The sequence below is a fragment of the Hypanus sabinus genome, unplaced genomic scaffold (genome assembly GCF_030144855.1).
Source record: "Hypanus sabinus isolate sHypSab1 unplaced genomic scaffold, sHypSab1.hap1 scaffold_574, whole genome shotgun sequence".
Classification (NCBI taxonomy): Eukaryota; Metazoa; Chordata; class Chondrichthyes; order Myliobatiformes; family Dasyatidae; genus Hypanus; species Hypanus sabinus.
Genome location: NW_026781435.1, coordinates 27,074 through 171,252, shown reverse-complemented (window position 1 = coordinate 171,252; position 144,179 = coordinate 27,074). Strand labels below are relative to the sequence as shown.

The window sequence follows — 144,179 nt, the reverse complement described above, 5'->3', positions numbered from 1 at the left end:
TGAACGCAGCAAATATTAAATAAAATCAGCAGAATATTAACATAAACAGATTTTAAAAAGTATTTCGTAAATACCGTTCTTAAAAAATAAATTTGCATAGATGTATTGAAAATAATATAAAATTAAATAATTTTAAATAATGATTTTCAGGGAAAGGAGCTTCGAACCAGCGGCCAAACTGGACATCGGGTGATTTGGGAAACGAGAATTTCACTCCGCACGGGTATAAAAAGCGACAGCGCGCCCTTGCAGTGAAAAATGCTTTGACCAGCGTCCAGGCGTAGTTCGCGGTTGATCTGCAAGAGGCAGGCAGGGTCAAATGCAGCAGACATCTTCTGAATGGACCGTCAAGCTGGTGATCTTCGGGCTTCCTCTCGCCGAGGCTTCAGCTCAGGGACGCTACAGTCAAAGTAGGCAAATGAAAGTACTTAATTAAGATTGTTTTTCTTCCATTCTTTAAATCTGATCAGTTAGGATAACAGAGATGCCAAGCGGGATAGTTACGTGCTCCTCTTGCGGGATCTGGGAAGACTTGGAGACCTCCAGTAGCGCTGACGATCACAGCTGCGAAAGCTGCGTTCAGGCTGCAGCTTCCAACAATCTGCGTTAAGGAGAATGAGCTTGAAATGGACGTCACCGTTCGGGAGGCTCAGTGATAGACAGGAAATATAGAGAAGAAGTTACACCCAGGGCCCAGGGCACAGGGGAATGTGTGACAGTCTTGAAGGAGAAAGGGCTGAAGGGTTCAGGACAGAGATCTCATGTGGCCATCTCCCACAACATTTTGGATACCATCGCGGAGTTTGGGTGTCGGGAGAATCACCTAACTGTGTTCAGTAACAATGGTCGAGTCTCAAGCAGTTTGTTTGCCTCAGTGGCTCAGAAGGGAAGTGGGCGTTGAGCGGTGCGGTGTCTGCGTGTATGTCGGGTGGGCGGGGAGCGGCATCATGAAAGTTACCTTGTGGTGATACGATATTCGTTCGTGGTGCGGACAGGTGGTTCTGTCGCGACAACGTCAGAGATGTCTTGGGTTGAGTCCTCAGCATAATTATCTGGGAGAGTGAACAGCCAGAAAAAGTGGCCCATTGAGTTACCAGTGACATGAGTAGGATGATTAAAGAAGTACTGCACTGCCAATTCCGGGAGTCGACCTAAGTTAAAAGGCAGGACTTTCAGGATTTCCAACCCGTGCCCCGTGCTTGTGAGGCCGGAACCAGGAAGACTATACCGAATAAAAGGTTGCTAAAGATTTGTTTTCATATCCCAGTCCTCTGGAATTGGATGCAAACATTGCATTTCGCTTGCTCAACTTTCTGTATAGCTTCCTGAAGGGAATCGTCCCAAAATGTTCTGAAGCTCTGTTTTTTTTTCAATTTCTCACCATTGTTAATATAGTCCAGGCCTTTACAGAGAGTATGCAGTTCATTATAGGCCGAAGGAGATATAAAAACAAATTATTTAATGGATATAGTCATTTGGAGCACACATAACAGTTAGAAATCAATATCTGACAAAAACGGCTGAAATGCGCTGAAATAAAAGAGGAAAGTCAAAGACGGTGGAACATCGACAGGGAAAATATTGTCCAGAAAGGAAGTTTTATCAGCTGCTGAGAAACAGAAAAGGCACAAAACCTTACTGTGAATAAAAGATCCAGATTCCTACAAATTACATGAGGACCGATCAGTGATTACAGACAGGGCGATTCATAATAACCGTCCGCATAATATAAAACACAGTTTAGACAATGAACAACAATTATTCAATAGATGCAGCCATTGGGAAATCAGACAACATACAGAAATCGATGTTTGTAAAAAACACCGCCATATGCTGAACGAAAAGAGGTAAGTTAAAGAGGATGAAACATGAGCATGGTTAATATTGTCCCTAAAGTAATATTTGTAACAAGTATCATCACAGTCATGACAAAACCGCTTTGAAATATTTGCCTACAGATAAAATATTTATATAATTTTCAAGAAATCTGCAACACTAAACACCTTTAACTATGTCGAAAGCTCCGAACTATTGAGAAATGGGCGTGTTTGCTTTAGGTTTTATCAGCGGTGCGGTGAGTGTTGTGATCCACTCCCGTTCAAAGACCTGATGTGAGCAATGTCACAAATGCTCCTAAACCTCAATTAGGAATCCTAATCCCTTAATCAAGTCCCTGGTTCAAGGGACGAAAATCACACAAAAGTCCAGCTGTGCCGTTGTCAAGAAAGGTTGCCTTACTTCTTTAGTTCCTGAGAAGGACAAGGAAATTCACTAGGAGCCTCTTGAGTCTCACCAATATTTAAAGCTTCTGTGCTTTCCTAATTAGCGGCTAATCATTGACTCGGCCGTCTTCCATGTTGTAGATACTCTATCTAACTTACTGGCAAACGGTTCTATTGTCTCTCTCTCTCTCTCTCTCTCTCTCTCTCTCTCTCTCTCTCTCTCTCTCTCTCTCTCTCTCTCTCTCTCTCTCTCTAGCCAGAATAGACGTTTTTAAAGATATTGAGGTGGCAGAGTGTGGAAATAATGGGATCCAATTCCGGCTGGCTGCCGGTTAACAGTGGATTTCCACAGAGCTCAGCGTTGGAACAGCAGCTTTTTAAGTTGTATGTCTGTCAGTGATTTTGGAAACTGAATTCATGGATCTGTGGCTAAACTTGCCGATGACAGAACGATAGGTGGAGGAGCGTGTCGTGTTGAGGAAACATTCAGACTGCAGAGAGACTGAGATAGTTTAGGGAAGAAGTGACAAGTAGAATACAATGTTGGAAATTGTATGGCCATGCCCTTTGGCAGAAGCAATAAACGGGCAGACCATTACTTATGTGATGTAATGTTGCGGCTCTATAAGGCACTCATGAGACCATACTTGGAGTATTGTCTGCAGTTTTGGACTCCTTATTTCAGACAGGATGCAATGACATTGGAGAGGATTCAGAGAAGATTCGCAAGAATGATTCCAGGAATGAAAGTGTTACCGTATGAGGAAATGTTGGCAGCTCATGAGCTGCATTCCCTGGAGTTCACCAAAATGAGGGGGGTTCGTATAGAAATATTATAAATTTTAAAAGGGCAGAACAGATTAGATATGGGGCAGGGGATTGAAGATCAAAAGGGCAAGATTGAAGGCTGTCCATTTAGAACAGAAATGCGGTGAAATCTCGTTAGGCAGACAGTGGTAAATCTGTGGAATTTGTTATCCCAAGCGGTTGCGAAGAGAAGTCATTGGGTGCATTTATAATCATATAATCATATAGCAATTACAGCACGGAAACAGGCCATCTCAGCCCTGGTCGGAGATTTAATGCAGAAATACACAGGTTCTTGATTAGCCAGGGCGCCGAAGGTTATGGAGTGATGGCAGTCAGTAGGAACTCGGCCGAATGGACTAATTCTGTTCCTATATCTTATGGACTTATGGTCATATAACCACGTCATGATATAGATTCCATCGTCAGGTGAAAAGACAGAAGATTACGTGAGCCTGATAGAGATACCCGCATGGTGTACTGCCTCTAATTTGCCAGGGTACGGGATGTCTCGTATCTGCTCCAGAATACTCCGAAGGGAGGAAACACAGCAGTTAAAGCTGTATAAACACGTCGTGCCTTGTCTTTTTTTATAATCTGTAACATCGCTGGCCATATCTCCATAGGCCACTATGAAATCAGAGGAACAGATTCAAAATGTTGAAAATATTTCTCTACCTCTGTTTCACTAAATGGAGGAACTAATTTAAATTCCTGACTAACAAAAAACGTTTTTTCTAGAAACTGAGGACTGATGACATAGCTTAATTCGGTCATCGGATGTTCAATATCCCTCTTTATATTCTCAGCTTCTAACCGACCTTGTTCCAAGTTAGCTTCCAATTGTTTCTGTTTTAACTCAGCTTCTGTTCCAAGCTTTTCTAAAGCTACCTGTTCCAGGTGTAACTGGCTCGCTGCTTTACTTACAAGGAGACTATCTAACACAGCTGCATTATAAACACCCTAATCTATATAGACACCGCGATTTTCCTCTGAATTACAGGCTTTGTTGTGGTCATCGAAATACCCTTAAGTTCCAAACTGCTTGCAATTTGGAAGCACTCTATCACTCTATTTCGCCTTCGCTAATAACTATGGTGATGCGAGAGAGTCATCAATATTCATTGCTGCTGAATACCACTCACAAACCAATCAAACAAAAGAATCGGGTATTTCCCTTTTCCAAAATTGACTGCAAAGAGAACAAGCATTTTAGCACAAAATCTGAAAAAACCCGAGAGCCCCCAATTGTTATGGTACGGCATCATAGAACAACGAACTGAGACAGATTTTTATAAACAAAGAAACATTTATTTAAACTCAGCTCAGCAACAATCGAAAAGTAAACAAACGACTAGCTTAACCTGAAGTTAACTGTTATACAGCAACTCGAACAGTTCTTAAAGCGATAAATGCGAAAACTGTCTGAAAGCGATAAATGCGAGTTGAGTCTTAAAAAGATACATGTAAAACTCAAGATGCGTTAGACAGTCAATGAGGAGAGACATCCCTGAAGTAACGAATTCATCGACGACGTTATGTTACTGTTGATTCCAGTCGAAATTTGACTTGCCCGAAAGATTTACGAGGAAGTAAATTAAAATGGCTTAAAAGAACTGACCTTCTACCTTGGCGAATCACACTGACGCAATCCTTTCTGCTCTTATAGCAGCCATTATCTCGGATGTAGGTTACTATCTCATTGAACGAGGAATCAATAAGGACAACTCTGTATTAACGCCGACGACCCCAGGTTTACACGGTCCTTACACTGGCGGGGAATTACTTCACCCCACCATAACAAGACCATAATACCATGCTCACCAGATACTCATTTAAATCTTGTCATAAGACAGTCACAAGACACCCAAGGGGTATGTAACAGGTTTAAAGCATACTCGTCAGCTAATTCAGCAGACTCTTGCAACACAGCAGTGTCCCTCGCATTTATCACTTTAATAACTGTTAGAGTTGCCGTACAGTAGTTAACTTCCGTTTAAGTTAAACGTTTCTTTACTTTTCACTTGTTGTTGAGCTGAGTTTAATGAAATGTTTCGTTGTTTATAGAAAAAAAACGTCTCGGTTCTATACCCATTGTTGCCATAATGTAACAATCCTTATTTCAACAGGGATTTTCTTTTTTAAATTCCTGCATTAAAATCAACTCTTTCAATTTATTATAGACCCCTTTACCTTTTTAGAGGAATACCATCTCTCAACACACACTGCTTTCCCGTAGGCAATTTCCACGTGTCTGTTAGTTTTTTCCACGGATTTGTTCAAATCTCTGAACCTTTCTCTTTAAGTTTCCTGAACCAGTTAATTGATTTCTATATATGCTGCCTCACAATATGATTATCAAATGCTTGCTCAGCAGTTAAAGCCGTATAAACACGTTGTGTCTTGCATGTTTCACACTCTGTAACTTCACTGGCCACTTCTCTTTCGGCCACACTGAAATCAGAGCTGAAGTTTCAAAATGTTGAAAATACTTCTGTGCTGATGTTTCACGAAATGGAGGGTCCACTTTAATTTCCTGACTAACAACAAACGTTTTTCTACAACCAGAGAACCGATCACCAGACCTTAATTCCGCCATCGCAAGTTCAAATTCACTCTTTTTATTTTCAACTTCCTACCGACTTAGCTCCGAGTTCGCTTCCAGTTGTTTCTGTTTTAACTCAGCTTCTATCAAAAGATTTTCGAACGCTACCTGTTCCAAGTGTAACTGGATCGATGCTTGACTTATAGGGAACCTATCTAACACAGGTGCAACAAAAGCAATGTAATCCATATAGTGCTCAGCGATTTTCCTCTGAACTGCAGGCTTTGTTGTCGCCGTCGGGATACCCTTAAGCTCCAACTTGCTAGCCATCTCAGATACATAACTCTTTTTCGCCTTCGCTAAAAAACTCTGGTGATTCGAGAAAATGGTCAATATTCATTGTTGACGAATATTATCCATATACCAGTCAAACAAAAGCATCGGCTATTAACTTTTGCCAAAACAGGCTGCTAAGTAAATAAGCGTTTAAACACAAAAGTGACATATATCCCGAGAGCCCCCCGTTGTTACTTTATGGCAACAATGGGTATACAACCGAGACATGTCTTTTTTCTTTATAAACAACGAAACATTTCCTTACAGTCAGCTGAACATTAAGTGAAAAGTAAACAAACGATTGACTTAAAAGGAAGTTAACTACTGTACGGCAACTCTAGCAGCTATTAAAATAATAAATGCGAACACCGTCTTAATTCATAAATGCGAACACAATCTTAAAACGATAAAATTAAACGTCGAAGAGATTTAGGTAGTCAATTAGAAGAGACTTTCCTGAAGTATCTGATGATCTCTGCTGAAATATGCTTTGCCCGAATGATTTACGACGAAGGAAAAGTGCTTAAAATACCTGACTTTTGCCTTGGCGAATGACACTTCCACAATCCATTCTGTTCTTATAGCAGGGATTATCTCCGATGCAGGTTACTATCTCATTGAACAAAGAATCAATACGGTCATCTTTGTATCACCGCCGTCGAAACCAACTTTACACGAAACTTCCGGTTTTCCGCAATTCGGAAAATTCTTCACTCTCCGCTGGTCTAATTATGGCAGCACTGCAGCCGTCGAAATACCCTTAAGTTCCAACCTGCTAGCAATCTCAGATGCACCACTCTTTTTTCGCCATCGTTAAAACTCTGGTGATGCAAGAAAGTCGTCAATATTCATTGTTACCGAATACCACCCAAAAACCATTTAGTCAAAAGAATCGGGTATTTACCTTTGCCAAAACAGACTGCTAAGTAAACAAGCTTTTAAGCACAAAAACGGACATATCCCAAGAGCCCTCAATTATTACCCTATATCAACAATGGATAAAGAACATGGACAGGATTTTTTCTTTTATAAACAACGAAAGATTTACGTAAACTCAGCTCAACAACAATCGAGAAGTAATCAAGCGAATAACTTAACTGGACGTTAACTGCTGTACGGCAACTCCAACAGTTCTAAGAAACGATAAATGCGAATACAGTTTTAAAGATATAAATGCGAACATACTTTTAAAAAGATAAATATGAATGTGCAAGTGATTTAGGCAGTCAATTATGGCATGCTGTCCTGAAGTAACGAATTTCTCAAAGTCGACGTTACTGAATATCCCAGTGAAATATGCCTTGCCCGATGGATTTACGACAAAGGAACTTAAAACGGCTTAAAGTAACTTTCCCTTTTCCTTGGCGAATGGCACTGCAACAATCCTTTCTTCTCTAATAGCAGGTATTATCTCGGATGAAGGTTACTATCTCATTGAATGAGGAATCAATAAGATCAACTCTGTATTACCGTCCACGACACTAACTTTACACGATCCTTCGGGTTTTCTGTAATTGGGGAAAAACTTCACTTTCCGTCTGGAGTAAAACTGGCAGCGTTGCGACGAAACAGCCGGTCATAACCGTTTAAACTTAAGATGGAAACTAACGTTCCACTTTAAAACAAAACTGCATTTTGAGACGAATACGCAGCATAACCGAGTAACTAACGAATTAAACGAAGAACTGACTTGCGTCACAACAAGTCTTTCCTGTTTTATACATATTGGAACAGGCCATCGCATGACCTCTACAACGAAAATTACATCATGTGACCCCACACTGGCGAGTAATTACATCACCCCACCATCAGAGAACCATAATATCAACAAACGTTTTTCAGCAACTAGAGGACTGATCACAATACCTTAACTCCGGCATCGCAAGTTCCATTTCCCTCTTTTTTATTTTCAGTTTCTAACCGAATTAGCTCCGAGATAGCTTACAATTGTTACTGATTTAACTCAGATTCTATTGTAAGATTTTCTAACGCTACCTGTTCCAGGTGTAACTGGATTGCTGTTTGACTTACAGGGAACCTATCTAACACAGTTGCATCAAAACATACTAATCTAAATAGTTCTCCGCGATTTCCCTCTGAATTACAGGCTTTGTTGTCAATGTCGAAATAACCGTAATTTCCAACCTGCTGGCAATCTCAGGTACATCACACATTTTCGCCTTCGCTAATAATTCCGGTGGTGAGAGAAAGTCGTCAATAATCATTGTTGCCAATTACCACCCACAAACCAATCAAAGAGAAAAATCTGTTATTTAGCATTTCCAAAGCAGACTGCTACGTAAAGAAGCATTTAAGCACAAAGATAGAATCTGTCCCGAGAGCCCGCAGTTGCTACGTTACGGTGTGGCGACCCATTTCCTGGCGTATCCGAACCGACTCACAATTAGATAGCCTACGGGGGTTTGCGAGCACAGAGCTTTGGAGCCTCTGCGCCATGGGGGCCGGTTGACAGAGGCTTAAAAGTGAGGCTGAAGTTTTCGAATAAAGTTTTTCCTTCGACTGCAGTTACCAACTCCGTGTCGTAATTTTAGCGCTGCGTGTAGCACACCGCTACAATTGGTGACCCCGACGGTCCAAACGATTTTTGGACCAGAAATGACCGACGCCGCCTCTGTTCATGCGGTTTCGTTGAAACTGCCGGGTTTCTGGACACAGCGCCCGGACCTATGGTTCCAGCAAGCCGAAGCCCAATTCCACGTTCGCCAGATTACCTCAGAAGACACCCGCTACTACTACGTGGTGAGCTCCCTCGACCAGAACACAGCGGCCCAGGTCGCGGAGTTCGTACAGTAGCCACCGGCAGACGGCAAGTACACGGAATTCACAGCTCTGCTCCTCAGGACTTTGGGACTGTCACGGCGTGAGCGGGCTGCCCGTTTACTGCACCTGGACAGCTTGGGCGACAGACCTCCATCGGCTTTAATGAATGAGATGTTGTCTCTGGCCGACAGACACACATGCCTCATGTTTGAGCAGGCATTCCTGGAGCAGCTGCCCGAGGACATACGCCTGCTGCTGTCCGTCGCGGATTTCACTGACCCCCGGAAGGTGGCAGCCCGGGCGGACTTGCTGTGGAACGCCAAAAAGGTGAGCGGGGCGTCCATCGCACAGATCTCCCAGCCACGCTCCCGGCAGCAAACCAGTCCAGGCCCGGCCGCAGAGCCCGCCAACCCCCGGCCCAATGAACACTGGTGCTTCTACCACCAGCCGTGGGGCGCAGAAGCCCGCCGTTGTTGCCCGCCCTGCAAGTTCCCGGGAAACGCCAGGGCCAGCCGCCGCTGACGGCTACGGCGGCTGGCCATCGGGATTGCCTCCTGTATGTGTGGGATAGCAGGTCGGGACGCCGGTTTTTGGTCGATACTGGGGCTGAGATCAGCGTTTTAACTCCGACGAGTTACGACACCCGCAGCAGGGCACCGGGTCCCCCCCCCTGAGGGTGGTGAACGGCAGCACCGTAAGGACCTATGGCACCCGTCAGGTGCAGCTACAGTTCGGCTCCAGCCAGTTCACGTGGGACTTCACACTGGCCGCCGTAGCCCAACCGCTTCTGGGTGCGGATTTTTTGCGGGCTCACAGCCTACTGGTCGACCTGCCCAGGAAGAGACTGGTACACGCCGAGACCTTTCAGACGTTCTCCCTGGGTGCAGCCCAGTTGACAGCCCCTCACCTCGGCTCCATCACGCTGTCCGACAACGACTTCACCAGGGTCCTGGCGGAGTTCCCATCGGTTCTGGCACCGCAGTTCACAGCGGCCATGCCCAGGCACGGCGTACAGCACCACATCCCGACCCAGGGACCACCCCTCCACGCCCGTGCTCGGCGGCTTCCCCCGGACAAGCTCCGACTGGCGAAGGAGGAGTTCCAGAGGCTGGAAGAATTGGGGATCATCCGGCGGTCCGACAGCCCATGGGCCTCCCCCCTGCACATGGTGCCCAAAGCGACGGGAGGCTGGAGACCGTGCCGCGACTACCGCAGGCTGAACGAGGCTACCACACCGGACCGCTACCCCGTGCCGCACATTCAGGACTTTGCAGCAAACCTGCACGGCGCACGGATCTTCTCCAAGGTAGATCTCGTCCGGGGATACCATCAAATCCCGATGCATCCTGACAACGTCCCCGAAACGGCTCTCATCACCCCTTTCGGCCTTTTCGAGTTCCTCCGCATGCCGTTCGGCCTGAAGAATGCCGCACAGATGTTCCAGCGGTTAATGGACGCGGTGGGACGGGACATGGACTTCGCCTTCATCTATTTGGATGACATCCTCATAGCTAGCAGCAGTCGTCAGGAGCATCTGTCCCACCTCCGTCAACTCTGCGCCCGACTGAGTGAGTACGGTCTTACAATCAACCCCGCCAAATGCCAGTTCGGAATCGATACCATTGACTTCCAGGGCCACAGGATTACTAAAGACGGGGCAACCCCTCTGCCCGCTAACGTAGATGCGGTCCGCCTATTTCCCCGACCCATCACGATCAAAGGCCTTCAGGAATTCGTAGTTATGGTCAATTTCTACCGCCGCTTCCTCCCTTCAGCTGCCCGGATCATTCGCCGCCTGTTCGCCCTGATGTTGGGTCCGAGCAAGGACATAACCTGGGACGAGGAGTCCGCCGCCGCTTTCGTTCAAACGTAGGAAGCTTTGGCGAACGCCGCAATGCTACTACATCCCAGAATGGACGCCCCTACCGCCCTCACAGTGGACGCATCAAACACGGCAGTCGGTGGGGTGCTGGAGCAACTCATCGCAGTTCGCTGGCAACCCCTGGCGTTTTTCAGCAAACACCTGCGGCCACCCGAGCTCAAGTACAGTGCTTTCGACCGGGAACTGTTGCCGCTCTACCTGGCAATCCGGCATTTCAGGTACTTCCTAGAAGGTCGGCCCTTCACCGCGTTCACGGACCACAAACCGCTTACCTTTGCGTTTACGAAAGCGTCCGACCCCTGGTCGTCCCGCCAGCAACACCACCTGTCCTACATCTCTGAATACACGACGGATGTCCGGCACGTCTCGGGTAAGGACAATGTCGTGGCGGATGCGCTCTCTCGCCCTACCGTTCATGCCCTTTCCCAAGGGGTAGACTTTGAGGCACTGGCAGAGGCGCAGCAGGCGGATGAGGAGATTCCGAGTTACAGAACCGCAGTCTCCGGTTTGCTGCTCCAGGACCTCCCCTTGGGCCCGGGTGAGAGGACCCTATTCTGTGAAGTTGCCACCGGCCAGCCCCGACCCTTCGTCCCGACAGCCTGGCGGCGCCGTGTTTTCGACTCAATTCATAACTTGGCGCATCCCTCCATCCGGACAACTGTCCGGATGGTTTCCAGCACGTTCGTTTGGCACGGACTCCGCAAACAGGTCAGTGAATGGGCCAAAACTTGCATGCACTGCCAGACGGCCAAGGTGCAGCGCCACACCAAAGCCCCACCGCAGCAGTTCCATCCCGCCCACCGGCGTTTCGACCACATTCATGTGGATATCGTGGGCCCCCTGCCAGTGTCGCGCGGAGTGCGGCACCTCCTGACTATCGTGGACCGGTTCACAAGATGGCCATAGGCGGTCCCGCTCACCGACACCACCTCCGAATCTTGCGCCCGAGCCCTGATCGCCACCTGGATATCTCGCTTTTGCGTACCGGCCCACGTTACCTCCGACAGACGCGCCCAGTTCACCTCCAGCCTGTGGTCAGCTATGGCCAGCCTTTTGGGGACTCAGCTGCACCACACCACTGCCTACCACACACAGTCGAACGGGCTAGTGGAGCGTTTCCACCGTCACCTGAAGTTGGCCCTCATGGCCCGCCTGCGAGGAGCCAACTGGGCGGACGAGCTTCCCTGGGTCCTACTCGGCATCCGCACAGCGCCCAAGGACGACCTGCACGCCTCGTCGGCCGAGTTGGTATACGGCGCGCCCCTGCTCGTCCCGGGGAGTTCCTACCAGCCCCACGGGGGCAAGAGGAAGACCCCGCAGAAGTCCTGGGCAGACTACGCGAGAAGCTCGGTAACCTGGCCCCCATACCCACTTCACAGCACGGGCGGCACCCGACGTGCGTACCCAAAGACCTACAGAACTGTAAGTTTGTGTTTGTATGAAGGGGCGGGCATCGGCCACCGCTGCAGCGGCCATACGAGGGGCCGTTTATGGTGCTCCGGAACAACGGGTCCACGTTCGTGCTGGACGTTGGGGGGAAAGAGTAGGTTTTCACGGTGGACCGCCTCAAACCGGCCCATGTGGACCTGGCGCAACCTGCCAAGTTTCCGGCACCTCGGCGCAGAGGCTGTCCTCCCAAGCAGGTTCTGGCCCAGACCGTGGACATTGGGGAGTGTATCGCCGGTTCTGGGGGGGAGAAGGTTATGTGGCGACCCATTTCCTGGCACATCCGAACCGGCTCACGGGGCCCTACGGGGGTTTGCGAGCACAGAGCTTTGGAGCCTCTGCGCCACGGGGGGCAGGTTGAGGGAGGCTTAAAAGTGAGGCTGAGGATTTCGAATAAAGTTTTTCCTTCGACTGCAGTTACCAACACCGTGGCGTAATTTTAGCGCTGCGTGTAGCACACCGCTACAGTATGAAATAAATTTATGTTCAGTTCCAATGCACAGAATTTGAAGTGAGAGAGACACAGAGAGAGAGAGAGAGAGAGAGAGAGAGAGAGAGAGAGAGAGAGAGAGAGAGAGAGAGAGAGAGAGAGAGAGAGAGAGAGAGAGAGAGAGAGAGAGAGGATGTTTGCAATCCAAGCAAACAGGTGTCGTCGATCGTCCCGATGTCTTCTGAAACCTCAGATGAAACATCACTAACAGTAGCTTCTCACAAGGGGACCATCTTCAAGCTATCCACTACCCAGGCAAGGGTCGACACACCGGTAGATTCCACAAGGTTACCCTAATAACACACAACGTGATACCCACTTATCCAGTTCCAGTATGGAGAAAAGTCAGGTACAGGTTTCTGAGTTGGATGATCAGCCATGATCATACTGAACGGCTGTGCAGAATCGAGGGGCCGAATGGCCTAATCCTGCACCCATTTTCTATGTTTCTATGTTTCCACGGCCTACGAAATAACTCCAACGGAGATTTGCCACAGGTGTGTGTTTATTTAGTGAACTACCACACCCAGACAAGGGGTAAGCAGACGCGCGACATTTACAAAGGTTTTGCCCTCACCAGAGAAACCACTCCAGCGGATGAACACTGTCGCAATCAGACTCACCCTCGCGAGCTACATGGACGCAGCGTCCAAACAGTGATCTTTCTGTCACTAGGTTTCTTCTGTTTAAAATCATCCCCTCTCCTCCTCTCCTCTCTCGAAAAATTTTATACTTCCAGCAACTTGCGAGATTCATTCATCAGCACTCTGGATCGATTACAACTCAGCCCTTTGGGCTATTGAAAGGTTAAGCTAGCAGCCGATTCACCAGTGTTTTACATTGACCGAATCCATCTGTGCGTCTGAGACTGTGCGTCTCTCTGTCCTCGTGTATTTAAAAACAAGCCACACAATGAAAATCTAAACATTCATTGTCCATAAGATAACGCCACCTCTCGCACCACAGCAAAAGAGCAATTTTTATAGTCAGCAGAAATCCAGCATTATCTTAAACTCAGTTTTATTCTCTCGGCGTATTAAAGTGACTGTCCACAAAAGAAAAAAAAATAACCCTATGGGTATATAACACCTATTGCTGGAAGGGTAAGTCAGAAATTCTGCTGTTTGATTCACTCACATGCAAAAATAAAAAACATATATTTGTATGCCACCACCAGGTGTCAGATTCTGATACAGAAATTTTCAGTTGTAACACAGGATTCGCATTTTAATCAACAAGCATAAATAACTGTCCATACTTAATGTCTGACACTGTGTCCTTCTGGGGTTTCTCATGTATAGAATTAACTCCATGTTTGCAAATAGGCTGATTAATAATCTTGCACAGAACAAAAAAAATCATTTACAAACATACACATTTTTCATGCGGTACTTTCAAATGCCTCTAAAGGGAAAAAGGCTTAAAGAGAGAGCAGTGAGTACGTGGGATGCACTTCCTGCTGTGGCGGTCGAGACTAGATAAGTGACGTTTAAAAGTAGCCGAGACGGATATGTGCCTATGAGGAAAATGGAAGGATCTGCTCATTTTGCAAGCAGAAAAGATTAGTAGCCAATTATAGAAACAATGGAAATGTACAACACATTACAAGTACTTCGGATCACAATGCAGTGCCGTGCATCTGCTTACTTTACAAATTACCTAGTGTTACCGATAGGTCTCTATTTTATAAGCTCCATGTGCCGATCCAGGAATCCCTTAATAGACCCTATCGTTTCGGCCCTCAACACAGTAACCGGCATTCCGCGCACTCAACAATCTCTGAGTGGAAATTAAACCCGAAATCTCTTCTGTACCTCCTTCCAGAAGCTGAAAGCAGTGCCCGCACGTGCTGGTCATTTTAAACCTGGGATAAAGCCACAGACTATCGATATGATCTATGCCTCTCATCATCTTATATAGCACTATAAGGATAACACGCATCCTCCATCGCTCAAAGGAGAAAAGACATACTCTTGAAAGCTGTCCTTCCCAATCCAGGCAACGTATTCCTCGTGTTTGCACTTTAAACATTCTTTTGAATCTGCTCCACACCCTATCAATGGTTTCCACATCCACCTTGTAGTGAGGCGACCAGATCTGTGCACAGCACACCAAGTAGATTCTGACCTGGATCCTTTACAACTGCACGACACCTCTCGGCTCTTAAACAGGATTCCACAATTGTTGAAGATGAAAACACCAATGACGGAGTCAACCCGCTCAGTCCTATGGACTCGGATCGCATGCTTCCTCTGAACCTCAACACTGCCAAGTGTCTCACCAATAGTTCTGTATTCTGCCATCATATTTGAACAGCCAAAGTGAACCATATCACCGTTACAACACACAGAAAATGTCAGTGGAACACAGCAGGCCAGGCAGCATCTGTAAGGAGGAACTCTGTCGACGTTTGGGCCGAGACCCTTCATCAGGACATCACTCTTATCTGCGTCGAACTCCGTCTGCCAATTCTCTACTCAGTTTTTCATCGTATGAATGTCCCACAGTCACCTCTTATAACCCTTCAGACTATCCATATTGTCCTCCAACTATTGCATCATAAGAACATTTGCTAACCCACCTTTCAGTTCCTCAGACGGGATATTTATAAACATCACGAAGAGTAGGGATCCCAGAACAAATCACCATCACTAGTGACCGACGTGCACGCAGTATATGACCCGTTTACAACCACCCTTTATCCTTTGTATGCAAGCCAGTTCTGGATCCACAAACCAATGTCCCCTTGGATCACATTCCTCCGTACTTATTCAATATGCCTGGATGGGAACCTTATTAAATGCCTTGCGGAAATCAATATCCACTACCACTACTGCACTTCCTTCACCTCCATATACAGTCATATCCTCAATAAATTAAACCAGCTTCGTAAGGTTTGACCTGCCCTTGACAAAGCCAAGCTAACGAATGCTAATCATATTATACCTATTTAAATGTTCATAAATCCTGTCCTCAGCATCGTCTCCATTAGCCTACCAACCGCTGTAGTAAGACACAGTGGTCTATAATTTCCAGGGCTAACTCTACTCCCATCCCTGCATAACGAAATAACATCCGCAACCCAGCAATCCTCCAAAACCTTTCCCGTCCCAATTGCTGGTGCAAAGATCATTGTCAGAGGCTCAGCAATATCTTCCCTCGCCTCCCGCAGTTACCTGGGGAAAATTCCATCCGGTCCCGTCGACTTATCCAACTTGAGGCGTTCGAAAAGAACCAGAGGGTCCTCTGAATTAATATTGTAAGTGCTCAAGCTTTCCTGTTTGCTGCAGGTCATCACTACAGTCATCGAGATTATTTTCCATAGTGAATACTGTTACGTACCCGTGACACGTGACAGTGGTACCCTTGTCACGTGACTGGGGTCGAAGCTATACTGGACGAGGTAATGGTCTTGTGCTGGTGGGGGTGACGTCGTTTTCCCGCCAGAAGCGGTCATGTGACAGGTTTTTTTTTTTACCGGGTTACAGGGTATAAAAGGAGGACCCCTCCCTGTGAGGAGGGGCAGTTCGTGGCTGGGTTTGCCATGTTGACTTCATGCCACTGCGCAATTTAATGTGATGACGCAGTTTAGTTGAAAGATGAAGTTTTATCTAATGCCTGAAGTTTAAAAGGTCATTGCCAGCAGGATCTTTGCAATATTGCTAGTAGTTAATCAGTGGAGAGTGCAGATCGGAGTTCGGGAGTTAAAGATCGAGGAGAATCTACTTCGACGGTGCAACGGGTTCGACCTTATTTAATCCTTATTCAGAAGGATTTTGTGGACTGTTCTTGTGTTAATCTCTGCGGGATAGCAGGAAAGATTGAGGACAGTGTGATAAAGCAAATGTCAGTGCCTTTAAGCCGTTATGTTTCGTAATTTCTTCGTGGGAAAGGTTCGACGCCGGGGGATCGAAACAAAACGATGTGAAAGAGAATTTAAATCGTCTTAATATACTCTCTCCCTTAAATGGTCTGTTAGTATTTCGAACTTGTGGCAATACCACTTTAACGAACTGTTGTTTGCACCATCGCTTTAAGAACTGTTTGAGCTGCATCGCTTAAAGAACTGCTTAAGCTGCCGCACAGCAGCTGATTTCCGGTTACGTTAGTGTTTGTTTACCTTTGGGGGGTTTGTTTTCTGTGTATAATAACCGTGTTCTTTGTTATATAAACCCTTGCCTAACTCATATATTTATTGTTGCCTGAATCCGTAACAATACTGAAGTAAAGGATTAGTTTGGTGCCTCTGTTATTTATTCCGAATACAGACTTCAGCACCGTCACAGGTGACAGGTCCTATTCCTTCACGTCGCATCCTCTTGATCTTCACACACTTGCACAGCGCCTTGCGGTTTCCTTCTTCCAGCACGCCAAGACCACATCCGGCTCTCCTAATTTCCTTCTGATGGTCCTTCTTGCTGGTCTTATCATCTTCTAGGTCTCGAATATTGCCTAGCCCTCTGAATCTTTTGTAAGCTTTTCTTCTTGCTTTTTTCTTGACTGGCTTCATTACAGCCTTTGAACACTACGGCTCCTGTACCCTAACGCAGTTTCTCAGTCTCATTGGAACGTACTTATGCAGAAGTGCACACAAATATCACCTGAGCACTTGCCACATTTCTTCCATAGATTTCCATAAGTAAATCTGCTCCCAATTTAAGTTTAGAATATCGTCCCTGTTAGCCTCACAGTTCCTGTTACTCCAATTAAAAGTTTTTCTAACTTGTCTGTTCCTATCTCTCTCCAAAGCTATTTTAAAGGAAATAAAATTATGTCTCCGAAATGCTGTCCCACTGAGAGATGTGAATCCTGACCAGGTTCATGTCCCAATACAAAACCAAGTACTGTCTCCTCTCTTGGAGGCTTCCCTAAATATTTTGTCAAGAAAACTTCATGAACGCACTTACCAAACTTCCCACCATCTAAACACCCTCTCTAGGGAGACTGAAATCGATATTTGTGAAATTAAAATCTCCCATCACGACAACGCTGCTATTATTACATATTTCCAAGATATGTCTCCCTGTCCTCGCCTCGATATCCCTGCTGCTATTGGGCAGCCGATAAAAGCAGACTCAGTGAAATTATTGACCCGTCTATTTCCTAAACTCCACACTGAGAGACTCCGAAGACAATCCCAATATGACTTCTGCCTTTTCTGCAGCCGTGATCCAATCTCTGAACAACAGCGCCACGTTCCCTCCTCCCTGTCCCTGAGCCAGCCAAGTCCCTGCTATGGATACCATATCATATCTCCAAGTACTGATCGAAGATGTAAGCTCATCCGCTTTGTTAACAATACTGCTTGCGTTCAACTAGACACTCTTAAACCGTCGGTCTGAGCGTGTTAATTCTCTTTCACTGGCTTATCCCCACTCTCGTACTGTCGACAAGCTTCCACTATTTGCAAAACAACCTCCTCTTCTTCAGTCTCTTCAGTTCGGTACCCATCCCGCAACAATTCGAGTTGAAACTCTCCCCAGTTGCCTCAGCTAACGGCCACACCAGGATATTGATCCACCTGGGATTCATGTGCAACCGTCATTTTTGTAAAGGTCACACCTGCTTCAAAATAGGTCCCAATGATCCAGAAATCTGAATCCCGGCTCCCTTCTCAACTCCCTCAGCAACGGACTTATCTTCCACATCATTCTATTCATATACTCACTGTTGCAAGGCAAGACAGTAATCCCGAGATAACTAACTTTGGGGTTCTACTTCTCAACTTCTTTCCTGACTCCGTGCAGACATTTTTCGGGACCTCTTCCCTTTTTCTACCAATGCCTTTGGTATCAATATGTGCCATGACCACTGGCTGTTCTCCCTCCCAACTGGTATCTGGGAGGCAAACTACCATCCGTGTTCCCTTCCTGTGTCCATGAAGTCATCTGTCCGACCCCTAAATATAGAGTGCCCTCTTACTATTGCCTTGCCCTTCCTGTCCCTACTCTTCTGTGCGAGATATCGTAATTCTGTGACGGTGGCACGGCCACTGTACCTTCCCCAGATAGGCTGCCCCCCCCCCCCCAATCCAGCAGTACTCAAACAGGAGTAGTTATTATCAAGCGGTACTAGAATAGGTGTACTCTCTAGTAGCTGACACTTTCTCTTCCTTCTCCTGACAATGACCCACTTGTCTGTCTCCCGTGGCCTAGGAGGGATCTCCTGCTTATAACTCCTTTCTATGGCCTGCTCTTTCTCCGTAACCAAACCAAGGTCATCGAGATGCTGCTCGACACACCGCTCCTAATATGGCCGTCCGGGAGGCTGGAAGACTCGAGGACATCCCACATCTGACACCAAGCACAGAAAACGGGCCTCAAACTCATGCATCCTTTCCGCAACTAACATGCACAAACCTACCACTCCGTTGCAGACTGTCAGATTGTCGGATGCTCCGGCCATCACTGAACCATGCTGAAGTTTGGTCGCATTTCGGATTTGAATGTCCAAGCCTACTCGTTGTATCGGAGGAATTGGAAAGACTTTATATTGGATGACGTGGCTCTGCAGGTAAAGAATTACATCAGCTTAGTAAAATGATGTGACATTGGTTCGTCAGCTGTGGCAGCACTGTGGGTTGTGTTAAGAAACTGACAGGGTAAAAAGATCCTCATTGAAGGTATATGCAGGCCTCCTGACAGAGCTGCAATACACACCACAGCTTTAAACGGGAAAAAAATATGTGCATAAAGGTCGATGCTATGATAACCAAGGGATTGTTCTGCATGCACCTCGATTGGGTTGGTTTGTTCTTACAGTTTGTCCTTAAGCCGACTTGTGGATCAGCTACACTGGATTGTGTGTTAAGAGATGAATCAGAAATGATCAGAGAGCTCAAGGTAAACGAAACTTAAGCAGTTATGAAAATATTAAAATATAGTTGAGTTCAATTATAAATATAATACGGAACATTAAAGTCCGAAGTCGCAGTACTTTAGTGGCGTAAATGATATTACAGTGTTATGAGAAAGGTCTTGGCCAAAAAAAAAATGATGGAGAAGCTGTCAGGATTGTCTGCAGGGTGAGCTTCTGTGCAGGGTGAGTTTCTGGATAAAAAGAGGAAAGTGCAGAATACATTCTTTCTAATAACAACAAATACTCAAATAACAAATTAGCACAATCGTGGCAAATCGTAAAAGCAAAGAGAAGGCAGATAACAAAACAAATACTACTGGGAAAACAGCGTAATGGGAAAACTAAGATGAAATATGAAGGCAAGATAGTGCAAAAATAACATGGCGTATAAAAAAATCGTTCTGAAGGACAAAAATCAAACGGAAATAAGAATGGATATAACACCATTAGAAAATGGCAGAAGTAATAATAATGGGGGACAAGGAGATGAGAAATGAAAGAAATTAACATGTTGCAGCGAACCTCACTTTGGAAGACACCATCAGTTTGTTTGGTGTTGTCGTGTGTGAAGGAACAGGAGTGGGTGCAGTTATTCTCACAAGAGATGAAGGTGCTCAAAAAGCAGAAGGACCACAGGGTACATTGTTCACCGGACCAGATAAACACCACATCATGTTTCTTAAAGACTGAGCGGTAGATATTGTGGAACATTAACAGTGGTCTTTCTGAAATCATTGAACTGCCTCATGGTGTCAGGTGACAGAAAAATTGAAAATGCGACTTCGCTTTTTAGGACTGGAGGGTGATAGCAGGAAGGGAGTTATACACGTGAAAGGATGCTACCCAAGGTTTGGGAGTCTGAGAAAAGACGGTTTAGCCTCAGAATACAGAGGCGTCCATTTAAAACAGAGAAGCGGAGAACTTTCTTTCGCCAGAGGTGGTGAATTTGGGGAATCTCTTATCACATTTTGTCGTGAGAACTGTGTCCTTGGGGTTATTTAAGGCAGAGATTTTTTTTTTTTTTCTGAATAATCAAGTATGTAATGGGACGCAAGCTGGGGGAGCACCGGAGAGAGAACAAGGCATGCGGGTCGTGTTAGAGATGACAGAAGGGCTCAGAGCAAACAATGTGACCAGTGACGACTTCTTCACATCTCCGGAGCTTGGTCAGGCGCTCCTGAAAAAGAAAATCACAATGGTGGGCTATGTGAGGCGGAACAAGCCTGTGATTCCAGCCGGGGTGCTGGCAACAAGGGGGAGAGACGTCTTGTCCTCTAAGTTTGCTTTCACACATGACACAACAGTTGTCTCGTATAAGCAAAAGATGAAAAAGAATGTCATCCTTATGAGCACATTACATGAGGTTGCAGAGGTCAGCGCAGGAGTACAGAAAAACATCCATCATCATGTCCCACAAGAAGTCAACACAAGGGGACAGAAGGAGATACAACTTCTGCTCGGTAAAAAGAACAGTAAAACAGGGACAACTTGCTGCAAATGTGAGTAACAAGGGTCACACACGCAAGGTATCCGACTACTCCTTTGAATGTGATGACTTGTTTGCAAATAGCAATTGTTATTATTTTTATTTGGCCTGTGTGTTGGTTAAATGTTAGTTAATATTTAATTAATAGTTAATATTTATGATTACATCGTGGTTATGAAGATATGTTATGATAGAGCAGTACGGTCATTTTGATGGTTGTAATGGTTATAAATGTTTATGTCATAAATTCCACAGTTACAGAATGTTCTCGCCATTTTCAGTTTCAACAAATATATTTAAATCATTGTGGTCATTACGTTTTCATCTCTCAGGTAAAATAGGACATGATATTATTTGATAGTAGAAGCTTTTTTGCCAGAAACAATTTTTTTCTCTAAAATATACACTTTCCCTGCTTTCTGTGTTACATACTCGTGACACATGACAGTGGTGCCCTTGTCATGTGACTGGGGTTGAAGCTGTACTGGACTTGAGGTGATGGTCTTGTGATGGTGGAATGACGTCATTTTCCCGCCAGTAGAGATCATGTGACAGGTTTTTTTTACAGGTTATAAAAGGTAGTCCCCACCCTGTGAGGAGGGGCAGTTCGTGGCTGGATTTGCCAAGTTGACTTCATGCCACTGCGTGTTTGAAGTGATGACGCAGTTTAGTTGAAGGATGAAGTTTTTATTTAATGCCTAAAGTTTAAAAGGTTAATGCCAACAGGTTCTTTATGATTCTGTTAGTTTGAGAATTAGAGGAGAGTGAAGATTCAAGGTTGGAAGTAAAGATCGAGGAGAATCGCTTTCTACGGTGAAACGGGGGCGACCTTTGTTTGATCCTTATTTGGAAGGATTTCGTTGACTATCTTCGTGTTAATCCCTAGGTTTACCTAGAAAGGATTGAAGGTAGTGGAGAAGGAAAGGTCAGTGCCTTTAAGCCGTTCTGTTTCGTAAATTCTTCGTGGGAATTTCGACGTCGGGAATCGAAGCAAGCGACGTGAAAGATAACTTAAATCGTCCTGTAAAGTCTCTCCTTTTAAATGGACTGTGAGCATATCGAACTTTTGGCAATATCACTTTAAAGAACTGTTTTGGAATATCACTTTACGAACTGTTTGAACAGCCGCTCAGCAGCTGTTTCCGGTTACGGTAGTGTTTGTTTACTTTTGGGGGGTTTGTTTTCTGTGTTTAATAAACGTGTTGTTTGTTATAAGAAACCCTTGTCGAACTCATATATTTATTGTTGCCTGAATACGTAACATTAAATATGGGGGCTGCGTCGGGATTGAATTTTTTGAGTTTACATGCTTGCTAACTTTTAAATCGGTGTTTTGGAAACGGGGATTACTCGGTTCTTTTGTTTGGCTTGTTGTGGTATTCGGCAGCAATGAATATTGATGAGTTTCTGGCTTCGCCAGCTGCAGAGGTGTTGGCGACGGCGAAAAAAACTGAGGTGTTTGAGATAGCTAGTAGATTGCAACTTAAAGGTATTTTGCAGACTACTTCTAAGGCTGTAATACAGAGAAAAATCGCGTCACACTATGTGGATTCGGGTGTTTTTGATGAATCGATTTTAGAGTCGTTTCAAATAAGTAATCTGGAGATGCAGTTGCAAATCGAACAAATGAAATTGGAGAGGTGTAAATTGGAGGCGGAACAAAAGAAGAGAGAATTTGCATATGCAATGGAGGAATTAAGGACTGGAAATCAGTCTTCTGGTTCTAAAAAAACGTTTGTTGCTAGTCAAGAAATTAAATTGGTCCCTCCATTTAGTGAAACAGAAGTGGAAAGGTATTTTCAACATTTTGAAACTATTGCTCTGATGTCAGAGTGGCCGAAAGATAAATGGTCAGTGTTGTTACAAAGTGTAATTAAAGGCAAAGCACAACAAGTTTACACAGCTTTAACAGCTGCGCAAGCACTTGATTATGATATTGTAAAGAGTCATATTTTAAACGCATATGAGTTAGTCCCAGAAGCATATAGGGAAAGATTCAGAAGTTTGAAAAAGTCTGTGGAAAAAACTTATGTGGAATTTGCCTATGATAAAGCTATGTGTTTTGAGAGATGGGTTTCTTCTAAAAATGTAAATGGGGACTATGATACATTGAGAGAGCTGATTTTAATGGAGGAATTTAAAAGAAGCATAAAAGGAAGGACCTACTTAAATGAGAAGGATACTGATAAATTGCAGGACTGTGCTAAATTAGCTGATGAGTATGTTTTGATCCACAAGAACAAATTTACTCAGGGCAGAATTTTTAAGAGGAAAAATAACATGGAGACTCCAGGTAAATCTGAAATTAAATCGGAGGTTAATGAGAAAGTTGATGAGAAAGGAAAGCCTGTGAAGGAAAGACAGTTTGATCTTACTTGTAACTATTGTAAGAAGCCTGGCCATGTAATAGCTAACTGTTTCAAATTGAAAAAGAAAGAGAAGGAAGCAGTTCCAGATGCTTGTGTGCAACATACTGAAGAACCTGTAAAGTTACAGGGTTTGATAAACATAAATGAGGCTTTGTTAGAGTCTGACCAAGTTAGAAAGGGATATGATCATTTTGTAACTGAAGGGTTTGTATCCTTGAAGGAAGGATCTACTCTAGTGCCAATAAAAATCCTTAGGGATACTGGTGCTTCTCAGTCATTGATGTTAGACAGTGTGTTGAACTTTAATGAAGAGTCTGATACTGGTGAGGTAAATTACATAAGAGGTGTTGGAAGTGATTTTATGCCTGTACATTTACATAAAGTAAATTTAAAGTCAGGGTTAGTTACTGGATTTGTTAAAGTAGGATTACAGCATAGCTTACCTGTGAATTGTATTTCTTTATTGTTAGGTAATGACTTGGCAGGTGGACAAGTTTTTCCTGAAGTGCATTTGACAATGGAGTCAGAGGAACCAGAGTTGAATTCTAACACAGATTCTTCCTGTGTTGTGACTAGAGCTATGGCTAAAAAGATTGATGCGCAGAATGAGGTTGTTATTCAGGACTGTTCAACTCAGGATTCGAGTTTTGAGGATGTGTCAGAGACTTTCTTATCTTCGTTGTTTGAACAAGATTCTGGGAGTAAGTCTGACTATAAAGATTTATCTTTGTCTAGGAAGGAGATGATAGCAGAGCAGAATAGAGACTCTGAGATTATAAAATTAAAAGAGCAGGTTTTACTAGATAGTGAAATTGATAAAGACGCTAGGATGAGGATGTTTAAGCCTGGAGATAAGGTGTTGGTTCTTTTCCCAATGCAGACAAATCCTTTACAAGCTAGATTTCATGGTCCTTATGAAATTGTGTCTAAAATTAATGATGTGGATTACGTGGTAAAAACTCCAGATCGTAGAAGGTCAACACAACTTTGCCATATAAATATGTTGAAAGCATATTTTGAGAAACAATCTGATACAGTGACTGTTGTGGTTAGTGAGAATGAGTTTGATTTAACTAGGAACATGATAGATGATTCATCTGACTTTCATTCTAAATCCAACATTGTTTCTGTTAGGTTACCAAATTCAACCATTCTGGAAAATATTGATGAAAAATTAGCACATTTACAGTTAGAGCAGAGACAACAGATGAAGGAGTTGATTTTTAAATATAGGGAGTTGTTTCCAGATGTTCCGAGAAGGACTTCTATAGCTTCACATGATGTAGATGTTGGGGATGCCAAACCTATTAAACAACATCCATATAGGATGAACATGGAAAAATGTGAACTTGCTGAGAAAGAAATTGAATATATGTTAGAGAATAATATCATTAGACATTCTAACTCGAATTGGAGTTCGCCATGTGTTATGGTGCCAAAGCCAGATGGTAGTATTAGGTTTTGTACGGATTATAGGAAGATGAATGCTGTAACGAAAACGGATGCATATCCAATTCCTAGAGTAGATGATTGTGTAGATAAAGTTGGAAAGGCAAAGTTCCTTACAAAGATTGATTTATTGAAAGGGTATTGGTGTGTTCCATTAACGGACAGAGGTAGAGAGATTTCTGCATTTGTAACTCCATCTGGGTTATATGAGTATAATGTTCTTCCATTTGGGATGAAGAATGCCCCAGGTACTTTCCAGAGGATGATTAACTTTGTGATTCAGGGATTGAAAGATACTGATGCTTATATTGATGATTTAGTGACAGGAAATGATACTTGGGAAGCACACATTATTGCGATGGAGAAATTGTTTGAAAGGCTTTCAAAAGCTAACTTAAATATTAATTTAGCTAAGAGTGAATTTGGACATGCCACTGTGACTTACCTTGGTTATGTTGTGGGTCAAGGTAAGGTAGCTCCTGTTCAGGCAAAGGTTCAGGCAATTTTAGAGATTCCCACTCCAACGGGGAAAAAAACTCTCAGAAGGTTTTTGGGAATGGTAGGATATTATCGGAAATTTTGTAAGAATTTTGCTAATGTTGCCCTTCCATTAACTAACCTTCTGCGGAAGAATGAGAAGTTTGTATGGACGGTGCCTTGTCAAGAAGCATTTGAAAAATTGAAAACCATGATATGTCAACAACCTGTGCTTAAGGCACCTGACTTTGGAAAACCTTTTTCATTGGCTGTGGATGCTAGTGATGAGGCTGCAGGAGCAGTATTAATGCAAAGGAATGAGGGTGATGAGGTTGATCATCCAGTAGCTTACTTTTCTAAGAAATTTAATAAGCATCAAAGAAATTATTCGACAATAGAGAAAGAATTGTTATCTCTTGTTTTAGCTTTGGAATATTTTGAGGTATATGTTAGTACAACTCAGAAACCACTTATTGTTTACACTGATCATAATCCGTTAGTTTTTCTGAGTAAGATGAAAAAACAAAAACAGAAGGTTATTAAATTGGAGTTTGATGTTACAAGAGTACAATATTGTGATAACTCATATTAAAGGTAAAGATAATGTGGTTGCTGATTGTCTATCTCGATGTTGAATGTACACTGTAATTTTTTTTATGGAGTGGTTTTTTTTTCAATTGTAACACTCCTACTGTATTGTGACTTATAAGCTGTTATATGATGGTGTTGTGTATTGTGTATGTTATAAAATTTATACCTTTGTTTTTCTTGTAAGCAATTGTTAAAAATTTTTGTTCTTGTCAGTCCAAAAATGTTTTTTTTTTGGAGGGAGGTGTTACATACTCGTGACACATGACAGTGGTGCCCTTGTCATGTGACTGGGGTTGAAGCTGTACTGGACTTGAAGTGATGGTCTTGTGATGGTGGAATGACGTCATTTTCCCGCCAGTAGAGATCATGTGACAGGTTTTTTTTACAGGTTATAAAAGGTAGTCCCCACCCTGTGAGGAGGGGCAGTTCGTGGCTGGATTTGCCAAGTTGACTTCATGCCACTGCGTGTTTGAAGTGATGACGCAGTTTAGTTGAAGGATGAAGTTTTTATTTAATGCCTAAAGTTTAAAAGGTTAATGCCAACAGGTTCTTTATGATTCTGTTAGTTTGAGAATTAGAGGAGAGTGAAGATTCAAGGTTGGAAGTAAAGATCGAGGAGAATCGCTTTCTACGGTGAAACGGGGGCGACCTTTGTTTGATCCTTATTTGGAAGGATTTCGTTGACTATCTTCGTGTTAATCCCTAGGTTTACCTAGAAAGGATTGAAGGTAGTGGAGAAGGAAAGGTCAGTGCCTTTAAGCCGTTCTGTTTCGTAAATTCTTCGTGGGAATTTCGACGTCGGGAATCGAAGCAAGCGACGTGAAAGATAACTTAAATCGTCCTGTAAAGTCTCTCCTTTTAAATGGACTGTGAGCATATCGAACTTTTGGCAATATCACTTTAAAGAACTGTTTTGGAATATCACTTTACGAACTGTTTGAACAGCCGCTCAGCAGCTGTTTCCGGTTACGGTAGTGTTTGTTTACTTTTGGGGGGTTTGTTTTCTGTGTTTAATAAACGTGTTGTTTGTTATAAGAAACCCTTGTCGAACTCATATATTTATTGTTGCCTGAATACGTAACATCTGAAACATTAATTAAGGATTAATCACCCATTTATTGATGTCAGATCGGCGATTCATATATTCTACAAAGATCTGCGGTTTAAAATTTGGTGTAGACACTTGTTATTAGGGGATTCTTCGACCGGATCAAACTTGACCCGGTTCATAATGTGAAGGTATAGATTATGAATTGTACGTAAGGGTTAATTCAGCATGTTGTGCTATTTTAAAGCATTGATTTCTTGAAGCTGTGTGAGCTTGCAATGACTATCTATCGAATAAGTTGTTCTTCTTTGTCTATCCCGTGTTCCGATATCCGGGCGGTTCTTATGGATTGTCCGATCTGTAATTACTGCTCGGCAGTCATAAAAGTTGTTGAACTTTGACACTTGTATTGATAGTAAGTTTCTGTCCCTTTTCTGTTTCGCAGCAGCTGGTGAAACCTCATGTCCAGACACAGCCAATCACGCTTATTTCTCATTTATCATTCGTTCAGATCTTTCAAAATATCCTGGTGGTGTTTAACATTGCGGCCTTCTGGAGTTGTCCATAACATTACAAGCGGTGATGAGTGGAGTTCAGGATCAATCGGTGTTGGGGCTGCTTCTTATCATGTTGTACGTCAATGATTTGGATGAAGGCTTTGATTGTTATGTGACAGGGTTTGAGACCCAGGTGAAGGTAGATGGAAGGGCAGGCAGTGTTGAGGAAGCAAGGTGGTTGCAGAAGGAACCAGACAGACTGGAGAAGAGACAAAGAATTACGAAGGAAATTAATGTAGGTAAGTGCCGAGTCTTACACTTTGGCAGAGGGAATAAAGGCGTGGAGTATTTCGAAAATGGGAAGAACATTTGCATTGAAAAATCAGAGTTGCCTTTACACAGGAAGATCTGCAGATTGAGTCAGTGGTGAGGGAGCCAAATGCATGTTCCAATCCATTTTCAGAGGAGTGGTATATAAAAATAACCCCTTCGCCAAGTACAAACTGAATACTCACTATAGGCCTGGACTATTTTAACAAAGAGGAGAACATTGAAACAAGCAGAGGTGCAGAATCTTTTGGGAAGTTTCCCTGTCCGAATATTTGCAGAACGGTGGTGAAGCCAAATGCAATGTTTGCAACCATTCCCAAAGAAATTGGATATTAAAGCAAATATTTACCTATCTATTAATCTGTATATTCGTCCTTCTTCCAGCCTCATAATCCCGTTGCACGGGCAGCATATCCAGGAGGGTCCTACCATTTAACTTAACTGTTAACTCTCGGAACTGCCAGTACAGTACTTCGTCACTCATCGTACCCATGTCATTGGTAACTCAATCGCCAACGATTTCTAGCTGCTCACATTCCCATTTAAGAATACTGAGGACTCGATCTAAGATATCGCTAACGTTGTCACCGACAGAACTACCTGTCCGCACCACTAACGAATATCCTATCACCACAGATGTCTTTCACGCTGCTCCCCACACCAACATACACTCAAGGACACCACTCAACGACAACTTCCATTCTGTGTCACAGAGACAATCTAAGTGCAGGAGAGTCCAGCACTGTGAGTGAACACTGTTAGGTGATTAACCCGACACCGAAACTCAGCGACGGTATCCCAAATGTTGAAGGAGATTGCCACATGGGAACTCTGCCCTGGCCCGTTCAGCCATTTCTCCTTCCTGACTGTCAAACAGTCTGTTGCCTGCGTCCTGGGTGTAACTCGCTCTCTTTAAATGTCTTTTCCATCACCACTTCAGCCTCCCGAAAGATCTGGAACTCGTCCAGTTCCACCGCCAGCTCATCAACTCGGATTGTCAGCAGATCCAGCTGTACGCAACTCTGGCAGCTGTCGTCGTCAGGTTTATCGGTGTTCTGTAATGGCTTCCCAGATCCCGCAAGAGGAGCGTTCAACTATCCTGCCTGGCTTCTCTGTTATCCTATCTCATCAGATATAAAGGAAGGAAGGGAAATAAGATTCAGTCAAGTGTCTTTTGCTTTCTTGTTTTTTCGTTTTTTTTTCTTTTTTTTCCTTTTCTTTGCCTTCTTTGACTGTAGTTTCCCTGAGATGACGCCTTGGTGAGCGGAATGCTGAAGATGACCTGTTTGTCCGCCCATTCAGACGATGGTTACTGCATTTGACCCGTCCTTACTCCAGCTGATCAACCGCCAACGCCGCCTGGACGCTGGTCAAACTCTTTTTCACGGTTACGATCCGTTGTGGCTTTTTATAACTGTGCTGACTCCGAAATCACCCGATATCCAGATTGGCCGCTGATTCGAAGCTCCTTTATTTTTTCAGAAAATCATTATTTTGGAATAATCTAACTCAGTATCACTGTCAATCAACCTATGCAAATCTATTTTTTAAGATCTATATAAGCAATATTCATTTTATTCTATTTATATCATGATTTTTTGTTTGTTTTTGATTTGCTACGTGTACCTTCCTTTCCAATCTGTTTCTATATAAATGTCTAACTATACGTCAATAAATTTCTCAATTTTGTGCCAATTTACAGATACGGCAAGCATCCGTGGAGAGCCGACTGCTGGGATTATTAGATACACATACAATCTGAGTTTGTATCGCTTCTCTGAGTGTCTGCAAGCAAATGGGTAACTGCACCTGTCATTCCGTAGAACTTAATGAAGGGAATGTCCGTGGGGATTGATGACGTCACCGCGGAGGTGTGGCTGCTGTTTCCTTCTTTTATTAATACGTCTCCCTCTCAACGCCAGTCTCAGTCAGAGCCGTCACTCTGCGCTATCGGAGAACAGCGGGCTCCAGGTGGAGAGGACAGAGGCTGGATCGGTAGCAGGAGAATCTGGAGTATTCCAGCAATGAATCTGCAAAATGCTTCGCGGAACGATGCGGGATATGTAAGGAATATTTCCTGGGGGTATCCAAATCTGGATAAAAATCCTAAAATGGTACCGTTGGGCACTCAAATCCCTCCGGCGCTTCAGACTGTCAAAATGGTTTATTATCCCGTACTCGCCATTATAGCTGTCCCTGGTAAGTGTCTTGTCTCTTCCTCGTGATTAACGTTGAAAAATATCAATCCGCTTCTCTTTCATACTTGTCCTCCACCGACGCGTTAATTGCATGGCAGGTCTCTCAAACCGGTACCGCTTCAGCAACACCGGCAGAGTGAATTACTGAGTTTTTCTATCCACCTTTGGGGCTGCCAGCGTCTCGGTTACTTTTCTGTCAGGCATACATTATCTGAGTCTCTTCGCATCTCAAGCACTGCCACCAATTGATCTCTCATGCACCTTCACTCGCATCCAAGCATGTCAAGCTCTCAGAACCTCTCCTCACAGTGAGTGCCCTCCAATCTAGGCAGTATTCTGTAAAATTACATTTGCACCCCCGTGAAGCATGCACATGCTTCCGGTGATTTATGTTCCACAGTCCAGTTAGTACATGGTAGGATAATTCAGCTATCTGGAACTCTGCTGCAGGGGACTGCATCGCTGGAATGAATGAATGAATGAATGAATAAAGAATTAAATACCTAATGCCCCACCGGTAAAAGAGAATGAAGTCACGTCGGCATCATTATTACCATGATCTTCCCCCACAAAAATAGTGCAGTGCCATTTGGGAGCCTGCAGACGGATATCGATTGTTTAAATGAAAGTATGTGCGTCTATGCGGACGGAGAACAATGTTGCTCAAGGCGAGGTCATCTACTTGGGAAGGACAAAATGAAGAACAGAATATTATTAAGAGTTAAACGATTGCAGTATGCTGCCGTGTGAAGGGACTTTAGAGTGCTTGTTCTTCAATCACAAAAGGTTGGTTTGCAGCAGAAGCAGGCTAACAAGGAGGCAAATGGGTTATTGTCATTCATTGCTATAGGGGTGAATTTATGAGCATGGTGGTTACGCTGCAAATGCACGAGGTACAGTTGAGGCGGCAGCTGGAGTACTGCGTACGTCTGGTAAGCTGTTTTGCGGAGGGGTTTACTGGCCTTGTCTTCGTTTCCCCATTTTGATTCCAGACATGAGGTGGCGAGACTAGAAGGAGAGATTGTGCCGGGTGCGACTGCAGGCACTGGAATTCAGAAGGATCAGAGACGAACTTTCAGCAACATATAAAAACACGAAAGGGATAGATAATACAGGAGCAGGGACGTTTTTTTTCCACTAGTAGGTCTAGAATTTGGCTGAAGGTTGTTGAGAGTGAATTTAGGACTGAGATGTGTGGAGGAGCTGCTTTTCCCGGAGAGTGGTCAGACTGTAACATTCTCTGCCCAGTGAAGAAGTGGACGCTACCTCAGTAAATTTATTTCATAAAATTTCGGATAGATTGTGGTATTAGATAGGTATTGTGGTATTGTAGATTGGGGTATTACGTGCTTTAGGGGGAAAAGCAGGCTGTTGGAGATATACCCATGGGCAGCTCAACCATGATCATCTTCAATGGTGGAGCATGCCAGTCCGGACAGATGGAATATTCCAGCTACTATTTCTTCAGCTCTTCTGCTCTGATGTTCTCTCGTGTTTACTGGTTAAAGAAGTTAAATTTCTGGCGCCGTGATAATTGGCCCTTAAACAGTAATCAGATCAATATCGCGTCCCGTTTTCAGATCCTTCTCCTGACGGCAGAATACACCCCAGCTATCCATCGATATGACTGGTTGGCCCATAGGATTCGAGAGTTGATTTCCGTCATTCGAGGACCTAGGCTTCTCCGCCATTCCACCATAGCTGATTTATCATCCCTCTCAACCACATTTTGTCGCCCATTTTCCATATCCGTTGACACTCGGACGAATAAAGTGCATATTACTCTCTGCTGCAAATGAATCGAACGAACTGACTCCCATAGCCGTCTGTGGCGAGGAATTCAACACATTCCCCGGCCTCGGTCGAAACAAATTTATATCCACCTCTGTTCTAAAGTGAAGTCTTGTAAATCCTCATCTTCTTGTTTCAAACTCCACCACTACAGTAGCTAGCGTCTCCGCGTCTACGATATGTCAGTCTTCCAATATTCGATAGGTTTCAATAATATTCCCCTCATTCTACTGAACTTCTCCGGTGCATTATAGTCACTACACATTCAGTAATGGATCCGATTACCTCCTTTGTAGGTGCATCAATTCCATGTCCATCTCTGCTCTTGGAAATGCTATCGATTAAAATAGTTGTTTTCAGAGAATATTTCATTCCGAATGTGTGTTCATGGTCTTGATTTCCCTCCGCACAGTGAACGTGATGACAATCGTCATCCTGTCGCGGGGAAAGTGTGGTCTCTCCAAAGGCGTCACAAGGTACCTGGTTGCCATGGTAGCAGCGGATCAGCTGGTCGTTCTCTTCGATCTGGTATTGAGCAAGATTCCGATGACTTACATGCCATGGGAGGTTTTCTACTGGAGTTTTCGTGTTCCCGTGTGTAATATTCACGCCGTCATAATCTACGCTGCCACAGACTGTTCTGTCTGGTTCACCGTCGCTTTCACCTTTGATCGATGTGTGGCCATTTGTTTTCCACAACTGAAACTAAATTACTGCACCGGGAGAGCGGCGGCTCTGGTTCTGGGGACAGTGACTGTGCTGAGCTGCGTAAAGAACATTTTCTGGTACTTTATGCTCGATGGGACATATTCGGCATTAATTATGTCCTTTCTCTGTGTGGGGAGTCGCCGTTTCTTTTCCTCACTTCAGCAGGTTACACTTGAAGCCATTCATTTCCTCCTCACCCCAATATTCCCCTTTGTTCTGATTCTCCTGCTGAACAGTTTAACCATCAGACACGTCTTACGGTCCAGCCGAGCCCGGAGGAGACTCCATGGTTCTCGCGATGGCCAGACATCTGTCGACCCGGAGATGAAGAACCGCCGGCAATCCCTTCTGTTATTGCTGGTGATGTCGGGGAACTTCATCCTGTTGTGGGCGCTGCTGACTGTGTATTCCGTATGGGAAAGCCTGTATAGATATTTTAAAGCTAAACCCCCGACTACTCTGCTGGAACTTGGCTGCATTTTTCAGCTGCTGAGCTGCTGCACAAACACGGCCCTTTACGCCGTGGCCCAGACCAGGTTCAGGATACAGTTCAAGGATACGATGAAATCTCCTTTTTGTGTAATGACAATGTTCTCTCGTCGTTGTCAGGAAAGCATTAATGCTCAGTGACGCCCCAATATATCCTATTTCATCAGGAGCATTTGCAATTCCATTGGAGCTGTGGACGTCCATGAATATCTCCCGCCCTCCACTCCTCCAGGGAGTGCCCCAGTCTGTTTCCACCCTGCTCCTTCCAGTGTACTTTGTTCACGGGTTCCCTGTAATGACTCCACCATGGTCAACCAAGTGGGTGATTCTTCCCTTATTTGCAGGCAAAGTCTTGCCATCACCATCGCAATACGACCCTTCTCTCCTGCCGGTCTTCCGTGTGTTCCAATTACCTGCTCAGTTACGCCCGATGTAGTTCCATCTCTTTCCACTGGGGAGGTTTCTTGGTTCCAAGAGCGCCTGTCCTTGAGCCTTTCAGGAAGGCTGGTTCCTCTGAACAGACTACAGTCCCGCATGCAGCGGATTTCTTTGGAGATCTGCCTGACACAATAGACAATAGGTGCAGAAGTAGACCATTCGGCCCCTCGAGTCTGCACCGCCATTCTGAGATCATGGCTGATCATTCACTATCAATACCCAGTCCCTGCCTTGTCCCCATATCCCTTGATTCCCCTATCCATAAGATATCTATCCAGCTCCTTCTTGAAAGCATCCAGAGAATTGGCCTCCACCGTCTTCCGAGGCAGTGCATTCCACACCTCCACAACTCTCTGGGAGAAGAAGCTCTTCCTCAACTCTGTTTTAAATAACTGACCTCTTATTCTCAATCCATGCCCTCTGGTACCGGACTCTCCCAACATCTGGAAAATATTACCTGCCTCAATCCTATCAAATCCTTTAATTATCTTAAACGTTTCAATCAGATCCCCTCTCAATCTCCTCAATTCCAGCGTGTACAAGCCCAATCTCTCCAATCTCTCTGCGTAAGACAGCCCTGCCATCCCAGGAATCAACCTAGTGAATCTACGCTGCACTTCCTCAATTGCCAGAATGTCCTTCCTTAAACCTGGAGACCAAAACTGTACACAATATTCCAGGTGTGGTCTCACCAGGGCCCTGTACAAATGCAAAAGAACATCCTTGCTCTTGTATTCAATTCCCCTTGTAACAAAGGCCAACATTCCATTTGCCCTCTTCACTGCCTGTTGCACTTGCTCATTCATCTTCATTGACTGGTGAACTAGGACTCCTAGGTCTCTTTACATTTCTCCCTTACTTATCTCGACACCGTTCAGACAATACTCTGCCTTCATGTTCCAGCTTCCAAAGTGGATATCTTCACATTTATTCACATTGAATGACATCTGCCAAGTATCTGCCCACTCACTCAGCCTATCCAAGTCTCCCTGTATTCTCCTAACGTCTTCTTCGCATGTCACACTGCCACCCAGTTTAGTATGACACCTAGAGAATAAGTTAATAACTCGGACTCGTAAACGGATCATGCAGTCGTTCGACCCTAGTATCAATCCCCATCGCAAAGCACCTTTGAAATTAAAGAAACTCCCTCCACCTTGCCCTAACTACAAGAAACAGAAAAGACTCGTACTTTCAAATTCTGTTCATAGAATTCAGTTCAGCATTCAACACAATCATCCCTCAGAAATTGATTTTAAATCTGAACCTACTGAGCCTGAACACCTCCTTCTGCAACTGTATTGTGGACTTACAGAATTCCTGACTGGGAGACCTCAGTCCGTCGGAACCGGATGCAGCATCTCCGACACTATTACACTGAGCAAGAAGGCCCCACAAGGCTGTGTTCTCAGCCCACTGCTGTTCACTCTTCTGACCCACGGCTGTGCTGCAACACACAGCTATAACCACATCATCAAGTTCGTCGACGACCCGACGGTGGTGTGTCTCATCAGCAAGAACGACGACTCAGCATACAGAGAAGCAGCGTCAATCGGGCGGATGCAGAGCCCACAACCAGAACAAAACAGATGAGCTAGTTGTTATCTTCAGGAGGGCATGGACAGAAAACTTTCTGTTGAACGTAGACGTCTCCTCGGCACAGATCGTTAAGTGCACCAAATTTCTTGGAGTTCAATTGGCGGAGAATCTTACCTGGTCCCTAACCACCAGCTTCATAGCAATGAAAGCCCAGCATCGTCTCTACTTTCTGCGAAGGCTGAGGCAAGTCCATCTTCCACCCCAATCCGCATCACATTCTGCAGGGATTGTACTGAGAACATCCTGAGCAGCTGCTTCACTGCCTTGTTCGGAAATTGCACCATCTCGGATCGTAAGACACTGCAGCAGATAGTGAGGTCAGCTGAGAAGATCATCGGGGTCTCTCTTCCCGCCATTACATACATTTACACCACACGCTGCACCCGCAAAGAAAACAGCATTATGAAGGACCCCACGCACCCCTCATACAAACCCTTCTCCCTCCTGTCATCTGGAAAAAGGCACCGAAGCATTCGGGCTCTCACGTCCAGACTGTGTAACAGTTTCTTCTCCAAAGCCATCAGACTCTTCAATACCAAGATTCAGGACTGACAAAAGCTTACTGCTCTCTACTGTGCCTATTGTCTTGTTTATTATTTATTGTAATGCCTTCACTGTTGTGTGACCTTTTTGCAGTCCTGGGAGGGTTTGTAGTCTCGTGTAGTTTTTGCGTTGTTTAACATAATTCATTGTAGTTTTTGTATTGTTCCATGTAGACCCATTGTACTGAAAAAACGTCTCGTCTTTATTGTTTACTGTAACAGCAGTAATGGTCGAAATGACAATAAAAACTGACTTGACTTGACTTGAACTTTACTGGTGATCCAATCTGTCGAATTGTACATTCAGTATGTGTGTCAGGTGATTGCAGGGCAAAGTGCACATGATTTCTATTTATTTATTGATTCCCTCGTAGCTTGGAATTTCCCCTTCTCCGGTTGATTATCTGCCGTTCTACTCATTTCCCGCCTGTGCCTATGGCCGCTCGGACCGTGAAACATTGCGCCAGCCCGGACACGACCGTTGGGATTAGACTCGAAGTAAGTCTTTTGAGAAAGACCTGCTCCAGTAGGCTGAGACAAAAAGACCGATTTGCATTGGATAGCATGGCTTCAATAAAGAGTACAGAGAACAGTTGCGGAGGGCACCCATTCTGCAGGTGGCAATTGTTGGAAATGTTCTGGAGTTTAACCTGGATGAAAATGGGCAGGGCTCATAAACAGTCGACACAAACGCGACGGAGCTGTGGATGTTGAGGGACCTTGGTAAAAGTCCAGTTCGAAATCTGGCCGGAGAAATGATAAACGTGTGATAGAAATGCGACAGTTCGGCCTCGAACGATAGAAAAATACGCGAATAGGAAATATTTTTAGGAATATGGAGTGTTATGAATGTACCACAGCACTGAGGGGTCGAAGGGGCGGGAGAAGCCCCCTCCTTCCGGAGAATCGCTCGAGCACTATTAATTTGGGTCTCGGACCCAGGAAAATGAAAGACAATGTAACGGTTTTGGTCATTCCTCGTAGAGACACCTGTGCGAAGTGCATGACCCTGCTACGTGACAGCTACCATGGATATGGACACGCTCGGGCAATGCGGGGGTGGGGATTGCATCACCCTACTTTGATGGACATTTACAACTCTGCAAGTCAAGATTAAATGGGACTGCAGAAGGCGGGACCCCAGCGACGAGCCAGAAGGACTCCATCGCTCAACGCTCCCGTGATAGCTGGAAGACATTAAAAAGCCACGTGCCCTCCGTAACTCCTTTGTCTGGGGAGCGGGTGGCTGATGATAACGAGAAGGACTTCGAACTAACAACGGGGAAACAACGCTCCCCTGATTCAACGGAGATGCTTCATCAAAGACCCGGGCAAGTTATTCCGTTTCTCCTCAATCTCTCTAAAACACGTGAAACCCAGCGATTCCCCAAAAAGACTGAAACCTGCCGACTTCTGAGTGACTTTTATATTTCCAACGGACAATATATTATCCCCTAGACAACAGTCGAGATGATTTCTTAATGATGATTATTGCTATACCCGCGCTTTAGATTCAGTTTTGCGAGTGTATATGTTCTGAATGCTTGTATTAACCTTACATTTGTGCCCCCCTTTATGAATAAAAACGTTCGAAAATAGTGCGATCAAACTCCAACGGACCTCTCTATCTTTGCTGGTAAGTTATCCAGTTACGCGATACGAAACAACTTGGGTTTCTCGTCTCGGGATTTGACACCAAATTGGGAGGCCAGAGAATCGGGCTTGTAAGTCCAAAACTTGAATCTGGTTACGCGGGTAGCCAGACAGGAAACCAGCAAAGATGGACGTGGGTGAATTTATGAAAAACCCGACTGCGGGGTCGCTAGATGCGGCCACCAAATCAGACTTGTTAAATTTAGCGAAGGGGTTGAAACCTCGAAGACATGAGGTCGTCCATGAAAAAGCGGGAGGTGCGAAGGGCCATAACTCAGTATTACATTGGGAAGAATGTGTTTGAAGCTGAGGTATTGGAAGATGTCACTAAAAAGTTACCATCAACCGGGACGGTTCAGTTAGAGGTGGAGAAATTAAGGTTTGAACGTGAAATTAAGTTAAAAGAGCTGGAAGCGGCTGAGAGGCAAAGACGGCAAGAAATTCACCTAAAGGAGCTAGAAGCAGTCGAGAAAGAGAAAGAACGGGCCGAGAAAGAGAAACAGAGGCAACATGACTGGCAAATTGAGAAGATGAGGAACGAGCGAAGAGATCCAGGGTTAGACCGAGCGGAGCGGTTTAATGTTAGTAGGGAGTTGAGATTGGTGCCCCCGTTCGAGGAGACAGATGTCGATGGTTATTTCTTGCTTTTTAAAAAGGTGGCAGTAAATCAGAAGTGGCCAAAAAAAACAGCCCAACGAGCATATGCGGCGGTGCCCCTGTAGGAGGGAGACGCGGAGAATTATGCTGAAATAAAGGAGGCCATTCTCCGGGCTTACGAATTGGTACCTGAGGCCTAGAGGCAAAATTTTAGATATTTAAGGAACGGGTAGAATCAAACGTATACCAGCTAGCCCGTGAGAAGGGGGTGCTCTTGGACCGTTGGTGCACCGCGGAAAGGGTGGACGAGGATTATGGGCGTCTCAGAGAGTTACTTTTGATTGAAGAATTTAAAAGTTGTGTTCCGGAGTAGGTCGGGAAGTATTTGAACGAGAGGCCGACGAGGACCGTCGCAGAATTTGCTAGGTTCGCAGATGAATATGCCGTAACTCACAAGACAAAATTTTCTTCGACAAAAAGTTACCCGACAGACCGTGGGAACGTTAGGGAATGCCCGCCGGCTAAGGTAGAAACTCAGCCGGGTTTCCACTTTGTTGAAATGAAGTAGACATTACATGGAACTCGTGAAGAACTTAAACTGGAAGGAGTGCAGTGGAGGCAGATTGGGAGCATGGTTCCGATCGTGGCCCAGCATGGAGGGCGGCAGCTAATCGGGCCGTCCACAGCGCCAATGGGATATTTTGCGGCGGTCTTGGATAAGCTTCACCGAGGATTAATGCTGTCCAGACAACGCCGAGTGAACTTTGCCATGTGACGTAAGGAGGATTTGACCGTCTCCTTCAGCTGCACCCTGAACCTGGCCTGAATAACGGCGTAAAGGGCCGAGTTCGTGCAGCTGCTCAATATTTGCAGCATGTCGCCCAAATTCTGCAGAGAAAACGGGGGCATCCCGACAATGTAATACATCAGGCTCCCCCATATGGAAAACACCTTCAGCAGCGGCCTCAGGAATATGAAATTCCCCGACATCAGCAGCAGGAACAAGAGAGATTGCCTGCGGTTCTTCATCTCTGGGTCGGCGGGCGTCTCCCCATCGTGCGTACCACGGAGTCCTCTCCGGGCTCGGCTGGCCACTAAAACGTACCTGATGGTTAAACAGTTGAGCAGCAGAATGAAGACAAAGGGGAATATTGGGGTGAGGATTGAAAGTATCAGAAGAAATACTGGCTCCATAGATAAGGAAAAAAGCAGAGAATGCAGACAGAGCAGGGGCGAAATCAGCGACGAATATGACCCAGCGAGCAAAAAGTACCAGGGTAAGTTCTTTACACAGCTCAGCAGAGTCACTGTCCCCAGAACCAGAGCCGCCGCTCTCCCGGTGCAGTATTTTCCTTTCAACTTCTGAAAACAAATGGCAACAAATCGATCAAAGGTGAAAGTGACAGTGAACCAGACAGAACAGTCCGTGGCGGCGTTTAACACGACGGCGTGGAATTTACACACGGGAACACTTAACGACCAGATGACAACCTCCCACGGTATGTAAGTAATCGGAATCCTTCTCAATAGAAGATCAAAGAGAATGACCAGCTGATCCACTGCTACCATGGCAACCAGGTACCTCGTGGCGCCTTTGGAGAGACCACACTTTCTCCGCGACAGGATGATGATTGTCACCATGTTAACTGTGTGGGGGAAATAATGACCAATAGCACACACTTCGATGGAAACTTCCTGAAATTCAAATTATATTAATCGTTAGCTCTTTTGAGGAGAGTTGCAGAATTTTTTCTGAAGAACGAGGCAGGAGAATGTGTGGAACTTATCGCCACAGTTGGCAATGATGGGCAGTTCATTGGAACCAATGATCGGCTCTTGATTCGTCGTGGCTTCAATTAATACGGGGAAACGGCATCAGAATGTGTTTGGAAGTGATGATAAATTAGCTATTATTGAATGGCGGAGAAGGCTCAGTTCTGGATTAGCCGAATTCCTGAAGGGCTAAGCAGTGATATCATTCGATGGCTGGGATGTATTCAAATTTTGTCGCCAGAAGAATCATTTGCAAAGTGTAAGTTTTAAGAGGATAAAACTCTGTGCAGGAGTGTGACGTCGGGCAGTGAAGCGGGGTATATTTAAAAAGGGATTACTAGAGATTACCCCAGTGGTTGTAACCCTTGACAATAAGTACTCTTGTGTGAGTACCGCTGAGGGGGAGAGCCTACCTTGGGGAAGCAACAGTGGCCGTGCCTCCGGCACAGAGTCCGACCCTGTAGCTCAGAAGGATATGGAAGGAAGAGGAAGGGTAACGAAATGAACATGAAGGTAGTAGTAATGGGGGACTCGATAGTTAGGTGGTCATATAGGCGATTCTGTGTACGCGGTCAGGAGACTCGGATGGTAATTTGCCTCCCTGGTGCCCGGGTTCGGGATGTTTCTGATGGCGTCCAAGATATCCTCAAGTGTGAGGTTGAGGATCCAGAGGTCGTGGTACGTATAGGTGCCAATGACAAAGATAGGAAAAGGGAAGAGATCATGAAAGGACAATATAGGGAGTTACGAAAGACGTTGAGAAGAAGCACAGCAATGGTTGTAATCTCGGGTTACACTTGAATCCTCGGGGGACTAATATCCTGGCGGGGAAATTTGATAAGGCTACTGGGGAGACATTAAACTGGAATGTTTGGGGGGTGGGAATCAAATTGAAGAGACTACGGGAGAGGACGTTAGTTCAGAAATAGAGAACGCTTGTCGAATGTGTGTTAGGGATGTTAGGCTAGTGATGGGGAATGGGAGAGCTCAGACCAAAGATGTAGGGAGAAGGAAGAAAAAGATGATAACGTTGATGGAATCGGAAGGGATAAACAGAGAGGAAGAGTTGGAGAGTTTCTGAAATGCATCTATATTAATGCTAGAAGCATCATTGTAAGAAAGTTGGATGAGCTTAGAGCATGGATTGATACCTGGAAATATGATGGCGTAGCTATTTGTGAAACATGGTTGCAGGAGGTGTGTGATTGGCATATAAATATTCCTGGATTTCGTTGCTTCAGGAGTGATAGAATCGGAGAGGCAAGCGGAGGAGATGTTGCATTGCTTGTCTGAGAAAATATTACTGAGGTGCTTTGGCTGGACAGAATAGATGGCTTATCTCGGGAGGCTATTTGGGTGGAACTGAGCAATGAGAAAGATGTATTCCAAATTACAGGGGTATATTATAAAACACCTAATGGGTAGCGAGAATTGGAGGAACAAATTTGAATGGAGATAACAGATATTTGTCGTAAGTGCAAGGTTGTGATTGTGGAAGACTTTGATTTTCCACACAGAGACTGGGAAGCCCATTCTGTAAAAGGGCTGGATGGTCTGGAGTTTGTAAACTGAGTGCAGGATAGTTTTTTGCAGCAATACATTAAGGTACCGCCTGGAGAAGGGACAGTTTTGGATCTTCTGTAAGGGAATGAGATAGGTCACGTGAGGGAGGTAGTTGCTGGGGAGCACTTCGAGTCCAGTGATCACAATACCATTAGTTTCAATATAATTATGGAGAAGAAAAGGACTGGACCCAGGGTTGATTTTTGTTTTATTGGAGAAAGGCTAACTTTGAGGAGATGCGAAAGGGTTTAGAAGGAGTGGATTGGGACAACTTGCTTTATGGAAAGGATGCAATAAAGAAATTGAGGTCAATTAAACTTGAAATTTTGAGAGTACAGAAACTTATTGTTCCTGTTAATTTGAAAGAAAGGTTTAAACGTTTCAGAGACCAATTGTTTTCAAGGGAAATTGGAAGATTGACTCGGAAAAAGAGGGAGATCTACAGTAAATATAGGCAGCATGGAGTAAGTGAGGTGCTGAAGGAATACAAAGAACGTAAGAAGAATCTTAAGAAAGAAATTAGAAAAGCGAAAAGAAGATATAAGGTTGCTTTGGCAGGTAAGGTGAAAATAAATCCAAAGGGTTTCTACAGTTATATTAGAGCAAAAGGATAGTGAGGGATAAAATTGGTCCCTTAGAAAATCAGAGTGGACAGCTATGTGTGGAGCCGAAAGAGACGGGGGAGACTTTGAACAGTTTATTTTTATCGGTATTCACTAAGGACAAGGATATTGAATTGTGTAACGTAAAGGAAACAGGAAGGGTGGTTATGGCAACTATGATGATTAAAGAAGAGGAAGTACCAGAGTTTCTAAAGAATGTAAAAGTAGATAAGTCTCCGGATCCTGACAGGACATTCCCTAGGACCCTGAGAGAAGTTAGTGTGGAAATAGCAATGGCTCTGACAGAAATATTTCAAATGTCATTAGAAACGAGGATGGGGCCAGAGGATTGGCGCATTGCTTATGTGGTTCCATTGTTCACAAAAGGGTTCAAAGAGTAAACCTAGCAATTATCGGCCTGTAGGTTTGACGTCAGTAGAGACGTTATGACTAATTATCTTGATAGACAGGGTCTGATTAGGAGCAGGTGACCAGTGGTGTGCTCAGGGATCTGTACATTGGATCATCGGGATCCAATGTTGTTTGTCATATACAATATTGATCTGTGTAATGGGGTGGTAAACTGGATTAGCAAGTATACTAAGATAGGTGGCGTTGTGGATCATGAAGTAGGTTTCCAAAGCTTGCAGAGAGATTTAGGCTAGTTAGAAGAGTGGACATAAACATGGCAGATGGAGTTTAATGCTGGTAAGTCTGAGGTGCTACGTTTTGTTAGGAATAATCAAAATATGACATATGGTCAATGTTAGGGCATCGATGAATGCAGTAGAGCAGAGTGATCTTCGAATAATGGTGCATAGTTCCCTGAATGTGGATTCTCAGGTGTGTAGGATGATGAATAATGCTTTTGGTATGTTGGTCTTTATCAAACAGAGCACTGAGTATAGGAGTTGGGATGTAATGTTAAAATTCTACAAGGCATTGGTGAGGCCGAATTTGGGGTATTGTGTACAGTTCTGGTCACCGAATTATAGGAAAGATGTCATTAAATTAGATGGAGTACAGAGGAGATTTACTGGAATGTTACCTGGGTTTTAGCATCTACGTTATAGAGATTGTTTGAACAAGTTAGTTATTTATTCTTTAGAGCAGAGAAGGCTGAGGGGAATTTGATAGAGGTATTTAAATTTATGAAGGCAATGGACAGAGATGACGTAGATAGGCTTTTTACATTGAGATTAGGGGAGATTCAAACAAGAGGACAAAAGTTTGAATCTGAGTTGAGAGTTAAGGGAAAAAGATTAGGGGTAACACAAGGGGGAGTTCTTTATTCAGAGAGAGGTAGCTGTGTGGAACGAGCTTCCAGTAGAAGTGTTAGAGGCAGGTTCAGCTTTGTCATTTAATGTAAAATTGGATAGGTATATGGTCAGGAAAGGAATGGAGTGTTATGGGCTGAGTGAGCGTCGGTGGGACTAGGTGAGAGTAAGCGCTCGGCACGGACTAGAAGGGTCGAGATGGCCTGTATCCGAGCTGTAATTGTTATATATTTAATAATTAACTGACTAATTTGCCAAGTATCACGTTTACAGAAATTCAACTCCCCTCAACTGGAAACATGAGTGAACATGAGAACATCAGAATATTAGCAATTGGAGTAGGAAAAGTCCATCTGTTCGGACTAGCATGCTACGGCAATGATGGTGACCATGGTTGATCTGATCTTGGGCTCATCGCCGCAAACATGCCTTTTCTTCATAGCCCTTAATCGTTCCACTATGTAAAAAGATATGCCAGTCTGTTTATGTATATCAACTGAGGTCGCCTCCACTGATTGATTGAGCAGAGAATTCCACAGATTCCCCAACCGCTGGGAGAAGAAGCTCCCCGTCATCAGTGTCCTAAACTTACTCCCCAGAATCTTCAGGCTCTGTCCCTTACTTCGAGTCTCACCTACCAGTGGTATCAACTTTCCTGCCACTACCTTATCTATCGCTTTCAAAACTTTATGTTTTTATCTGATCTCCTATAATACTTCTGGATTCCGACGAGTACAGTTCCGGGCGACTCAATTACTCGTCATAGTCGAACCACGATGTGCAATCGGCCGGTGAACCATCTACAAAGCCAGTTTATCTTTACTGAAGTTCGGAAACCAGAAATGCACGGTAGTGCTGACGCATCCACACCAGTACCTTGTGCAGATGCAGCAGAACATCCCTGCTCGAACATTCATTCCCTCTGGCTACAAAGGCGAACATCAGATTTGCTGCCCCTGCAAACCAAACTTTTTGTGTTTGAAACGTCCCTACGCACAGCAGCATCCTGTAATTGTTTATCTCTTGTTCCTCCACTTGTCCTTCCCAAGTGGATGACCTCGTAATTTCCAACTTTTTACTGCATCCACCAGACGCTAGTGTATTCGCGTATCCTATTTATATTCCTCTGCAGGCTCTCGGTTTCCTCGGCAGCCTTTGTGCGGCAAAAGATCATGACAGTGATGAAGCAAACGTGACCTCATTCTCCATAACAGATGAGGCCATTTATTTATTTATTTATTTATTTAATTCAGCGATGCGGCGCCTTCCACCAAACTTCCACAAAGTCGATTAATCCTGCCTTGACACAACTGGACTCATCTCTATGGGGCAGTAAAGATCAGAAGTCCTGGTCACCTCAGTAGAGGAGGGACGTGTAAGCTTAACAGGAAGCGCAGAAGGAATTCAGCAGAGATCTGACTGGATTGGTCAGCATTCCCTATGATCAGAGTTTGTGTGCGCTCAGACTTGCTTCTCTTGGAGTGAATCTGTATGAAAGGTCAGTTGGTAGAAGTGTTTGAGAGGAGAAGATGCAGAGATAACGTTTGCCTGACCGACAATTAACCGGGATCCCGACAGCCCGAGCGCTGCGGAGATGCTGCTTGGCCTGCTGTGTTCCACCAGCATTTTGTGTGTGTTGTTGTTTGAATTTCCAGCATCTGTAGATTTCCTCGTATTTACCCATACATCTCCATTATTCTAAGTTCCATGTAACTCATGTTTCTCATGTTTGAGTACTGTTGGGGGGGGGAACAGCCTTCCTGCTGGAAGTGACAGTGGCCGAGTCTCCGGCACAGAGGACGGCCATATAACTTAGAAGGGTATGGATAGAAGAAAGAGGACCATAGTAATAGGGGACTCGATAGTCAGGGGATCAGACAGGCGGTTCTGTGGAGGTGATCGTGAGTCCCGGATGGTAATTTGACTCCCTGGTGCCAGGGTTCGGGTCGTTTCTGATCGCGTCCAAGATATCCTGAAGTGGGAGGGTGAAGATCCAGAGGTCGTGGTACATGTAGATACCAATGACGTAGGTAAGAAAGGGGCAGAGGTCCTGAAACGAGAGTATAGGGAGTTAGGAAGGCAGTTAAGAAGAAGGACCGCAAAGGTAGTAATCTCGGGATTACTGCCTGTGCCACGCGACAGTGAGAGTAGGAATGAAATTAGGTGGTGAATGGATGCGTGGTTGTGGGATTGGAGCAGGGGGCAGGGATTCAAGTTTCTGGATCATTGGGACCTCTTCTGGGGCAGGTGTGACGTGTTCAAGAAGGACGGGTTACACATGAATCCTGGGGGGACCAATATCCTAGCGGGGAGGTTTGCTAGGGCTACAGGGCAGACTTTAAACTAGTAAGATGGGGGTGTGGGCGGGAATCAATTTGAGGAAACCATAGGAGAGGAGGTTAGTTCACCAGTAGAGCAAGTAAATAGACAGTGTGTGAGGGAGGAAAGGCAGGTGATGGAGAAGGGATGCGCTCAGCCCGAAGATGTGGAGGAGAAGAATGAAAATGATAATAAATTTGAATGCACTCTTAGGGATGAAAAGAGAGGAGGAGGTGGAGAGTATGTTAAATGCATCTATTTTAATGCTCGGAGCATAGTAAGAAAGGTGGATGAGCTTACAGCGTGGATTGATACCAGGAATTATGATATTGTAGCTATTAGTGAAACATGGTTGCATGAAGGGAGTGATTGGCAACTAAATATTACTGGATTTAGTTGCTTCAGGTGCGATAGAGTAGGAGGGGCCCGAGGAGGAGGTGTTGTATTGCTTGTCCCAGAAAATCTTATGGCGTTGCTTTGGAAGGATAGATTAGAGAGGTCCTCTAGGGAGGCTATTTGGGTGGAATTGAAGAATGGGAAGGGGGTAGCAACACTGATATGAGTGTAATATAGGCCACCTAGGGGGGAGCGTGAGTTGGAAGAGCAAATGTGTTAGGAGACAGCAGATATTTGTAGTAAACACAAGGTGGTGATTGTGGGAGATTTTAATTTTCCACACGTAGACTGGGAAGCTCATTCTGTAAAAGGGCTGGATGGCTAGAGTTTGTGAAATGTGTGGATAGTTTTTTTGCAACAATACATAGAAGTACCGACTGGAGATGGGTTAGTGTTGGATCTCCTGTTAGGAAATGCGATAGGTCAGCTGAAAGATGTATGTGTTGGGGAGCACTTCGGGTCCAGTGATCACAATAGCATTAGCTTCAATATAATTATGGAGAAGGACAGGACAGGACCTAGAGCTGAGACTTTTGATTGGAGAAAGGCTAACTTTGAGGAGATGCGAAGGGATTTAGAGACAGTGTATTGGGTCAAGTTGTTTTTTAGGAAGGATGTAATGGAGAAATGGGGGTCATTTAAGGGTGAAATTATGAGGGTACAGAATCTTTATGTTCCTGTTAGGTTGAAAGGAAAGGTTAAAGGTTTGAAAGCACCATGGCTTTCAAAGGATATTAGAAATTTGGTTCGGAAAAAGAGGGATGTATACAGTAGATATAGGCAGCATGGAGTAAATGAATTGCTGGAGGAATATAAAGAATGTAAAATGAATCTTAAGAAAGAGATTAGAAAAGCTGAAAGAAGATTGGAGGTTGGTTTGGCAAATAAGGTGAAAGTAAATCCGAAAGGATTATACAGTTATATGAAACGCAAGATGATAGTGAGGGATAAAATTGGCCCCTTAGAGAATCAGAGTGGTCAGCTATGTGTGGAGCCGAGGGAGATAGGAGAGGTTCTGAACGATTTCTCCTTTTCGGTATTCACTAAGGAGAAGGATATTGAATTGTGTAAGGTGTGGGAAACAAATAGGAAAGTTATGGAACCTATGACAATTAAAGAGGTGGAAGTACTGGCGCTTTGAAGAAATTTAAACGTGGACAAATCTCCGGGTCCTGACAGGATATTCCCCAGGACCTTGAGGGAAGTTTGTGTAGAAACAGCAGGAGCTCTGACGGAGATTTTAAGATGTCATTAGAAACGGGGATTGAGCCGGAGGATTGGCGTATTGCTCATGTGGTTCCATTGTTTAAAAAGGGTTCTAGAAGTAAGCCTAGCAATTATAGACCTGTCACTTTGACATCAGTGGTGGGTAAATTAATGGAAAGTATTCTTAGAGATAGTATTAACAATTATCTGGAGAGACAGGATCTGATTGGGAGTAGCCAGCATTGATTTGTGCGTGGAAGGTCATGATTGACAAACATTATTGATTTTTTTTGAAGAAGTTACGAGGGTTGTTGACGACGGTAAGGCAGTGGATGTAGTCTATATGGACTTCAGCAAAGCCTTTGACAAAGCTCCACATGGAAGGTTACTTAAGAAGGTTTAGTCATTAGGTATTCATGCTGGTGTAATAAAATGGATTCAACATTGGCTAGATGGGAGATGCCAGAGAGTAGTGGTGGATAATTGTTTATCGGGATGGAGGCCGGTTAACAGCGGGGTGCCTCAGGGATCTGTTTTGGGCCCAATGCTGTTTGTAATATACATAAATGATCTGGATGATGGGGTGGTAAATTGGATTAGTAAGTATGCCGATGATACTAAGATAGGAGGTGTTGTGGATAATGAGGTGGGTTTTCAAAGCTTGCAGGGAGATTTATGCCGGTTAGAGGAATGGGCTGAACGTCGGCAGATGGAGTTTAATGCTGAGAAGTGTGAGGTTCTACATTTTGGCAGGAATAATCCAAATAGAAAATACAGGGTAAATGGTAGGGCATTGAGGAATGCAGAGGCAACAGAGAGATCTAGGAATAACAGTGCATAGTTCCCTGAAGGTGGAGTCTCATGTAGATAGGGTGGTGAAGAAGGTTTTTGGAACGCTGGGTACAGAAGTTGGAATGTAATGTTACAACTGTACAAGGCATTGGTAAGGCCAAATTTAGAATATTGTGTGCAGTTCTGGTCACCGAATTATAGGAAAGATATTAATAAATTAGAGAGAGTGCAGAGACGATTTAATAGGATGTTACCTTGGTATCAGCACTTAAGTTACAGAGAAAGGTTGAACAAGTTAGGTCTCTATTCATTGGAGCGTGGAAGGTTGAGGGGGGATTTGATCGAGGTATTTAAAATTTTGAGAGGGATAGATAGAGTTGACGTGAATAGGCTGTTTCCATTGAGAGCAGTGGAGATTCAAACGAGAGGACATGATTTGAGAGTTAGGGGGCAGAAGTTTAAGGGAAACACGAGGGGGTATTTCTTTACTCAGAGAGTGATAGCTGTGTGGAATGAGCTTCCTGTAGAAGTAGTAGAGGCAAGTTCAGTTGTGTCATTTAAGGTAAAATTGGATAGTTATATGGACATGAAAGGAGTGGAGGGTTATGGGCTGAGTGCGGGTAGGTCGGACTAGGTGAGATTAAGAGTTCGGCACGGAGTAGGAGGGCCGAGATGGCCTGTTTCCTTGCTGTGATTGTTATATGTTTATATATTTATCCAGGAGACTCTTAAAAGACCCTATCGGATCAACCTCCTCAACCGTCGCCAGCAGCCCATTTAAAGTTCTCAAAACTCTCTGCGTAAAAACGTGCTTCTGACATCTGTTCTAGACGACTCCAAGCACCTTAAAACTGTGCCCTCTCGTGCAAGCCATTTCCGCTCTGGGATAATAGCCTCTGACTATCCACATGATGAATGCCTGTCATCATCTTGCACACCCCTATCATGTCGTATATTACACCCCGTCGCTCTAATGTGTATAGACTCTGTTCACTCAAACTATTTTCATAAGGCATGTTCCCCAGTCCAGGCTATATCATTTGCACCCTTTCTATGGTCTCCACCTGCTTCCTGTTGTGAGGCCACAGTACTCCTAGTGCTGTCTGACGAGGGTCTTATATAGCTGCAAAATTACATCTCGGCTCTGAAATTCAATCACTCCATTGATGAAGGCCAATTCAGCGTCTGCCTTCCTAACTGTAGGGTCAACCTCCGTAGCAGCTTCGAGAGTCCTATGCATTAGAACAGCAACGTCCCAAGATCACAGAACTTCATGCAGAACATGACGCGTCTGCAACCACACTTTAACTTCTGTGGGCAAGCCAGTTGTAGTCAACAAAGCAGTGAACTCTTTCATCCCATGTCTCTTTACTTTCTCAATAAGCCTTGCATGGAGCACCTTATCAAATGCATTCAACCGATATTTGCTGAAGCGATACCCATTTGAGAGACCTGCCTGGCGATTAGCGTGTCGTTTGAGGACAAATATGAAACAAAAGTTGGCTTATAATTTTTCAACGTTAATCAAGAGAAAGAGACTATACACTTACCAGGAACAGCTACAATGGCGAGTACAGGGTAGTAAACCAGTTGTAAATTCTTTAGCACTCGCTCGATTCGAAGATCCAAATCCCAGGAATAGTACTTCGCTATTCCCGCGGTATTCAGGGCTTGATTTCGCAGTTGATGATCCATTGCTGGGATATTCCAGGTACCGTCCTCTCTCTATCCAGATCCCGCTGGTCTCTGATCGAAGAGAGTAGCGGCACTCACTGAAACTGTCGTGGTCGTGGATACATATTTATAGAACAGGTAACGAGCAGCCCCAGCTCCGCGGTGACGTCGACAATCCCCACGGACACTCACTTAATTAAGTTCTACCGAGTGACAGGTGCATTTAACCCTTTATTTGCAGTCCTTCAGCGAAGCAATACATACGCAGACTGGAAGTGGATCCAATATTCCCAGCAAATGGCTGACACCGATGTCAGCCGAGTCTGTAAACAGACACAAAATTGAGACTCGCAGCCAGGCGCTGACATACAACAAGTCTGTAAATGAAGGTACACACAGCAAATGAATAAAATCAATACAGATAATATAAACAGATAAAATAATTATTGCATATATAGTTTCATCAGCAGGAAGATGGAAGGGTCAGCTGCAGAATCCATCGCTGAATGGACCGTCAAGCAGGTGATCTCCAGGCTTCTGCTCGCCGAGGCGTCAGCTCAGGGAGGCTTCAGTCAAAGGAGGCAAAATAAAGAAAAAGCACTTGTTTAAGACTTTCTTTTTCCGTCCATTCATCATATCTGATCAGATGGAATGACTGAGATGCCAGGCAGGATAGATGCATGCTCCTCTTGCGGGATCTGGGAAGGCCTGGAGATCTCCAGTGGCCCTGATGATTACAACTGCGAGAGCTGCCTTCATCTGGAATTTCTAACAATCGGCGCTCAGTGTGTGGAGCTGGAACTGGACGAGCTCGGATCATTCGGGAGGCGGAAATGAGAGACAAGTCATAGCGGAAAATTTTACACCGAGGGCACAGCGGACAGGAGACTGTGTGACAGTCAGGAAAGCGAAACGGCTGAAGGGGCCAGGGCACAACTCCCATGTGGCAAATTCCTTCACATTTTGGATACCTTTGCAGAGTTTGGGCGGCGGGAGAATCACCTAAAAGTGTTCAGTCACAGTGTTCGGGTCTCAGGCACTCAGCTTGACTTTGTGAGTCTGAAGGGAAGTGGGTGGTGAGCGGTGTCTGTGTATGTGGCTTGGCGGGGGGATGGCGGCCAGGGCACTGCTCCCATGTGGAAATCTGAACTAGGTGTGTGAACAGCTCGAAATCGTGGTCCATTGTGTTACCAGTGACAGAGGTACGATGAGGGACGAAGTACTGCACTGCCATTTACGGGGGTTAAAAGCGAAGTTAAAAGGCAGGACCCTCCTGGATCTGTTGTCCATGCTACGTGCCTGTGAGGCCGGAAGCAGGAAGAGTATGCGGAATAATAGGTTGCTAAAGAGTTCTATTATATCCGTGAAGCCTGGAACTGGATTCTGAAGTAGGGTTCTCAGTAATATTAAGCGCAATGTTAACTGTTAAAGCTAATAAAACGGCTTTTTGCTAGTGTTATAATGAAATGGCTTCTCTGTAATATTATCTGACGCGGTCTGTGGTTCTCAGCAGCTGCGATGATTTGGTTATAACAACAGATAACGGGGAACTAACCAATCGGAGACCTGTTATGGTTATTTGCATGGTGGGAACCGAGAGAGTGCTTGCGGGCTTTTTGACGAGGCGAGTGAAAAGGAAGGGCGAGTCTGGGACAGTTCGGCGATCGCAGGACGGCGGCTACCGGAATTCAACGGTTCGCAGTCTTGTCGGAAGTTCGGAGGTCTTTTATGGACCAACGAGGAAGGCGTAAGATCTGACGAATTATTTTCTGCACGAAACTGATAAATTTATTGAGCGGCGCCTTTGTTTTACTTGTTTCACCAAACCAAACCACCAAATAAGATTTCGAGTTCCTGTCAGGAAGAAAGGGTCGGAGGTCAGCGAGCTGGGTTGCCAAAGGATGAGCGCGGAGATCTTAGGGAACGAATTCTCTCATTACTGATGGTGAAGAGGGAAGTGTGGTCAGATTTGGAAAACTTGATTATTTCCCGTCCTCCACCGAAAGACAAGAGTTTCGACTTGGCATCTGCCATTACCTCTCTGGCGAGAAAGTCAAGGGGCTCCGCCAGAAGATAAGAATTTTCTCTGGGATAACACCCAGCCCCGAAGGTGAAGAGGATTATGAGACATGGGAGGAACAAACTTCGCAGTTGTTAAGTGAGAGAGGCAGTGCCCGGACGATGAAAAGCGACAGAGATTGGTTGGACGTTTGCCGGTAGTGGCGGCGGAGGTAGTTCGAGGCGTGAAGGATAGCCACACCTCTGTCTCTAACGCTGAGTATTTGGAAGCATTGGGGAGTGCTTTTGGGTTGACCGGGAGCTCCGAGGGGAGTTTCAACACATGCGTCAGGAGAAAGGTGAGAGGCTCTTCGCGTAGCTTTCTCGGCAAGAGAGGCTTCTTAACGGCTGCGGCGCCGAAGGGTTATTCGGGCATCTGAGGTGGATCAGATAAGGATGGACAGGGAACTAGAGGTTCCCAGGCTGAGGACAGGATTGCTTGGAGTCTCCTGCTTTCCTATAAAACGCCCTACACCATTTTTTGTTCAGCTGATCGGAGAGGTGAGGGGGGTAAGAACGCGTTGAGGCTGCGGGATGACTCTCTCAACCATGCAGTAAAGTCATCAGACCCAGCTCCACCCGGGAATTGATACAGGGGGTATTGGCAGAGATGAGAACTGAGACGTTGCTGGGGTTCAGCGTAAGTGTGGACTCTCAGATTGACAGGATTGATAGGGAGAGACAACCCTCCAACTCAGGTGACAGACAAAGCAGAGGGCTGCGGGTTGCGGGGGGTCCGCGAAAGGAGGGGCGGCCGGAAGTGTGTGCGATAACTGTGGGGAATAGGATCACTTCCGGCTTGAATGTGAGAGCAGAAAGCCCCTCGGAGGGCGCGTCCCTGGGTATCCAAGCAGGGAAATGTAGAGGAGACCCAATGAGGGAACGGCCTGGGGTCTCTGTGGGAGCACATTCCCAGCAATTTATCAAAGAAACCACGAAAGCAAAAGAGCCGATTCGGGAGGGATCAATGGGACCCGCTCAGCGTATCGCTACCGAATCTATGCTGAAGCCATACTCGACACTGGTTCGTAGGTCACGTTACTAGACCGTTCGTTATACAGTCAGTATCTTAATCTTTTGCGCTTGACCCCATTCAGTGCGGTGAGATTTGGGGCATCATTGCTGGTCATTATCCGTATGATCTGTACTTGTCAGTGAGACTGGAGTTTTCAGAAGCTAATGTGGGAGTCTCTGAAGTCCTGGAGACGTTACTGCCGGTTTGGAACCATAGAACATTATAGCACAGAAACAGACATTCTGGCCCGTCTTGGCTTTGCCGAAACATTTTTCTGCATAGTCCCAGTGACCTACACCTGGCCCATATACCTTCAAACCCCTCTCATTCATATATCTGTCCAAGTACATCTTCACTGTCAAAAGTCAGCCCGTATTCACCACTTCATCTGGCAGCTCATTCCACACTCTTGGCGCTCTCTGCGTGAAAAGCAACCCCCCCCCCAATATTCCTTTTAAACTATTCTCATTTCACCCTTGTTTTATCCCCTGGCCTCAGTAGAAAAATTCCTGTTTGCATTTACTCTATCAATACCCATCATAATTTTATACACCTCTATCAAATCTCCCCTCATTCGTCTATGTTCCAGGGAATAAAGTCCTAACCTATTCCCCTTTTTTTTCTGCAACTCAGATTCTCACGTCCGGGAAACATCCTTGTAAACCTTCTCTCCACTCGTTCAACCTTATTAATATCCGTCCTGTAATTAGGTGACCAGAACTGCACACAAATCTCTAAATTCGGTCTCACTATTGTCTTATACATCCTCACCATTAATTCCATCCCTTATACTCAATACTTTGATTTGTAAAGACGAGTACCAAAAACTCTCTTTGCAACCCTATTGACCTGAGATGCCACTTTTAGGGAATGATGCATCTGTACCCCCATATCCCTCTGATCTACTGCACTCTTCAGTGTCCTACCATTTACTTTGTATGATCTAACTAGGTTTGTCCTTTCGAAGTGCAATATCTCACACGTCCGTGTTAAACTCCATGTGCCATTTTTCTGCCCATTCCACCAACTGGTCCAATAACCTTTGTAATATTAAAAAAAAATTCCTCACTATTCAGTACCCCTCCAATCTTTGGATCATCAGCAAATTTACTGATCCAATTTACCACTAACACGCATGCGGAACTTTGTCAAAAGTCTTACTGAAATCCATGTGTACAACATCCACTGCCTTCCCTTCATCCACTTTCCTGGTAACTTCCTCGAAAAACTCTAATAGATTGGTTGAACTTGACCTACCACGCACCAAGCCGTGCAGTTTTTTTTTTTTCCCAATAAGTCCCTGTCTATCCAAATACATGTAGATGCTATCTCTCAGTGTTCCTTCCAATAATTCACCTACTACCGATGTCAAACTTACCGGCCTATAATTCTCCAGCCCACTTTATGAGCCTTTTTTAAACAACGGAAATACATGAGCTATCCTCCACTCCTCCAGCACCTGACTCGTGGATATCGACGTAAAATATTTCTGCAAGGGCCACGGCAAGTTCAGCACGAGTCTTCTTAAGGTCCGAGTGATTACCGTGTCAGCTCCTGGGGATTTATCTACTCTGATTTCCTCAAGACAGCAAGCAGCTCCTACTCTTTAATCTCTATAAGTTCCATGAACTCCCTACTTGTTTGCCTTGTTTCCATAAACGACATTTCAGTTTCCTGAGGAAATACAGATGCAAAAAAAGGAACATTTAATATCCCTCCCATTTCTTTTGGTTCCATGCACAGCAGAACACTCTGATTTTCAACTTTAACCCTTACTATCCTTTTGTTCTTAACATACCTGTAGAAGTTCTTAGGATTAGCCTGCACCCTGACTGCCAAAGCAATATCATGTCTTCTTTTCGCCCTCCTGATTTATTTTTTTTTTAAATATTGGATGGTCTATAATACAACCCTATTGATGTGTTCATACCTTTCCTGTTTCTCAGCTCCACCCACATGGCCTCAGTAGACATGCCCTCTAATCTGTCTTGTCGAAGCACTGATGTAATAATTTCCCTGAACAGCAAAGCCACCACCCCAACCTTCATCCCTCTGCCTCTATTGAGCTGCCAGTCCCGCCCATCCTGTAGCAAAGTTTCAGTAATAGCTATGATGTCATAACTTCACGTGTCAATCCAGGACCTCAGCTCTTTTGTCTTTTCCACAATATTCCTTGCTTTGAAATATACACACCTCAGAAGATTGCTAGCACGACACACAACCTTACTATTTATGACTTTGCATGAACTACGAACATAATTTATTTTTAACCCGGTTCCACTATCGACTCTGGCAGTCTGGCTCCCATCCCTCTGCAAATCTCCCTCCCGAATAACACTAGCAAAACTCCCTGCAAGTATATTGCTCCCCTTGTAGTTCAGGTGTAACCCGTCTCTCTTGTGCAAGCACTACCTGCCCCAGAACAGGTCCCAATGATCTAGAAATCTGAAACCCTGCCCCCTACACCAGTTTCTCACATGTTCGGCCAGAGCATCCTACTCTTACCCTCACTGGCACGTGGCATAGGCAGCAATCGGGAGATTACTACCCTCGAAGTCCTGCTTTTCAACTTCCTACCAAACACTCTAGACCTACTCTTCAGGACCTCCTGACCCTTTCTACCTATGTCATTGGTACCGATGTGTATCACTACATCTGGCTGATCACCCTCCTACTTCAGAATGCTGTGTACGCGATCACAGACATCCCTGAGACTGACAACCGGGAGGCAACAAACCATCCGGGAGTCTCTGTCATGACCTCTGTATCCCCTGTCTATGGACCCCTGACTATGGAGTCCCCTATCAATACCGCTCTCCTCTTCTTCCTCCCTCCCTTCTGCACTGCAGCCCCAGACTCAGTGCCAGAGATCCTGCTGCCGGAGCTTGTCCCAGGTAAGCAATCCCCCCAACAGTATCCAAAACAGCACCCCTGCTTTGAAGGGGAGTGGCCACAGGTGAACCATGCACTGCCTACCCTTTACTCTTCCCTCGCCTGACGGTAACCCAATTACCTGTGTCCCGTTCCTTAGGTGTAACTACCTCCCGAAAACTACTGCCTATAAACTGCTCCGTCTCCTGAATGATCCGGAGGTCGTCCAGCTCCTGCACCGGTTCCTGAACGCGCTCTGTTTGTTGCTGAAGCTGGATGCACTACTTGCAGGTATTGTTGTCAGAAACATCCTGAAAGAGGAGTATTCCAACATCGAGCCTGGCATATTCTCTAGTCTGAACAACAACAAAAAGAAAAAAGAGAAAAGCAGAAACTCACTGGAACCTACCCTGGCCTCTGCCTGTTTCTCGCCAAAGCCTGATTGAGTCAAAGTCGTCTGACACACTTCACTGCAACGATGGCCGCTACGATGATGGTCGCTGCATATGGTGGCTTTCCTTTAAACCTGGCCGCGCTGCGTCACGCGCCTGCGCGGTATAGCCTCTTTTTCTCTATCAGTTAAAGAAAAATGACCTTCCCTGCGCGATGCTTCAGTCTTCCACTCTCAGACTCTTGACTCGATTCACCTTCGTTATGAAGGTGAAAGACGCGTTAGCCTTCATGGAGGAGAATTGACGGAGCTACTCTATTTTCCACAGTGCGGCGGACAATATCTTTCCGGTGGTTTTTGAACTCAACTATATTGTGATGACTGCTTCCTAAAGTTTCCGTTATCCTATGATCCCTAATCATTACCGATTAATAACATACCACCCAATCTAGTTTAACAGATCTCACAAGTCGGCGCAAGGACAGACTGTAAAAACAAACCAACCCAATCGAGCTGCATTTAGAACAATCCACAGGCGATCATAACATCGACCTTTACTCATACATTTTTTCCCTTTGAAATCTGTTGTCTGTATTCCAGCTACTGTCGGGAGGCCTGCATATACCTCCTTTTACCCTGCCAGTCTCTTAACACAACCCACAGCTGACGAACATACGTCACTCCTTTTTATTGAGACGATGCCATTCATTACCTGCAGAGCCACGCCATCCAATCAAAAGACCTTCCAATTCCTCCGATACGACGTGTAGCCTTGGACATTCAGATCCGAAATGCGACCAAACTTCAGCTCCGATTGAGTGATGGCCGCAACATCCTACAATCTGACTGTCTGCAACAGTGAGGTAGGTTATCCCCTGTTAATTGTGGATAGGAAGCACGTGTGTGAGGCCTGTTTTCTGTGGCCTGTATCAGACGTGGGAGGTCCTGAAGGCTCACAGTCTCCCGGACGGCCATACATGGACCCGGTGTGTCGATCCGCAGCTCGGTAACCTTCTTATGTCAGAGTGAGTGAGGAGGCGATGGACAGGATTGTAGCAGCGAACAGAGATTCAGATTTCTGGATCTTTTGGACCTCTTTTGAGGCAGGTGTGACCTCTACAAAAAGAAAGAGTTGCATTAGTATCCCAAGGGGACCAATATCCTGCTGGGGAGGTTTGCTAAGGCTACTGGGGAGAGTTTCAACTAGAACTATTGGATGATAGGAAAAGAACTGAATAAACTGAAGAAGAGGAGGTTTGCTCTCAAATATAAAAAGCTTGTAGACAGTGCGTGAGTGAGGATAGGATAGGTAAGTGAGTGTCCGATAGAGAGGGGACGCGCTGAGACCGGCGATTTGAGATGTGTCTATTCTCACGCAATGAGTATTGTGAACAAAGCGGATGAGTTTTGAGCATGGATCAGTACTTGTAGCTTCAATGTGGTGGCTATTGCAGGGACTTGGATGGCTCACGGGTAGGGAGTAAGGCAAAAGTGAAGGGGGCGTGGCACGTTTTAACAGAGAGTGTGTCACGGCAGCAAAACAGTTGGACATCATGGAAGAATTGTCTACAGGGTCTTTGTGGTGAGAGTTTAGGAACAGGAAGGGTCAATAAATTTACTGGGTGTCTTTGTAAGCCGCCCAATAGTAACAGGGATATCGAAGCGCAGATGGGGAAGATCCTGGAAAGTTGCAATTAAGGCAGAGTTGTAATGGGAGACTTTAAATTCCCAAATATCGATTGGTATCTCCCCAGTGCAGGGGTTTAGATGAGGTGGAGTTTGTTAGGTGTGTTCATGATGTTCCCTTGACAAAATATGTAGATAAGCCTACAAGAGGAGAGAATGTACTTGGTTTGGTATTGGGAAATGAACCTGTTCGGATGTCAGATCAATCATTGGGAGATAATGTTGAAGATAGTGATCATAGTATGTGCAGAGCAAGAGGCTACGTCGTGAAATATTAGGTCCTACCACGTGTGACAATGGGAAGGTGTGCATGGAAACAGAGGAAACAGCAGAGGTACCTAAAGAGTTCTTTACTTCAGTATTCACCATGGAAAAGGATCTTGGAGAATGTAGTGATGACTTTCAGCAAACAGAAAATCTTCAGCATGTGGATATTATGGAAGAGGATGGGCTGGAGATTTTGGAAAGCATCAGGTTGGTTAAGTCGACAGATCGGAAAAAATGTACCCCAGGCAAATGCGGGAGGCGGGTGAGGAGATGACCGTGTCTCGGAAGACGATCTTTATCTCATTAATTCAAATGGGTGAGGTTCCAGTTGATTGTCAGGTTGCGGTTGCTGTCGCTTTAATCAAGAAAGTGTGTAGAGATAGGCCAGGAAAATATAGGCAGTGAGTCTTACTTCAGTGGTTGGTAACATGAAGGACGAGAACTTAACAAGCAGGATCTGTGATCATTTGGAGAGTTATGATACGATTAGAAACAGTCAGCATCACTTTGCCGAGGGTTTGTCTTCCCTTCCAAGCCTGATTGCATTTTTTTGAGGTAGTCACTAAACATGCAGACGATGGAAGAATCCAGTGTATCTGGATTTCAGCAAGGCATTTAATTAGGTGCCCCATACAAGGCTAATTGAGAAAGTGAGGAGGCATGGGATCCAAGTGGCATTGATTTGTAGTCCGATACGGGCTTGCATTAGGGTTGTAGACCGGTCGTATTCCGCATGGATTCGGTGACCAATGGGCGTATCACAGTGACCGGTTCTGGGACCTTTATTCTTCCCGATTTTTCTAAATGCCCTGGATGGGGAGCTGGAGGGAATGGTTGGTGAATTTGCTGATAACACAACGGTTTGAGGTGTTGTGGGTATTGTGCAGGGCTGTCAGATGTTACAGTGGGACATTGCTAGCATACAACACTGTGCATTGAAGTGGCAGATGGAGTTCAACGTACGTAAATGTGAAGAGGTTGATTGTGGTAGGTCAAATATGATGGCAAAAATATACTACTAATGGTAAGTCTTTGCCGTGTCGATTTTCATAAGGGTCTTGGGGTCCGAGTCCAGGACGCTCAAAGCAGCTGCGCAGGTTGACTTTGTGGTTCAGAAGCCATACGGTGCATGCGCCTTCAATAATCGTGGGATTGTGTTTAAGTGCCGAGAGGTAATGTTGTAGCTATTTTGTTACCTATTCAGACCCAGGTTGGAGTACTGGGCTCAGATCTGGTGGCATCTCTACAGGAAGGATCTGGAAACCAAAGAAAATGTGTCCAGCAGATTCACAAGTATGTTGCCTGGATGGGGGAGCATACCTTATGTGATTGGTCTTTTGTCGTTGGAGCGAAGGTGGATGAGTGGTAACCATATAAAGCTGTATAGGGTGATGAGGGGCATTGATCATCTGAGTAGTCAAAGGCTTTATACCAGAATTGAAATGGCTATCACAAGAGGGCACAGCTTTAGGCTGCTGGAAGGAGGTGCAGCGGAGATGTCAGGTTACGGTCTTTACGCGGAGATTGGTGAGTCTGTGGAAAGGGCTGCCGGTGACGGTGGTGAAGGCGGATGAGCAAAGGGCTTTTTAAGCGACTCCTGGATAGGCACATGGAGCTTATCCGTAACACGAGGTAATTTAAAATGTTAGTAGACGTTCGGCACAACATTGCCGTCCGAACATTCTGTATTGAGTTGTAGTCCATAATGGTTAACTGATGTTTTCTGCTTGTAAAATGAACATACCCTTCCATTTTCCTCATAAACAAAAGTCTGTCTTGGCTAAATTTAAAGGCCACTTATCCTTGTGCCTCTACCACCACTCCAGGAACCTGATCGCATGTACCCACCACTCCCTGAGTAAATGTCATGCTTGTAAACTTGTAAACTTTTTTGTGTCATCGGTCAGATTATTACCTAGCCTATTGGCCGACATCCGAGTCAGTTACATATATCACTGTTCCAGGGAAGGACTTACTGTCGGACATTAACTATGGACTGTTTTTTATGCGTTGTGAATAAAATGCGATTCCCGGGTTACAACATAAAATCTCTGCCTCACAAACCTCCACTTGCTGGCTGAATACAAATCTACGTTTTTATTCGATTAGTGAATCGAACAGCAGAGTTACTGAATTACCTGTCCACGAACAGGTGTTTCGGCCAAGCTGAACATTCTTATCGTACCTCAGCATAAAATGTCTTCTGTTCTTTCCATTTCTTCTATATTAAAAAAAAGTGCTGTTCTATTATTTCAGTATCATTCGAGCACAGTCTGTCGGATTAGTATCACAAAGTTTTCATTTCCCCGGCCATATTTCCAACTGGACTTTTAGCAGGCTCCCTCAACTTCTACAACTCAATCACGTTTGTGTCATCTGCGAGAGTATCTATGAGTCACTCCCATTTTCGACCAAGTCAAACGCAAGGACATTTCCAACAATTCTCTCATGCAGAATGGATGTCCTCCATCACTGCCCTCTGTACTTTACTTGAAGCCATGCTATTGTTACTAACCAGTGGGTAGTTTTGTGCCTCTCACAGGAGTTGATGTCATAGAGGCTCCGCTGGGCATGATGTAAATGTCTTGTGATGGTGGAGTGACGTGATTTTCCCGCCACTGAGAGGTCATGGAATAGGTTTTTTTCTCAACAGGTTATAAAAGGGGAAACCCGCACTGCGACGCGCGGCAAATCGTGATTGAATTTGCCAGTGACTCCGTTCCGTTGCGAATTCGATGTTATGACGCAGATTTGTTTTAAAGTGGAATGTTACATTCTGCCTTATTTCAAAGGTTGAGGCGGCAATTCCGAAAATTGCTGTCAGTTAAAGTTCTGTCGGAGAGTAAAGAATTATCGAAGTTCGGAAAACCCGAAAGATTGAGGAAAGTTGATTTTGACGGTGAAATATTTTCGACATTGTTTGATCCTCCTTCGGAAAGAATTGGTCATCGGTACCCATATTAGTCCCTGTTGGAAGGGCGGAAATGACTGGGTGCAGGGTTTCGCCCACGACAGGTCAGTGCCTTTAAACCATCTTATTTTCTTCATCGTAAATCCTGCGGGCAAGGCATACTTTGGCTGGGATAGGCAGTAACAAAACAAAAGAATTTATACCTCAGGAACGTCTGTCCGAAGCGACTGGGTAAAACCTTTGGACTTTCGGATTACTTCTTCTAAGAATATATTTATACACAATCGCTTTAAGATCTGTTTTCGCATTATCGCTTTCAGAACTGTTCAAGCTGCCGCAGGACAGCCGACATCCGGTTAAGTTAGTCGTTTGTTTATTTTGGGGTTGTTTTAGCAGGGTTTAATACATGTTTTATATGTTAGACTGTTACGTACCCCGTAACTGAGTGTCTAACCAGCAGAGAAAGAAGTATCTGTTGGAGTCTGGTGGTATTATTTTCAGAAGCGTTAATTAGTAAAATATACAAATCAATATCATTAATGGAAATATATATATATATATATATATATATATATATATATATATATATATATATATATATATATATATATATATATATATATATATATATATATAGATAATACAGGTTAGTAATCATAAACCTAAAAATGTGTGTATAATAATAATCAATAATAAACAAGCTCTATTGATGTCTAGGGGATAATGAATCGTCATTTATAAGTATAAAGTTCAGTAGTTCAGTTCAGTTCATACGTGCTGACGTAGATGTTGGTTGTTGTGTTGTAATCGTTGGAGAGAGAGAGAGGGAGAGAGTGAGCGAGAGAGAGAGAGAGAGAGAGAGAGAGAGAGAGAGAGAGAGAGAGAGAGACAGACAGAGAGATGAGAGATCTCCGCAGAGATCCAGACTGCATACCTACGGCTTAGTACGGCTTAGCAGACTTAGGGCGACGATGAGGAGGAAATGAGGAGAGAGAGAGAATGAGCATTAATAGCTACAGACAGGCAAAACTGCCTTTACGCTCTTGATCCATCGTTTCGTTGTGGCATTTCAGGTATGACCCCTCTGTCCTTCAGCAGGACCGTTCTTCTGCGGTGGACTCGTCAGTCTGGCAAAGGCGGACTCACACTGAAGCCCCCACCTGCCCTGCAATAACACTGTGAGTTAAACTGACCGATCTCGTTGTTCGGTCTCCGATGCCCCACACCTTCCCGTGGGTTCCACCACTGAATCAGTGCTAAATAGTGTATCTGAGGGGTGGTTTGCCTGAGGGGTGTCTCCTCAGACCTCACCTTTATCCCTACTTACGGGGTATCAGGTGTTAATCAATTTTGAATGGCTGTGTCCATCAAACCAGCCCACTCCGGCTGTCCACTGAGGAATTTTAATGAACAGAATAGTACAAGATAAACAACCCTCCCAAAAGCCATAAGTCTTTCAGAAGTCATAATATGGTGAATCAACAAGTCTCTCTCCCCCTGCTTTATCTCTCTCTTATCTGTAGCAGATGTTCCTATCCCAGCATGTTTTCCCTGACATCTCTCTCTCTCTCCCATTAGCAGCATGGCAACAGTAACGGTTTGTGATTCTCCCGGGGGGGCACATGGGCAACTCTGCACCCTGCTGCCCATCAGAGCTGTTCATCCTTCGTAACAAGAGAAAAATAAAACAGTCTCAATTATATATTCATTGTTGCTGGAGCGTAACACTGTCCGATGCAACTCGCTCTCATGGCTCTGCCTACCGGAAAGGCTCCTTCTCAAAAGTCTTACTTCCAGTTGGTCCAAAGGTCGGGCCTTGGATGGCGCAATGCTTCACGGTCCAAGCGACCCTACGAATGGGACAATTAAAATGACCAGTTAACCTATAAACAGATAGATGTTTGGAATGTGGGAGGAGTCAGGAGTACGCCGAAGGCACCCAGGCAGTCAGGCTTTTCAGACAGCGGCGGGAAAAGAGTAGATTCGGAGAAGGAGAAAGGCCAAACTAAGAGGGATTCATAAATGAATAGACATCATGTGGCCTTTCCTCTGCAATTACCTTCCCCACATATAGAATGTACTCCATCCAATTGGACAGGTAGGAACACCACTACACCAAGTGTCCCAGAATTTATTTAATTTCCCAGAGACATGGCGATAGGGAATGCTGCTGGAGACGGACGATTGCTGAGCCGTTTTGCCAGTGTGGGTTATTAAATTATTCTCGAGGTGGCAGACGGATCTCCAAAGAACTCCGTTGCAAACCTCCAGCACATCCTGCTTCGGAAGATCGACATGCTCAAGCTTTTCAGATTGCTGCAAACCATCACTACATTCACCAGGATCCTTTTCCATCGTGAGTACTGAAGTAAAGAATTACTTAGGTCCCTCTGCTATATCCTCCGGTTCCATAAACACATTCCCTCTGTCACACGTGATACGTCCTATTGTTTCAGGTTCTGTCCTTTAGCACTTCTTTTACTTGCAGAGAGTCTTGACATTTCCCTTAATTCTGCCCGCAAAGGCCTTCCCATGGCCACTTCTGGATCTCCGAATTTCCTTCTTAAGCTCGCTCCTGTTAGCTTTACAATCTTCTAGATCTCTAACATTACCGAGCTCTCTGAACCCATTGTAATCTTTTCTTTCTGACCAGATTTATTGCAGCCTTTGTACACCATGGTTCCTGTACCCCACCACAACTTCCCTGTCACTTTGGAAAGTACCTATACAGAAATCCACACAAATGCACCCTGAACATTTGCCGGAATTCTTGCGTACAATTCCCTGAGAAAATCTGTTCCGAATATGAGCTTCCAGTTTCCTCCCTGATAGCCTCACAATTCCTCTTACTCCAATTGAACACGTTTCTAATTTGCCGGTTCCCATCTTTCTCCAATGCTATTTTAAAGGAGATAGAATTATGATCGTTATCTCCAAAATGCTCTCCCACTGAGAGATCTGACACCCGACCAGTTTCGTTTCCCAACACCAAGTCAGCTTCAGTCTTCCAACTTGTAGGCTTATCCAAATATTTTGTCAAGAAAACTTCATGAAAATACCTTCCAAACTGCACCCAATCTAAATACTTCCTCTTGGGAGTTACCAATCGATATTTGTGAAAGTAAAATCTATCTCCCATCACGACAGCTCTGTTTTGATTACCCATTTAAATGGTCTGTTACGATTGGGCGCCCTATTAACATATCCAGTAAAGTTATTGACACCTCCTGTTCCTAACCTCCACCCACAGAGACTCCGTTTACAACGACAACATGACGCCCTCCTTTTCTGCAGCCGTGACAATCTCCCAGATCAACAGTGCCACGCCCACTCCTCCACATCACAGCTCCAAGAATTGAACCACGCTCTGAGCTCATCCGCTTTTTTCACAATATTCCTTGCGTTAAAGTAGACCGACCTCAAACAGTCGGTCGGAGTGAGTCCCTTCTCTATCACCTGCCTATCCTACCATTCGCACTGGCGACGTTTTCTCTATTTGTGAGCCAGCCTCCTCTTTTTCAGTCTCTTCAGTTCGGTTCCCAAGCCCCAACAATTCTAGTTTTAAATCTACACAGTGGTCTTAGCAAACAGGCCCACCAAGGTATTGGTCCCCCTGGTATTCAAGTGCAACCCGCCCTTTCTGTACAGATCACATCTGCCCCAAAGGAAGTCGCAATGATCCAGAAATCTGAATCTCTGTCCCTTGCTCCAATCCCACATCAACGCATTATCCTCCAAATCATTCTATTCCTATATTCAGGGTCACGTGGCACAGACATTAGTCCCGTGATTAGTGCCTTTGCGGACCCGTTTTCCCACTGCCTGACTGACTCTCTATCGTCTTACTTCGGGACCTCTGCCCTTTTCCAACCGTTTTCATTCGTATCAATATGTACCACGACCTCCGGCTGCTCTCCCTCCCACTGCCGGATATCTTGGACACGATCTCAAGCTTCCCGGACCCTGTAACTTGGTCGGCAACCTAACATCCGAGGTTCCTTCTTGCGTCAACAGAATCGCCTGTCCGAACGCCTCTCTCTACTGCCTTCCCATTCCTTTCCCTACCTTTCTGAGCCACTGATCCGACCTCTGTGCTGGAGCCACGGCCACAGTTGCTTCCATCAGGTAAGCTGCCCCGTCCAGTGAATACAGTCCAATAGCTGCCTGACGTTCCTCATTTGGCAAACCTTTCGTTTCTTGAATAATTTCTGTGAATCTTCTCTACACCCTCTCCAATGTCAGTACATTATTGCTAAAATAAGGAGCCCAAAGCTGCACACTGTACTCCAAGTATGGTCTCCTCAGTGCCCGATAGAGCCGCATAATCACATGACGTAAATTATAGCCTGCTCGATTATTGCTTCTATCAAAGTGCATGTCCGTACAATTTCCCGCATTGCATTTCACTGGCCACTTCTTTGCCCGTTCTACTAAACTATCGCAGTCTCTTTGCAGGCTCTCTGTTTCCCCAACACGACACTCTCTTTCTCCTATTGTTCTATCATCGGGATATGCAGCCACAAATCTTTTAATACCGTCGCCCAAATCATTGACATTCATCTTAAAAAGCAGCTGTTCCAACGCTGAACCCTGTGGAACTCCACTGTTAAACGGCAGCCAGCCAGAATTGGATCCCGTTATTCGTAGTCTCTGTTTTCTGACGGCAATCCAATACTCCATATCGTATAATGTTATATTTTACGAAACGTTATAGATTCAATCTTTTTTTCTTCTGCAATCAATAAAAAAAAAATCAGGTTCTATTTTGACCTGATGGCCAGCAAAATATATACAGAGAGAAAATAACATCATCACACTGTTTCACTGTGTCTGGACACCGATGAACCGATTGCCAATTACTGAGAGAGAGTATATGCAACATGAAAAACTGCCGAGTCAATAATTAGCCGATGGGTATAAATGGACAGGATGGGTTACATTCTGGGGAGAGTGTACTGGCTCCTGGTGAATTTCCTTGTAATTCTCATGAACTAAAGAAGTAAAGGTGCCTTATTGACGGCATCGCAGGTGGACTTTACTGATAATTTTAGTTTGACTTTTTTTTTTCATTTTGAACCAGGGAGTTAATTCAGTGTTCAGGATTCCTCCTTCAAGTTTCCGAGCAGCAGTGCCATCGCAAATAGCAGGTTCTGGAACGAGAGTGGATAACAAACCTCATCGCACCACTGATAGACCTGTCGGAGTATTTAGATCTGCATAGTGTTGCTGATTTCTTGAAAATTATATATATATATATATATTTATATATGTATTATCTGAAGGGCTAATATTTTGATGTGGCTTTGTATGACAGGGATAATACTCGTTACAAATATTACTTTTGGTTCAATATTTAACCCGTTCATGTATTATCCTCTTTCACTTTCCTCTTTTAATTGAGCATATCGTGTTTTTTTTTTACATTTATTTCTGCAGGTTAACTGAGTTGGTAACGGCTGTTTATATTCAGTAAGCTGTTCACTGTCTACGCTATGATATCTTTATCCGGACGGTTATTATGGATTGTCCAATCTGTAATTACTCCTCGGTAGTCATATGATTTGTAGGAATCTGACTCTTGTATTGACAGTAAGTTATTGTGCCCTCTCTGTATCTCAGCAGTTGGTGAAACCTCATGACCGGACATAGCCAAACACGTTAATTTCTCAGCTGGTCGGAAGTTACAGATTATCCTGCTGGTGTTGAAATATTCTGGCCTACTGGGGATGTCCACAAACATTACTGCGTATGTCATTTTCTGATTGGACGGCGGTGATCAGTGGAGTTCCGCTGCACTCGTTGTTGGGACCGCTTCTTATCGCGTTGTACATCAATATTTTCGGTGAAGGATTTTTATTTCTTTGTGGCAGACTGTGCGGATCATGCGAATGTAGATGGAAGAGCAGACAGAGTGGAGCATTCACGGTGCTTTCAGAAGGGATTAGACAGACTGGAGAATATGCAAAGTATTGGCAGAAAGAATAATATGCAGGGAAGTGCATATACTCAGAGTTTGACAGAAGGAGCAAAGGCGTGGACTATTTCGAAAATGGAAAAAGCAGTTGAAATGAAAAATCTCAGAGCTGCACAGCCACAGGAAAATCTGCAGATTGTGTCAGTGGCGAGGGAGACAAATGCATGTTCCTATCTATGTACACAGGACTGGAATCTAAAACAACTCCATCGCCATGGAATATACTGTATACTCTCTGAAGAGGCCTGGAGTCTTTTATCAATGGGGAGAACATTAAAAGAAGCGAGATGCAGAGCCTTTTGGGAAGAATCCCTGCAGAACGATTTGCAGAGAGTTGAGGAAGCCAAATGAAATGTTAATGGAGCACACGGCTCTATCAACTCACGTTCGTCTCGGGGAAACTGCCGCAGGCCCTCCCAGACTGTGTACTCACGTTTACGTAAATGTGTGTAATGCACCCCGGTACAAGCCCAAGGCGTAAAATATCAGACAGTAGAGAATGTACTTTAAAACTGTTATTTGGTGGTGTGGTTTGTAGAAACACAGAAAGTAAAGGCGCCACTCAGTAAATTTATCAGTTCTTTGTGTAAAATAATTGATTGGAGTACGTTCCTCTGTTTTAGCAGCTCACCGCATCTCTGCCCTGCGCACAATCCTAGCAGCATCTCCTTCAAAATATATATTTTTTTTCATTTTTGCCCGACCCTTGTCATACCACTGTAATTTCCCTTACGCTCGTGAAATAATACTGCCTTAGACATTATTTTCTCTCTATAATATTTCAAATTGAACTCAGTTATAGTGTGATCGTTGCCTCTGAAAGGTTATTTTAACTTCAGCTTCCCAATCCTTTCCGATTCATTTGATAGTACCCAATGTAAATAGCTGATTCCCAAGTCGGCTGACGGACAAACTGAAAAAAAAGCCAAATCAATCGAGCTACATGCAGAAACCTCCCATGGCTATTATAACATTGTCCTTTATGCGGACATTTTTCCTCTTTAAAATCTGTGATCTGTATTCCAGTTATAGTTGGGTGGCCTTACTTCCCATGAGGGTCCTTTTCTGCTGTCTCTTTTTCAAAGCATGCCACAATGGCTTACGAACCTATTTCACAACTTTTTACTGAGCTGATGCCATTCTTTACCTGCAGCGCCACGGTACGCACTCTGCTGATCTTCCTATCCCTCCGATACAACGTGTAGAATTAGAATTTCGCTTACGAAATGCGACCAACCTTCAGCCACGATTCAGTGTTGGCCACAACATCATACAATCTGAGAATCTGCAACAGAGCAACAAGTTCATCTACTTTATGTCTGAACCTGGAGATGCACCTTAGTGACATTCTGCTCTTTACCGGAGAATCAGGTGTTATCGCTCCGTTGCAGCTGCCAGGTATCTATGTGAACGACAGGAGATGAAGAGGAATAAACAGCCAGTGCAGAATACTCTGAGGCTGTTCCCATCAATAACATGTTTAACGACTTGGATATTGTTGGCGGGGCTACCGAACTTGGGACTGCCGCATCGGGCAGGTCACCGGCACTGAGACAGCGCGATGGCTCGAAATGAAAGGGACAGAGGGATGCTTATAGGGATTGAATGGTTTGAAGAGCAGAAAGGAGGATCAGCGGAGACAGCTAGATGGTGGAGAAAAACGACAGTTTCTGGAGCAGCGGGATACTGACCAAATGCAGAATTGCGTTTACTGAAATGTCTCAACTCATCGTACCCTGCAATATAATCCTTCGCCTCCTGATCTTATCCTACAACGTTTTCGTTTTCGTGGTGAAAACCGATGTGAATTAATCATCAAGGATTTTCCGAGTTTCTTGTCTCAAGATCCACTGCTTTCTTCATACAAAGGTCCACCATTCTCCTCTCTCCCCACTTGCGCCTCATATACCTTCTCAATATCCCTTGTTTCAACATTCGCGCTTTGTGCAATAGCTTCCGCATGTCTGACTCGATAAGGGATGAATAAACATTAAACATGATTTATTTTCTTCAGTCCATATCTAAATGATTCAAAACATCGAGCCCCTCGAACATCGCCTTCTCCTGCTCCATCCTCAGAAAAAAAATGCTACTACTGAGATCGATATTATAGGATATCCACGTGTCATGTGGGGACTTTGAACAGACGGTGATAATTAATTGAGTTTTTCCAGTTCCTGCCCAAAGCTTTATTATTTGGCATTTGTCGGAATGAGCGCTCCCCGTGAAGACCAGTCTGATCATAAACTATAACGACATTAGCCCTTCTGTGATTAATGGCACTGTTCCCAAAATGGTCCCTATCAAATTATTGCTACATTGGTCGGTAGAACGCCATGTATTTTTCATATCTAGACTTGGGGGCACAGGAAATGTAACAATTGAAAACGAATATACTCTATTTACGACTATAAATAGCAATAAGGGATGAAATGCCCCTTGTACCTAACAGGATCTTTTCATATGTGTTTCCTGTGTCAGGCACTATCAGTGACAGAGTCCCGAGAGCGTCAGGGACCGGGCGAGCGTAACCTTTCTGTTACAACTGAAAGAGTGCTCGCCAAACACAAATGTCCTAAGGTGAATAGGTCAACGCGACAGATGGATTGCATCCCAGACTCCTGTGAGAGGTTCCTGCAGAGATCATGGATATATTGGTCATCTTCTTTCAAGAACGACTTGATTCTCTCATGTGCCGCTGGACGGGAAGATAACAAATGTCACTCCACTTTTTACGAAGGGAGGAAGGCAAACGGCTGGAAATGATAGGCCTAATCATAGCCGAATCGAACTATGAAAGGGTTGGAGTCTATTCTTAACGATGAGATGGCGAGGTACTTGGAGACTAATGACAAAATATGTAAAAGTCATCATAGCTTTTCTGAATGTAAATCTGATACAGTTAGTTACGAAAGTTACAAACGAGGTGGACAGACGCAGTGGCTATCACTCACTTGGATTTTCAGAAGGCATTTGAAAAGGTACCACAAATGAGGCTGTATTACAAAATAAAATCCTATGGAGTTAGAGGATTGATACTGGCATGGACAGAAGAATGGCAGACAGACAATGAGATGATGCACAGATTTTCAAAGACACCAGTCTTGGACCATATCTGAGAAAGGATAGGTTGTCATTGTAAAGTGCCCAGATAATGATTCCGAGAATGTAGTTAACATGTGAGGCACGTTAGACACCTTTGGGCCTGAACTCACTGGAATTTAGTCGAATGCGGAAATACCTCTTTGAAGCCTATGGAATGTTGAAAGGAACAGATAGAGTGAATATGGAGAGAATGCTTTCTGTGGTGGGAGCAATCCAGCACTGGACGGTTTAGAGCAGACTGCAGCGAAGTCGAAGTCCGTGCAGATATTTAAAGCGGAATTCGATCCCTCCCTGATCGTTCAGGCCATCAAATAATATGGCGTGAAGGGAGGCCTACGTGTTTGAGTGGGTCCGATCACAGCCATGCTAGAATGGCGGAGCAGACTAGATAGCCCAGTGTCCTACTTGCGCTCCTATGTTTCACAACTTTGACGCAGTTAGAGTATTGTGTTCAAGTTTGGTCACCTCATTATAGGCAGCTATGGAGAGGGTGCAGAGGAGATTTACCCGGATGTTGCCTGGTTTGGAGAACAAGTCATATGAAGCAAGTTCAGCAGAGCTGGGATTAGTCTCTTTGGAGTGTAGAAGAATGAGAGGGGACCTGATAGTGATCTACAAGATCATGAGAGGCATAAGCGGCCTGGCTAGTCAGTAGCTGTTTCCCAGTGTACCAATAGCAAACACCAGAGGGTATATGTACAGAAATAAGGGAGGGAATTTTAGGGGAGACATCAGGGGTAAATTCTTGTTTTACACAGAGGGTTGTGAGTGCCTGGAATGACTTGCCAGGGATGGTGGTGGAGGCTAAAACATTAGGGGCATTTAAAAGCATCTTAGACAGGCACATGGATGAAAGAAAAATGCAGGGTTACAGGGTAGTGTGGGTTTAGTCCTTTTTTTTTGAAGAATTATATGGGTCGGCCCAACATGGAGGGTTGCAGGGCCTATACTGTGCTGTAGTGTTCTATGGTTCTATGTTTGATGTTTTTATGGACTATCTAAATATTATATTAACATCTACCTTTTTTACTGCTGTTTTACTTTTTTCCGGACTCTTTTGCCTTTATAACTGACTGGAACCCTTCTGCAAATTACTTGTCGGCGGTGCAATTAAGGAGCACAGCCTACAAAACTGTAGATTCCTGCCACCGAGCCCAGACATACATCCACGATTTCCTTCGAGCACGTGATCTTCCCATTGCACTGCGATCTATCAATTATTGTAGCAATGCCACACTCTATCAACAACGTCAACAGAGGATTTTGAACGCTCCAGTCATCTCTCAATCGGGTCAATAATCATGTGGTAACGTCTATGTAAAACCAAATTTATTGTCGAACTATGTTATGTCAACACACACAACGTTGAGTTTTATTTTCTTGCTGGCATGCAGAGATGAACAGAAGAATGCAACTGAAAGATTGAAGTACCATGAAGACATTTAGACTATGCAAATAGCCAATGTGCCTTAGATGACTCACTGGACAAACAAGAAATAATTAGATTAACGTATAACCAATGAACGGATGGATTGATGGGCAAATAAAAATAAATAACAATGTGAAAATAATGCAGAGTTCTTGAAAGTGATTCCAAAACTTGTGGAATCATTTCCGATTTGAGTATAGTGAATTGATCCAGGCTGGTTCTTGATCCCGATGGTTGTAGGGTAACAACTGTTTGGGAAGCTGTAGTGTGGGCAGTGCGGCTCCCTTCTTTTCTTTCCCGATGGCAATAGAGGGACGGGCGCAGGTCCTGGATGGTGGGGGTCCTTGATGATCGATCATTCTTAAAGATGTGCTCTGTGCTGGGTAAGGCTGCTCCTGTGATAGGGTGGGGCCAAGGTGTTTCTGCTCCTCTGCACTGGTTTATCGATAACAGGGCTGACAAAATCAATTATGGTCTTCTGCCCAGTGCATTGAAAGAGAGAGATTTGTCAAAGTTTTACAGGAAATTCCGGATACTCGCAAAATACTAATCATTCAATTAGCCAGGCAACTGTGGGAAGCGAGAGAGAAGATTGCTGAGCCGCAGCGGATGATACCTGCATCATCAGCTGGGAAGGGAGAGGTTCCGGAGGATTGGCGGTTTGCAGATGCTCTTCCTTTATTCAGGAAAGAGAGTAGCGATAGCTCAGGAAATTAGTGACAATTCTGCATGGCCTTGTCGATGCCAGGGCGTGTCTTACGAGACTGATTGAATGTTTGAAGGATGTGACTGTACATGTAGGCGATAGAGGAGTAGTAGATGTAGTGTATATGGATTTCAGCAAGGCTTTTAATAAGGTGCACCATGCAAGCCTTATTGAGAAAATAAGGAGGCTTGTGATCCAGGAGGACATTGCTTTGTGGATCCAGAGCTGGCTTCCGCACAGAAAGCAAATAGTCGTTGTAGACGGGCCAGATTCTGCACATTGGTTGGTGACCAGTATTGTGTCTCAGCGTCTGTTATGGGACTCTTACTCTTCGTGATTTTTATGAATGAACTGAATGGGGAAGTGCAGGGATAAGTTAGTTAATTTGGTGATGACACAATGTTCGGAGTTGTTGTGGAGAGTGTGGAGGGCTGGGCAGAAAATTGGCAGATAGATTTCAACCCAGATAAATGTGGAGTGGTTCATTTTGATAGGTCAAATATTAATGCAGAATCTAGGTCATTTCTGCTCGCCCCTCTAGAGGAAGGATGAGGAAATCATAGAAAGGAATTAGAACAGATTTACAAGTATGCTGCCTGGATTGGGGAGTGGGCCATTCCTGAAAAGGCCTGTTCTCCTTGGAGCGACGGATGATGAGAGGCCTTGACCATCTGGATAGTCAGAGGCTTTATCCCAGGGTTGAAATGGCTGTCATGAGAGGGTACTGCTTGAAGCTGCTGGAAGGAGCGACAGAGGAGGTGTCAGGTTACGTTTTATACGCGAAGATTGGCGAGAGCGTTGAATGGGCTGCCGGTGACGGTTGTGAAGGGGGGTACGATAGGGTCTTTTAAGAGACTCCTGGAGAAGCATATGGAGCTTAAAAAGAAGAGGCCAACCGGTAACAGGAGATAATTTATAAAGTAAGTCAACTCTCGGAACAGCATTATGGTCCGAAGTTCCTGTATGGTGTTGCAGATTCTCTATGCTTCGATAATGGCTAACTAAACTTTTCAGCTTGTAAAATGAGCATATCCTTCCATTTTCCTCACGGGCATATGTCTGTCTCAGTAACCCGGGGAAGGACTCACAGTCGGTCATTAATTATGGACTTTTCTTTATGCGTTGTGATTAAAATGCGATTCCTGGGTTACCACATAAAATCTCTGCATCACAATCTTCCACCGGCTGGCGGCATACAAATCTATTTGATTTTTTTTTATTTCTATTTTTACAGATTGATGACTTGAACAACAGAGTTACTGAATTACTTCCCCACGCGCAGTTGTTTTGCCCAAGCCAAACATTCTTATAATACCTCATTATAAACCTTCTTTTGTTCTCTCCATTTTCTCCATATTCCTAAAGATATTTCCTATGCTAGTATTTCTCTATCGTTCGAGACTGAACTGTCCTATTACTATGACAGAGTTGTCATTTTTATTCCGGCCGCATTTCCAACTGGGCTTTAAGCAGGCTCCTTCGACATCGACAATTCCATCATATTTGTGTCGTCTGCAAGAGTATTATGAGACAAGCCCATTTTCATACAAGTCAAATGCCAGAACATTTCCAATAATTGTCACATGCAGAATGGCTGACCTCCACCACTGCCCTCTGTATTCTATTTGAAGCCATATTATAAAATGCCACTCAGTCCCATGTCTTAGCCTACCGGAACGGGTCATTTTCAAATTAATTACTTCCAGTTTAATTCCAACGTTCGGCCTTGCCTGGCGCAATGCTTCACGGACGGAGCGATACTGCTAATGAGACAATTTCCAATGACCGATTGACCTATCAATACATAGGTCTCTGCTCTGTGGGAGGAATCAGGAGAAGGACGAGGACACACAGGTGGTCACACTTTACGACAGCGGCGGAAAATTAGTCGAACGGCTTAAAATCAACCAGAGAAGGAGAAAGACCAAGCTGCGAGGGAAACACTCAATAAATAGACATCATGTGCCCTTTCCTCAGCAATCAGCTTCCCCACCTACCGAATGCACTCAATCCAATTCGACAGTTAGGACCACCGCAACACAAACTGGCCAAGAATTTATTTGAATTCCGGAGGCTTTCCGATGGGAATTGTTGCTAGGGACGGTGATTGGATGAGTCGTTTTACGAGTGCAAGTAAGTAAATTATTCTCGAGGTGGCAGACAGAACTCTAAAGAACTCCGTTCCATAAGAGGAGACTTGCAGGCTGTCCACGGTCAGTATCCTGCTGCCCAATATTCTGGCATTACTCTCCACAAACTGGGTGTCGGCACTGATCCTCCTGTTGGCTCCTCCAACTATTCAATCTCCTGTAATTGCTCCTCTCCCCCTTCCATTCTGAGCCACTGCGTTGGACTTTGTGCTGGAGACCAGGACGCTGCGGCATTCCCATGGTCGTTAGTCCCACATTCAAAATCCAACTCTGTACATGTGTTATTGATGGGAACAGCTTCCGAGTGCTCGAAATTTTCGGGATCAGAAGTTCGGCAGTGTGCGTGGCTCGGTTCTGTAGGTAAATGATGGAACCTGATCAGTAGATAACGTGGCATGGGTTCCTTGACGGTTGAGATCGGGAACTGTAGTTGGCTTGTTTTTGCAGTTTGTCCTAAAGCCGACGTGGGGATCTGTTCTACTCTATTGGGGGTTATGCAAAGCATCGGAAATAAATCGGGAACTTATGGTAAAAGAACACTTTGGCGGCGATGATCACAATATGGTGAAGTTCAACTTGACTTATGACATGGAGAAATTAAAGTCTGATGCAGCAGTGTTTCAGTGCAGTAAAGGAAATTACAGCGGCATGGGAAAGGCCTGGACAAAGTAAAATTGAAGGAGATGAGGCCAGCGTTGTTGAACAATATGCAGAACAGATCTATTCTAAAAAGGAAGATATACTCAAATAGAAAAAAAGTATAATCTTAGTTGACAAACGACGTCCAAATTAACGTAAAAGCAAAAAAGAGGACATACAACTGAGCAAAAATGAAGAGGAAGACCAAAGATTGAGAAGCATTTTAAATCGTACAGAGAGTAACTGAAAAATCATTAAAAAGGAAGGATGACAAGCTAACAAAAATATCAAAGTGGATAGCAACAGCGTTTTCAAGCATATAATCTGCTAAAATCTTGCCTGACAAGCCCGTTGGATTTCCTTGAGAATAATACATGTAGAATAGATCAAGGGGATGTAGTAGATGTTGTCTCTTCATACTTTCAAAGGACCTTTGACAAGGTGGGACTCATGAGGCTATTTACCAATTTAAGAGTCATTGGCACTGCAAGAAATACGAGGAGCATTTGGTGAATGTTCGGAGACAGCGAGTGGGAAAAGAATGATCCGTCGCTAGTTCGGTGTCAGTGACCAGCAGTGTTCCGCAGGTGACGGTGCAGGTACCACTTTTTATGCTCTATGTGAATGATATAGATGATGGAACAGATTTTGTTTTTTCTGTCGAAGTTTGCAGATGTTACGAATATTGGTGCAGGGGCAGGTACTGTTCAAAAAGATGAAGTTTGCAGAGGGCCTTAGACAGATTAGTAGAATTGGCAGGATATTGGCAAGTGAAATACAATGTTGGATAATGCATGGTCAGAAGATATGCTGGCATTGGAGTGGGTCCAGAGACGTTTGACGAGGATGTTTCCAGGAGTAAAAGGGTTTTCATACGAGGAACATTTGATGCCACTGGGTCTCCACTCACTAGGATTCAGATTAATGAGGTGGGATCGCATTAAATCCTTTCGAATGTTGGAAAGCCTCGGCAGAAAGGATGTGGAAAGGATGTTTCCCAATGTCAGAGTGTCTCGTACAAGGAAACGTCGCATCAGAATAGAGATGACTCTATTTAAAGCTGTTTTGTGGAGACTTTTCTTTCGACAGAGGGTGGTGAATTTGTGTAATTTGTTACCACATTTACCTGTGCAGGCCATGTCGTTAGGAGTATTTAAGGCAGAGATTTACAGCTTGTTGATTGGTCAATGCCAAGTTGATTAGTTGCACATGTCTGTGATGAGCAGAGAACTGATTGAAACTATATAGAGTGAAAACCTACATTACAGCTGTCAAATCCGAATGAATGGTCCTGGCCCGAAATGTCGAGAGCTTCTTCATTTCCCGAGATGCTCTCTGATCTGCTTAGTTTCCCTGGCATTTTGTGAGTGATCCCGTTCGGAGTGCAAAATTCAAAGCAGAATGATTATCAAAGCAGTGTAATAAACTGTCTCATACTTGTATTGTCATGTTTTAAGTATTTCATTTTGCAATCCGCGAAGAGCAGTCTGTTCTGCTGATAGTCTGCTGGGATATTGCTGAAGATAACGAATGTGTGCTATCGAATTAGTATGGTGGATTCAGGGCGAGATTTTCTTGGTGAGGGTCATTAAGGTTGGTCTTGTTTCTTTTTTTTGTTTCGGCAGGAGATGAGGAAAGATAACGCCGGGTGAACCTATCGTAGGACACCCGTTTGACCGATACGGATTGCGAGCGATTTTCGTAAGGTGGTGTTACGTCACCCGAATCAGAGGAACTGCACCTTGGTGTTCATAAGAATAACAGGTAGAGATAACGGAGGCATTAACAATGATCTTTCTTGTATCATTAGACTCTCGCATGGTGCCAGAGGACAGAAAAAATGTAAATGGCACGTCACGCTTCAAGAAGAGAGGACGGTAGCAGAAAGGGAATTATAGACCAGATAGCCTGACCTTAGTTGTGGAGAAGATGTTGGAATTAATTGTTAAGGATTCGTTAACACAGGACAATGCAGGACACTATCAGCATGTTCCTCTGCTGTCTCTCTCGGTAAAATGCGCAGATATCATCAGACCCAAGGGACACAACAATCTCAGAAATTTGCTACAATCTTTTCTAACAATGCTGCCGGATTTCCTTGAAGAGAATATATGTAGGATAGAAAAGCGGGGTGCAGTGGATGTTGTCTATTTTGACTCTCAAAAGACCGTTGACAAGGTGCCACACATGAGGCTTCTTACCAAATTAAGAAGAAGTTTGCAGAGACCCATAGGAGAATTGATAAGAAAGTGACAAGTGAAAATACCAGGGATGATTCCGGCAATGAAAGGGTTAGATATGGGTACTGTTTGAGGGTTTTTGGGTCTATACTCGCTGGAAATTCAGAAGGTTGAATTGGGATCTCATTTCAACCTTTCGAATGTCGAAAGGCCTCCGCAGAGTGGATGTGCAAAGGATGTTTTTCCCAAGTCTGGGGTGTCTGAGACAGAAGGGCGCAACCTCAGAATACAGAGGCGTCCACTTCAAACAGAGATGCGGAGAATTTTCTTTCACCAGAGGGAGGTGAATTTGCGGAATTTGCCACCACATTCAGCTGTGGAGGCCGTGTCCTTAAGTTTATTTAAGGCAGAGATTTATATATTGTTGACTAGTCACGATATCAATCGTTACGACGAAAAGGCCGGGAAATAGCGGTGAGGAAGGGAAATAGAAGATCAGCCATGACTGAGTAGACTCGATGGGCCAAATGACTTTATTGTGTTCCTGTATACTGCGGATTTACGGCCTTTTGGACTTAAATCGGTTAGAGTTACGGGCACTTAAAAAAATCCGTTTTTGCTTAGGCTCTCTGCCACGCTGATTAGTTGCAAATGCCGGTGATGAGCAGGGAACTCACTGAAATTATAGAGAGAGGAAACGTACAAATCTGCTGTCAAGTCGCAATAAATTGTCCCGTCGAGTGCTTATTCATCTCCTGAAATGCTGTTTGACCTGCTGAGTTGCCGAAGCAATTTTCTGTGTGATTCCGCTCTGTTTAAAAGTCAAACTGTAATAACCTGGTTCATATTTGTTGTCTGTATTCTGTGGATTAACGAAGGGAGAATCAGCCTTTCGTAGCCGAATGGTAACAAACTCACTCTCACGGGCTACTTACAGAGAGAGTCCAAACTGTGATCTCCTTGTCACTAGGTTTCTTCTGTTTCAAATCCATCTCTCCTCTCGTCTTTTCTTGTAAACTTGCTCAAGTTGCAGAACACTTGTGGGAAGCATTTATCAATACTCAGGATCGATCTCAACTCACCCCGTTTGGGCTACTGAAAGTTTAAACCAGGGACAGACTTTCATTGAGCGAATCCATCTTGCCTCTAACTGTGTCTGTCTCTGTGTACTTGCATATTTAAAACATGTTGCAGAGAAACCTTAACATCGATTTTACATCACATAACTTTACCTGTCTCTCTCCCTCCCCCTCCTCTCTCTCTCTCTCTCCCTCTCTCTCTCTCTCTCTCTCTCTCTCTCTCTCTCTCTCTCTCTCTCTCTCTCTCTCTCTCTCTCTCTCTCTCTCTCTCTCTCTCTCTCTCTCTCTCTCTCTCTCTCTCTCTCTCTCTCTCTCTGTCTGTCTGTCTCTCTCACTGTTTCTCTCTCTCTGAAACAGGCGGCCGGCTCTCTCTCTCTTTCTCTCTGTCACGGTTTAGACACGGTTCTACATGTCACACATTCATCACAAACACATAGGATTCCATCTTAAAGATCAGATTCATAAATATAATCTCTTTAATCATATGCTGTCTGTTATTTCATGTCACTATTTATTTAACATGGTTGCAAATTACACAGCAGCAAAACCAGCCGGGATCTGGTTTGGAATCGAGCCATCTCAATCTCAGTTGTTTTGGGGGGACCGGAGAGTACTTTGCCTGGACTTAGGCAGCCAAAGAAACCGTTTGGCTGTATCGGTATATATACGTTTCTATATACCACGAGATACATTCTCTTGCTAGGAAACTCAATAAATCCCGAATAGAAAAATAACCACGAGAGAATCGACGAAAGACAGCACCCACAATCGTTGAAACGGTCAGAGTAAGAAGATCACTCTCGACTGAGCACTCTCCTTAGCAAGACGCCTTTGGATTGAATTGGCGCCTTCTGGAAGTTTCTCTTGATATCATGACTGATTTATTGTCCTTCGTAAACCCATTGTCTTGCCTTCTCCCCGGAACATGTGAAAACCTTTGCCATTGGCAACCTTGCTTTCTCCACTTTAAACGAAAGGTCTTGCGGACTGATTTCAATCTATTTCACCACGTGGTTATATTCTATCTAACGGTATGAGCAAGCGATCCACAAAGGCTGGAGAAGAGCGGGTGGAATTCTGAATCGAAAAGAAAAGTATTCTTTCATCAGACAACAGTTGCGCTAAATAAACATTCTGAACACAGAAGGCGAGATATTTTTCAGCATTTTGGCGCAAGTACTTACAAAGAATCTGAAACAAACAAATTTCATTGATACGTCAATCCAATAGACTGGCATTGCAGGCTTCTCAGGACACCTTGAACATAACTGCGTCATATGGCATCATATCCAGATGGCTACGAAAGAAGGAAAGAATCAGCATGTCTTGTTCCTCGACCGGGCGAACGCCTATGGTGCAGTTCCTCGTTCCCTACTGTGGTCAGCTTTTGAATTCTTTCAGATGCCTGCAATAGTAACAAATAGTAACACTGCTTCTGGAAATTGCAAGTTTGTCTCACAACACCAGAATTCACCAGAGCTTGGCAACCAGTAGAAGAAGGCAGCATGGCGGGGTGCACCATCTCTCCACTGACCTTCACTGAAGTAATCGAACTCATTATCAGAGCATCAAAATGGGATACAGGAGGAAAACGACTACAGTTTGATCAAGGGTTTACTCCGATATGAACCTATCATGACGATATAGCAATACTGACGAAACTGTCCCCTGGAAAAGCTTCCTCAAAACATCACACGGGCGAGGATGAAGATCAAGCCCAGCAAGTGAGAAGGATCTCCATTGTCAAAGGTCAAGTAACAGATCCAAAATTTCATATTGACGGAACACCTGTGCCAACTGTTTAGAAATGCCAGTGAAGAGCTTGGGTCGATGGTCTGGTGTTCGGCCCAAGGACACAGAACAGTTTATACAACTCAAAAGTCTACAATCATCTACTTAAGTCGCGTCCACACGATCCGGCTGCCTGGAAAACTCAAACTGTAGTGCGTACAGTTCGGCGGACTGCCAAGACTCATGCGGATTTAGCAGTGTATGAAATTCCCATAACATGGTGGAAAAGCTCGAAAGAGTGATCAGCACACATGTGAAACAGTGGCTTGGACTTCCACGATCCTAAATTCCCGTTGGACTGTACGGGAACGGCAAATTCGAATTACCAGTTGTAAGTCTTATGGAAGGATTTAAATGCACCAAAGCAAGGATGGTCCTGAACCTCACTGAATCTGAAGATATTGTTATTCGATCGCCTACTCGCCGTGTGGCTATTGGGAGGATGTGGACCCCATCTGCAGCCGTTCAGAGTGCTAAGTCTGCTCTTTGCTTCAGGGACGTGGGTGACCAAGTCCGGCTTTGGAGAGCCGGGTTTGGGCTCGTCCCAGAGTATCCTTAATGGAACAGGGCAACATCAGTGCAGAAGCGACGACAAGTGGTGGAGGAATCAGAAGGCAGGGGGATTCAGAGCGACACGCCAGGGCGCTCTAAGTAGCCAAGCAGGACCGATGCAGTAATTGCGAGATCCTGGAAAACAGGAAATTCAGTTTGCGTAGCATCTGGGCGATGGAGGAATTTAGGTTAAGTTTTGTTATCAGAGCAAATTATAACCTCCTACTCACACCCCAGAGCCTGAACCAGGTGGGGGGTGGTAGACCCCACTTGTTCTCTTTGACAAGCACCTAGATAACTAACGCTTATTTTAACAGCATACACCACGAGCCTCACCCAGGGGCGGTAAACTTGACTGCATAACCAAGTTATCAGACAGCTGCCATAAATCCTGTAACAGAGACGAATCACCGCAAAGTCTCCCGCACAACCATCCGCATGAAATGTCCACAAGACACGATGTGTACCGGCAGGGCAACCTTCATTGCACCATGTAACATCAAAATAGATAAGGATTCTGTAGGTTTCCTGGTATTGGAAAATGGACGTGAACTTGGAACAAAAAAGCTTGTGTTCCCCCAGAGATTGTGGCTAGAAGACTCCGGCCAGACATGGTCCTGTGGTCCACAGCAGCCAGGATGGCATATGTTGTGGAATACTCGGGGACATGAGAAGATGGTGGTGAAGAAGCTTATGAGAGAAAAAAGAACAAGTATTCTGAACTGGCAACTGACGCTGCCCAGAACGACTGTAAGACCAAGATTTCCCCTGTAGAAGTGGGATGCAGGGGATTCGTGGCTACATCTACGAACAGTCTATTGAGGAAGATGGGGGTGAGGGGTTATTTACAACAAGCAATCAAGACCCTGTCAACAGCAGCTGGAGAATGCAGTAACTGGATTTGGATGAAAAGTAAAGACAACAACTGAGCTGCAAGATGAAGACAGTTGGGTATGGAACCGAGGGGTGTGTACCTGGGACGTCATGTAGCACATTTCCAATCTCTGGAGACATCGTGGGCTTATCAAAGAAACGTGGAAGGAGGAGCGTGCCCACCTGATGACCACGATGAGGTACCTACCCTCCTTGAAAGCATTCCAAACCCATCGCCCACATTCAGATTGCCAATTTATCATTGGGATTGAAACATCAGGTCCTATTAGCTCTACCAGCCTGGTGGCCTGAGAAATAGAGACGGAGAGAGAAAAACTTCTTCACACTGTTTCACTGTGTTTCGACACCAATGAAACCGGTTGCCAATGACCCAGAGAAAGTATTACGTTGGGACAACGTATACAATTTATACCCTGTTCCTGTTTCATGCTCTTTCACTTTCCTCTCTTAATTCAGCATATTGTGCTGTCTGTCAATCATTGATTTCTGTACGTTATCTGAGTTCGCAATGGCTTTATCTACTGAATAAGTTGATGCTCTTTGTCTATCCTCTGTTACTATATCCGGAGCCTTATTATGGATTGTCCCTTCTGTAGTGACTGATCAATTAGCATATAATTTGTAGGAATCTGACACTTGTATTTATAATGTTATTGTGTCTTTTGTGCTTCTCAGCAGTTGGTGAAACCTTATGTCCGGACATAGACCAGCGGGTTCTTCTCATTTGTTTAGAACTTTCAGAATGCCCTGGTGGTGTGTAAAATTGTGGCCACTGCAGATGTCCATAATCATTACTGCGAAGGTCCTTTTTCTGATTGGACGGAGGGGAGTAGTGAAGTTCCGCAGGAATCAGTGTTGAAACCGTTTCTGATCACGTTACACATCAATGGTTCGGGTGAATGGTTTGATTGCTTTGTGAAAGGGTTTGAGACCCAGGCGAAGGTACATGGAATGGAAGGTAGAGCTGAGGATGTCGGGTGCTTCCAGAAGTAATTAGACAGACTGGAGAAGAGACAAAGAATTAAGAAGGATTTTAATATAGATAAGTGCCCAGTGTTACTCTTTGAAAGAGGGAATAAAATCGTGGACTATTTCCTAAATGGGAAGAACATTTGAATTGAAAATTTGAGTTGCAGAGCCACAGGAAATTCTCCAGGTTCAGTTAATGGTGAGGAGCTAAAATGCATGCTCCTATCCATTTTTAGTGGACTGGTATACGAATGTGTGCAGGGTGGCGGGCCGGCAGCGTGTTGGTCACGCTGTGGTGATCGGATACTCTCTGTGGTATCCGGACTACTATAGAAAAAGGGAGAATGTTGATAGAAAGGGAAGTGCAGAGCATTTTGGGAAGATTCCCCATAGGAAAATTTGCAGAAAGTTGAGGAAACCAAATGCAGAGTTAGCATCCATTTCCAGACGACTGGGATATAAAAACAACTCTTTAGCCACCGATTAATCTGTATACTCGTCCAGCTTCCTGCCTCACAAGTACGTAGCACGGGCAGCACAACCTGGAGGGTCCTGCATTTTCACTTCTCTCTTAACTCGCTGAACTGGCAGAGCAGTATTTCATCACTCATCGCACCCATGTCATTGGTAACTCAATAGATCACGATTTCGAGCTGTTCACACTCCCAGTTGAGAATGCTGAGGACTCGTTCGGAGATAACCCCGACATTGTCACCGACAGAAGCACCTGGTCGCACCAATAACGAATATCCTATCACGACAGCGTGACACGCACCCGGCGGCCCAGTCCACCCCACATGCACGGACACCGCTACCCTCCCACTACCCTTCTGAGTCTCAGATGCAAACAAAGTGCCCGAGACCCTAACACTGAGTGAACACTGTTAGGCGATTCTTCCGCGCCTCCCCCCACCAAACCCCGCGACGGTACCGAAAACGTTGAAGGAGATCGTCACATGGGAACTCTTCCCTGGCTCCTTCAGCTATTTCTCCTTACTGGCTATCACACTGTCTCCTCTGCATTGCGCCCTGGGTGTAGCTCCCTCTCTATATGTCTTGTCTATCATTACTTCAGCCCCCCGAATGATATGGAGCTCGTCCAGCTCAGCCTTTACCTCCTTGACGCAGATTGTCAGAAGCTGAGCTGAACGCAACTCTCACCTTCTCTGTGCCTTCCCTGATCCCGCAATGGGAGCATTCATCTAACCTGCCTGCCTCCTTCCTTAACGTTTCTGATCGGATATATAGAGAAGGGAAAGAAATAACGTTCTTGGACAAGTGCTTTCTTTTCTTTGCCTCCTTTGACTGGAGCCTCCCTGCGCTGACGCCTCGGCGAGCACAAACCTGAAGGTCACCTGCTTGACTGTCCATTCAGACAATGGCTACTGCACTTCACCCTGCCTTCCTCCTGCTGATCAAACGGAAACGCCGCCTGAACCCTTATTAAAGCAATTTTTCACTGTAAGGATCCTCTGTCGCTTTTTTATACCCGTGCTGAGTGAAGTCCTCTCCTCCAAGATCAGCCGATGTCCAGATTGGCCGCTGGTTCTACGCTCTCTTACTGAAAATCATTACTTTGCAAATATCGAACTCAATATCATTGTCAATCTCTGCGGGATGGTTTTCTGAACCAATATGTCGATGAACCAACTAGAGAGCACGGCATTCTAGATTGGATATTAGGCAATGAGGAAGGGTTGGTTAGCAATCGTGTCGTGCGAGGCCCCTTGGGTAAGAGTGACCATAATTTGATGGAATTCTTCATGAAGATGGAGCGTGACATAGTTAATTCAGAAACAAAGGTTCTGAACTTAAAGAAGGACAACTCTGAAAGTATGAGATGTGAATTAGCTAAGATAGACAGGCAAATTATACTTAAAGGGTTGACAGTGTGTATACAATGGCAAGCATTTAAAGATCGCATGGATAAAGTACAACAATTGTTCATTCCTGTTTGGCAAAAGAATAAATCAGGGAAGGTAGTGCACCCGTGGCAGACAAGGGAAATATGGGATAGTATCAAGTCCAAAGAAGAAACAAATAAGTTAGCATATAAAAGCGGCACACCTGAGGACTGGGATAAATTCAGAGTCCAGCAGATGAGGACAAAGGTCTTAATTATGAAATGGAAAAAAGGCTTATGAGAGAAAGCTGGCAGGGTACATAAAAGCTGACTGTAAAACCTTTTATAGATACCTGAAAAGAAAAAGATTGGTCAGGACAAATGTCGGTCCTTTACAGTCAGAAACAGCTGAATTGATCATAGCAAACAAAGACATGGTATACCAATTAAATAACTGCTCTGTTTCTGTCTTCATTAAGGAGGACATAAATAATCTTCCGGAAAACGTAAGGAATCGAGGGTCTAGTGAGATTGAGGAACTGAGGGAAATACATGCTAGTAGTGAAGTGGTGTTAGGTAAATTGAAGGGATTAAAGGAAGATAAATCCCCATGGCCAGATGGTCTGCATCCCCGAGTGCTTAAGGAAGTAGTCAAAGAAATAGTGGATGCATTAGTGATATTTTCTCAAAACTCCTTAGATTCTGGATTAGGTCATGAGGATTGGAGGGTGGCGAATAGAAACCCGCATTTTAAAAAAGGAAGGACAGAGAGACCGTGGAATTATAGACCGGTTAGTCTGACATCGGTGGTGGGGAAAGCGCTAGAGTCGGTAATCAAAGATGGGACATCAGCGCATATGGAAAGAGGCGGAAAGAAGGCTCAGTGCCTTTTCAGAATGGCAGGGAGTGACTAGTGGGGGAACGCAAGGCTCAGTGCTGAGGCCACAGTTGTTTACAATATATATTAATGATTTAGACGAGGGAATTAAATGCAGCTTAAGCCTGCGCGTGACACGAAGCTGGGCGGCGGTGTTAGCTGTGAGGAGGATGCTAACGGGATTCAGGGTGATTTGGATAGGTTAGGTGAATGGGCAAATTCAGGGCAGATGAAATTTAATGTGGATAAATGCGAGGTTCTTCACGTTGAATGCAAGAAGAGGAAAAGAGATTATCTGAACGGTGGCCCATTTGGAGAAGAGGAGTTGTAACGAGACCTTGGTGTCATTGTACACCAGTCATTGAAGGTGGGCATGCAGGTACAGCAGGCGGTGAAAAAGGTAAATGGTATTTAGGCATTCATAGCAAAAGGATTTGAGTACAGGAGCAGGGAGGTTCTACTGCTGTTGTAGAAGGCCTTGGTGAGACCGCACCTAAAATATTGTGTGCAGTTCTGGTCCCATAATCTGAGGAAATACATTTTTCCATAGAGGGAGTACAGGGACGGTTCACCAGATTTATTTCTGGGATAGCAGGACTTCATATGAAGAAAGTCTGGGTCGACAAGTCTTATACTCTCTGGAATTTAGAAATTAAGGGGGGACCTTATTGAAATGTATAAAATTCTAAAGGGATTGGACAGGCTAAATGAAGGAAGATTTTTTTCCGATGTTGGGGCAATCCAGAACGACGGGTCACAGTTTATGGATAAAGAGGAAGCCTTTTAGGACCGAGATGAGGAAAAACCTCTTCAGACAGAGAGTGGTGAATGTGTGGAATTCTCTGCCACAGGAAACAATTGAGGCCGGTTCATTGGCTATACTTAAGAGGAAGTTAGATATGACCCTTGTGGCTAAAGGGCTCAGGGGCTATGGAGAGAACGCAGGTAAAGGGTTCTGAGTTGCATGATCAGCCATGATCATACTGAATGGCGGTGCAGGATCGAAGGGACGAATGCATCTATTTTCTCTGTTCCCTTCCCAGATTGGTTGTAAATGAATGTCCAGCTGTGTGTCAATTAGTTTCTCAATTTTGTGTCAATTTACAGACACAGCACGAATCCGTGGAGAGCAGATTACTGGGAATATTAGGTACACGACTAATCTGCTTTTGAATCTCTTCTCTGACTGTCTGCAAATAAAGGGTTAACAGCACCTGTCATTCCGTAGAACCTAATTACGCGAGTGTCCTTGGGGATTGTCGACGTCACCGCGGAGGTGTGGCTGCTGCCTAACTGTTCTCTTGATATGACCCCCTTTCGACGCCAGTCTGAGTCAGAGACGCTACTCTACGCTATCAGAGACAAGCGGGCTCCAGGTAGAGAGAAGACAGAGGCTGGATCGGCTACAGGGATCTGGAGTCTTCCGGAAATGGATCAGCAAAATACATCACGTAACGCTGCAGCATTTTTAAGGAATATTGACCGGGCGTATCCATATCTGGATAAAAATCCTAAAGGAATACCGTTGGATTTTCGAATCTATCAGGCGCTTAGTACCGTGAAAATGATATATTATCCTATACTCGCCATTGTAGCTGTCCCTGGTAAGAGTCTCGTCTCTTCCTCATGAATAACGTTGAAAAATATAAGTCAGCTTCTCTTTCATACCTGCCCTCTAACGACGCGCTAATTGCATGGCAGGAATCACAAACCGGTACCGCTTCAGCAACACTGACTGAGTGAATTACGGAAGTTCCCTCTCCAGCTTTGGGGCTGTCAGCGTCCCGGTTACTTTTCTGTCAGGCAAACGTTATCTGTGTCTCTATTCCTGTCAAACACTGCCACCAAGTGACCGCCCATGCACCTTCACTCTCAGAGAAGAAAGTTCGAGCGCACACAACCTCTCCGTACTGTGGGCACTCTCCAATCCGGCCAGTATTCCGGTAAATTACAGCTGCACCCTCTCTGAAACTTACACATGCTTCCGGTACTTTATGCTGGTTTGCAGCAGCAGCAGCAGCAGGCTAACAAGAAGGCAAATGGGATATTGGCCGTCATTGCGAGATGCGGGAATTTAAGAACAGGCGGCACAAGGTACTGGTGAGGCGGCAACTGGTGTACTGCGCCCGAGACTTAGTCTCCTGACTTGAGAAGCGATTTACGGGCGTTGTCGTCGTTTCCCTATTTTGATTCTAGACATGAGGAGGAGAGACTATACGGAAAGTTTGAGTCGCCTCGGACTGCACACACTGGAATTCAGAAGGATCAGAGACGATCATTTTAGCAACATGTAAAATACTAAGGTAGTAGATAAGACACGGACAGGAAGGTCCTTTCCACAGGCAGGTGAGACCAGAGCTCGGGGACACAGGCTGCCTTTTCTCGGGAGTGAATCTCGGACGGAGATGAATTCGCCCATTTGGCTACTAATTCTTCTGCTCTAATTTTCCCTCGTGTTTACAGATGAAGGAAGTTGAATTTCCATTGCCGTGATACTTGGCACTTAATCACTAATCCTTCTCCTGGATACATCCCAGTCATCCATTGATATTACTGCGTAGCCCACAGGGCTCCAGAGTTGAATTCGGACATTCGAGCACCGAGGTCTCTCCGCCATTCCATCACAGCTGATTTATTGCCCCTCTCAATCACCTTCTGGCGGCCATTCTCCATATCCATTGGCGCCCCGACAAATCAGGGGCATATCACTCTCTGCTGCAAATGTTGGCAACGAACTGACTCCCTTAGCCGTCTGTGCCGAGAAAGTCCACGTATTCAGCAGATTCAGTCTGAACAAATTTCCATCTACCACTGTTGTAAAGTGATGTCGTTCTATTGGAAATATTCATCCTCCAGTTGAAGACTCCACATCTACGGAAGCAATCCTCTCCACGTCCACGAAATCCGACTTTGCAATATTCGATATGTTTCAATGAGATTCCACTAATTGTTCTGAACTTCCTCACTACGCATTTCATAAAAGCTGTCCATAATCTCCTTAGTAGAAACATTGCTTCAATGTCCATCTCTGTTCTCGGAAATGCAATCGATTAAAATAGTTGATTTTAGAGAATCTTTCCATCCAAGACTGTGTTAATGGTCTTTATTTCCCTCCGCACAGTGAACTTGGTGACAATCGTCATCCTGTCGCGGGGAAAATGCGGTCTCTCCAAAGGTGTCACACGGTACCTGGTCGCCATGGTAGCAGCTGATCAACTGGTCGTTCTCTTCGATCTGGTATTGAACAAGATTCCGATGAGTTACATGCCAGTGGAGGTTTTCCTCTGGTCGGATCGTGTTCGGGTGTGTAATATTCACGCAGTCATGCTCTACACCGTCACGGACTGTTCTGTCTGGTACACCGTCACTTTCACCTTTGATCGATTTGTCGCCATTTGCTTTCAGAAGCTAAAACGAAAATACTGCACCGGGAGAGCGGCGGCTCTGGTTTTGGGGACGGTGACAGTGCTGAGCTGCCTGAAGAACATTTCCTGGTACTTTCTGCTCGATGGGGCATATGCGATGTCACTTTGGTTCATGCTCTGTTTACGTTCTTTCCGTATTCTCCTATCACTGGAGACAACATTTCTGCTGATTCATTCACTCCTCACCCCAATATTTCCCTTTCTCCTGATTCTCCTGTTAAACAGTTTAACTATCAGGCACGTCTCAGTGGTCAGCCGGGCCCGGAGGAGACTCCGTGGTTCGCGCGATGGCGAGACGCACGCCGACCCGGAGATGAAGAACCGCAGGCAATCGCTCCTGTTACTGCTGGTGATGTCGGGGAATTTCATCCTGCTGTGGGCACTGCTGACGGTGTATTCCGTATGGGATAAAGTGGCTGTTTACATTACCGTTTATCCCCCGAATAGTCCGCGTGAACTCGGTTACATGCTTCAACTCCTGAGCTGCTGTACCAACACTGCTCTTTACGCCGTGGCCCAGACCAAGTTTAGGCTGCAGTTCAAGGAGACGGTGAAATCTCCCTACTGTCTCATAATAAAGTTCACTCGGCGTTGTCAGGAGAAAATTAATCCACAGTGACTCCCCGAAATAACCCATGTGCAATCCACTGCGGCTGTTGCCAGACGCGATTAGCTCCCGCACTTCATCCCTCCAGCACCAACAGGAAAAAGCAGTGTCCCAGTCTGCCTGCACTCTGCTCTTTCCAGATTAATTTCCTCACGGGTTCCCTGTAATGTCTCTCTCAGTTCCACCAAGTGAGTGATTCTACCCTTATTTGCATGCGACGCCTTAACATCACCATCACGATACAACTGTTACATACGGTAACAACTGTTACGATACATCACGAATACTACCGTATTCCGTGAGTCCCGAATGCCTGCTCAGGTATGCCCGATGCAGCTCCTTCTCTTGCCACTAGCGAGGGATGTTTGTACCAGGAGCTCCTGCCTTTCAACCGTTCAAGAAGACTGGTTATCCTGAACAGAGTTAAAGTCTCGGCTTTCAGCAATAGAACACACCTGGAGTCTGATTTTGCTATTAACAATCACTATTTTGTTAGTAACTATGTAATATAGTAATTTAAACCAGGTAAACCAAGGGTTACCAGTGTTATGCATATATAGGTGTGTAAAAAAATAAAGTTCCCAAACTTATTCAAGATCAGGTGGCAAGTGTTACAGTCTTACGATTGTGTGTAAGAAATTTCTGTTTAGTTTCAATGCACATACATTGAAGTAAGGGAGATGAATTTGTAATCCAAACAAACAGGTGACGTCGATATTCTCGTTGTTCTCTGAATCCCCACACGAAACATCACTAACAGTAGCTAATCACAAGTCTGACGTCTTCAAGGGTTCCACCATCCAGGCAAGGGTGGACACGCCGTTATATTCCTCAAGGTTACCACAATCGCACTCGTGATAGCTACACCTCCGTATCCATGACCTACGAATTATCTCCAACAGTGGTTTTCCACAAGGGGTGCCTTTCTTCAGTGAACTACCACGCCCAGACAAAGGAAAACACATACCTGGTATCCACAAAACGTTTCCCCTCCCCAGAGAAACCCCTCCTGCGGATTAACACTGTGACAAGCACACTTTCCTATCCGAATGGAAAGGAACTCATCCTCACTGGCTGCTTGGAGACAGAGTCCAAACAGTGATCTCCTTGTCACAAGGTTTCCTCAATTTGAAACCTTCCCCTCTTCTCCTCTCTGCAACCTTCTTCTACTTCCTGCGACTTGTGAGAGTCATTCATTGATACACTGGATCGATCTCAACTTAACCATTTCGGCGACTGAATGTTTACACCAGCGTCATACTCACTGGTGTCTCGGATTGAACAAATTGATCTAGACTCTGACATTCTGTCTCTATGTCATTGTATATGCGAAAACAAGGCACAGGAAAATGTAAACATTCATGTTCCACCAAATGACGCCATCTCACTCACTATAGCAATGTAGCAAATTTTAGAGTCTGCAGAAATCCAGGTGTATCTCAACGTCAATCTTAATTCTCTCGGCCTCTTTGAAGTGACAGTCCACAGAAAGAATGAACCCGGGGGGTATATAACTGTTAAAACACCTGCCCGTGCACAGGTAATTCAGTAACTCTGCTGTTTGTAGATTTGTAGATTTTTATGCAGCCAGTAGGTGGCAGATTCTGATGGAGAGATTTTATGTTGTAACTCAGGAATCTCATTTTCATCACAACGCATAAAGAACAGTCCATAGTTAATGTCCGACAGTGAATCCTCTGGGATTTGTGATATATATAAAACAGATTAGGATGTCTGCAAATAAGGGAATTGAAAATCTTGCAGATGACACAAAATAATTTATTTGCAAACATATACAAAGCGTCGGGCAATGTTCCTGCGGTAGGTTCAAATGCCCTCGAAAGGGCAAGACGTTTACACAGAGAGTAGTGCGTACATGGGATGCACTTCATTTTGTGGTGTTCGAGGCATAAGGATAAGTGGCCTTTAAAAGATACCGAGGAATACAGTGGTCGATAGAGAAAATTGAAGGTTATGCTCATTCTACAAGCAGAAATGATGAGTTAGCAATTATCGAAAAACAGAAAGTCTACAACACATTACAGGAACTTCGGACCACAATTTTTGCCGAGCTTTACTTTATTAATTTATTATTTACATTATTAATTAGCTAGTGTTACCAATAAGTCTCTATTTTTTTAAGCTTCATGTGACTATCCAGGAGTATCTTAAAAACCCTGTCGTATCTATCTTCACCACCGTCAGCGGCAGGTCATTACACGTAAGCACCAATCCCTACCTGGAAAATGTAACCTGACATCTCCACTACCACCTACCAGCAGCTTAATACAGTGCCCTCTCCTGATAGCCATTTCAACCCTGGGATAAAGTCTCTGACTATCCAGATGATCAATGTATCTCATCATCTTATACAGCTCTATGAGGTCAACACTTATCCTCCGTCACTCCAAGGAGAAAACACCTGTTCTCGTAAGGCATGCAACCCAATTCAGGCAACACACATGTAAATCTGCTCTACACCCTATCTATGTTTTCCACATCCTTCTTGTAGAGAGGGGTCTAAGTCTGAGCACAGTACTACAAGTGGGGTTGACCAGGGTCCAGTATAGCTGCAATTAAACCTCTCGCCTCTTGAACACAATCCCACGACTGATGAAGGCGAAAGCTCCATACGCCTTCTTGACAACAGAGTCAACGTGCGCAGCTACATTGAGCGTCCTATGGACTCGGACCACAGGATCCTTCCGAACCTTGAAACTGCCAAGAATCTTGCCAATAATACTATATTCTGCCATTATATTTGAGCTAACAAAACGAACCACTTCACACATATCTGGGTTGAACACCATCTCCCACTACTCTGCCCAGGTTTCCATCCAATCTATGTCCCGCTGGAACTTCTGACAGATCTCCACACTATCCAAAATACTCCAACCTTTGTGTCATCAGTAAGTTTACTAACCCATACTTCCAGTTTACCGACATGCACGCAGTATATCACCCGTCTACAAACTGTCTTTGCCTTCGGTGTGCAAGCCAGTTCTGGATCCTCAAAGCAATGTCCCCATGGATCCCATCCCTCCGTACTTTCTCAACAAGCCATTGATTGGGTACCTTTTTAAATGCCTTGCGGAAATCCATATACACGACACCTACTTCTCTTCCTTCACCTCCATGTTTAGTTAAATCCTCGAAACATTCTATTACTGATGTAATGTATGACCTGCCCTGGTCAAAGTCATGCTGACTACTCCTAATCATATTATACCTTTCCAAATGTTCATAAATCCTGCCTCTCACGATCGTCTTCATTAACTTACCAACCACTGAAGTAAGTCTCAATGGTCTGTAATTTTCTGCGCTATCTGTACCCACTTTCTTGAATAATGTAACAACATCCGCAAGCCGCCAGTCCTCCGGAATCTGTCGCGCCGCAATTGATGATGCAAAAATCATCGTCAGAGGCTCAGCAATCTCCACCCTTGTCTCCTGCAGTTACCTGGGATACGTCTCATCCGGTCCCGGCGACTGATCCAACCTGATACTTTCTAAAACTCCAGCGCCATCTTTCCTAAGGTGAACCGCACTAAGATCTTTGAAGTTTCTGCTCCATGTGATCGTTCCGTACGAGATGAAGGCAGCTGCAGTGAGCGCAGGTGAGATAGGAATCTGGTGGTTCAGAACACCTGGTCTTGTGTGATGCGCTGACTGTTTGGGTGAAAGGCAGCTGAAAAAACAAAACAGAAAACAATGTCGCCAGTTTTGGACGAAGAGCGCCATTTTTCGGCTTGATGTTATGCTACTACAGGGTCCTCTGTATTGTAATTCCATTTGCCTCCGTTTCCTCAATAAGTGAAAGCTTTACCACTGCTGACCCTGCAGGACTCTAGTAAACGTAAACTTCTCTACCTCGTCTTGCAGCAACTCATTCCACCTATCACACTTTATCCGAGTACAAGCATATGTCCCTCAACATGAACTGCTGTAATTTGAGGTTAACCTGTCCGAACCACAGCAAATAACGATGAGGCATCTTATGCAAGCTCCCAGATTTTTAACAGGTCTCGATAAAGTCAAAGTCAAGTGAAAATATATTTATTATCGAAGTACGTATATGACACCGCAAGTGGCCTTGAGATTTATTAAACTACGGGTAATTGCGGGGAAATACACCATAAATTCGTGAATAACCATACAAAACCTGAGACTGTGAAAGGAAAATTAAAAATTCGTGCAAATAAAAACATTATACCAAGAAGATTCGTTGCATGTCCCTGCAAGTGAGGCTGACGTCTCTACAATCAGTTTAGCGACCTAATGAGTGAAATTCCGCGGGTTCGAATTGGTCGGTGGATCTCCAGGAGTTCGTCCAGTTTTCTTCCTGCGCGGTGCCAATTTCAGTGAACTGTCTTCTTTTATTCCTTTAGCTTTCTGCTCAATGACACCCCCTAGTGTCCTGCTGCTCTCTGTGCAAGTCAACGCTGTGCCATCAGAGCGTTCCCACAACATATAAACATATTTTCCCTCAGTAAACATATTTAAGAAAAGGTTGGATAGATTTTTTTCATATTAGTGGAGGTTATGGAGAAAAGACATGTAGGTGTAGATGAGTCCATGGTGAGATCAGCCAAGATCATGTTGAATGTCGATGCAGCCGCCGATACTGGATTACGATGTAAGAGTCAATAGTTCATGGTCAGTTGGCTGATAACGGCATAATATTCACGTTTTATAAAACAAATGATCTGGAATCGTCTTTGAATCCGTGATAATATCAGCTGACTCGACCCGCTCTAAAAAAATAATTCATCAAAATAAAACTGACAGTGGTCCGGGAGAGTCAGGGATATGGTGAGAAAAGCGAGGGTCACGTCAGCGGGGAGATGCATTGCCCTTCTGAAACGCTGTTTGGGAGCGAAAGCTCCCTCTTCCCTTTTTCACCTGGACTCTTGTCGATGGAATTTATCATCGGAAATGACGCCTGACCGAGCATAACGTTTGTCAATTGATCGTCTGCTTACGTCATAGAAAACTAATCGTCTACTTTGGTTAGTAATAGCAATTGCCAGGACTTATGTATCAAGCGGTGCAGCGGGAGCCCTTCGGCCCCATTCCTCTTTGCTAGTAAAATCAAGGTTTTTTTTCAGTGGAGCGTCATAATCTTCCATTGGTTAACTTTACCTTCATTTCTCTCGGTAATGATCTTATTTAGGATTAGTGGTGTGTACTTCATATTACAATTATATGCTCTCCCGTGGAGCGTTGAATCCCGTTTTCGATGATGATGATGATATGACCTCATCCGTCTTGTCTGTCTACTCTATGGATTGCTTAAGCCCCCGTTATTTTTCATTTTTTTTTCTCCGTGCTTTTTCAAGGTATTATAATATTAATATCGAAACATCGAATTAATTTTGCTTTATGTTCACTTTTGAAATCAGATTGGCAGATGTTCTTCAGCCTTCCAACAAAAAATTTCCTTTTATCACACAAAACATACAGAAGTCTGTAAGTGAAAAATCAACAGAAATATGCCGGATTGAAAGAGCAAATTGAAAGAGTTTGGAACACGAATAAGGCATTCGCTGTTCCGAAAGTAATATCTACAACTGGTATCATCGGAAATACATTACAGAATAACAATACACAATTAGGCCTAGGCAGCAATATCTAGGTAAATATTAAGAAAGCTACAATGCCAAGTACCAACAGTACATACGTCCACAGCAATTGAGAAATGAGCGGTGCAGCCGCCAAAACTGGATTAACATTCAAGAAATAATGATTCATTGTCAGCTGACTGATAACGGCATATTATTCTGCCTTTTATTAAGCAAATGATTTGGGAACGTCTTTGAGTCGGAGACATAATCAGCTAATTGGATCTGCTGTTAAGAAAATGATTCTTTAAAAACAAATCTTCGAATGGACCAATTGAGTTTAAGAGCCGAGAGGTAATGTAGCAGCTGTATAGGACTCTGGTCAAACAACACTTGGAGTACTGTGCACATTTCTGTTTTCATCACTAGAGGAAGGACATGGAAACCATAGAAAGGGTGCTGAGCAGAATTACAAGAATGTTGCCTGGTTTGGGGAACATGCCTATGAGAATAGTTTGAATGAACATCTTGGAGCAACGGAGGATGAGAGGTGACCTGATAGAGGTGTGCAAGATAATGAGATGCATTACTCGGGTGGACAGTCAGAGCCGTTTTCCCCGGGCTGCAATGACAAGCACGAGAAGGCGCAGTTTTAATGCGGTTTGAAGTAGTTACAGAGGAGATGCTGGGGTAAGTTTTTTTTTTCTGTTCATGTGTCTGCCTTTGGCCATCCTTCTATCGGTGTCCTGTGATGATATCTTCAAGATAATTGCACGAACTGCACCTGGACCTTTGATGTCTCTGCTTCACGTAATCGCTCCGTCAGACATGAAGGCAAGCACAGTCAGCGCACGTGAGACATGATTTTTTTGGATCAGGACACCCGGTCGTGTGTTTTGCGGTGACTGGGTGGCTGGACGGCAGCTTCCCAATCAGAAGTCAATGTCGCTGTTTTTTTGTTATAGAGCGCCCTCTGTTGGTTTGGATTTACAGTACGAAGGGAGCCTGTGTACTTTACTTCTATTTGCATCCGTTTACTCAATACATCCTTGAAGCGATACCATCTGTGTAGCTGCCCGAATGTGGTAAACGTACCCTATTATACTACTTCTTCCAACAACTCATTCCGTGTGGCTAACTTCATTTGAGCGTAAACAGATGTCCCTCAGAATGAAATTCTATAATTTGGGGTTTATCCCTCCTATCCACGGAAAATAACGATGATGCTTCTCATGTATTCTCCGGAGATTTTACAGTTCTCGATGCAGTCAAAGTCCCAATCAAGATAAATTTATTATCGAAGTACGTATGTGACAACAGAGATAAACTTGATACTTATTTACTTGCAGGCATTTAGAGAGACAGGTGTATGGTTAGGGTTACTGGTTAGTAGTCTATTCTGTCACAGCACCATCACATTCGGGCGAATAATCCCGTCGCGGTCGTGACTGTCTCCGTTCCACAAGTTGCTGTGGCAGGGTTGTTCCTATTGCGGCCGCAGGGCGGCACTCTACACGAGAATATGGCTTTAGGTTTGACAAGTCTCAGCTGCAGGGTCGCAAAGCAAAGCGTTTGCGTGCCCGGTTAATCCCATTCTCGAAATCTAACGAGCAGCCAAATGGTTCGTTGCCATATAACAAGTTCTGCTTCGCTTAGTTCGCTGCATTCTGGAGAATTCCGTGCTATACGCTTTCAATGTTCACTACAATCGTCATCCCTGCCGAATTTCTGGCATGATTATAATTTGCATGACGGGAGTAATGAAGTTATTTATCGGAGTTTGCAATTTAGACCGAAGCGTCTTTTTCAGTAACGCACTAGTATACGATGCTGCCATCTAGACATCTCAAACAATAAACTTTCGGGCCTTGAGGTCAGCGTCTGTAATACATATTCTACAACTCTGCTATTAGTAATTTATGAATGACACGGAATGTCGCACTTGGGACCACCATATACGAAGTAATTCTGTCTTTCTGCTGAACATAATCCGTACCTCCCTGCTTATATACCCCTCTGCGCCTCCCAAAGCGGTACGATGACTCAATGTGAGATATTGAAGTTACATCGTCATGTCCCCGTTGTCGTTCCCGCTCCCGCTGTCCTTCTGAACTTGGAATGGGGCCCGACCTTTCGAATAACATCCGGATCGGCAAATGAATTGATCCATACACCATTGAAACTCAAAGCTTCCAGTGTCGCTACTCAGTGACGTATGGTTGAGGGGCGGAGCTTTGTCCGTTCACCCTGACAAGGCATTCAAAAGGTGGTTCATTCCGAACGCCCTTCCGCTTGGAGGAAACTGTCTGAGTTGAAAGATGTTCGTGTTATTGGAGCTGCTAATCTGGTTTCACGGTAAAGGACAGCTTCAATTTCCGAGTAGTTTAAGCAACCAATTCTGCATTACCCTTTCTGTGCTCCGTTAATTCTTGAAATATTTAATTTTCCAACGCTCTCTCGCTTTTCTTTCTCACTTTTTTCATCGTTGCGCCGGTTTGCAATTTAGTTTTCAACTTTGTCCATCCAATTATATTTATTTTATTCTATTCTCTCACTCTCTCTGTACCTTTCCCATTTTTTTTTCTCTTTTCCCCAGATGTCTCTGCTTCCCGCATTTATCCTCTGCTTCCTTTCTCCATGATCCGAGAGTACATCCCTACTGACGTCATACTCCGCTCCTCTATTCCCCAGCCGCGAACTCACAAACTATCCGGCAGTCTCCACCGGCTTTTTCCGGATCTCTGGGGAACACGATGGCGCTATCCTGCAACGTGGAGGGCAGCAGCACTTATAACGTGTACTGGTACCGCCAGTACCCGGGGCAGGGGCCGCAGTTCATGTTCTACAGCTACGGAGCTAACTTTAGGAATCCAGACGGGGAAGTTGATGGATTTACCCTGCAGGCGCTTAAAGATAACGAGAACAAACTGGTGACCAACAGCCTGAGGGTGAATCACTCGGCCGTGTATTTCTGCGCCTGGAGTCTACACAGTTACGCGTCGAGAGGGGAGAGCTCGACAAAAACCCGAGACTGCCTGTAAAAGGCCTGACTGAGCAAGCACACTTGGCTCTGTGGTCGCGTCTTGTCTACCTTTGCATTTGACAGAGGAAACGTGATGCAGACTGGAAGCAGAAGGGTTTTGTAACAACGGTGAGAGAGCAGGTGCCCAATCTTCTGGCAAGATGCCAGCTCTTACACCAGCACTGTGACGTCACGCACAGTCAGCACTCTCCAACAAGCCCCGTACTGACAACGATTTACCTGAGTATGAGGCGGAATCGAGACCATGAGATTTAATTGCACAGACGCTCTTTTGATTCTGCCCTGTCACAAACTTTCCGTTACCTGCTGTTTTCCAAAAGAGACGCTCTTCCTGCCTTTAGAAATGGAACACTTATTTTTTTCCGGAACACCGGATTTTCTTTCATTCTTTTATTTGTTTGCTTTCGATCGCCTTTACAATTAAAATTACCCCGTGAATTTCGCTGCCCATAATTCCATGCTAAAATTATTTCATCTCATAGGAGACGTTACTCCGTCCTTCTGCCATCGACGCTGAGAAAGGAGAAACGGTGTCCCTTTCCTTGTCGAGGGCATTGAGTGTAAGGTGAAAGAAGTCGTAATGAATTGAAGGTGGATTAGACCAGAACCGTAATATTGCACACAGCTTGGACAGGAATGGTGTTGCGACAATAGGAAGAGAGGAGGAGATATTCATAGGAGTGCTTCCTGGATAGGACGACTGCAGATGAATTGAAGATGGATCGGCCGGGCTTATTTTCACAAACGGGTTTATACTATTATAAAGGTCGAATGTAATTTGTTTGACAAGGTAGTCGGTCCATAACTACAAGGGTCATTTTTGAGCTCAGAGAGGAAACACTGATGGATTGTGACCGGCACTAGATGTGAAAGGCAAGTTTATGAATGGGATGAGGAGGTCGGCTGTAAGTGGGGGGGGGGAATAAAAGCATCAGGAAAAAAAAAGATGACGGAAGGGAGAGATTGTGAATGAAGAGAGGAGTAGGGTGTGAGTAAAAAATCAGCTGGAGTGTGGCGATGGAGGTAAATTAGGTAGATCAGGTTAAGCCGCTGTCTGTAAGAAGTTTCCACGTCCCGCCACTCTGCTCCGCTTTCTTCCGGCAGTCTACCGAAGTACTGGTGGTTAGGTTAATTGCTGGTTGCAAAATGCGCCGGGATGAGGCGAAGGTTAATTCTGAAATGGGTGGGTGGCGCGGCTTGAAGGAGGGTATTTAAAAACAAGAGAGTATGTGAATAAGTAAGTAAGAGAATAAACAAATAAAGTAATAGATAAGTAAGTAGATAGATAATTAGGAAGTACTGACAAACACATAAGTAAATTGGACGATCTTCAAACTCTGATGGCTTCGTTACTGAGCTGAAAACCCGTCACCTCAGCATACCTCGTTTAAACAAGGCCGGGATCTGTTGTCAGGAAAGGAATAACGACCTCACCAAGCGAGACAGCCCCATCAAAACAGATGCCGAATAGACATGGCGATCTTCAGCCCCAGTGTTTCACGGTGCAACAGCGCCCCCTGCAGCCTCCGCCGTGTATGCAACCCCGAAGTTACTATTTGGCCAAAAGAAACCATTCTTCCCTCCAACTAACCGTTGAACCTCCGTGATATTTCTCCGTCCGGAGGAAACCCGACAAGATCACATTGGGAACGTGCAAACTCAGCACAGAATTCAACGTGGGCTTTTCGGGTCGGAAACTCCCTCAGCTGCGCCAATGTGTCCAATGGAAGATTGAAAGACTCAGCGGATTTCACAGCAGAGCGAACCGGCATGAAGAAGCGGACAATGTTTTCCCATCACAGTGCGGATAAACTTCTGTGATCAAGAATTGGGTCCAAGTGTTACACTCACTTAGTTCTCCGCTCCAGCGGCTGCCTGGGGTTTTTGCTCGTGGCCTCTATCTGTGTCAGTCGCCGTGCAGACTCCAGGCGCAGAAATATGTGGCCGAGTGGTTCAGCTTCAGGCGGCCTGCGCTCAGAGTGAACTCGTTGTTGTTCGGCCGGCTGGCGGTAAACCCGTCCACCTCTGTGCCCGGCGCCACGCTCGGAGCAACCACCGAGTGAAACAGGTTCTGCGGCTCCTTTCCCGGGTACTGTCTGTACCAGAACAACCGATAAATGCTGCTGCCGTCGACGGTGCAGTGAACCGTCCGGTTCCCGCCTGGAGGCTCGGACAGAGCGTCGGGAGGCTGGCGGATAACTGTCGAGGTCACGGCTCGTGATTTAAAGAACAAACGAGGGGAAAAACAAACAAACAATAAATTAATATATTCAGCAAAGGACACGGTTCTGTGCGCTCGGGAGAGGACCACACAGGTAAAGTAAAAAACCGAACGTGATAGAAAAATGTCCTGAGTGCGACAGGTAGAGATGAGATAGAGACACAGAGAAATCGATAAGGAGATATTTATGGATAGAGATAGAGAAATATGGAGGATGAGGGAAGGATGTGGCGGTGCGGAGTGTAAGGAAGCCGGGCTGGGGAAGGAGCGAGGAGGGGTAACTATTGAAAGGTGGACAGATAGATAAAGAAATGAGAAGAGGTAGTAATAGTAGAGAGAGAGAGAGAGAGAGAGAGAGAGAGAGAGAGAGAGAGAGAGAGAGAGAGAGAGAGAGAGAGAGAGAGAGAAGTATAAGAGGGACGTTCGAGAAAAATGGCGAGACACGGTCCGCGCGGAATCTGAGCTGGTAGGAACAGAGTGGGCGAGGTTGAGTGCGACGGATGGACAGGAGCGATGTGGAGCGAGCGGGAGGCAGGGAAGAAAGGAGCGGGAGAATGCAGAGAGCCAGCGGGAGCGAATGAGCGAGGCAACGCGAAGATGATTGTGGAGAAGTGCTGAAAGAGGCCAAGCGTGGAAATAATGGCAGAGCAAAGCGGGAAAATGGGGAGCCAGAGGGACAGTGGTCCATAATGATGATACTCACAGGAAAAGGAGGTGAGCGTGACGTAGAGGTAATGTGGAAAAGTGGTTAAGACAGAATGGGGAAGAAAGAAAGTAAAGATGGAAGCAGGGAACATTGGATTAGATTATTAGGCGTCGGTGCGAATATTCCTTACTGTAGAAGCAGGCCAGACACACCAGTACCAGAAGCAGCCTGAACAAAGTTTTACTTCTGGAAGAGTAGGACCAGTTCGGAGTGTGAGAACAGATACAATGACTGGGTAAGGTTCCTGTTTGACTTGCAACGCCCCGTCCCGTTTCTGTCATTGACAACCCAATCCCTCTGCCGCTGAATGACGTTGCATTCAGAGCAGAAATCGGAACTGCGCGAAGTTCCAGTGTCGATGTATGTAGATTGTTACCGCCAGAGCAGGTGTGCGGGACGGAACATGAAATGAGAAGCTGTTGCTGTCGTTGAGCGACCTGTGTGTCCATTTCTCGGGCGCAGTTTCTGCCAGTTTGTCTGCACCTCTTTGCGTAGGCAGTCAGTTCTCTTCAAGGTTTAATAAATAGACCACAGTGCAACTGGGAGTTGGACTTCCTGTCGAACTGACCCGAGAGACACAAGATGCACAACTCTCCCTCCTTCCCCGTCGTCCTCAGCACGGGCATCTCCCAGGACTGTTACGGCATCCATTGCTGTACGGTCTGCAAACACATGAACGCAAGGCCGGACACCCGGCCAATCACGTAGACAAGTTCCCCGACGTCACCAAGGGACTCCACGAGGCGTAGTGGAGGAGGAGGTGGCAGATATCGAGTCATGGGCCAGATACATAACTACGTCAAGAAGACAAGGGAAATATTTTTTTATCTAATTCAGAACTCGCAGCCTTCGTACACCCCTTCACACCGATGTCACAACAGTCCAAACAGTGAGCAGTTCCGAACTCCTGAGAGTACGCATGACATGCAAACTCATAACTCCGTTACGACCACTTAAAGCACATTATAGAGTCTAGAAAACTCATCAATGACCCTGATTTCCCATTACGCGGAAGACAGCAGCGCGTTGCACATGCGCATCAAGTCATTCTACAGTTGGAGATGGAGAGCATCCTCGCGTTCCTGCAAGGCACGGATGCTGCACGGCAGTGGACAGGGAGGCCCTAAGACTGGTAGTCTAACCTGACCCAAGAATCACTGTCAGCAGTCCTCCCCGCCATCAATGACAGTTAGACAGAAAGGTGCTGGACAATGCTTATGGACTTCCTGTCCCAATCGCAGCAAGAGAGAGGCCACGAGGCATCCACGCCATGATTACCAGCCTCAAAAACAATTCCCTTCCCCAAAGAGTGAGGCAGATCGACACTTCCATCCATTCACCCACCCCTACATCCCCCACCTCCCCGGCGCGAGCACTGCTCTCTTTTTATTACCCGTCAGTCACTGCGAATGTAAACATGAAAAAAACCTTGATAATATATCAGCTATTTTATGTATTTTTATTTATTGTTTCATAGAATCATGAACACCTGTAGCATAATACAGACACCTCGGCCCACAAAGTTGTGCTTCTAGGCTTATTTACACCTGTTCACCTGCTTCTGTCCATCATCATTGTTCTGCGCCTTATATCGGTCTGGACTTGCAATTGTTTCGTTCTCCTTTACACTTGTCTACAGGATATGACATTCCTTGACAACTCGTTCCACATTCCCACCAGCCTCTGTGTGTAAAGTGTAGCATCTCATGCCCGCCTTCAACCTTCCCCTTTCACTTTCAACCTGTGTCCATTCGCCTTATCGGCGCAACACGACAATGATCAACTCCCTCATCTCATCTTCCCGGAAATCTGTCAGCTGCGATTAGTTGAAATTAATTTGTTTTTTTAAATTATTATTTGCACGATTTGCACAACAGTTTTCGACTTAGTTATGTATTGTTTTTCATCTTGTTTATCTAAACTTTTCAGAGAATGACTGTCAGAGAGTGAACTTTCAACCGCTCATTGGGGGTCAGTTCTGTACGGATTCTTGCCGCTGGTGGGCGATCGCTGCAGGGGAATAGACCTCCGAGTCTGCCAGCTTGCACCCGCAGAGCTACTCGGTGAAGTGGTTGCTTCCCCGTTGAGCCGCTTCCCCGAATCTCACGCACAACTGCCGTGCTCCCTACCAGGCATCCGCAACACCACCGGTCTTGCTTCCGCCGTTGGGCGTTGCAGAACTTCCTACTGTTCCATCCCAATCCCGTTTAATCCTGCCAACTGAGTTTCAGTTCCTCTGGCAACTAGAAATCGGAACGGAACGAAAAGAGTGAAGAGAGATCGGAAGTTATGGGCAACAAAGGGGAGCGCGGAAGAAGGAAAGTCGGAGAAGAAATTAAGAAAGAAATGCAACATAAAGGAAATAGATAACAAACAGAATATAGATGACAAGGGAGAGAGAGAGAGAGATTAAAGAGAATTAGACTTCAATTCAAATTGATTACAAAGATAATTTAATAAAAGTGTCCTTTACGAAAAGACCTGATCATCAGCCCGTGAAAAAAGCAACATCTTCACACAAATTCCTTCCTGCAGTGAATGGAACATCCAGTAGGGGCGTGTGGAGCGATTCTCCCAACGCCGCTGTGACCTCCACTACTTCTCCGTTCGTCGTTTGATTGACAGCTGCGTGATGAGTCATGCATACGTAGGAGTGTGCGTGATTAAAGAGACAGGAAATGCAATCCCCGGGCGTTGCAGAAAGTGGAGGCAGATGCAGATGCCGGGCCACTTACAGAAGCGGATGCATGGATAGGGACGGAACTGCATAGTGGTCGATGCCTGACGGATTCACTGCTTTTGACAGTCCTTGAGATTTTACAAACTATCTGCCGTGCTGCGGTGGAAGAATGTTTGCTGCGTGTTGGTCGGAGGGCGCGTTTTAATGATATAAAGTGTGTCGGGGTTTGATTAGTCCCGTTTAGCGGCTTTAAAATTTTCATTTTCTATTCAAAGACTAGAATAAAATTATCTGTCTGTATAGGACAGAATGTTTGGAGTGATCATGCAGTAGGTTAAAGTACCAGCGCAACATTTTCAAACAAAATGCTTTCACTGCCTCCTGCTTTTGTATCAATCACCAATGCCAGAGAGTAAAGTGGTCAAAGTTCTCACTGTGTCGGATCAAAACTGAGGAAATGATTGAGAGAAACTTGCTGTGGGCAAAGTTTGACAGTACCGTCGACAGTACCTCATAATTGGGAGGCTCAACATTTATAGTTCAAAGTAAATTTAGTATCACGTTACGTCTGTGTCACCGTGTTCTACCTGCGATTTATTTCCCTTCCGGATTTCACGGAAGCACCGGGAAATACAACAGATTCAAACAAATACTACACACAGCCAAACATTAACAACAGGTGTGTAAACGAAAACAACCTGTGCAAGTACGATAGAGCAATAAATACATCAGTAACATATTAATTGACCTACACTTGTACACCGAGACTCATCTGTCCCTCAACACTGCCGAGCATTCACGGAGTAAATGTCACTCCACTCTTCAGGAAGGGAGGGAGACAGAAGAATGTTAACTAGAGACCAGTTAGTCCGACCTTAGTGCTTGGGAAGTTGTTGGCTTCGGTTACTGAGGATGAGGTCTCAATGGACTTGGAGGCGCCTGATAAAATAGGAACTAGTCAGCATGGATTCCTCAAGGGTAAGTTTTGCCTGACAACGTTGTAGGAATCCCAAAAGAATTAACAAGAAGGATAGAAAAAAGGAAAACCCGCTAATGTTGTGAATTTGGATTCTGACAAGCACGTATGGTTAAGCTTGTTGCTACGAGTCCATGGTCTTACAGGAAATATTCTAGCGTGGATGAAGTAGGGTTGGCCGGTGATAACAGGTAGGAATAAGGGGAGTCTTTACTGGCTTTAGAGGAGATTGACGGCAACAATGCAAGTAAAGAAGGGGTTAACATAAGAGAAGCGTTTGATAGCTCTGGGCCTGTAATTGGTGGTGTTTAGACGAATGAAGGGTGATCACCGAAGCCCATGGAATACTGACAGACTTTGATAGAGGGGATGTGGAGAGGATAGTTCCTATGGTGGGGCAGTCTAGGTATAGAGGACACAGATAGAGTGGATGTGGAGAGGATGTTTCCTATACTGGGGGAGTCTAGGACCAGAGGACACGGATAGAGTGGATGTGGAGAGGATGTTTCCTGCAGTGGGGGAGTCTAGTTCCAGACGACACAGATATAGTGGATGTGGAGAGGATAGTTCGTATATTGGGGGAGTCTAGGATCAGAGGACACAGATAGAATGGATGTGGAGAGGATGTTTCCTGCAGTGGGGGAGTCTACGACCAGAGGACACAGATAGAGTGCACGTGGAGAGGATGTTTCCTGTAGTGGGGGAGTCTAGTTCCAGACGACACAGATATAGTGGATGTGGAGAGGATAGTTCGTATATTGGGGGAGTCTAGTGTCAGAGGACACAGATAGAGTGGATGTGGAGAGGATGTTTCCTATAGTGGGTGAAATCTAGGACCAGAGGTCACAGACAGAGTGGATGTTGAGCGGAAGTTTCCTATAATGGGGGAAATCTAGGACCGGAGGACACAGATAGAGTGGATGTGGAGAGGATGTTTCCTGTAGTGGGGGAGTCTAGCTCCAGAGCACACAGATAGAGCGGACGTGGAGAGGATGTCTCGTATACTGCAGGATTAGAAGAGTAGAGAGAAAAGTGGAAGATGGAGTACATTTGCGGTATGTGTACGACCATCCGTTTTGGCGGAATAAATAAAATTGTAGAATATTTTCTAAATGGAGAGGAAATGCCAAAAACTGAGGTGCAAGGGGCGCTGTTCAGGGTTCATTAAAGTTTCATTTAGGTGCATTCTCTGCAGAGGGAGGCACATGCGATGATAGCATTTATTTCAAGAGTACAAGAATGTAAATTGCAGGATCTGATGTCGCGAATTCGTGAAGCGCTGGCGAGGCTTCATTTGGAGTATCGTGTGTAGTTGTCGGTACCCTGTTTTAAAAAAAAAGAACTGATGAAAATGGAGATGTTTCAAAGGAATTTCACGAAAATTATCCCAAAAATAAAAGGTTTGTCATATAAAGAGGGTTTGCTGGCTTTGGAGCTGTATTCACTGGAATTCAAAGGAATGAAGAATGATCTGATGAAAACTACCCAATGGTGAAACGCCTTGATAGAGTGAACGCGGAGAGGATGGTTCCAAAAGTGCGACAATCTCAGACCAAGGGACAGAATGTGGGTGAAGAAGATTTTCTTTAGACAGAGAGTGGCGACTTTTTTGAATTATTTAAGTCAACTGTTGATAGATTATTGATGCTTTGATGCATGAATGGATAAAGGCAGATGGCGGAAGATTGGGGCTGAAAAGGAAAATTGAATGATCCATAATGAAATGGCGGAGTAGCCGAATTCGGCTCATTTTTCAGGGTCATAGAAACATGGAAAATAGGTTTAGGGGTAGGCCTCTCGGCCTTCGAGCCTGCACCGCCATTCACTGTGACTATGCTGATCATCCAACTCAGAACCCTGTACCTGCTTTCTCTCCACACCCCCTGATCCCTTTTGCCTCAAGGTCCATATCTAACTCCCTCTTAAATATAGCCAATGAACCGGCGTCAACAGTTTCCTGTGGCAGAGAATTACACAGATTCACCACTCTCCGTGTGAAGAAATTTTTCCTCATCTCGGTTCTTAAAGGCTTCCCCTTTTATCTGTAAACTGTGACTCCTGGTTTTAGACTTCCCTAAAATCGAAGCATCATATGAAAGTCCTGACATCCCAGCAATCATTCTGGTGAAGCTTCTTTGTACTCCGTCTCTGGCAAGAATATCTTTTTCTCATATTAGGGGACCACAACTGCACACAATGCTCCAGGTGTGTCATACGGGCTTATATGAATAATAACAGACTAAATCAATCAATGAATAGGCATGAATTGTCCAATCGCTGAAAGTTAGTCCATCGGTACATAGTGTTGTGGGACCAGCTGTAATAGGGATTTGATAACACTGACGGGGGAGGATTCAGCTTTGTGCTGGAAGCGTTTCATGCAAATGAACTTCGGATGGAGGGAAGACCGATAGAAAAATTTACGAGTTCGATGTACGAAGAGGAGGCGGATGGCAAGGGGTTTCGATGGGTTGTCTGTTCTCCGAATCACTGGCAGGTTTTAGTCTGAGGCGGCCGTAGACGTGCGCCGCCGGGCGAGACTCGGTGCGCAGAAGAAGGTCGCCGAGTCCGTCTCCTCGCAGCTGCTGAGCTGCAGAGTGAAGCGGTTCTGTGCAGCTTCGAGCCTGGTGGCGAACCGAAGTTTAAAGGGTTCGTCGTATGACCCGAACTCGTTGCAGACCCACTCCAGACTCGTACCGACTTGGTGCAGCTGCCCATGCTGCCTCCCTCCAAACTGCACTGAAAACTAAACTGCTCTCCAGGCCGAATAGAAGCCGCGGTAGGGAACTGGCCCACTGTTGGTGATGCCGACAGACCTGGATTAATATACAAGAGAAAGGAATTCATGGTCAGGTGAATGATAGAGGCATAATATGCCGCGATTTAAAATATGATTTGGGGCCGTCCTTGAATCGGCCGGTTCGACTCGGTGTGAGAAAATAATTAATCAAACAAAAAACTCACAATTATGCAAGAGTTTCAGGAATAAAGCCAGGCAGACAAGAGGCACGTCTGGAGGTAAACACATCGCTATTCGGCAGCGCTGTTCGATTGCAAATGCGCCCTGCTCGATTCTTCACCTGAGCTCTGCCGGTCGAAGGTGTTCCCGGAAATGACGCCGAGACTGTCCGTACCACAATTGCCAATTGATCTCCTCCTTACGACATCATTGTCTGATCCTAAACTCAGGACGGAAATGGCAATTGCAGAGTCATGTTCCTGGCGGTGCAGATGCAGCCTCTCGGAACCGGACCTCTCCGCAGGCCAACTCTCCTACCGAAGCCCGTCGAATCAGCCTGAGTTTCGCGCGTTTTCCGCAAAACCTTCCCCTTTCCATGTACCGGCCCAAATGTCATTCCGATGCTGTTAATTTTATGTGCGCCTCCCACCGATTTTATTACTCTTTGTAAAAACCGATTATTTTGAAGTCCCATCAACACCACTCAGCTTCAACGCAGATCTACGACCTTTAGATTGATGGACATGATTTGTGTACGATACGTTTCTGTGGAATCCATTAAGTTGTTCTTGCTTGTTCAGTGTTTAATATTTTTTCCGGACCGATATGAAAATAAACCATGGTAAAATGGTGAATAAAAGAATCAACCAATGAACCACGTTCTCAAGTGCATTTCCGTTCAGAATTTGTGCGTAAGAGGGCGCTGTTGCCACACAGAATTCATAAGAGACTGTACCCCGAGCGGGAAACGGCAGTCCATTCTGCCCATCGAAACGTACTAATATCAGTTCAAGTGAAGGAATCATGAAGCCTAACTTGGCCCCACTATCACAATTCTCATTTCTCTCTGACCATCCCTCCGTTCACCTCCCTCTGGTGCTCCTCCCCCTTTACTTTCTTCTGTCCTCACCTACCAGACTCCTCATTGTCCAACCCTGTATGACCTTCAACAATCAATCTTCTAATTTTTATTTCACACAAAGCTTTTACGAGATGGGGTTGTTATCTCTGTGCCGAATACACCCCCTTTCACCACCTACTGGTTGTGGGCGGAGTTTGATTACCTCTACCAATGAGAGATTTTGGGCGGAACTACTTGATGCAGCAGCGCAGGATGACCCGTCAATCATCGAGAGGGGGCGTGTATACTGAATCCTGGTGTATAGTCGGCCGGGCAATATAAACTAGTTTGAAGGCCCGTTCCCCTCCTCGCCGCTATCAATAGTAAGTGGGAAACATCCAGATATTCATGTTTCTCATACTGGGGATGATGGCTTTAATTCATGATGAGTGTTTCATGAAGCGGAGCTGTTTTCATTCACGTTTCTGCACTTTAACTTTCTCACGGTCACTCACTATCGCTCTGAGCTTTCCGTCCTTATGTTTTTATATATTCTATCGCCAATTTCTTCTCTTTTCTCTCATCCAGTTTATCTGTCCCTACCGGTTTTCCATGTTCACTCATCGCTTGCAATTGCATAACTTCGCTCAGCTCTATAACTTTCTCTCTTTATTTTTAACCGTTTCCACCGGCAGCCCTTCCTCTGTCATCCTTCTTTCCGCCGGTATGTTCATCTGTCCGTCTCCATTTACTTCCACCTTCCGTTTATCTCTTAGTGCGCCTGCGCAGGGGTTTATGTTCTAAATATCTTTATCTATCTTCGTGTCTGTTTGTCTGTCTCCTCATCGAAGTGCTCGCCAGTATATTCATCTATCTGTCTATCTATCCGTGTCGCTCTGGCGATCGATGTATTTAAGTATGTATATATGTATCTTTCTGTTTGTCTTGCATGTTTGAATGCTATCTATCTATCTATCTATCTATCTATCTATCTATCTATCTATCTATCTATCTATCTATCTATCTATCTATCTATCTATCTATCTATCTATCTATCTATCTATCTATCTATCTATCTATCTATCTATCTATCATTCAGGTACGTTAATTGGAATTCATTTTGATTGTTAATTTTAACATTTCTAGGGGCACACAGTGAATTAGTTCTTCAAAAACTCCGATTCCTCGCCGTACACGAACGGGACTCGGTGATGATATCCTGCTTTGTGCCACATACCCACCCCAGGACCGATTGGTATCGACAGGCTCCCAACCAGGAGCTGGAGCTCCTGATCACCGCCTATAGGAATAACGCCCCGGAGATATCCGAAGGATTCAGGAACAGACTGTCAGCAGTCAGGGGGTCAGACGATTCCTACCATCTTAACCTGACTGGGCTGCTCCCCGGGGACACGGCTGTGTATTTCTGCGCAAGGGACCGCACCACAGCAGTGCCTGCAGCCTGACATATACTGCAATACCTATCGCCAAACATAACCGCCAAGTCCCTTTCCCACACTTTCCTCCCATCTCTCCTCATCTCGTCAGTGGCAACAGTTTCATAACCGTGGTACATTCAGAGGAATCCTTGACTCTGGAAATTTCTGGCAGCCAAATTGTCCCAGTGGACTCCGTAGCGACTTAATTGACGCTTTGTAACCCATTAACAGTATAATGTCAGCTACTGTAGATGTAGAAATCTAATTATCCATTTGTCTACCTTATCTATCTGTCCGTCTGTCTATCTATCTTTCCATCGGTTTATCTTTCTATCTGTCTTTCTGCTTCTATGTCTTTCTATCTAATCTTTCTGTCCGTCTATCTGTCTGACTGACTGCTTATCTTTCTCAATATCTATCTATCTATCTATCTATATTTATTTATTTATTTATTTATTTATCTATTTATTTTGTGTGTGTGTGTGTGTGTGTGTGTGTGTGAGTCTGTGTGTGTTTGTTTATCTGTGTGTGCACTGCCCTTGTATTAGAACTGAAGAAACAAACTCGTTGTTCATCTGGAGCGACATCACCAGCTTTGCCTGGGCTCATCAGTTCTCCTATTTGTATTCCATAAGATTGAGAGCAGGAAAAGTCTCACGGAAATGTCCGAACACACTCTGCCTCGTATCCTTCTGGTAAATGTTCTACATTTCTGCGATGAGTGCCAACATCGGGGCGACATGATTCTTTTGCGGAAGCTCCGACGAGTCTCTCCTTTCGCTCAAAAACTGCGAAGCACAGGTGCAACCTCGCGCCGAATACTTACAACTACGGAATTAAGCTGCGTGTGTTGCATCTGTATTTTTGCGGAAAAACTAACGGTTTCCGATTTTCACAATGTAATTTACCGCTTCATGTAGGAACGTACAGCACAGGAACAGGAACTTCGGCCCACAACGCTGAGACTCACCCGCTAAAAAGCAAATCAAAAACACTGAGAAACGAAACTTGACCAAATATTTTTATTAAATTTCACATTCACGAATACAGAATTCATAAGGATAATGGTTATGAAAAACAATACGATAGCACATAATATAATACAAGACTTGACGGAAAAAATTTTAGAACTGAGTGGGGGAGAAATTACTTTAGTCGGAAAGAGGTAAATCTACAGAATTTTTGGCACGAGCGGATGTAGAGGCCAAGTCGTTGAATGCATTTAAGGCAGAGATAGATAGGTTGGTGATTAGGCAGGTATCAAAGGTTAATGGGAGAAGGCAGAGGAGTGGGGATGAATGGAAGAATTCGATGAGCCCATGCTTGAATGACGGAGCAGACTAATGGGCCAAACGTGCTATTTCTGCTCCTATATCGTGTGTTCTTATGTTCTATCAGATCTGCCCTCTGCCTCCGCTGCTCCTGCGAAAACTACCAAGATTCTCCAGCTTTGCATGATTGCACATGCCCTCTGAAGCTGTCAGCTTCCTGGTGAATCTCCTCAGAACCCTTTCCACTCTTCAGATTTCTTCCTGTATTGCGCTGACCATAGCTCTTTGCAATTCTCAAGAAGCAGACTAACGAGATGTCGAAAAAGGTTGCAAAATAACCTCCTGATGTCTGAAGTCACTGCCTTGACTAATAATAACAGGCACTCCATAATGCTTCTTAACCATTATATAGACATGCACAGCCACTTTTAATGATCTATGAGCTTGTACCCCAGCATCTCAGTGTTAAAAGACATTTGTTAGGGTAACATTATATTTGCATTTGCCCTACCAAAGTCAAACACCTAACGTTTTTTTTCTGAAATAAGCACCATCTGCAATTTCTCTGATCCCTGTGGAACATCACTGATGAAAGATCTCCAGCTCGTATAAGTCCCTTCAACAACTCCCTTCGGTCTTCTCCGCACAAGCCAGTTCTGAAACCAAAAAGCGATATCATCGCGAATCCCATGCATATCAATCTGCTTGATTAACGTCCCATTAGGGACCTGGACAAACGTCTCTCTAAAATCCAAGTAGACAACATTTACTGCCCTGCTCTCACCAATCTCTCTCATCAACCTGGCAAGAATCCTCAAATCAAGCTGGTAAGGCACGACCTGCCACGTTCAGAGATATGTCGGCTCACCCTGATTTGGCCACGGTTTTCCAAATGCTCACACATCCTATCCCTAAGAATCTTCTCCAGCAATTTCCCATAGTCAGAGGAGTAGGCACGAGATTCCGTGGAACTGAAGAGACACCCGGACGGTATGTTATTCCCAGGATGCATCGTCAGGGATGTCTCGAGTCGGGCCCACATCACTCTGGATGAGGAGCCAGATGTCTCGGTATAAGTTGGCACCACCGACATAGGTCGGGAAAGTAAGGACATCTACTGAAATCTTTTCTGTACCTCCTTGCAAACACTTTAAAACTGTGTAGTCATTGTATTACCCAATTTAGCTCTGGGAAAAAAAGAAAACCTCCGACTAGCCATGCAATCAATAACTCTCATCATGTTATACTCCTCTATCAGGTCAGCTCCCAAATACGTCGCACCAAGGAGTAAAAGCCGAGTTCACTCAACCTATTCTCATAAGGCATGCTCTCCAATCCAGGCAACATCTTTGTGAATCCCTTCTGCAACCTTACTATGGTTTTCACGCCCTTCCTGTAGTGAGGCGACCAGAATTGAGCACAATACTCCAAGTGGGGTCTGACCAGATTCCTATATATCTGCATCATTACCCCTCGGCTGTTAAACTCAATCCCACGATTGGTGAAGGCCTTCTTAAGCACAGAGTTAACCTGCACAGCACCGTTGAGCGTCCTTTGGCCTCAGACCCCAAGAAATCTCCGATCCTCAGAAGGATGCGGAAGTTTTGTATGTGCCCCCAAATTCTAGCAACGTTCTACAGGGGCACAATTAACAGCATGCTGACGGGTGAACCACTTCTGAATCCTTTTCCCTCTTCAGCTTTCTTCCTGTAGTGGGGCGACCAGAACTCTCTGTAGTTCTCAAAATGCTGTCTGGCGAGGTTTCTGTAAAGTTTCAACAGATGCTCTTGACGTTTGAACTCAGTGCCTTAAATAATAATGTTATGAGTGCTGGACAGACCTGATGGAAATGGAGCGAAGAGTTAACCATTTCACCATCCCCCCTCAACCTTGAGAACAAGGAACTATGCTGATACTGAGAGAGCGAGAGAGATGAGGCACAGAGGCAGGGACATCTGCTACAGATGAGAAAGTGAGAGACATTTGATTTATGTATTATAGCTTTTTCCTGGCTTGTTTACCTTTCGCCTCAAGGACGTTACTTTGCTCCTTAAAATTCCCAAGGAGACAGCAGGAGTGGCCTGATTTGATGGACATGGTCATTTTGAGTTGATGGATGGCTGATAACCCATCAGTGGGGATAAAAGACAGGTGTGGGGAGGCACTCCTCAGAAGCAACAGTGGACACTGACCGAGTGCTATGCACCCACAAGCAGTTGGGTGCTTCGAGCACCGAATCAGGAGATCGGTCAATAAAGCACACAGTGTGACGGCAGGGCCGGTGGGGACTTGTGTGTGTGCCCACTCATGCCATATGGACGAGTCCACCACAGAAGAACGGTCTGGCCGAGAACGGAGGAGTCATAACGCAGTGACCACAACGGTACGACGGAATCAGAATAGAACAGAAGGTTTGCGAGTTGAAGCTGCTCAATCTCTTGCTCTCTCTCTCTCTCTCCAGAAATTGCAACAGAATCATAACTACCTCAGCACAAATGAACTGAACTGATCGTTATATTCTTCTATGACAATTCATTTACCCGAGACATTGACAGAGCTTATTATTATTGATTATTCCTACACTTCGATGTTTATTACTGCTAACCTATTTTATAGGCCTATTTGCAGTTTTGATATTGTATTGTGTAGTTTACTAATAAACACCTTTGATTTTCGGTACCACCAGACTCCAAAGGATTCTTTTATTTCTACTGGTCTGGAAACCTAGCTGCGGGTTACGTAATTAATTGGGGCCTCGTCTCTGGACTTGAATACCAAATTGGGCGGCTGGTGAATCGGGATAGAAGCCCCTTATCTGATCTGGTTGTGTGCATAAGAAATTGATATTGACAAATTTTTAAAGGAACCAACTACGGGGGCATTAGAGGATGCCAGAAAGATGGAATTGAGTGTTGCGAAATGATTGAATCTCTCGGTGGTGAAACCGGCGATGAGAAAGTTGGAAATACAGAGAACAATAGCTGTGTATTATGTATCCCAATGTGTGTACCCGTCGGGGGCATTGTAACTGTTCCCTGAGTGGAAACCAACCGAGAGTGAGCTTCAGTTACAGATGGGAAAATTAAGATTGGCTGTGGAGGAAAAGAAGAGGGAGCATGAATTCCGGATAAGGCAGCTGGAGGCAGAGAGAGAAAGGGAGAAGGAAGAGGCTGAAAGGTAGAGAGAGGAAAGGGATGAGGAAAAGAACAGGGTGAAGAGGGAGCATGATCTTCGAGTAAGGAAGCTGCAACTGGAGGCCGAGAAGGAACGGGAAGAGAGGCGGTTTGAGCTGGAAAAAGCGAAGTTAAATGCATTGCAGGGAGTAGGCCAGGCTTTAGCCTCAAACAAGTGGTTCAGGATTAGTCAGGAGGTTAAGTTGGTACTCCCATTCGAAGAGATGGATGTCGATAGGTACTTCCTCCATTTTGAGAAAGTGGCTTTGTATCAGAACTGACCTAACGGGAAATGGGATGTTCTGTTACTGAGTGTACTTAGGGCGAAGGCTCAGCAAGCCTATTCGGCATTGTCTATGGATGAGTCTAAATATTATGATGAAGTAAAAAGGGCTATATTGAGGAGTTACGAGTTGGTGCCAGAAGCATACCGGCAGAAGTTCCGGAATTTGAGAAAGCCGTGGAACCACACGTATTTAGAGTTCGCCCGTGAGATGCAAAAGTATTGTGAGCGTTGGTGCGCCTCAAAAGGGATTATGCCAAACTGCTACAGTTCATTCTGATTGAGCAGTTCAAAGGTTGTATCCCTGAAGATATGAAGACGTACTTGGATGACAAGGAGACAGAGACTCTTTCTGCGTCTGCCAAGTTAGCAGACGAGTATGCCTTAACCCACAAGACAAAATTTCCCCCAAGTAAGTGCTACCAGAGAGGCATTAGGGACGGTAGAGAGAGCCCGCCGGCTAAATCTGAAAAGCCGGTGTCTACCGGAAAAGGCAAGGTGGAGAAAAAGAAGACTGGCAAGAAGGTTCCATACTTTGCTAGTTATGAGTGTGGGATATCTGTCCACTTAACATCTAAGTGCTTTGCTCCGAAGAAGGAAGCAGGAAAGTGAAAGAAGGCAAATCCGACTGGTTGCATTCAGCCGGTCAACAGACTGATGATGAAGGCCAGGTTAGATATAGCCCAAGAGTTGCGTGAGGGGTTTATTTTGGAATGCATGGTGTCTGTGAAGGAGGGAGAAACCCCTTTTCCAGTGCTGTCCTGGAGAGAGACTGGGGATGTGTAATCAGAAGTGAAGCTGACAAGCAAGCCTGTAAGTGCTGTGTACCCGCCCATCGATTCCAAGATTTATCCCGCATGCGCAATAACTCAAAGCATGTCAAGAAAGCCGGCTGAGACAGGAACCAGTTTAAATTAGTCCAGTGTTTAGCTAGCAGAGACGTTTTTACCGATCCTGTACCAGGAAGGTTTAGAGGATGGTAAAGGGGAGGGTAGTGGAGCTACGGAAAGAAAGGGAGAGGAAGCAGATTTAGTGTTGTCAAGGAACGGAATTTTGAATCTTGCCCATAAGATACCCCTAGGTGAACATTTTGGAGTGAGGAAGGTGGTTATGGAGGCTCAAAGCCAAGGTGAGAAACAGATGTGGCAGTTAGAAGGTCCAGGTTTGGACAATGGAGCTTGAAAGATCCAGTTGTAGTTGAAGAAGTTGCATGTGTTCTCGATGATATAAGGGTAGTCCTAGATGAAAAGGATGCCGCTACCTTGAGGGGCTCTGCTGGGTTAGCAGACGAGGCAAACCACATGAGTGTTAAGTCGACAAGAGGCATGGGTTGACCAAATGCCACGATGAATAACAGGATCTGGTTTTGCGGGAATTTGACTTTTTTTTGACGAAGCATGTGAAAAATAAAGATAATATGATAGTAGATTGACTGAATGTTAAGTTTAAAAGTAAAATAAGAGATTAGCATTTGCGCAAACTTCTGTAATGTACTACATTATAATCAGTCATGCATTGGTACACACTTTGTAATGTACACCTAAGCTAAGAACACAATCCCTTGGTATTTTTGGCTCGCAAGATGAATAAAATTAGACGGTTATTAAGTTGTTTTCTGTTGTTAAAGGAATTCGATATTAAAATGCAACATGTAAAGGGGAGTGACAATGTAATTGCGGATTCTTTATCCAGGTGTTAATATCTGGAATATCCTTGTTGTTGAAGACCGCTTTTGTATTATATTAGATTTTGTAGTGTGCTTTACTAGTTAATTTTCACCCTGGTGAAAATTCCTTGATGGGTGGGGGTGATGGGAGTGCTGATCAGACCTGATGGAAATGGGACGATGAGTTAACCATTTCACCATCCCCACCCCCCTTGAGATCTCTGAGCTATGCTGCTACTGAGAGAGAGAGAGATGAAGCACAGAGGCAGGAACATCATCTGCTACAGATAAGAGAGAGAGAGAGAGAGAGAGAGAGAGAGAGAGAGAGAGAGAGAGAGAGAGAGAGAGAGAGAGAGAGAGAGAGAGAGAGAGAGAGAGAGATTTGTTTTGTTGATTATTATGATGCTTTCCTGGATTTCTTACCTTTCGCAGCAAGGCCGTTACTTTGCTCGTTAACATTCCTAAGGAGACAGCAGGAGTGGCCTGAAATGATAGACATGGTCATTTTGAGTTGATGGATGGCTGATACCCCATCAGTGGGGATAAAAGACAGGTGTGGGGAGACAACTCTCAGACACACGAGTGGACACAGACCGAGTGTTGTACGCCCATAGGAAGGTGGGGGCTCCGAGGAGCAAATCAGGAGATCGGTCAACGAAGCTCACAGTGTGTTGGCAGGGCCCGTGGGGACTTGTGTGTGTGTCCACTCATGCCAGAGTGACGAGTCCGCCACAGAAGAACGGTCTGGCCGAGAACGGAGGGTCAGACCCAAGTGACCACAACGGTACAACGGAATCAGAATACAACAGAAGGATTGCTGGCTGCAGCTGCTCAATCTCTTGTTCGCTCTCTCTCTCTCTCCAACGATTGCAACACACCATAACTACCTCAGCACACATGAATTGAACTGAACTCTAAATTCTCTTATGACAATTCATTTACCCCTAGACTTTGATACAGCTTGTTTATTATTGTCATTATTATTCCTACACTTCTATGTTTATTATTCCTAACCTGTTTTATATGTATATTTGCATTTTTGATATTGTATTGTATAGTTTACTAATAAACACTATTTTTCGGTACCACCAGACTTCAACGGATTCTTCTATTTCTGCAGGTCTATGAACCCAGTTACGGCGTACGTAACAGTGTAATGTAATCCCCCCTCGTGTTACCCCTGTTCTTTCGCATTGTATCTCTCGACTCATGTTCTGTTGTTTGAAATTCTCAAACTGTCAGTGGAAAAAGCCTATCGATGTCAACTCCGTCAATCCCCCGCATAATTTGAAATACCTCTATCAATCCTCCCTCAACTCTGTACTCTCTCCATATCGTTGACATCTTTCTGATAATTCGATGACCAGAACTGTACACAATGCTCCAAATTTGGCCTCACCAATTCCCTGTACAATTTTAACATTACATCCCATACCCTGTTCTCAATGATCTGATTTATAAAGGCCAGCATACCAAATCTTTCTGCACTAACCTATCCAGATGAGATTCCACCTTCATTGAACTATGCACCATTATTCATAGATCACTCTGTTCGACCGCATTCTTCAATCCCCTACTAATTACAATGTCTGTCCTATTTGGATTATTCGTACCAAAATGTAGCACCTCACTCTTGTCAGCATTAAAATCCATCTGTCATCTTTCAGCGCACTTTTCTAACTGGCCTAAATCTCTCTGCAAGCTTTAGACCCTACTTCATTATCTACAACGCCACCTATCTTCGCATCATCTGCATACTTACTAATCCAAAGTACCACCCAATCAACCAGATCATTAATTGATAAGGCAAGCAAAATTGGTCCCAATACAGATCCCTGAGGCACTGCACTAGTCACCGGCCTGCAGTCGGACAAACAGTTATCCACCAGTACTCTGGCATCTGCCATCCAGCCACTGTTGAATAACGATTGACACCTCGTGAGAGGAAGGGTTTAGATGCTGTGGAGTTTGTTAGGTGTGTTCATGAAGGTTTCGTGACAAAATATGTAGATAAGCCTACAAGTGGGGAGACCGTACTTGAGATGGAATTGGGAAATGAACCAGGGTGTCGGGTGTAAGATCTCTCAGTGGTAGCGTATTTTGTAGATCGTGATCATAATTCATCTCCTTTAAAATAGCATTGAAGAGAGAGAGAAGCAGACAAGTTAGTAAATCGTTTAATTGTGGTGACTGGAATAGTGAGGCTATCTGGGAGGAAATTGTAAGCATAAATTGGGAACAGATGTTCTCAAGACAATATTCAGGATAAATGTGGAAAAAAATCATGGTCTATTTGTCTGGAGTTGTGAATAGGTACATTCCAAAGAGACAGGGAAGTTACGGTAGGGTACAGGAATTCTGATATACAAAAGCCGTAATAAATCTAGTCAGGTGGAAAAGAAAGCTTTACAAGTGTTTCAATGAGCTCGGTGATGTTGGAGATCGAGAGGATTATGTCTGACAGGAAGGAGCTTAATTAGGAGACCCAGATGGGGCCACGTGAGGACCTTGGCGTGCAGAATGAAGGAAAACCCCAAGGCACTCTGCAAGCATGTGAAGAGCAAGAGGATAAGACGGGAAAGAATAGGACCTATCACGTGTGACAGTGGGATAGTGTGTTTGGAGCAGGAAGAAATAATCGTGGTAAGAACTGAAAACTTTTCTTCAGCATTCGCTATGGAAAAGGATCTGGGTGTTTGTAGTGATGACTTGCAGCCAACTGAAAAACTTGAGCATGTAGATATTAAGAAAGAGGATGTTCTGGAGATTCTGGAAAGCATCAACCTGGTTATGTCGCTGGGACCGGATGAGATGTAACCCAGGAAACTGTGGGAGGTGAGGGAGCAGATAGCTGCGTCGCTGCCGATGTTCTTTGCTTCATCAGCTGCGACGGGAGAAGTTCCGGAGGACTGGCGGTTTGCGAATGTTGTTCCTTTATTCAGGAAAGGGAGTAGAGATAGCCCAGGAAATTATAGACTAGTGAGTCTTAACTTTGTGGTTGGTACGTTGATGGAGAAGGTCCTGCGACGCAGGACTTATGGACATTTGGAGAGATATAGTATGAAAAGAAATAGTCAGCATGACTTTGTAAAGGGCAGGTCATGCCTTAAGAGTCTGATTGAATGTTTGACGGATGTGACTATAGATGTAGGAAGGGCTGTAGATATAGTATATATGTATTTCAGCAAGGCTTATAATACGGTGCACCATGCAAGCGTTTTTGAGAAAGTAAGAGGCTTGTGATCCAAAGGGACAGTGGCTTTGTGGATCCAGAGCTGGCTTCCCCGCAGAAAGTAAATAGTCGTTGTAGACGGGCCAGATTCTGCACGCTGGTTGGTAACCAGTGTTGTGTCTCAGCGTCTGTTATGGGACTCTTACTCTTCGTGATTTTTATAAAATGCCCTGAATGGGGAAGTGCAGCGAAGACTTATTAAATTTGGAGATGGCTCTATGTTTGGAGTTGTTGTGGATAGTGTGGAGGGCTGACAGAACTGGGCAGAAAAGTGGCAGATAGATTTCAACCCATAAAAATGTGGAGTGGTTAATTTTGGTAGGTCAAATATTAATGCAGAATCTAGCTAATTTCTGGTTGCCCCTTTAGAGGAAGGATGCGGAAATCATATAAAGGGTGTAGAACAGATTTACAAATATGCTATCTGGATTGGGGAGTGTGCCATAGCTGAATAGGCCTGTTCTCCTTGGAGCGACGGAGGATTAGCTGTGACCTTATAGTGTTGTATAAGATGATAGGCATTGACCATCTGGATAGTCAGAGGCTTTATCCCAGGGTTGAAATGGCTGTCATGAGAGGGTACTGCTTGAAGCTGCTGGAAGGAGGTACAGAGGAGGTGTCAGGTTACGTTTTATACGCGAAGATTGGCGAGTGCGTTGAATGGGCTGCCGGTGACGGTTGTGAAGGCGGGTACGATAGGGTCTTTTAAGAGACTCCTGGAGAAGCATATGGAGCTTAAAAAGAAGAGGCCAACCGGTAACAGGAGATAATTTATAAAGTAAGTCAATTCTCGGAACAGCATTGTGGGCCGAAGTTCCTGTATTGTGTTGCAGATGGCTAACTAATCTTTTCAGCTTGTAAAATGAGCATATCCTTCCATTTTCCTCACGGGCATATGTCTGTCTCGGTAACCCGGGGAAGGTCTCACTGTCGGTCATTAATTATGGACTTGCCTTTATGCGTTGTGATTAAAATGCGATTCCTGGGTTACCACATAAAATCTCTGCATCACAATCTTCCACCGGCTGGCGACATACAAATCTATTTGTTTTTTTTATTTCTATTTTTACAGATTGATGAATTGAACAACAGAGTTACTGAATTACCTGTCCAGGCGCAGATGTTTTGACGAAGCCAAACATTCTTATAATACCTCATCATAAACCGTCTTTTGTTCTCTCCATTTTCTCCATATTGCTAAAGATATTTCCTATGCTCGTATTTCTCTATCGTTCGAGACTGAACTGTCCTATTACTATGACAGAGTTGTCATTTTTTTTCGGCCGCATTTCCAACTGGGCTTTAAGCAGGCTCCTTCGACATCCACAATTCCATCATATTTGTGTCGTCTGCAAGAGTATTATGAGACAAGCCCATTTTCATACAAGTCAAATGCCAGAACGTTTCCAACAATTGTCACATGCAGAATGGCTGTTCTCCACCACTGTCCTCTGTATTCTATTTGAAGCCATGTTATAAAATGCCACTCAGTCCCATGTCTCAGCCTACCGGAACGGGTCATTTTCAAAATAATTACTTCCAGTTTAATTCCAACGTTAGGCCTTGGCTGGCGCAATGCTTCACGGACCAAGCAATCCTGCTAATGGAACAATTTCCAATGACCGATTGACCTGTCAATACATAGGTCTCTGCTCTGTGGGAGGAACCAGGAGAAGGACGAGGACACACAGGTGGTCACACTTTACGACAGCGGCGGAAAATGAGTCGAACGGCTTACAATCAACCAGAGAAGGAGAAAGACCAAGCTACGAGGGAAACGATCAATAAATAGACATCATTTGCCCTTTCCTCAGCAATCAGCTTCCCCACCTACCGAATGCACTCAATCCAATTCGACAGATAGGACCACCGCAACACAAACTGGCCAAGAATTTATTTGAATTCCAGAGGCTTTCCGATGGGAATTGTTGCTAGGGATGGACGATTGGATGAGTCGTTTTACGAGTGCAAGTAAGTAAATTATTCTCGAGGTGGCACACAGAACTCTAAAGTACTCCGTTCCATAAGAGGAGACTTGCAGGCTGTCCACGGTAACCAGGCTACCTGAACGGCTCAAAGGCAGTGGCTCTCAGAACCAATAGTCATCGACAGAGGAAAGAGATGGAGCGACATCGGGCATACACAGGCTGGGATCCGCATGGAACACAAGCAAGGCACAACGGTCGTATTGCGTTGGTGATGGTAAAGCTTCGCGTGCAAATAAGGTTAGAACAACCCACTTGATGGTACTGAGGGGGACATTTCAGGGAACTCGTGAAGTAAGTAAACTGGAAGTGTCAGAATGGAGGCAGAAAGGGGATACTCTCAAATCCTGTTGGTGCATCGAGGGGTGGAGGGCGGGAGATATTCAGGGACGTCCACAGCGCCAATAGAACTGCACATGCCACTGACAGAATAGGATATTTTCGGGCGTCACTGAGGATTAATGCTCTCCTGACAACGCCGAGTGAAATTTGTCAATAGACGGAAGGGAATTGTCACCGTCTCCTGCAGCTGAACCCTGAACCTCGCCTGGACCACAGCGTAAAGGGCGGTGTTGGTGCAGCAGCTCAGCGTTTGCAGCATGTAGCCAAGCTCCCGAAGAGATTTAGGGGGAATCAAGGGAACGTAATCACTGAGACTCTCCCATACGGAAGACACCGTCAGCAGCGCCCATAGCAGGATGAAATTCCCTGACATCACCAGTAGTAACAGGAGGGATTGCCTGCGGTTCTTCATCTCCGGGTCGGCGGGCGTCTCGCCATCGCGCAGACCACGGAGTCTCCTCCGGGCTCGGCTGGCCACTAAGACGTGCCTGATGGTTAAACTGTTGAGCAGCAGAATCAGGATAAAGGGTAATATTGGGGTCAAGACGAAATGAATCATCAGAAATGTTGCGAGCTTCGGTGGGGAAAATAAGCGTTTACTGCTATAACACAACACGGACGTTCTTAATATCGAATATGTCCCATCGAGAAAAAAGTACCAAAAAATGTTTTTTAAGCAGCTCAGCACAGTCACTGTCCCCAGAACCAGAGCCGCCGCTCTCCCGGTGCAGTATTTTTGTTTCAGCTTCGGAAAACAAATGGCGACAAATCGATCAAAGGTGAAAGTGACGGTGAACCAGACAGAACAGTCCGTGGCGGCGTAGAGCACGACGGCGTGGATATTACACACAGGAACACGACGGGACCAGAGAAAAAACTCGTCTGGAATGAAAGTCATCGGAATCTTGCTCAAAACCAGATCGAAGAAAACGACCAACTGATCCGCAGCTACCATGGCAACCAGGTACCTTGTGACGCCTTTGGAGAGACCGCACTTTCCCCGCGACAGGATGACTAATGTCACCACGTTTACTGTGTGGAGAGAAATAAAGGTCATTAACACATATTTTGATGAAAACTTTCCCTATAAACTATTGTTTTAATCGACAACACTTCCAAGAACAGAGATGAATATGGGAGCCATTACTATTTCGGAGTATAATGTACCTGCTGAAGTTCAAAATATTGAGGGGATTCTCAGGGAAACCTATCGAATTTTGAACGTCCGAAATATTGTGGACGTGGATTGGAATCTTCTGAGAACAAGTCTTCACAAAAGTAAACCAATCTCGTTGGAACAGAGATGGGGAACAATTTCGTTACTCGAAGGCGGCTAAATGTGTGGAATTTAACGCCACAGACTGCTATGGTTGCCAATTTGTTGGCAGCGGAGAGTGATAGGTTCATGATTCGTCGGGGTGTCAATGGACACGGGGAGTGGTCGCCAGAATGTGGTTCAGGGGGATGATAAATCAGCTATAATGGAGACGGCTCGGTGCTCGAATTGCTGAATTCAGCTGTCGTACCCTGTGGGCTAATCAGGGATATTAGTGGATACCTGGAATATATTCTGATCTTTGAAGTCAGAATAAGGAGTGGACACAGGGAGCTGTTAAGAAAATAATAAACTGATTAATATGCCATGTATTAAAGTGATATAAATTCATGTCCGCTCAACGGTAAACACGAGAGAGAATGAGAACGTAAGACCATTAGCAATAGGAGCAGGTGTAGTCATCTGTTCGGATTGGCGTGATTTGTCAACGAAAGTAATCATGGCGGATCTAGAAACATAGAAACATAAAAAACCAACAGCACAATGCAGGACCTTTGGCCCGTAACGTTGTGTCCAACATGTCCCAACCTTAGGAATGACAGGCTTACCGACAGCCCTATATTTTTGAAAGCTCCATGTAACTCTCCAAGAGTCTCCTAAAAGACCCTCTCGTATCCGCCACCACCACTGTTGCCGGCAGAACATTCAATACACTCACAACTCTCTGCATAAAAGAATTCCTCATGACATCTCCTCTGTACCTGCATCCCAGCACGTTAAACCTGTGTCCTCTTATGGCAACCATTTCAGCACTTGGCAAAATCCTCTGACTATCCAGACGATCAATGCCTCGGGTCACCGCTCACCTTTTGTTGCTTCGAGGAGAATAGGCAGTGTTCACTCAACCTGATTTCATAAGGCATGATCCCCAATCCCGGCAACATCCTTGTTAATCATCTCTGCACCCTTTCTGTGGCTTCCACGTCCTTCCTGCAGTGAGTCGACCAGAACTGAGCACAGTACTACACGTGGGATCTGACCAGGATCCCATATAGCTGCAACATTAGCTCTCTGCTCCTGAACTCAATTCCAGGATCGATGAAAGCCAATGCACCGTCCGTCTCCTTAACCACTAGTCAACGTGTGCAGCTGCTTTGAGAGTCCTATGCACTCATACTCCAAGATCCCTCTGATCCTCCACACTGCCAAGAGTCTTACCATTAATACTATATTCCGCCTTCATAGTTGACCTAGCAAAATGAACCACAAAATTAACTCATCTGAGTTAAACTCCATGTGCCTCACACCTATCTGGGTTACACTCCATTTGCCAGTTAGAATTTGTCTGTTGAGAGTCAGACGGATTGGAAACTCAAAATGGTGAGTGAGATATAGATTTGAGATTGTCTAGTGGGAGAGGGATTGGAGATTGAGATGGGTTGGAAAGAGGCAGATTGGGGAGTGGCATGTTCATTAGCAATAGGAGCAGGAATAGTCCATCAGTTCAGACTGGCAAGATCAGGCAATGACAGTGATTATGGCTGATCTAGAAACATAGAAAATCAAAAGCACAATTCAGTCCCTTCGGCGCAGAATGTTGTGCCAAACATGTCCCAATCTTAGGATTGACTAGGCCTACCCACAGCCCTCTATTTTCCCACCCTCCAAGTAACTCTCCAAAAGTCTCTTAAAAGACCCTCTCGAATCCGCCTCCACCACTGTTGCCAGCAGAACATTCAACACACTCACGAATCTCAGCATAAACGAATTCCCCATGACATCTCCTCTGTACCTGCATCCCAGCACGTTAAACTTATGTCCTCTTATTGGAACCATTTCAGCACTTGGAGAAAACCTCTGACTATCCACACGATCAATGTTTCTCATCATCTGATACACCTCTATCAGGTCACTGCTCATCCTTCGTCTCTTCGCGGAGAACAGGCCGTGTTCACTCAACCTGATTTCATAAGGCATGTTCCCCAATCCATCCAGTCAACATCTTCGCCAATCTCTTCTGCACCTTTACTATGGTTTCCACATCCTTCCTGTAGTGAGGCGACCAGAATTGAGTCGAGTACTCCAAGTAGGGTCAAATCATTGTCCTATATCGCTGCAACATTAACTCTCGGCTCCTAAATTCACTATTTTCAAAATAGTGTTTATTAGTAAAATATACAAATCAATATCCACAATACAAATATAAAGATAATACACGTTGGCAATACTAAACCTAAAAGTGTGGGTAATAATAATAATATACAATAAACAAGCTCTATCGTTGTCGAGGGGATAATGAATTTTCATAAGTGAATATAAAGTTCAGTTCTGTTCATACAGGCCGAGGTAGTTGTTGGTTGTTGGTCGATGTGTTGTAATTGTTGAGAGAGAGAGAGAGAGAGAGAGAGAGAGAGAGAGAGAGAGAGAGAGAGAGAGAGAGAGAGAGAGAGAGAGAGCGCGCAAAAAGTGACAGTCAGTCAAACCTTCCTTTACGTTCTTGATCCGTCGACCCCTTTCGCCTTTAGCTAGACCGTTCTTCTACGGTGGACTCGTCACCCAGGCAAGGGTGGACACACAGACAAGCCCCCACTTGCCTCGCTGTAAGCACTGTGAGTTAAAATTGACCGATCCTTCGTTCGATCTCCGATGCCCAACACTTTTCTTGTGGGTTCCAACACTTAAGCAGTGCTCACTAGTCTGTATCCTGGTGCGTCTCCTGGTGTGTCTGAGGGGTGTCTCCCCAGTCCTCACTTTTATCCGTACTCACGGGGTCTCAGGTGTCAATCAGTTTTGAATGGCTTAGTCCATCAAACCGGCCCACTCCGGCTGTCCACTGTGGAATTTTAATGTACAGAATGGTACCAAGTAAACAGCCCTCTCCGGGGCCATAAGTCTTTCAGGAGTCAAAATATGGTGGAACAGCAAGTCTCTCTCTCCCGGTGTTATCTCTCCCTTATCTGAAGCAAATGTTACAGTCCCAGTATATTTTTGTTCCATCTCTTTCTCTCTCATTAGAAGCACTGCAGCAGTAACGGGTTGTAATTCTCCTAGGGAAGGGAAAAATATATGGGCAATTGTGTACCCTTCTAACCATAGGAGTTGTTCATCCTTCATAACAAATTCAACTATTAATGGGTGCCAATACACCATATTCCTTCTCACTCTCAAAATCGACCGGCGCAGCTGTTTTGAGCGCCCTATGGAATCGGACCCAAAAAAACCCTCTGATCCTCCACACTGCCAACAGTCTTAACTACTAATACTATATTCGGCCATCATGTTTGATCTACCAAAGTGAGCCACTTTGGACTAATCTGCGTTGAACTCTATCTGCCACTTCTCTCCCAGTATTGCATCTTATCAATGTCTCGCTGTAATCTCTGACAGCCTTCCACACTATCCACAATAGCTCCAACCTCTGTGTCACCAGCACATTTACTGAACCAACGCTCCACTTCCACATCCAGGCCTTTTTGTAAAAAGCAGGAAGAGTAAGTTTAGCACAATGATAACTGAGGCACACTACTGGCCACCGACCTCCTTGCAGAATATGACACGTCTACATCATCTCTTTGTCTTCAGTGGGAAGCGAGTTCTGGAGCCACAAAGCAAAGTCTCTTTGGATAACATGCCTCCTTATTAGCTCAATATGCCTTGCATGGGGTACCGTGTCAAATACACTCAGACCATGTTTGCTGAAGCGAAACCGTTTGGAAAGACCTGATATAAAATTAGCGAACCGTTAGAGGACAGGGATGGAAGAGAAGCTGTCATATATTTTTCAACAACATCTTGAGGAAGAGACGAGACACTTACCAGGAAGAGCTACAATGGCGAGTACAGGGTAGTAAACGTCTTGGAATGTCACAATTGCAGCAGCGATTCGATAATCCCACATCAGCACATTAATCATATATGAACTCGTCCAGAAAATATTCTTAGCAATTGCCGCATCACTGCGCGATGTGTTTTGAAGATTCTGATCCATTGCTGGAATAGTCCAGACTCCTGTTCCCGATCCAGCCTCTGTCTTCTCTCTGTCTACAGTCGCTTATCTCTGATACCGCAAGCTGGCGGCTCTCACTGAAACTGTCGTCGTGAGGGATACCGGACATATTTATAGACCAGGCAACCAGTAGCCACACCTCCGCTGTGACGTCGACAATCTCCAGTGACACTCCCTTAATTAGGTTCTACGGAATGACAGCTGCAGTTAACGCTTTATTTGCAGACCGACAGAGAAGCGATACGAAAGCAGATTGGAAGTGTGTCTAATAATCCCAGCAGTCCGCTGTCCACGGATATGTGCCGTTTCTGTAAATGGACACAAATTTGAGAAAATTATTGACACGCAGTTAGACACTGTAACACAACAAGTCTGGTAATGAAGTTACACGAAGAAAATAAAAAAATAAAACAAACAATAATGATGATATAAACGGATATAAATATATAATTGCATAGGTAGTTTGAAAATGGTGTCGCTTTAGATAATTCCTAAATAATTATTTTCAGAAAAAATGAGTTCTGTCGAGCGACAGCTCTGGACGTCGGGTGATTTAGGAGGAGAGGACTTCACTCAGCACGGGTATAAAAAGCGACAGGTGATCCTTACAGTGAAAACAGCGTTGGCCAGCGACCAGGCGTCGTTTGTCACTGATCATCAAGAGGAAAGCAGGGGCAAATGCAGTAGCCATCAAGCAGGTGATCTTCAGGTTTCTGCTCGCCGAGGCGTCAGTTCAGGGAGGTTTCAGTCAAATAGACAAAGAAAAGAAACGCACTTGGCGAAGAGTTTTTCTTTTCCTTATCTTTTTAAATATCTGATCATATGGGATAACAGAGAAGCCGGCAGGATAGTTGAATGCTCCTCTTGCGGGATCTGAGAAGGCATAGAGAACTCCAGTCACCCTGACGACGACTGCTGTCTTAGCTACGTTTGGCTACAACTTCTGACCGTTCGCGTTACGGAGATGGATCTGGAACTGGATAAGCTACAGGTCACTCGGGAGTCTGAAGTGGTGATGGACAAGACATACAGAGAGGGATTTACACCCAGGGCTCGGGGCACAAGAGACTGTCTAACGGTATGGAATGAGAAACGGCTGAAGGGGCCAGAGCAGAGCTCCCCCGTGGCCATCTGCCACATTTGGAAGTTTGGGGGGCGCGGAAAAAATGACTAACAGAGTTCTGTCACTGTAGTCTACTCTCAAGCAGTTATTTTGCCTCGGTGACTGAGAAGAGCGGTGGGTTTTGAGTGGTCTCTGTGTACATGTGGTTGGGGGGGGACGCGGAAGTGTGAAAGTCACGCTGTGGTGATAGGGCATTCGTTAGTGGTGCAGACAGGTGGTTCTGTCGGCGACAACATCAGGGACAACTCGGATCGAGTCCTCAGCATTCTTACCTGGCAGAGTTAACAGCTCAACATCGTGGGCCATTGAGGTACCAATGACATGGGTACGTTCAGGGAGGATTTACTGCACTACCAGTTCCGGGAGTTAAGAGTGAAATTAAAAGACAGGACCTCCAGCATTTGCTGCCCGTGCTACGTGTTTATGAGGCCACAACCTGGAAGAATATACAGATCGACAGGTTCTCAGACTCTGCTTTTATATCCCCGTCATTTGGAAATGGATGCTAATCTATGGTTCTCAGTAATATTGACTGTAATGTCAACTGTTAAGGCTAATAAAATGGCTTCCCTGTAGTGTTGTAATCAAATGTCTTCTCTGTAATATTATCTGATGAGATAATGGTTTATGTAGCTGCGATGCTTGGTTTATAACTGCAGATAACGGGGAACTAACCAATGAGGGACCTGTTATGCTAACTTGCCTGGCGGGAACTGAGAGAGAGTTCGCGGTCTTTTCGGCGAGGCGAGTGAAGAGGAAGGACGAGTGCGGGAGCGTTCGGCGATCCCAGGACGTTGGATATCGGAATTCGATAGTTCGGTGATTGTCGGAGGTTCGGAAGTCATTTATCGGCGAACGTGGGAGGCGTGATCCTTTGATTTATTGGTTTCTACTAACCACACCACCAAATAAGGGTTATTATGTGTAATCATTGTTTAGTCTCTGATATTTTACGTTGTGGACTTGCAGCCGAGTGCACTACACAGCTTCTACGCAAACATGAGTACCCATTTTGGTATGGACTAATGCAGTTTCCCCAAGATGAACGTCGGCTGAGAGAGCCGAGTGTTACATTACCATTGCATTTGGCTTCCTCAGCATTCTGCAAATTTTCCTGTATAGAATCTTCACAAAAGTCTCGACACCCCTGCTTGTTTCAATGTTCTCCTCATTGTTAAAAAATCTCGGCCTCTGCAGAGAGTATACAGTTTATTATATGGCGAAGGAGTTGTATTTATATACCAGTCCTCTGAAAATAGATTGGGATACGTATCTGTCTTCCTCACCACAGACTCTCTCTGCAGATAGTCCTTTGGCTAGGCAACTCCGATTTTTCAATTCAGCTGTTTTTTGTTCCCATTTTTGAAATAATCCAGGCCTATATTCCCTGTGCCAGCATCTAAGACTGGGCACTTCCCTGCTTTACATTCCTGCTGCCAATTATTTCTTGACTGTGCAGCCTGTGTTAATCCTTCTGCAAGAAGCGTACATCATCAACTCTATCTGACCTTCCATCTAATTTCGCATGATCCCTACCCCCTGCCATAAAGCTAATAAACAAAAAAATAAATCGTTCACCGAATTATGACGCAAAACGCGATAAGAAGCGGTCCCAACACCGATTGCTACGGAACTGCACTGAGCACCGGAGTCCAATCAGAAAGTGATTTTCGCAGCAATGTTCATGGGCATCTCCGGAAGGACATGATATTAAGCACCAACAAGATAGTCTGAATGTTCCGAGCATATGAGAAATGAGCGTGATTGGTCGTGTCCGGACATGAGGTTTCACCAGATGATGAGAAACAGAAAGGACACAGCAACTTACTTTAAATACAAGAATCAGATTCTGACAAATTTTCTGACGACCGATCACTGATTACAAACAGGAGAATACATCACAACCGTCCGGGTAAAAACAACACAGGGTAGACAAAGAACAGCAAATTATTCAATAGATAAAGCCATTACGAACTGAGATAACATATTAATGCTTGGTATATGCCAACATATGCTGAATTAAAAGAGGAAAGTGACAGAGGATGGAACATGAGCAGGGTTAATATTGTGCCAAAAGTAATATTTACAACCACTATCCTCCAAGTCATCACAGATCCCAAAACATTAAACATCTCTTGAATACTCCAAGCTCCAAGTCATTTAGCAATAAGGGTGTTTGGTTCAGGTTGTTTCACAGTAGGGGTGAGTGAAGCTCGCCATTCCTGTTCATGAACCTGATGCTTGTGATGTCACAACTGCTCCTAAATCTGAATTCAGCATGTGAATTACTGTGATATCCTGGTGCTGCTGGAAATTATTTTCCGCTAATCTATTTCCGCTAATCTATAACAGTGATACTGTTTTTGTATCACTCTGTTCTTTTTAATCTAACGCTTTGTTTCATTGTCTGACAGGAATCCAAGCAGGGTTTCATTGTACATATGTATAACGCCAATAAAAGTCATTCAAATCAACAATGAAGTCCCCGTTTAAAAGAAAAAAAAGAACAGGCCAAGAATTCAGCAACGTCCCGCTGAGCTGCACCCTTACTTCTTTCAGTCCTGAAAGGACAGGAAAATTAGTCAGGAACCCTTTCACTTCCCAGTACTTAAACCATCCTTTTAGTTCATAACCAGTGGCTCATCAGTGACTTATTACCACGATGCAGATACTTCTTCCTGGTAATTGGCAATCGGTTCAACAGTGTCGAGACAGAGTGAAACAGTGTGAATATCCTCTCTCTCTCTCTCTCTCACACTCTCTTTCTCTCTGTCTCTCTCTCTCTCTCTCTCTCTCTCTCTCTCTCTCTCTCTCTCTCTCTCTCTCTCTCTCTCTCTCTCTCTCTCTCTCTCTCTCTCTCTCTCTCTCTTTCCACGACTCTCACTCCCCCCCCCGCCTTCTCTATTTTGCAGGCCACTCAGCCAGGAAATAAAGTTTTCTAAAGATATTGTTCACACAAAATAAATCTAAATGTAAATGCTGGGTTATACCGTTGGAATATAACCGCTGAAATCGATTGAAATCAGTCTACATGTCGTTATGTTGAAAGCAGAGGTTGGATGGTCCTTATGTTATAGCAAAGAGGTTGACCATCCATTGATTACAGAATGTTTCAATAGTTACGGGTAGAGGGCAAGAGAATGTGGTTAAGAAGGAATAATATATCTGTCATGAAGCCAGGAAAAACTTCCAGAGAGCGCCATTTCAATCCGAAAGCGTCTTGTTAAAGAGAGAGCTCAGAAGAGATTGGTCTTCTTACTCTTTCCGGCTGAACGCCTCTGTGGTTGCCGTCTGTCATCGATTCTGTCATGGTTATTATTCTATTCAGATTTATTGAGTATCCTAGCAAGGAAACTAATCTCGTGGTATATAGAAACGTATATACACTGACGATCACCCCCCCGTCCCCAACCACCGGTTTTCCATCGCTGTTTAAGTCCGGATAAAGTATTCTCCGTTCCCCACAAACAACTCAGATTGAGATGGCTCGATTCCAAAGAAAACCCCATCGGTATTGCTGCTGTGAAATTTGCCACCCTGTTTCAAATGAGTGCCATGTAATCACAGACAACATCCGATTAGAGGGATTATATTTATGAATCTTAACTAAGCGCTTAGTAAAGAGGAACAAAATAGCAAAGTCCATTCTAATTAACAGTTAAATATATGCACAAGATGGAGCTAATCTTGAACTTCCTTAGCACTCGCTGCTGGTCACTCGGTCACAGTAAAAGCACACAAGACCTTACGAACGTCGCTCGAAATCCATCTCGAACAAACGGCTCTCACACACGATTTAATCCAACGATCTGTTCTTCCGGCGTCTTCATCCCTCTTCTCCTGCCGCGCCAAAAATAAAAGAAAAACAAGACCAAACTTGGTGTCACCGGCCAAAAAGCTCCCCCGAAATCCACCATACCAATCCGACAGCGCGCATTCGTTATCTTCAACAGTAACTTAGACAGGTTGACAGCACAACAGACTGCTCTGACCGCTCTGCTGAATGAAATACCTAAAACATGTCAGTAAATCTATGAGCATTGTCATTACTTTGATAATACTTTGAATTCTGAACTTAGAACAGAGTCACACACAAAACTCATCAGGTCAGGCAGCATTTTTTGACATAAATAAGCGCTCGACATCACGGGCCGAGCGCATTAATTCGGACTTGACAGCTGCAAACCACGTTTTCTTTCCACATAGTTTCGATCAGTTCCCTCACATCACCGGCATTTGCAACCATTCAACGTGGTACTGAGCGTAAGCAAAGACTGATTTAAAAATGTCCGTAACTCTCACGGATTTCAGACTACAGGAACCTAAGTCCATAGTAAATAGGAACAGAATTAGGCCCATCGTGTCTGCTCAATCACGGCTGATCATTGACCTCACTCCACGCCGCCAGTCTCCGGCCTTCTCCCCGTAACGCTTAATACTGTGTCCAATCAACAACCAATAAATCTCTGCCTTAACTAAACCGAAGGGCATGTTATCCGCTGTAAATGCAAACAAATTCCCCAAATTCCCCACCCTCTGGCGAAAGAAAATTCACTGCCTCGCTGTTTTTAATGGACGCCTCTGTATTCTGAGCCTCTGCCCTCTTGACCGAGACACCCCAACCCTGGGAAGCATCCTTTCCACATCCACTCTGCCTCGGCTTTTCAAAATGCGAAACTTTGAAAGGTGATCCCACCTCATCCTTCTGAAGTTCCGGCAAGTACAGGCCCAGAGCACACAAACAGCACAAATATGCTAACCCTTCCATCGCTGGGATCGTGCTTGTGATTTCTCGGGGCCCTCTCCAATGCCAGAAAATCTTTTGTTAGACGAGGATCCGAAATCTGTTCACAATCCTCGCGCTGAGGCGTCAGCACTGTCTCGTGAAGCTTCAGCATCGCATCACTGTTCCTATATACTAGACCTCTTGAAATGAATGTTGATATTAAAGTTTCCTGCCTTACCTCCAAGTTCACTTGCATTTTAACCCTTCAGGTGCTGGCAACAAGGTCTCCAAATTCCCATTGCACCGTAATTTTGTGGATTTTAAACACGATTAGAAAAAAAATCTGCAAATATATTTCCACTAGCAAAGTGCATCGTCATGCACTTACCAACACTGTATTTTTCTCTTGTCACTTTCTTGCTTATTCTCCTAATCTGACCGAGGTTCTCTGCCAGCTTCGTCTTTCCTCAGCATTACCTGCTTGGACCATCTGCAAACTTGGCAACGAATTAATCTACTCCATATAATCTACGCTATCGTTGATATCGAGATTAAAAACAATGGTGGTCCATGCACCGACACGTTCGGAACACCAGCCGTCACCGGTAGCCAACCAGAAACTGATCATTTTTTTTTCTGCTCGCTTGCTCGTCCCGTTGTTTCTTGTAAGACCATCGACTCTTAATTTGGTAAGCAGCCTCATGTGTGGCACCTTGTAAAATGATTTCCTTTTTTCAAATTCCAAATTGACAACATCAACTATGCCTGCTTTATCTATCTTGCTCGTAGTTTCCTCAAGGAAATCTAGCAGGTTGGTCAGGCAAGATTTAAACAATTTTCTGAGATAGGTGAGTCCCTTGGGCATGATGATAGCTGCGAAGGACACTGACAGAGACAGCAGAGGAACGTGCTTTCTCCTCCCTCGTTCTCTGTCAACTTATCCTTAACAACTGAATCCAAAATCTTCCAACCACGAAGGTCACGCTATCCCGTGTTTTACACCCTCTCTGCTGTCTTCCTCGTTTCCTAAAGAGTGAAGTGGCATTTGCAATTATTCTGACGTCTGGCACCATGCGAGAACCCAATGGTTCTAGTAAGATCATTGTCAATGCTTCCACAATCTCTACCGCTCACTCTTTAAGAACCCTAATGTGGAGTTCGTTTGGCCCGGGTGACTTATGTACTCTTTCGTCTTTCAGCTTTTTGAGCACCTTCTCTCTTGTAAGAATAACTGCACCCATTTATGTTCCTTCACACACTACACCAACAGACAAACGGCTAGTATCTTCCATAGTGACGACTGATGGAAAATACTCATGACTTTTATCTGCCATCTGCTGGTGCTCCGCTTTAGACCTTCCAATTCCTCCGATACAACGTGTAGCTTGGGATATTCATATCAGAAATGCGACCATACTACAGCCACGATTCAGTGATGGCCGCAACATCCTACAATCTCACAGTCCGCAACGGTGACGTAGCTTTGCCTGTGTTAATTACGGTAAGGAAGTATGTGTGTGAGACTGGATTTCTGAGCTCGGTGTCAGATGCTGGAGGACATATCTGGACCGCTGTGTGGAGCTGCAGCTCGATAACTTTCGTAAGATCATGTAGAGCGAGGAGCCGATAGAAAGTGTCCGTCACACTGGGGCTACAGAAGACAGACAAGTGGGTCATAGTCAGGAGAGGGAAAGGGAAGACTAAGGTACTAGAGAATGCTCCTATTATGGTACCTGTTGTCAATAAGTACTCCTGCTTGAGTACTGGTGGGGTGGGGGACAGACAGGAAGTTGAGAAGCAGGGCTGCGAAGGTAATAATCTCGGAATTATTGCCTGAGCTGCGCGATAGTGAGTGTAGGAATAGAAAGAGGCGCAGGTTAAATGTGTGGCTAAGGGACTGGTGCAAGGGACGGGGATTCACATTTCTTGGTCATTGGAACCTCTTTTGGGGCAGTTGTTGACTGTACAAAGGGGCGAGTCAAGATTGAATCACAAGGGGACCAATATCCTGGTGGGGCGGTTTGCTCAGGCTACTGGGGAGAGTTTCATCTAGAACTGTGGGCCGTCCGAACCGAACTGAAGAGACTGGAGAAGATGAGTTTGCCTCACAAATAGTGAAAGCTTATAGACAGTGCGAGAGGGAGGATAGGCTGGTGATAGGGAAGGGACGCGCTCAGACTGACGGTTTGAGATCTGTCTATTGTAACAGAAGGAGTACAGTGAACAAAGCGGATGAGCATAGAGCGTGGATCAGTTCGTGGAGCTATCATGTGGTGGCCATTACAGGGACATGAATGGCTCAGGGACACGGAAGGAACAAAACAGGAGGTGGCGTGGCACTGTTGATCAAAGCGATTATCACGGCTGCCGAAATGCTGGACGTCATGCTGCAATTGTCTACGGAGTCTCTGTGGGTGGAGCTTCGTTACATTAATGGTCAATAATTTCACTGGGTGTTTTTATGCGCCGCCCAATGGTCACAGGGATATCGAGGCGCAAATAGGGGAAGAAATACTGGATAGATGAAATCATAGCAGAGTTGTCCTAAAGTGTCGTAATTTTTCAAATATTGATTGTTTTCTCCCTAGAACAAGAGTTCAGTTTTGTGTGTTCTTGGCAAAATACGTAGATGAGCCTACAAGACACTGTACTTGATTTGGAATTGTGAAATGAATCTGGTCTGGTGTCAGATCTCCCGGTGGGAGAGCATTTTGTAGATAGCGAGCAATCTCTGTCTCCACAACGATAGCATTGGAGCGTGCTAGGAACAGACAACTTGAAAAACGTTTATTTGGAGTAATATTAATTCTGAGGCTATCTTGACGGAAATTGTAAGGCTTAAATTGGGGACGGATTTTCTCACGGAAATGTACGGAATAAATGTAACAAATGTTTAGCGTATATCTGTGTGAAGTTCGGTATAGGTACGTTGCAATGAGTCAGAAAAGTCGTGATAGTGTACAGGATCCGTGGTGTACATAGGCTGTAATAAATCTAGTCAAGTAGGAAAGAAAAAACTTACAAATGGTTCAGAGATCTAGGTGATTTGGGAAATCTAGAAGACTAGAAGGCAAAGAGGATGGAGCTTAAGATGGAAATTAGGAGGACAAAAACGGGGCATGTGAAGCCCCTGCCGGGCAGGATGAAGGGAAACCCCAATGTATTCCATGAGCATGTGAAGAGCAAATGGATTAGCGAAAAAGAATAGGGGCTATCACGTGTGACAATGGAACAGTGTGTATGGGACTGGGAAAAAGCAGAGGTACCTAAAGAATTATTATATTCAGTATTCACTATCGGAAAGGATTTTGGCGGTTGTGGTGATAACTTGCAGCAATCCGAAAATGTTGCGCATGCAGACATTAAGAAAGAGGATGTTCTGGAGCTTTTTGAAGCATAAAGTTCTATAAGTCACGAGGAGCGGATGAGGTGTACCCCAGGCTACTGTGGCAAGCGGGGAAGGAGATTCCGAGCCTCTGGCGATGATCTTTGCATCATCAATGGGGACGGGAGAGGTTCCGCTGGAATAGAGGGTTACGAATGTTGTTCCTTTATTCAAGAAAGGGAGTAGAGTTAGCCCAGGAAATTAAAGGTCACTGAGTCTTAGCTCTCTGGTTGGTCAGTTGATTTAGTGGATCCTGAGAAGAAGCATTTAGGATCATTTGGAGAGTTATAACATGATTAGGAATAGTCAGCATGTCTTTGTTAAGGGCAGGTCGTGCCCGACGAGTCTGATTGTTTTTTTTTCAGGATGTGACTAAACATTTAGAAGGAGAATAGGGCTTTTCTACTCGAGCGAAGCAGGGTGAGAGTTGACATTGTAGAGCTGTATAAGATGATGAGAGGCATTGATAATATGGAGAGTCAGTGGCTTTATCCCGGGTTGAAATGGCTATAATGGGAGCGCCTGCTTTAAGCTGCTGGAAGGAGGTACAGAGGAGACGTCAGGTTACGTTGTCTACACAGAGATCGGTGAGTGAGTGGAATGGGCTGCCGGTGACGGCGGTGAAGGCGGATACGATAGGGTCTTTTAAGAGACTGCTGGATAGGCAGATGCAGCTTCAAAATAGAGGCCTATCGGTAAGACTAAGTAATTAATAAAGTAAGTAAATGCTCGGCACAGCAATTGTGGTCCGAAGTTCCTGTAATGTGCAGTAGATTTTCAATGCTTCTATAATCGTTAGCTAATATTTTCTGTTCAAATGAGCATATCTTTCCATTTTCCTCAGAGATACGTGTCTGTCTCGGCTTCTCGTAAAGGCCACTTATCCTTATGCGTCGAACACCACAACATGAAGTGCATCCCATGTACCCATTACTCTCTGCGTAAACGTCTTGCTCTGTAGAGTGAATTGGAAGCTACCGCGTGAAAACTGTCCCGCACTTTGTGTATATTTGTAAATAAATGTTTTTTTTTTGTGTCATCTGCAAGATTATTAATCATCCTCTTTTCAGACATCCGATTCAGTTCTATATATCACAAACCCCAGAAGGACTCACTGTCGGACATTAACTATGGACTCTACCTTATGAGTTGTGATTAAAATGCGATCCCTGGCTTCCAACATAAAATCACTGCGTCACAGTCTGCCATCTGCTGGCGGCAGACAAACCTACGTTAGAACTTCACAATAGGTGACGGTGAATCAAAATCGTGGAAAAAAAACATCTACGATTTCTTCCCTGCCGTCCATTACCGCGGTATGAAATTTTTATTCTTGCCGGTGAGTGAATCAGACAGCCCAGTCACTGAATTACCTGTCCACGACCAGATGTTTCGACTATTATATACCCCCTGGGTTCATATTTCTTTGGACTGTCACTTTAAAACGCCGGGAGAAAGAGACTGACTTCAGATGAGTATCTGAAGTCAGTCTCTTTCTCCCGGCGTGGATTACTGCTGACTATGAAAATTCCTCTGTTGCTGTGATGTGAGAGAAACGATATTAGATGAACAATGAATGTTCTCTTACTTTTTTTTATTCTGCGGCTTGTTTTAGAATACACAAGGACACAAAGACACACAGTCAGAGTCAAGATGGATTCGGTCAATGGAAGACAATGGAAGCAGTCGGCCGCTGCTTTAAAATTTCAGTCGCCGAAATGGGTGATTTGAGCTCGATCCAGTGTATTGCTGAATGACTCTCACAAGTTGTTGCAACTAGTTTAAGTTTACGGAGAGGAGGGGAGGGGAAAGTTTGAAACAGAAGAAACCTCGTTACAAAGAGATCTCTGTTTGGACTCTGTGTTCCAGTAGCCTGTGAGGGTGAGTTTATTTTCATTCGGATACGAAAGTGTTGTTGCCAAAGAGGTAATCAGCTTGAGTGGGTTCACCAGTGAGGGGAAAAGCTTTGTGAATACCACGTGTGTGTTTACCCCTTGTCTGGGTCTAGTAGTTCACTGAGGAATGGCATCCCTGTGGCAAAGCACTGCTGGAGTTTTTTCGTAGGTCGTGGAACTGGATAAGTGGTAATCACGTTGTGTGTGATTGGGGTAACCTTGTGGAATTTACCGGTGTGTCGACTATTGCCTGTGTGGTGGTTCACTTGACGATGCTCCCCCTTGTGATAAGCTGCTGTTAGTGATGTTTCGTGTAAATATTCAGAGGACAACGGGAAGATCGACGGCACCTCCTTGTTTGGATGAAAAACATCGCTCTTTCACTTCAAATTTGAGCTAAACAAAAAATTCTTACATACCATCGTAAGAATGCAATTCCTGCCAGCTGAGCTTGAATGGGTTTGGTAACTGTATATTTTACACACCTATATATGCATAACCCTTGGCTTCCTCGGTTTAAGTTACTATATTACGTAGTTACGAATAAAATAGTGATTGTTAACAACAAAACCAGACTCCGGTTGTGTTCTATTGTTGCTGAAACTTTTACAGTGTTGTGTTCTCGTAGGAGGTACGTTCCCCAGGGTTGCGTGCACGTTAGAGGTATTTTTCCACTGTTGCCGGTGCGTAACACGACCAAGCTGAACAGTCTTCTAATACTTCAGCAGAAACCATCATTTGCTCACTCCATTTTCTCTATATTCTTTAAAAACAGTTCCTATTCTCGAATTTCTCTTCCGTTCGAGACCGAACCGTCGTATTACTATACCAGTTGTCATTTCTCCTGCCACATTTCTAACTGGACTGTTACCAAGCTCCCTCAACATCGACAATTCCACCACTTTTGTGTCGTCTGCAAGAGTATTTTTCAGTCACGCCGACTTTCATCCAAGTCAAACGCCAGAACATTTCCAACAATTGTATCAAGTAGAATGGCTGCCACTCTCTGCTGCAAATGGATCGAACGAACTGACTCCCATAGCCGTCTGTGGCGAGGAATTCTCATATTCACTAGCCTCGGACGAAACAGATTTCTATCCACCTCTGTCCAAAGTGATGTCTTGTAAATCCTCATGTTCTAGTTTCAGACTAAACCACTACAGTAGCTATGCTGTCCACGTCCACGAAATGTCGGCGTTTCAATATTCAATGGGTTTCAGTGCGATTCCCTTCATTCACCTGAACCTTTCAGGTACATTATAGTCACTACTATTTAATAATGGATCCGATTATCTCCTTATTAGATACATCGATTCCATGTCCATTTCTGCGCCTGGAAATGATATCGATTAAAATAGTTGTTTTTAGAGAATATTTCATTCAGAATCTGTGTTAATAATCTTGATTCCCCTCCACACAGTGAACGTGGTGACAATCTTCATCCTGTCGCGGCGGCAGTGCGATCTCTCCAAAGGCGTCACAAGGTACCTGGTTACCATGGTAGCAGCGGAACTGCTAGTCTTTCCCTTCGAACTGGTTTTGAGAAAGATTCCGATTATGTACTACTGGAGTTTTTGTGTTCCCGTGTGTAATATTCACGCCGTCATAATCTACGCTGCCACAGACTGTTCTGTCTGGTTCACCGTCGCTTTCACCTTTGATCGATGAGTGACCGTTTGTTTTCCGCAGCTGAAACTAAATTACTGCTCCGGGAGAGCGGCGGCTCTGGTTCTGGGGACAGCGTCTGGGCTGAGCTGCTTAAAGAACATTTTCTGGTACTTTATGCTCGTTGGGAAATATTCGACTTTAATTATGTCCTTGCACTGCCTGGATAGTGGCCGTTTGTTTTCCGCACTTCAGTTGGTAACATTGCAAGCGATTCATTTTTTCCTCACCCCAACATTCCCCTTTGTTCTGATTCTCCTGTTCTACTGTTTAACCATTATGCATGTCTTAGTGGCCAGCCGACCCGGAGATGAAGAACAACAGACAATCCCTGCTGTTACTGCTGGTGATGTCGGGGAATCTCTTCCTGCTGTGGGCGCTGCTGACGGTGTATTCCGTCTGGGATCTCCTGTATATTTGTTTTAAAGCAGAACCCCCCGAATACTCTGCTGGAACTGGGCTACATTTCTCAGCTGCTGAGATGCCGCACAAACACGGCCCTTCATGCCGTGGCCCAGACCAAGTTCAGGCTACAGTTCAAAAAGACGGAGAAATCTCCCTTGCAGCGGATTTCTTTGGAGATCTGTCGGACCCCTGGAGATTAAGTTAATAACTCGCACTCGTAAATGGCTCATTCAATCGTTCGACCCTAGTATCAATCCCCATAGCAAAGCATCTTGGAAATTAAAGAAATTCCAGCACTCCCTCCACCTGGCCCTAACTGGACAGAAAAGACACATACTTTCAAATGCTGCTCAGAGACTTCAGGTCAGCATTCAACACAATCCTCCTTCAGAAAATGATTTTAAATCGGAACCTACTGAGCCTGAACACCTCCTTCTGCAACTGTATTATAGACTTATAGACTTCGTGTCTGGGAGTCGGAATCGGACGCAGCATCTCCAATACTATTACACTGAGCAAGAAGGCCCCACAAGGCTGTGTTCTCAGCCCACTGCTGTTCACTCTGCTGACCCACGGCGGTGCTGCAACACACAGATCGAACCACATCTTCAAGTTCGTCGACGACCCGACGGTGGTGGGTCTCATCAGCAACAACGACGATTCAGTGTATAGAGAAGGAGGTGCAGCGGAAAACGGGCGAATGCAGACCGAACATCCTGAACAATACAAATGAGAAGGCTGTTAACTTCAGGAGAGCATGGACAGACCACTCTCTGTTGAACATCGACGGCTCCTCGGCAGAGATCGTTAAAAGCACCAAATTTATTGGTGTTCAATTGGCGGAGAATCTTACCTGGTCCCTCAACATAGAAAAAAAAAACTAAAAAACGCACAACAGCGTCTCTACTTTCTGCGAAGGCTGAGGCAAGTCCATCTTCCACCCCCATCCGCATCACATTCCACAGGGGTTGTACTGAGAACATCCTGAGCAGCTGCATCACTGCCGGTTTCGGAAATTGCACCATCTCGGATCGTAAGACACTGCAGCAGACAATGAGGTCAGCTCAGAATATCATCGGGGTCTCTTTTCCCACCATTACAGACAATTGCAACACGCGCTGCACCCGCAAAGGAAACAACATTATTCCCCACGCACCTCCCATACAAACTCTTCTCCCTCCTGTCATCTGGCAAAAGGCACCGAAGCATTCGGGCTGTCACGACCAGAGTGCGTAACAGTTTCTACTCCAAAGCCATCAGACTCTTCAATACCCAGAGTCTGGACTGACACCACTTCCTGCTCTCTACTGTGCCTATTGTCCTGTATTTTATTTACTGTACTACTTGCATTTTTTGTTCACTTTATGAAGTCCTGGGAGGGTTTGTAGTCTAGAATAGTTTTTTTTTGTGCTGTTTAACATAGTTCATTGGAGTTCATTGTTTCATGTAGACCAATGGTATGAAAAACGTTTGGTTTTTACTGTGGACTGTACCAGGAGTTATGGTCGAAATGACAATAAAAACTGACTTGACTTGGCTTGACTTGACTTAACCTTTAGTGGTGATCCTATCTGTCGAATAGTATATTCGGTATGTGTGGCAGGTGATTGCAGGGGAAAGGGCACATGATTTCTATTTATTTACTGATTCCCTCGTAGCTTGGGCTTTCTCCTTCTCCGGTTGATTATCCGCCGTTCCACTAATTTCCCGCCTGTGCCTATAAACCGTGATTACCTCGGCGTACTCCTGATTCCTCCCACAGATCAAACACCTATATGTTGATAGTTTAATTGGTCATTGTAAATTGTCCCATTAGCAGGATCTCCCGGACCGTGAAACATTGCGCCAGCCAGGGCACGACCGTTGGGATTAGACTGTAAGTAAGACTGTTGAGAAGGTCCTGCTCCGGTAGGGTGAGACATAAGACCGATTTGCATTGGATGGCATAGCTTCAATAAAGAGTACAGTGAACAGTTGTGGAGGGCACCAATTCTGCATGTGAGAATTGTTGGAAATGTTCTGGCGTTTAACCTGGATGAAAATGGGCGGGGCTCATACACACTCTTGCAGACGACACAAACGCGATGGAGATCTGGATGTTGAGTGATCTTGGTAAAAGTCCAGTTAGTAATCTGGCCGGAGAAATTATTAATCTGTGTTAGAAATGCGACAGTTCGGTCTCGAGCCATAGAAAAATACGAGAAAAGGAAATATTTTTAGGAATATAGAGAAAATGAAGAGAACGAAGTTTGGTTTATTAAAAGAATGAGGTCATAACAGAATGTTCAGCTTTGTCTCGTTACGTACACGCAACCCTGGGGAAGGTACCTCTTATGTGCACGAAACGCTGTAAAAGTTTCAGCAGCAATAGAACACGCCTGGTTTCTGGTTTTGCTGTTAACAATCATTATTTTATTACTAACTACGTAAACCAGGTAAAGCAAGTGTTGTCAGTATTATGCATCTCTGTGTGTGTAAAAACATAAAGTTCCCAAAGTTATTCAAGCTCGGATGGCAAGCGTTACCGTCTAAAGATGGAATGTAAGAAATTTCTGTTCAGTTCAAATGTACAGAATTTGAAGTGAGACAGTTATTTGTAATCCAAACAAATAGATGTTGTCGGTCTTCCCGTTGTCCTTGGAATCCTCACACGAAACATCACTAAACAGAAGCTTAACACAAGGGCGAGGGGCATCGTTAACCGAACCACCACCCAGGCAAGGATAGACACACCGGTAGCTTCAACAAGGTTACCCCAATCACACACAGCGTGATTGCCACTTACCCAGTTCCACGATCTGCGAAATAACTCCCAAAATGATTTGCCACAGGGGTGTTTTCAATAGAGAACGGACAATTAACCAATTAAGATATAGTGTTTGTGGTGTGGCAGGAAACAAGTGTACGCCGAGGAAACACGGGCGGTCACGCTGTAAAGGTAGCGGCAGGAAATGTGGACAACAGTCGATAATCAAACGGACAAAGAAAAATGCGAGACTACCAGGGACCCAGTGGCGTTGCGCATCGGCGTTTCGGAGGGTTACGTACCAATCAGTATCTCAGGAGGAATATTCCAGTGCCAGATGCTATTCCTGAAGGTTCAGCAGGAGAAAGCTCCGATGTATCCAGACCAACTGAAAATGTTTCTTCGGCAGCCATACTTCTGACAACATCTCACATTTCGTGCGGAATCTCAGTAAATAAGTAGTCAGCCGGAGCTATTAGCTCAGCAATTACCTTCCCTCAGAGTATTCCTTCTCTTAGATGGACTGCCTTCCCAGGATGACGAGCACCATCTGCCCGAAACACCCAATGTACTAAATGCAATTCGACAGACTGGGCCTTAACCGCACAAAGTGTCCAAGTATTTAATTTAATTCCCAGAAGGCACTGCGATTGCAGTTGCTGCTTGCGACCGAGGAACGACGATTGGATGAGTGGATTTTATGAGCGCGAGTTACTGAATTAGTCTCGAAGTGACAGACATATTTCAAAGCACCCCGGATGAAGAGGACATTTGCAGACTATCCATGGTAACCAGATTTCCCGAAACTTTCAATGGCTGGAGCTCTTGCAACCAAAAGCTTTCGCGAGAGAAAAGAGACGGAGTACATCGGGCGTACATGAATAGGCTTTCGGACTGCACGGAATGCTGGCAAGGCATAAACGTTGTATTGCTACGGTGATGTCAAAGCTTCGCATGCATGTAACGGTAGAAACACACACTTGGTGGAAATGAAGTAGACATTACAGGGAACTCGTGAAGAACTTAAACTGGAAGGAGCGCAGTGGAGGCAGATTGGGAGCATGGCTCCGATCGTGGCCCAGCATGGAGTGGCGGAGGGCGGGAGCTAATCGGGCCGTCCACAGCCCCAATGGTATTGCACACGCGACTGGCGAAATGGGATTTTTTTTGCGGCGGTATGGGAAAAGCTTCACCGAGGATTAATGCCGTCCACACAACTTTGTCGAATGAACTTTGCCATGTGACGTAAGGGCGATTTGACTGTCTCCTTCAGCTGAACCCTGAACCTGGCCTGGATCACGGCGTAAAGGGCCGAGTTCGTGCAGCAGCTCATTATTTGCAGCATGTAGCCCAAATGCTGCAGAGAAAATGGGGGCATCCGGACAATGTAATACATCAGACCCTCCCATATGGAAAACACCGTCAACAGAGCCCACAGGAATATGAAATTCCCCGACATCACCAGCAGTAACAAGAGAGATTGCCTGCGGTTCTTCATCTCAGGGTCGGCGGGCGTCTCCCCATCGTGCGTACCACGGAGTCCCCTACGGACTCGGCTGGCCACTAAAACGTACCTGATGGTTAAACAGTTGAGCAGCAGAATGAAGGCAAAGGGGAATATTGGGGTGAGGATTGAATGTATCAGAAGTAATGCTGTCTCCATAGATAGGGAAATCGGCTCTTGATTCGTCGTGGCTTCAATTAATACGCGGAAAGGGCGTCAGAATATGTCTGGAAGTGATGATAAATTAGCTATTATTGAATGGCGGCGAAGGCTCAGTTCTGGATTAGCCGAATTCATGATGGGCTAAGCAGTGATATCATTCGATGGCTGGGATGTATTCTAATCTTGACGCCATAAGAATCATTTGCAAAGTGTAAATTTTAAGAGGATAAAACTCTGCGCAGGAGTGTGACGTCGGGC

General features: G+C 44.8%; 1 gene segment (V, D, J or C); it reads right to left on the bottom strand.

The window, feature by feature from the left end:
• Positions 1-99,160: 99,160 nt before the first annotated feature.
• LOC132389449 (T cell receptor beta variable 30-like) lies at positions 99,161-100,960 on the bottom strand. The segment is given in 2 exon segments: positions 99,161-99,453; positions 100,852-100,960. Coding segments are annotated over 2 exon segments (402 nt in total).
• Positions 100,961-144,179: the final 43,219 nt, after the last annotated feature.